Here is a 130830-nt window from a genome sequence, read left to right as displayed (position 1 = left end):
TTTGAGTAAGTCCTCAGGAGGTAATATCAGTACAGAATGCTGGATATGTATTCCACAGATTGATATTTCAGCAAAAGAAAATGATATCCTTAAAAGGAACTTGAGTGGGTTGTCTTACGTTTAGCATATTTGAGTCTTCTATATTTCTCCCTCGAAAACAGAGATTATGTTTGGCTCAAGTTTATAATAAGAATACATTCTCTGATACAAATCTAAGGTAATAATGACCACCTTTTCCTTGTACATGTCCTTTTGGTTCATGGAAATACTGATAAGTAACGAAACAAGAGCATGGAGAAACTTATGAGCCCTTTTTCTCAGTTTTAATTTTGAATCTTCTTACACTAAAAAAAACCAAGTCTGACTTTTCACTGTGCTTCACTCGTACTGGAAATCTAGAAAATGACTTCTGAGGAAGTATTTTTTTTTTTTCTTTCATGGAAGAAATCTCTGGGGAGGATGTCATTACACACTGTTTGAAAGAATAATGTTTTCAAAAGAATAATGCTTCCGTTTGTCCTGCATGGATGCTGTTACGGGGTTTTAAACTTGCTTTATGTGACAGATTCTCCGTTTACTTAACCTCATTCGACATTCCTCTCTTCTACTCTTTCTCATTCAGAAAGGATGAATTGTCTGAAATGATCAAAAGCAAATTTTGAAAAAGAGGGTAAATTGCTCTTTGAGGCTACCAAGCAAACCTGATCTCAGACCCAAAAACTCAGACATACTTTCTCATAGAGATGAAAAGTGCTTTCCTTTTGTTTTCACTAGTTTAGGGCAGGCAGTGAATTTGTCCCCATAGCATGATCCAGTGTAATACATTAGCTCAGTTATAAAGCAACTTTTAAAAATGCAGTAATTGCATATCTTTAAAACAAAATTAATTACAGGGTTTGTTTTCCTTCTAGTGGATCTTGTGTTTATTTTAATTGAAAAGAAACTTCCACAGTCAGGGACTTAAGTGGTGAAGCAAGAAAAAGATGCTAAGACAAAATCACAGCTCTTTATAATGCTACATGCTTTATATCAGGGACACTGCATATTTGAATAAAACTGAGGAACTCTGTATCTTCCAGAAAAACAAGCGATGTTAAATCTCTCTTGAAACTGAGTAATTAATTATGGAATCTGTTTCAGCACTGCTCACTGTGAAAGGAGTATTTCAGGTTTACTGGATAACATGGGAACTTTGTTCAGAGGATTGGCAGGACTTCGAGTCCTCACCCTAAAGAAAGTTTGGGCATCTTGAGCCTACAGAGCTTGTCTGTGTGGTAGAAGAGGCATGTTTCCTGCTTGGTAATTGGTTAGGTTCTTAACAGCCATAATGATGGATGAGACCTATTTGCTGAGAGAAGTCTTTTGAGACCCTTGTTATAACTGTTAATAAAGTCAACTGGAAGACATTCTTGAACTGTTTTAATAATTAGAATCTATTATGTCACCTAGAATATTGAATTTAATTCCTCCACAAAGATTTTAGTCATGGTTTTTAAGAAGTACCAACTGTTCCAAGGTTACTAGAAAATAGTTTTAACATACACACTGTTTAATTTTTTAAGAAGAAACATTTATATTACAACTTAACCTGCTTTTAAAAAATTTTTTGACAGTTCACAAATCACCACAAAAGAATTGGAAATTTCTTCAAGTTTTTTAGAGCAAACAAGTTTAAGTTAATTAATAAAAAGTAAATGCATGTTTTTTGTTAGAAATATAAATCAAGATCAACTGGGCACTTCTGAGAGTTAAAAAGAGAACCAAACAAGATTCTGAGACTATTCTAGGAAAATTAGGACATATGGTCATCTGAGTCTTAGAGTAATTCAGGAAATAAAAGGGGCGAGGGATGTGTATGAAGATCTGAGTTCAGTGCTTAAAAAAGAAGCTTGAACAGATTCTGCAGCTTTAAAAAGTTTGGATACCTCCACGAGTGTATTAGGCAACAATTAAATGGGTATGTTATCACTTCCCCAAACAAAAACTGGGATAAGAAAGCTGGAGTCCTAATAGTTACAGATCTGAGAGGTGGCATTTTTTTTTTTTTCTTCCTGAAAAATTGACTTGAAAGACTAAGATTCACTATGTCTTTAATAAACAACAACAACAACAACAAAGAAGCTTGAGATGATCTTGTCAACTACAAATTGGCACTTGCCGTTGGCTTATCTACTTACCTGCCTGGACAAGGATTAAATCATGTGCTGCTGCAGCTGCTGATTTTCAACACCCCTGAAAGGAGTTCAGGGTGGAGAGCAGAAATGAGGCACTCTGTGCTCTGAAAAAACTGGCAGGACAGGTCTTCAGATAGTTAGATATTTTCAGGAGCTGATTTTATGAGCCCAATTCTTGTATCTCCTCATATCTAGAAAAGCACTAAAATCCTTCATGGTGATGACTGTTCCTCGTGATTAGCTAAGCTTCATGAGACTAGCAGAAATCTAAAAAAATATATGCTTGATGGCAAGTATCCCCCTTCATCAAAATCACATATGTACTGATCTCCCCTGCTTCTTGGGAGCAGTCTCTCAGAGCTCTCTGGGGGGCCGTCTCCCCAACTGCAGTCCACATGTTGCCCCCAATAAAATTGAACTCAAAACTCTCACGTTTTATATTTTTTTAAAGTCACCAATCTTATTGAGCCTCCAGGTGCAGAAAAACTCAAGCAAAGGGAGGTTTTATCTACTTATTCATGTACTTACATCACTTCTGTTGGCAAATCACATGGTTTTTCCTCTTTATGTTCACCTTGAGAAGAGTTCAGTTTCTGCAGCTTATTTAGCTTATTGGCGTAGATAACTTGTTTTTCCCACAATGTTTCAGCTAGATACGTATTTACACTATATAACATCTGTGAAGTACTGACACGTTTTCAGGAAATGACTGAGAGAAATCATGCATTCCAATGCATACATTCCAATAAATATTTAAATTTCAGTCATCAATTATTTTAATAGGTACAAACCCTATTAAGCAAGATGTAGTTGTCATGCAAAAGATAAAAGTCGATGAAGTTACATTATGACTTGTTCTTCTTGGCTGTGCAATTTCTTTTGGGGGGATTTTATTTTTGTTTTTGTTTTCTGTAAGTTATAAGCATACAGGATTGGAAAAGTAAAATAGCACTAGAAGGCATGGCTGATTCATGTCAATGTATGACAAAAACCACTACAATATTGTAAAGTAATTAGCCTCCAACTAATACAAATAAATGAAAAAAAAAATATAAAAAAATAAATAATAAATAAAAAGCCTCCTGCCCTCTCCCTTTTCACTCTAGATTCCTGCTTCCCGGAAGTAACCACTTTCAGTCCATCTTAGCTGTTGGGTTCATTACATCCTTGTTTGTGTTAAAGTCTAAAATTTCCTATCAATGAAAAGAGGATTTAGCTCTTTCACTCATCTCCCCCTACTTCACACTTGTTTCACGCACCACCTTTCTTCTCACAGATCTATCACAACTTTTGGCCCACTCTCTGAGGAATTTATTCTACTGACAGTATTTATATATTAAAACTATGTAAATATGACTCAAGGGCTAGCCATGTTCTTACTTCCTTTCATATACAACTTTGATTTTCCCAGAGTTAATGATGATTTCTTTTTTTTTCTTCCATTTGCTTAGTCGTCAAGCAACATCATTTTATCTCCAGACTTTCCAATGTAAACATGCATCTTATTCTGTTCCATCACATCTAAGTCATCTGGCAGTTCTTTTTGTTCCTGGGACCATCCTTGAATGATGGTTGTCTTCAAATATTTCTCCATGATTCTGAGAATTCTCTGCACCTCTTTTCTGTGTAGATCTTTTGTTTCCTGGGCCCCATGTTTCCTTTTTCTTTATTAATATCTCTTTTTGAGATATTAATATCTCAAAATATTATCTCAGGTAGGATAGATATCATATCCTATCTGAGATTCCTGAGAAAGGAGGCTTGGGGAATAAAGTTTGGCCTCCTTCCATTTCTGAGCAATTATTTATTCTCTCCTTCACTTGACTGATCATTTTGCCAACAATCTATTCTGGAAATAACTTATTAGAGTTGTGAAGGCAGGGCTCCATGACTTTCCAATTTCTGTTGTCGCCATTGCAAAGTCTGTTACCAAGTTTTCTCTTGGACGGAAGTTTTAACGAGAGAGAAAGCCTCTCGCCTCCTCCCTGGTTCATTCAGTGGAGAGAGGTTGGAGGAGGAAGTCACTTAATAGGCCTAACTGTTGTGTTCTCAAAGTCAAGTGGAAAAAGGGGCTAGAGTCTCGGCGTTTGGTAAGTAGACACGTATTCTCAGTACGTTCCTCCCCTGGGTTGTGCTGTGTCTTTAAACCACAATCCTCTTCTCAGTTCCTCCCGGGAGCAGAAGCCTTCTGCAGGGCGTCCAGGTGAACTCCGCCTGCTGTGGTTCCATTTTCCACTCCCTTGCATTCCCATGTCCACAGGTTCCAATTCCTGAGCATACTTGCTGTTTTGCTGAGTGAACTGGCTTGTTTCTGTCAACTCAGATCCCATTTTCTAGCTTGTGTGGACTTCAGCCTCCTGTTTAGTTACCATTTACCCACCTACTCTCAGCTCCCACTGTCCTGTTCTATTCTTCACTCATTCACTCTGAAAATATTTTTGAGTACCCACTAAGTATGAGGCACTGTTTTAGTGCTTAGAATACTCCATCTGTGAGTAAAATAAAGAAACATCCTGCCTTCTTGGTGCTTACCTTCTAGGAATGGGTCTGACAAATTTGCATAATTCATAAGTAAATTTTATAATCTATTAAAAGCTAATCGGTGCTGTGAGGGGAAGGGAAAGACAGGATAAGGAAATCCGAGAAGGGAACGGTGTAATGGGTAGTCAGAATTGTCTTTATTGACGTCCTCATTCCTGTTCTCTTTTTCATTTTTAAAATCCCTTTAGTGGATTGCATAGAGTTTCAGTAAGGATTTCTAAATTCGTTCATATCCAGTATGTGTAACTAGAAGCCCCACATCACCCTTCAGATGAGTTGACAAGGATGACAGTGACGTGTGTTTATTGAGTACCTACAACATGCTAGGTACTGTTGGAGGAACTGGAGATTGGTAGAGAACAACAAAATAAAACCTGGTCCTCATATAGTTGATGATAGGAGTTAGTGGGTGGGTGGGAGGAGCAAAGAGCAACAATCACGACAGAAATACATTGTCAAGTCACACTGAGTGTTGTGAACAGTCTAGATAGGAAACAATCAACTCCCTTGACTAAGTCTTGAGAGGGAATATTTAAGGCCCAGCTCATAGGCAAATATCTGACCAAAAGAGTGTCTGCTCTGTGGGAGCATGTTGATAAAACATGATGAATCAAAGGGCCCTGAGGATATTTGTCTCTGAGTCTTATTTACTATAGAAGAGCAGGCTGCCGCCTTGGCTCTGCCCCAATCACCTGACTGTCCCTTAATAAACACAAAATTGTCCAAATTTTCCTGCCATTTCTATTTTCAGCCTGCTTGTCTAAGGAATTTCACCTAGACTGATGGGCTCGAGTGCAGGGTGAGTAATAATAGAAGGTGATGGGAAACAAGATTGTGAAGGTGAAAACAGGGTTAGGAAGGAGATGCTCCTTTCTTCTCTTTCCATTTAATTTTTAAAAATAACACCAATTGGGACTTCTGTGGCGGTCCAGTGGTTGTCTCCACACTTCCAATGCAGGGGATGAGGATTTTGATCTTCAGCTGGATCCCACGTGCCCACTGCACGGCCTAAAAATATTTTTTTAATTAAAAAAACACCAACTGTACGAGCATTTTGAATAATGTAGGCATTTGCAGTACCTTCTAAATGAGAAAAGTTGATATACTGCTTCTTCTACATGTCTAATTGAGAAGTCTTTGTTACAGAAGAATCATATGATTTCAATGGTGAATCTCAAAGGAAACATCCATGATATCTGGGATGGGCTTTTGAGGCTTTGGTTTAAGGCAGACTTTTAAGGCATGAGCTTCTAAAAACACTTCAATAAGCCCATCACTTTCCACATCAAACAATGAAAAGTGATTTTAGTATATATTTATGAATTATTTTTTGAGCAAGAGAGTTTGCAGTATTTTAGGTACCTACTTTTCCTTTCAACGAAGTGGTAATAGCAGGATACTGGAAATACTTTTTTGTCTGAGGGGAACATCTTGTAAATTTCCCCTACTTTCCTTTTTTTCCCCATTTTTCAGCATTTATTATTTACCACTTTTAAAGTTTTGTCCAGGATAAGAGACAACAGGTGAAAGAAAAGAAATTTCCATGTATTGCCTTCCTGTGAGAAATTCTTCATTTCTTAGCTCCCTCACCCCACTCTCTGAGGAATTTGTTTTACTGACAGAAGAACAGATCCATGACATTTGTTAGTGTTCTGAGGATAATTCTTAGAGCCCTGTGTATATTTAAAGCTCTGTTCTTAATACAAAAAAAAATTTGAAGAGAGGGAAATGCGATTATTTTGAAAGATGAATTCACAGAACTTTTTGTCAAAGTTGAAAATAAATTGCAGTAATAATTTAAAACGTTGTTATTGAACACTGCCCTTGAGTCTCGCTTACGAGACACAAAGAGATCATTAAAATTACTACTTCATCTGTCTTCCCCACTGGACTACACTCCTTGGACTACACTCTCTTGCTTATTGTATATACATGGTTCTAACACAGAACCTGGCACATACATGGTACCTAAAAGATACTTGATGAATTGATTGACTGAATACATGAATGGAGCACAGAAGACTGCAGCCTCCCAAGACCTTAACATACAAAGCTCCAGCTCTTACCATGAGCTGATATCATTAACCTCCCACACATTAGATCCTGGAGCTGTTGCAACATGATCATCTCTGGGTTATATGGTGGCCCTAAAAATCAATCTTCAGGGTAGGGTACATGAGAAAGACAGATGTGAACAAGATACACTTTCAGCTGCTCTATGGCCATTACACATTTGGTGGGCCCACATGGGATTGAAAGCCCAGATGTCAAAGCACAACTTAAAATAACACACCATTAGAGTGGGATGTTGTAAACCACCAGTAATCAGCAGACTCTTGCTAAGCTTCAGCTATTATCTGTGAGAATGCCTTTTGAGTTCATGTCATTGTGCAATCTAGGGAGCGAGGCTATGCCAGCGCAGCTGACTTCCTAGAGAACATAGGACAATGTGGCGTGGGCCCCAGGAATGTGGGCAGGCAGTGTGGCTGTGAAGGTGGGTTATTCATCTGGATTTACAGCCACACCTACACCATGGAGAGTCACACCTTGGCACCTCAGGGTACACCCGACTTCCTGAAAAAGACTCTGGCAAGGGGAGGATCTCGTATAAGTTATTGCATGTTTTCCTCTATTTTTAAATAGAGTTTCTGTGTTGCCTAGTGGATGTTTTAAGAACCTTATAGATGATGAGAGGACCTTTGTGAATTCACTGCTGAGGAGAAGTCATTTCTTATTTAAAAAAATAATTTAGATGCCAGAGGAAGAAATAGGGAATGAAAGAGTATTTGATAGTTCTGTAAAGCCAATTTTGTGATTTTTTTAAAAATAGGATATAAAGAGCCCACACGCTAGGCTTATTTTATAAAATGTGCTAAGATTCTTGAAAACATTGCCTAGTTCATGTTTATACCACTATTATATTAAAGCATATGGATGGCAATGATGATAATAGGCAAGAACTCTGCACACATCTGCATGCTGATTCTGTAAGGACAGAAGGAAGATCCTAGCTACAGCTACATCTTCTAAAATAAGAAGCTAAGCCCAGAGAGGTTAAGGAATGTGACCAGAGCCATACAGCTTGCAATTGTCATTGGCTAGTGCATGAAGTTCAATATAAAACAATGTTTTACTATTTGCCTTTAGTTATTTGGAATGTTCAAAGTGCCCCATTATAATTGTTTAAACTATTAATTGAGTTATCAGCATAGTTATATCAAACATATTTTGATAGATGAATTTTTTACCTTTAATCTTGTGCAACTGCAATGAGTAAGCAAATTTTTTGTCAAAGTAGGTTTTTAAAAATAAGACAGACTAAAGGATATGCCTATAATTTATTAAAAAAAAATAAGTTGGTAATATTTCCACATCTAATGTCATTATTATTTCATCACTCTGCCCTCATTTTAGAAAAGAGAAAACTGGGACTCAAATCATCAAATAATAATGAAGAACATCCCCATAATTTAGAAATCACTACAACTCTGTCATAGTTCAGGACCCTGCAGGATGGTTTACAGAGAGTATAAGCTATACAATCAGCTCAAAATCAGACTTTTATTTTTTATTTCTAGTCTCATCCTGCTCAAACTGCGAGTTTTGATTCTTCCAAAGTAGAATAGTTGCATAAACATAAAACAAATTATTTACCAATTTCTTTACTTTCATCTTTAATTTAGTATTGTTTCCTGGATTTTTTACTTTAGTCACAGATGCTTGAGATTTTTCAGATGGTTGAAATCAATAAAGTCATTGTAAAACTAGTGCTTTTGGTTGGCTGGCCTCTACAAAATAAGCCACCTTTTCCTAAAGATGACAAAGATTTGAAATAACTATTGACAAGTGTGGAGATATAGAAGAAGCTAAAAAATATTTCTTTCACAAACAATACATCTCTTAGACTTCCAATCCTTTGTCACACTGATCTTTTTAAACCCCAGCCTTATATAGAAGAAGGAAAATGGAACTTTTGTCTTCTGTTTTGACAGATTCTCAGAATTCTCTGTTTTTCACTTTTGATTGAATTTTGTCACTTCTTGATAGTGTTTGTATTTTTGGAGACCATGACTGTTTCTTTAAAAGGCTAGAATTGTATTTATAGAATGTTAGAGTTAAAAGGGACCCCAAAGATGGTCTAGTCCAGCCCTCTCATTTTACTGTTGAGGAAACATCTTGCTTGGCATGGCTTCACTTTAGTTCAGGTGAAGGTACTAAATCATCATCGCTTATTTTTACTTTTCTACTGCTAGTTGGACCATCCCCAGGTTGGGGAATAAGGTTTATGATGCCATCAATATGACTGTTCATAGAAAGATCTTCATGACCCAGATAATCATGATGGTGTGATCACTCACCTAGAGCCAGATATCCTGGAATGTGAAGTCAAGGGGGCCTTAGGAAGCATCACTACAAACAAAGCTAGTGGAGGTGATGGAATTCCAGTGAGCTATTTCAAATCCTGAAAGATGATGCTGTGAAAGTGCTGCACTCAATATGCCAGCAAATTTGGAAAACTCAGCAGTGGCCACAGGACTGGAAAAGGTCCGTTTTCATTCCAATCCCAAAGAAAGGCAATGCCAAAGAATGCTCAAACTACCACACAATTGCACTCATCTCACATGCTAGTAAAGTAATGCTTTAAAGTTCTCCAAGCCAGGCTTCAGCAATACGTGAACCGTGAACTTCCAGATGTTCAAGCTGGTTTTAGAAAAGGCAGAGGAACCAGAGATCAAATTGCCAACATCTGCTGGATCATCGAAAAAGCAAGAGAGTTCCAGAAAAACATCTACTTCTGCTTTATTGACTATGCCAAAGCCTTTGACTGTGTGGATCACAATAAACTGTGGAAAATTCTGAAAGAGATGGGAATACCAGACCACCTGACCTGCCTCTTGAGAAACCTGTATGCAGGTCAGGAAGCAACAGTTAGAACGACATGGAACAACAGACTGGTTCTAAATAGGAGAAGGAGTACGTCAAGACTGCGTATTGTCACCCTGCTTATTTAACTTATATGCAGAGTACATCATGAGAAATGCTGGACTGGAGGAAGCACAAGCTGGAATCAAGATTGCCGGGAGAAATATCAATAACCTCAGATGTGCAGATGACACCACCCTTATGGCAGAAAGTGAAGAAGGAACTAAAGAGCCTCTTGATGAAAGTGAAAGAGGAGAGTGAAAAAGTTGGCTTAAAGCTCAACATTCAGAAAACTAAGATCATGGCATCCAGTCTCATCATTTCATGGCAAATAGAAGGGGAAACAGTGACTGAACAGGCTCCAAAATCACTGCAGATGGTGATTGCAGCCATGAAATTAAAAGACGCTTACTCCTTGGAAGGAAAGTTATGACCAACCTAGACAGCATATTAAAAAGCAGAGACATTACTTTGCCAACAAAGGTCCGTCTAGTCAAGGCTATGGTTTTTCCAGTGGTCATGTATGGATGTGAGAGTTGGACTATAAAGAAAGCTGAGCACTGAAGAATTGATGCTTTTGAACTGTGGTGTTGGAGAAGACTCTTGAGAGTCCCTTGGACTGCAAGGAGATCCAACCAGTCCATCCTAAAGGAGATCAGTCCTGGGTGTTCATTGGAAGGACTGATGCTGAAACTGAAACTCCCAATACTTTGGCCACCTGCATGCAAAGAGCTGACTCATTTGAAAAGACCCTGATGCTGGGAAAGATTGAGGGCAGGAGGAGAAGGGGACGACAGAGGATGAGATGGTTGGATGGCATCACCGACTCAATGGACATGGGTTTGGGTGGACTCCGGGAGTTGGTGATGGACAGGGAGGCCTGGCATGCTGTGGTTCATGGGGTCACAAAGAGTTGGACACAACTGAGCGACTGAACTGAACTGAGTATGACTGTTGGATTGTTCTTCCCCTAAATAATCTCAAAGGTGAGTTATAGACTTGAAGTTTTGAATTATATTGATTTATCTCTTTGAATAAAGATGGCTGATAATTTGCTTACTAAATATCTGATTCTTCCTTTGGTTCTTGTTTAGAAGAGTTAGTGAAAGTTGCTCAGTCATGTCCGACTCTGTGATCCCATGGACATCCATGGAATTCTCTAGGCCAGAATACTGGAGTGGGTAGCCTTTCCCTTCTCCAGGGGATCTTCCCAACGCAGGGATTGAATGCAGGTCTCCGGCATTCTTTACCAGCTGAGCCACAAGGGAAGCCTTTAGATGAGCTAAGTGTAAATGCCCATAGAACACTATAAACCTATTATGTGGTGAATTAGCGCCCTCTAGCACGTGTCTGAGTCACCACTGTTAAAAGTCTTAAACTAAAATGTTCTAAATGCTGTGCTGGGTTCTTTACACTATCTCATTTTATTTTTAACACAAACATTGTATGACAAAGCCTGAGACAGCTCTGTAAGGAGATAAGGCAAATAGGCAATGTGGTGAGGGCTACCTCAGGTGTGAGGGGAGAGTTGTAGGCGGGGAATGACTGACTTTATCGAAGGATGCAGTGATGATTAAGAGGAGGAATTCTGGGAGCTCTCAGGTTGGTAGGGGAGACAAAACTCTGGAAGGGACTGCTGTAATAATCACATTAATTAAGAATGATTGCAGAACAGGGATCCCCTTGTGGCTCAGCTGGTAAAGAATGATTGCAGAACTGTATTATATAGAGTAGGAGCAAAGAAACACTACCACTAAACTCTTGGGGTTCTGAAGGTAGTTTCAATGAAGAGATGACATCGGGCTGAGTATTAAAGAAGAGGAGTTTGTCAGGTAAAGAACTGGCAAATGCCATTTAAGGCAGAGAATTAGAGAAGACCATGACATGTAAGTACAGGAATGTTGGGGGGCCAGTGCTGTCAAAAACTGAGGTACATGGGATGAAGTGGGGCAGAGATGGCTGGAGAAAGACTTGGAAGAGCCTCTGTGCTAACGTGGGGAGTATAGAACTTGTCCTCTTGACAACTAGGAGCACTGTGGGTTTTCCACTGGAAAATAACATAATTAGATTTCTTTCTTTCCCTGACTTACCAGTTGAGAAATATAATCTATGGTCAGAAGACTACTAAAACAAACATACCTTGTAGACATAATCATAAAGGAAACATCTTTGTAACCCTTATCCTGATACAGAAATATAACCCTGGAAACACCCTACCCCATCTCCCAACCCTAGTCATAATCTCACTCAAGCCCCCAAGACAACAACCACTTTTCTTGTGATTCTTTTTTTTTTTTTTTTTTTAAGATCTTACTGCCCTGATGGCTTTCAGGGAAGGGTTTTTGTTGGTTTTGTTTTCTCTTAAATACAGCATTTTAAATTTTATGTAGTAATTTATTTCTGGCGTGTTGCGTCTTCCTTGCTGCAGGGGATTTTCTCTAGTTGCTGTGAGTGGGGTCTACTCTCCAGCTGCGGTGTGCAGTCTTCTCATTGTAGTAGCTTCTCTTACTGCAGAACTTGCTCTAGAGTGTTCAGACTTCTTACCAGGCTCTAGAGTGCAGGCTTAAACACTAGGGCACAAGGGCTTAGTTGCTTCAAGACTTGTGGGATCTTTCAGGACCAGGGATCGACCTCTTATCTTCTGCATTGGCAGGCAGATTCTTTACCACTGTGCCACCAGGAAGCCCCTCCTTGTGATTCTTAATCACTTCCTTTTCTCTTTAGTTTTGTCACTTATATATACATCTTCAACAAGTGAAGCTTCTGTTTTTGAACTTTTTATGAATGGAATCATACTGAATATATTCTTTGTGTTTGATTTCTATGGTTCAACATTATGTTTTTAAGATTCATCCTTGTGGACTGTTACTATAGGAGAATTTTTCTACATTGCCATATAGTATTCTCCTTTGAATATTTCACAGTTTATCTCATCTGCTGTTGTTTGATATTTGTACTTTGATTTTTTAACCAGTTTTTTGCATAATATGAACAATAGTACTATGATTTTTTTTTTTTTTTTACCCTGTTCACAAGTGCGTAACAGTTTCCAGGGTATATTCAGATTCCTTTTTCAGGAAGTTAGCTCTGCCAGGACTGTGTGGCAGAAACTAGAGTGGGATGAGATATAAGGGCCTGTCCACTTTCGAGGATGATGAAGAGGTCCAGTTTGAGAAATGGTCCTCAGGAAGAATGGAGCTGCATGGGAAATGGAGTGGCACCCACAGCTGACCCTGAGTTTTCTAGCTTGAAAGACTAATAGCCTTAAAACTCTGGAGGAGAAATAAGTCTTAGGGAAAAGTGAGTTCTGTTTGGGGTTGGAGTTGACTGCTGGACATCTAAGTGAAAATATCCACTAGGCAATCAGAAATGCCTATCCAGAACTTAGGAAAAGAGGGGGCAGGAGATGAAGATTTTGGAAATGGTAACATACAGTTGGGATTGTCACAGTCAAGTGAAAGGAGAGTAAAGATAATGGACAACACTTTTTGAGCATTTGCTAGGTGCCAAGCACTGTTCTGGACTTCCCTGGTGGCTCAGAGGATAAAGCGTCTGCCTGCAATGCAGGAGACCCGGGTTTGATCCCTGGGTTGGGAAGATCCCCTGAAAAAGGAAATGGCAACCCACTCCAGTACTCTTGCCTGGAGAATCCCATGGACGGAGAAGCCTGGTAGGCTACAGTCCATGGGGTTGCAAAGAGTCGGACACAACTGGGCGACTTCACTTTCACTTTAGGCACTGTTCTAAGAATGTTAGCTGTAACAACTCACTTCTACACAAGAACCCAGTCAGGCAGGTAACGTTACTGTTTTCATTTTACAGATGAGAGGTATGTAGTTAGTGGTGGCACCGAGAGGGGATTACTCAGGCAGTTTGTGTGGAAGGAGTGAACGTCAGCGAGTTGGGAGGTGGAGGAGCCTGGGAAGGAGACTCAGATGAAGTCATCGAGGTAGGAGGAGAGCCAGAAGAGTACAGTTAATAGTAAGACTTAACTTAATTAGGGAAGTACTGCAGGCGCCTATCACTGCCGGGAGAGGTCAAGGTAGTGTGCCAGAGCGGAGTCAGAAACAGTCAAGCTCTGAGTCTAGGTGTCAAGGAAACCTACTCAGGTTTGGTTCATTGCTTCCAAGAAAGGAAGTGAAACCCCTTTAAGGAATCTAACAATAGAATAGAGAAAAAATAGTTATTTCCCTTTGGTTGCTGTCTACAGCTAAATTACAAAGAAAAATTCCTCCTCTAAGTAATTCAGTTATGCATGCGTATGCGAGGGGCTTCCCAGGTGGCATAGTGGTAAAGAACCCGCTTACCAACGCAGGAGATGCAGAGGACCCGGGTTCTATCCCTGGGTCAGGAAGATCCCCTGGAGGAGGAAATGGCAACCCACTCCAGTATTCTTGCCTGGAGAATCCCATGGACAGAGGAGCCTGGCGGGCTACAGTCCACAGGGTTGCAAAGAGTCGGACACGACAGTTACCGAACATGAACATGAACATGACCATAGGTATGAGAAAATGGTGCAGAAATGGGGCAGATAGTGGGAAAGCTGACCACTACGTCCCAGAGAACTCTGCTGAGTAAACAAACTGAGCTGGGCAGGAAGGAGGGCAGCAGGAAGTCATGGGAAAGTCCCTGCTCCGCCAAGACCTGCAGCGCCAACAGCCCCCACTGTGGCTTGGAGACCCTGAGGAAAGAGGGTGGGAGCGGGTGTTCAGGCAGCCCTACAGCTGTATCCAGACCTGCCTGGGCATGGCCTTGTCTTCTTTCTGGTGTTGCCCTGCTCCTATCTGGATAGACTTACGTACTGTCGGTCAGAAGGTTGGCAATTCAAGAATCTTTATGTTATTCATAGCTGAATGACATGCACAGAAGGAATCAAGTTCTGAGCTGAATAAAGCAGGCATGGTGCTGACTTTGCAGTGAGAGCAGAGACCATCCGAGCCTGCTTCTCATTCATTCATTCACTGATTCACCCATGAGTCCCACAAATATTTATTGAACACTGATAATGTTCTGGGTACTATGCTAAGACCTGTGTAACCAAAGAGGGATTAAATCAAGCATGGTCCTTGCCCTCAGGAAATGGATGATCTAGTCGGGGATTTGAAAGACATAGCAAGCAGCAAATAGAAAGTTACAAAACTGTCATATGAAACAAGGAAACGAATATGAGGCTAAAAATAGTCAAGGGATGGGTTGAAATTGAGGGAATTGAGAGTCTAGTCATAGAAGATCTGGTGGACGTGTCCCATGTTCAGTTCTCTTTGCCTATAAGCCCTGGGACAAGACCATACTTATTCTTTCCCTTGCAGTTAGGTGAAGCTTTGTGTCTGGTTCTGATCAGATGTTGCTACCAGAACAGGGCATTTCCATAATAAAAATCATCTTTTCTCATCCTCACTATTTGTCCCATTTCTCCACCTTCCTCTCATATTCATACATAAGTGAATTACTTAAGGGAGGGATTCTCTTTGTAGTTTAGCTGGGGGCAGCAATCAAAGGGAAAGAACTGTTGTCTTTATTTTATAATTAGATTCTTTAAAGAAGTTTCAGTAGTCATGTATGAATGTGAGAGTTGGACTATAAAGAAAGCTGAGTGCTGAAGAATTGATGCTTTTGAACTGTGGTGTTGGAGAAGACTCTTGAGAGTCCCTTGGACTGCAAGGAGGTCCATCCTAAAGGAGATTAGTCCTGGGTGTTCATTGGAAGGACTGATGTTGAAGGCTGAAACTCCAATACTTTGGCCACTTGATGCGAAGAGCTGACTCATTTGAAAAGACCCTGATGCTGGGAAAGATTGAGGGCAGGAGGAGAAGGGGACGACAGAGGATGAGATGGCTGGATGGCATCACCGACTCAATGGACATGAGTTTGGATAAACTCTGGGAGTTGGTGATGGACAGGGAGGCCTGGCGTGCTGTGATTCATGGGGTTGCAAAGAGTTGGACACGCCTGAACAACTGAACGGAACTGAAAGAAGTCTCAGTTCCTTTCCTAAAATATGTGGCAATAACTTAGCAGTCCAGTGGTGGACAGACAGAATGTAAACTGATAATGAAGGCTAGAGAGATGGCAATGCTTCTTATATGGTTGTTGATAAAACTGACTCCTGTATTAACTTGGAAAGAAGATTATGTAGCTTAAAAAATGTGACTCTGGGGGAAAAGACTGGAAAACAACATTTCTAGCGTGTTGGTTGCTACTGGATATGTTTTGGCAAGGCTTTATAACCTCAAAAAAGAAACTGGCTGATTTGTAAGCAGAAATTAACAGGAGTAGAGATATTTCACAAAACTGAAGTTTGAAAAATTGGAAAACCTGATTGGTAACAGTCTCCATGTACTAACAGAAAAATTGAGGAAAACTCAAAAGACAAAGTCCATTAACATAGACCTGGGGAAAGGCCAAATTGAATGGTCTCCACATCTATTGATAACACCTCTCAGTAAATTAAAGAACTCCAAGGCAAAGATAAAATTAAGATATTCAACAGGATAAAGAGCCAGGACAAACATCAAAGTACAATTTTGCTGTAAAAAACATAGTCTCATGTTTATTCAGGGTACCTGTAATGGCAAGAAAGCGACAGCTTGTACCTATATCTATAGTCTATACCTTTGTCTATATCTAGAGAGAGAATGGAACAAGAAAGCAAAAGAATATAGTAGATGTGAAAAACATGTTTTGAAAACGACTATGAGTATAGGTATTGACAAATATATATAGTTTACTGAATTAAAAAAAGAAGCTTATGAAAATTTGAGAGACGTTTGAGCCGAAGGAACACAATCCCAACTGGACCTGTGGTCTTCCAACATTATACAAGGAGCACATGAACTAAGAAAACTACTCAACCACCAAGGGCAAATGCCCGTTAAGTATTTAGCTGAAGACGATAACAGACAATCTTTCAGAGAGTCAAGTCTTGAGAGTCAAATAGCATTTTGCAGTTCCCAGGGTAGGGACCTTTATGGTGTTTGGTGGTGGTTTAGTCGCCAAGTCCTGTCCGACTCTCACTTCCTCATGGACCATAGCCCGCCAGGCTCCTCTGTCCATGGGATTCCCCAGGCAAGAATACTGGAGTGGGTTGCCATTTCCTTCTCCAGGGGATCTTCCTGACCCAGGGATCGAACCCGAGTCTCCTGCGTTGCAGGTGGATTCTTCACCAACTGAGCCACCAGGGAAGCCCTAGTTTTTGCCCAGGGGTAATTAAGAATTAAACAAACAGGTCAGTTGGTAGCTGCTGCTCACTTCCATTTGGCCCTTTCAGAATGGAGCGTTTCCTGCTGTTGTTCTTACCTTGTTCCTCCACTAGGCATTGTCTATGGGAAACAGATTACTCTATTCAGTTCACAGTCTGAGGACCAAAGGGGTCGCATGAAGACCTGATGTAGAGATTGCCACACACTACCCAGAGATTCTGGATTGTGAGCTCCATGTCATGACTGGTTTGGACTTTCAGTTTTTTGGGGGGTGGGGGTGGGGAAGAAGGTTAGTGAGTTTCAGCCACCCACCCGCCTCCTTTCCTCTCTACCCACGTTTCCCGCCTGCCTTTCTCTGTCCCAACGGTGGGCGCAAAGAAGACTCTACAGAGCAGAGTTGGAGGCTTGTCTGAACGAGGCAGATGGCTCTTCCCTTTCTGTATCCCCCAGGGCCGGACAGACGCCACCCAATCCCATCTTCGTCAGGTCTTTTCCTCTTATCCTCCTACTGATCTCTGACATTTTTCAATTCTCAAATACTCAGTTTTTCATCTTCCATATTCTTTCATCACAGTCAGTTTCTCACTAGGATTTATTACTTTTGGCAATAAGAGGTGAGTTATTAGGATTCCAGGTTCAGGGATCAGGCCTTAATATGAACCTTGTGTGCAAAGAGAGAAAGAGTGAAAAAGCCTCTTCCCAGAGTTGTTCCTTAGACCTTCTCATTACATTAAGACATTTTATATTAGTATTTTTTAATTGTCAAAATAACATATGCACATTAAGAAACGAGATACCATATATATCTTTAATTTTTTTTCTTTATTTTTACACAGACGGATTGATTGTATGACAAGCAGTGTTTTTGCTTGCCTTTTTCAATTACCACGTCTACTCTGTCTTTACGGCCGTATTGGTACATACAGATCTATCTCAATCATATGAATCTGCTTTGTATTCTATTATATAGACGCCCATAATTTATATAAATAGTCCTCTACAACTGAACCTCACCTTGATTGTGAATGTTTTAAATATGCAGCATATTTCACATGGTTTATCCTCTTAGGGAAGATCTTTTACAACAGTTTAAGTTCTCCAACCGAGTTGTTAAATTTTTGAGATTTTGCAATAATGACATTTATACTTTGAAGAAGCACAAATTTCCCCCTATTAAGTTACTTTCATTATCTTTATCCTAATCCTTTAATCTTATTTGTTACTCATTATTATTATCTTTGAAAATCCAAATCTTTGGTCATATTTCATAAACTAGCAAGCCAAATTTGAGTTCAGGGGAACTGAGCTTGTGGTAAAGCAAAGTATAAATGACCATTGGCAGTAAATTGTATCCCAGGTTAAAATCACCTCTAAAATAGCTATCTGAGTCTATGGGGAAACATAGTTGAATGTGTGTTTACCAGGATTCCTAATTGTTGAAGGTCTTAAGAACCTTGGAAGGAAAACCAGGACTTTAATAGCTTTTTATGGTATCAGATGATGATGATGATCGTGACAACAAAGACTGGCTACATCTAGGTCCTCAGAAATAAAATAATCATCTGCCATAAGAAAAAAAATTGGGGGGATCACAGAGTACTTAAAATTTTGTAATAGTTTAGGAAATTCATGTTAAGAAAAGGGGAAACTATCCATTAAAAGGTATTTGAAATGACATGGGATTGCTACTTAACAAATGACAGTCCTGTACTAAAGAAGAGGTCTGATCCTTCCTTCTTTCTGCTTCATAACTTCCAGAGGAAGAACTGTAACAGACTTTCAAAAATCATATAATAACACATCCCAAATTTTCAAATATATTTTTTAACATAAAAATATATCCACATGCAGAAATGTATACTCTAGAATGTCAGACTTTCTAAATTGACTTGTTATTTTGGTTTTTAAAAATAAGTTCATTTATTTATGTATTTTTGGCTGTGTGGGGTCTTTTTTGCTGTGTGGACTTTTCTCTAGTTGTGGTTCTCACTGCAGTGGCTTCTCTTGTTGCTGAGCACAGGCTCTAGGGTGTGCAGGCTTCAGTAGCTGTGGTTCCCAGGCTCTAGGGTGCAGGCTCAGCAGTTGTGGTACACGGGCTTAGCCGCTCCGTGGAAAGTGGGATCTTCCTGGACCAGGGATCGAACCCATGTCTTCTGCATTGGCAGGCGGATTCTTTACCACTGAGCCACCAGGGAAGCCCCTACTTGTCATTTTGGCATCTAAAGTTGTATCTTGCACATTGCAGACCTTAATTTGATCTTACTCTTGTGGGTCTTGTGGCCAGGACTGACACTTTGCTGGAATCTAGCAGTTGTATTCCAAGCAGGAGCATACAATCAGTATAAGTTCTCATGAGCATTGCAGAGAATAATGTTTGAGATCCAGCTCACTTGAGGATAACTGCAAAGAACTTTCAGATGCACAGTGTGAATGTGCATTTCCTTTCAAGAGTTTCTTTTGCTTTCCCTTCTGAGAAATGTTTTGTGGTCTCTGAAATCCATTTCTGACACTGGTAATGATAGTGCTGAGACACAAAGTACTAGTTAACAAAACAGAACAAAACTCATAACCACTGGTTTTTCACTGTGTTTAACATGAGAATCTCTCACTCATTTTCTTAAAAGTTAAATAAATTGGTGCTAAATTATAGATTTTCAAAAGTATAAAGGTCTTTCATGGCTTCCCAAGTGGCTCAGTGGTAAAGAATCCACCTGCCAATGCAGGAGACTCAGGAGATGTGGGTTTGATCCCTGGGTTGGGAAGATCCCCTGGAGGAGGAAATGGCAACCCACTCCAATATTCTTGCCTGAGAAATCCCATGGACAGAGGAGCCTGGCAGGCTACAGTCCACAGGGTCACAAAGAGTTGGACACAACTGAGTACACACAACAACAACAAAGGTCTTTCAGATATTATTCAGTGTAGTCTTAGAGAAAATTCTTGCATCTTCTTGAATTACTATCTACTCTACTTGCACTAAGGGCTAAACTTCTAAGCAATGTCCTCTCAGAATAGAGCTGGGTATAAAGGGCTGGACAATCTTCAATAGACCCAGAACTAGAAATATCCATTTTTGCAGAGGTGGTGGGGTGCATGTCTGGGCACTAGACTCAAATGCAGGGGCTGGGAGGAAATTCAGACTGGCAGGCAATAGCTGGACTCTAATAGTTATGAAAGTGAAAGTCGCTCAGTCATGTCTGACTCTTTGCAACCCTATGGACTATACAGTCCATGGAATTCTCTAGGCCAGAATACTGGAGTGGGTAGCCTTTCCCTTCTCCAGGGGATCTTCCCAACCCAGGGATCGAACCCAGGTCTCCTGCACTGCAGGCGGATTCTTTACCAGCTGAGCCACAAGGGAAACCCAAGAATACTGGAGTGGGTAGCCTATCCCTTCTCCAGGAGACCTTCCTGGCCCAGGGATGGAACCCGGGTCTCCTACATGGCAGGCAGACTCTTGACCAACTGAGCTAACAGTTATGGAAACTTGTAATAAGTACAGAATGATCATCTTACCTGGGAGATCTGTGAATGAGGGAGCACAGGGGTGGCAACCCCAGGAGGTAGTGTCTAGAGACACAATCTGACAGGATAATAGGTGAAGATGCAGGTCAGTCTGTAAGTTTCAGGGCAGGATTGTAAACTGCATACTCTGGTCCCCTGAGCCTCTAAATGACCTTCCACCTGCAGCTCTGCCCTGGTGATGTGCCGCCTTCCTTCTCAGCCTCTGTGCCCTCATCACTCTGACTATCTTTCTAACCACAGAATACTAAGCTCCTTTACATACAGAGCCTCTGGCATTCCCATTTCTGCTTAAATGTCCTCTCCCCATAGAGGCTTTCTCAGGACACTCTGCAGCACATGATTCCATTTTAATTACCTGCATCACTTGAGGACTTTCCCCCTAATTACCTACATCCTCTCCACTAGAACACAAGCTCAGCGAAAGCAGGGTATCTGTTCGTCTTGCTCCTTGTTGTGTTCAATAATACAGCTACTTTTACAGGTACTAGCATATACGGGGTGCTTTTAAGTATTTAAATGAGTGATTGCATCAGCAAATGAACTAATTCATACATTGGTTAATGAATTACTCGACTTGAAATAGGGAACTGACAAGATAAAAGTTTCTATAACTATTTTTGAAATATTTGAAACCAAATCTTTGACAGGAACTGGTAAGAAGAGGAAGGCTGTCTCCAGATGCAAAAGTCTTAGTAAATGAAGGGAATGAAAACAGACAGCAGGACTGAGGTGATGGAAGAGGTCATGCTAAATAGATTGAGTCTTGATGGAGAATAAGACTTCTATAAAGAATATTAGACATGGTGGAAAAACCCAGGTTTGGATGTAGTAATGGGAGAATGCCAGCCCTCCCTCTTGTTTTGAGAAATGTGGGGAAATAAATATATCTCATTCAAGAGAATGGGAGGGTATGTTTTAGTTCAGTTACTATTAAGAGGGATATGGATAAAGCCATCTACACAAAAGTGTTGATAGAGTGGTATTTGTTCATGACGGTATGTGAAAATTGTGGAAGGGGAGACAACATCTCAGAGGAGTGTGGTGGTGGTGAAGACTCCGCCAGTAAGAGGAGTGTTGAGTAACCCAAAGGATAAGGGAAGGAAGCTTTTCTGCAGATGTGGGATTACAGAGATGCTAGTCATAGCAGAAGTGATTTGCCACAAACAGGCAACTTAGGTGCAAGTTTACATGGAACCTGGTAGTACCTGGTCTAACCTCAGAGAAGAGGCCCCATCTGCCCGGCATGACACAAAGGACATCTGGGGACAGCTTCTTAACACTCACACAGGGGGAATAGCTTTTCATCACAATGCTGGGGAATGGTGGTTTTGTGCCAGGCACTGGTGGTGGGAGATAGCTAAAAAGGCAAGTTGGACTAAGAATAGGGTGTTTCCTGCCTCCTCGGCAACAATTCACTCGGCTCTGTAGGCTACTTATTCTTCCCAGAAAAAAATAAGGCAAACCTCGTGGATGGGCTTGAGCAGCAACCAGTTCACTCTGACCTGCCCACCCAGACTCTACATCCATGCACACTCCTTGAGGTGAAATGGACAACTAAGGGCACACCAATTTTCTGAAGGCAGTCACTGAATACAATCCTTGGTCTAAAATGGAGCATTCATTTGGATTCTTAAATACTACACAGCTATTTGTTGCCTCTTCCTAAAGTTGCAATGCAAAAGGTAATCTCTTACACTGAACAGGCATTAATAGGCATAACCTGTGTATCAAAGCACTCTATGGATGCTACTCACTTGTCTCAACAATCTCACACTGTCAGCACTATATTCTGCTTTTACAAATGAGTATGGTGAATCTTAGAGAAGATAACATATTAAACACACACACACACACACACACACACACACACACACACACACACAAAATGCACCTAGCTTCAAAACCCATGTTCTTTCAAGTATGCCTCACCTCACTCTAGAGCCGCATAGAGTAAGGCTGTTTCACAGAAATGCTTTTAGCTTGTCAGAGGAATGCTGCTCTGAGAAAACTGAAAGTGGAGGAAACATGTTAGATCGAGGTAGTTGCCCTTTGAAGTGTTTTTGGTTCAACTAGTGTTTTGCACCCCACTCCAGTACTCTTGCCTGGAAAATCCCATGGACGGAGGAGCCTGGTGGGCTGCAGTCCATGGGGTTGCGAAGAGTGGGACATGACTGAGCGACTTCACTTTCACTTTTATGCATTAGAGAAGGAAATGGCAACCCACTCCAGGGTTCTTGCCTGGAGAATCCCAGGGATGGGGTCGCAGAGTCGGACATGACTGAAGTGACTTAGCAGTAGTAGCAATGTTTTTTTAACAGCCAGTACCCTCTCCTCTGCTGATCAATTTGGTGGCCCCTGAGGAAGGATTTGATACACTTCTATGTACATAGGACATACCTGAGTGGGGAGAAAAAGAGGCAGAAGTCAATCCAATATATTCAGGCTAATGTCCTGCAGGAGGTCAGGTAGAGGAGAGAAAAGTGGCAGTTCTGTTCAGAAGGGGGACAAGAAGGGGACAGAATATCATGGATATACTGGAATTTGAGCGGGGCTTTGTTGCGATTCAGTTTATGTAAGAGAAACTGGAAATTTGCCTTTGAATAATGTTTTCCGATCGAGGCTTGCAGGGGGTTTGTTGTTGTTGCTGGTAATTGCTTGGTCTGATTGGGAGTTGGTTCAGGAGCCAGGGTGGCTGCAATAGAGGAAAAGCTGGTGTTTTCCCCAGTTTACTCAAGTAAAAATTTTGCTTTCCATCGGGGGACCGCAGGGTCCCCCAGATCATTAAGGGTTAAGGGAAAGGAAAGTCCCTGGATCCTTGTCAGTTTGGAGTAAACAAAAGCTACAGTGGAACAGGCCCTATCTTCCCTCAGTCAGAGTTCCTCAATTGAGGGATAAAGGTCACCAATGTGCCTGCTTCTGGAAAGGGGTGGGCACTGGGGAGGTCGATGGCGTCTGTGCTTGGATCTGCCACAATTAGTTGGGTTGAAATGAGAAAGTGAAAGCTCAGGAAATCCTGAGAAACCCTCTTCCCTTTTTTGGAAGGGGCTACTTGGCGGGGCACGGGAAAACCCCAGATCCCCCCAAATCATTTGAGGAGCTGGGCGGCGAAGAGGGAGAAGCGGCCGGGCCTGGTCCACGGCGCCCTGGGGTAGGAGAGCCATGGAGAAGTTTCGGGAGGTGTTGGACCTGCACCTCAAACACCGCAGCGCTCTGGGCTACGGCCTGGTGAGCCTGCTGACGGCGGGCGGGGAGCGCATCTTCTCCACCGCGGTGTTCCGATGCCCGTGCAGCGCCGCCTGGAACCTGCCCTACGGCCTGGTCTTCCTGCTGGTGCCGGCGCTGGCGCTCTTCCTGCTGGGCTACGTGCTGAGCGCGCGCACCTGGCGCCTGCTGACCGGCTGCTGCGCGCGGGGCCGCGGCGCGGGGCTGCGCGGGGCCCTGGTCTTCGCGCAGATCAGCGCCACGGCCGCGGTGGCGCCGCTCACCTGGGTGGCCGTGGCGCTGCTCGGGGGCGCCTTCTACGAGTGCGCCGCCAGCGGGAGCGAGGTCCTGGCGCGGCACCTGTGCCAGGGCCGCGACCCGCGCTGCGCCGCCCAGCTGCCGCTGGTGCCCTGCCAGCAGGCCCAGGCGCCCGACGTGAAGGAGCTGCAGAAGGAGCTGCAGAAGGAGCTCACGGCCCACTCGCAGGTCCGGCGCCCGCGCAGGATGCGGGGCGAGGGGTCGGAGAGGGACTGGCTTCTGCGGGGCGGCCGGGGAGGTGGAAATGCGCGCCCTTGCTCCTGACGCCGAAGGCAAGCTAACTAGAATGGCTGTTGGCTTCAAATGAGCCAATGGGCAAATCTATCATCTATCTTCCCAGGGCTTCCCAGGTGGCGCTAGTGGGAAAGTGCCAATGCAGGAGACCTAAGAGATGAGGGTTCCATCCCTGGAGAAGGAAATGGCAACCCTCTTTTACCGTCTTACCCGGAGAATCCCATGGACAGAGGAACCTGGACGGGTTACAGTCCATAGGGTCGCAAAGAGTCAGACTCCACTGAAATGACTTACCACAGCACATCATCTATCTTTCTTTCTTTCTCTCTCTCTCTCCCTCCCTACCCCCTCCTTCCCTCCTTCCGTCTCTTCCCCTCTCTCTCTTTCCTTCATCTCGGTGCTATTTCTTTCTTTTTCCCACTTTAATTGGGGTGTAGTTCACTTACAATATTATGTTAGTTTCAGTCTTACATATGTGTGTGTCTTCAGAGTCTCTTCCCTTATGAAAGTTAAAGTGAAGAAATAGCTCTGTCATTTCCGACTCTTTGCGACCCAATGGACTGTAGGCTACCAGGCCCCTCCGTCCATGAAATTTTCCAGGCAAGAGTACTGGAGTGGGTAGCCATTTCCTTCTCCAAGGAATCTTCCCGATCCAGGGATCAAACCCGTGTCTCCCACATTGCAGGCAGACGCTTTACCATCTGAGCCACCTAGGAAGTCCATTATAGGTTTTTATAAAAAATGAGTATAACTAATGAAAAGAGAAAGGCACTCGGGCACTCTATTGTGTCAGGCATCTGCTCTGTGTCCCATACCCGACACCTTGCTGGGTCCTTTATCTCTCTTATTATTCTCTTTTGTCTTTATAGCAGGTACATTGAGTCCAGGTCTGGCTGACTTTAAAGCCATCACCCCACACTGCTTCTGGGCTTGTAAAGCTCAGAAGTTCTTAGAAATGAATACTTGTTTCACTGGATTTTCTGAAATTCCACACTTTGAGTTCCAGGGATTCCACATATAAGCTCCTCTGTGGATCCTTGACATATGACTGAGAAAAAGACTAACTTGTCAAGCAAGCAGTTCTACTGAGGGGTGGGGGGAGGGGTTACTGCCACGTCTTTCTCTTAAGGGAATAAGACCTAACTGTTGCTTGTTCATCATCTTAACTCTGAGTAGTTCAAACTTTACCTGTTGATTTAAAAATTTCTTTTTAAGAAAGTGACTAAATCGCCGTTTTGTTGTGTTTACCTAAGGTGTTAGGCTGGGTCCTGATAGCAGTTGTTATCATCCTCCTCCTGATTTTTACATCAATCAGTCGGTGCCTGTCTCCAGTTAGTTACCTGCATCTGAAATTTTGGAAAATCTACTTGCAACAGGAGCAGCAGATTCTTAAAAGTCAAGCCACAGAACATGCAACGCAACTGGCAAAAGAAAATGTCAAATGTTTCTTTGAATGCTCACAGCCACAGGAATACAGCACTCCTAGCATTAAAGCCTGGCAGCAGATTTCATCACTATATACTTTCAATACAAAGGAGCAGTACTACAGCACTTTGCACAAGTATGTGAACAAAAAACAGAAGAATCAATGTAGCACGTCTTCTGAAGAAGATGCAATGGTTCCTGTTCTTGGTTTTGTAGATTCATCTGATATGAACAGCACTGCAGACTTATGACCTTGTTAATGAATGGGAAAAGAAAGCTCTTCTGAATTATTGATTGCTTTAAAAAAAATAAATCTGGGTATTGTTTATGACTCCTCTGTTTGATCTTCCAAGTTATGGAAACATAGAATATTAAATAAAATAGAAATTTAGAACTTTATCTCTCTATTATTTTATTTAAAAAGTAAGCAAGGTTAAATGGTTCACTTAGTGTGACAGTTCAGTTCATATCAGTTGCTCAGTAGTATCCAACTCTTTGCGACCCCATGAACCGCAGCATGCCAGGCCTCTCTGTCCATCACCAACTCCTGGAGTTTACCCAAACTCATGTCCATTGAGTCGGTGATGCCATCCAACCATCTCATCCTTTGTCGTCCCCTTCTCCTCTTGCCCTCAATCTTTCCCAGCATCAGGGTCTTTTCAAATGAGTCAGCTCTTCGCATCAGGTGGCCAAAGTATTGGAGTTTCAGCTTCAACATCAGTCCTTCCAATGAACACCCAGGACTGATCTTTAGGATGGACTGGTTGGATCTCCTTGCAGTCCAAGGGACTCTCAAGAGTCTTCTCCAATACCACAGTTCAAAAGCATCAATTCTTTGGTGCTCAGCTTTCTTTATAGTCTAACTCTCACATCCATACATGACTACTGGAAAAACCATAGCCTTGACTAGATGGACCTTTGTTGGCAAAGTAATGTCTCTGCTTTTTAGTATGCTGCCTATGTTGGTCACAGCTTTTCTTCCAAGGAGCAAGCGTCTTTTAATTTCATGGCTGCACTCACCATCTGCAAATGATTTTGGAGCCCAGAAAAATAAAGTCAGACACTGTTTCCACTGTTGCTCGATATATTTGCCATAAAGTGATGGGACTGGATGCCATGATCTAAGTTTTCTGATTGTTGAGCTTTAAACCAACTTTTTCACTCCCCTCTTTCACTTTCATCAAGAGACCCTGGAACTAAGTCAGGATATTTTTATCCCTAGCCTATTTGCTATAATGCTGCTTTCAAATAAAACAATTTAGTAGTGAAAATAGCAAAGTAACAATTGAACATCATACCTTTCTTTAAGGTATCTGATGTTAATTTCAAATTCACTTTTGTGCAGACGACACATTGTTTGAGTCTTTAAAATCCTGGCTTTTAAAAAGCAAAGTAATTAAGAATGGCTCATGTTTAGCCCTTCTTCCTCTTTAGGCAGAGCCTAGCTTCTGCTTCCATTTGCCTCTTGTAGCATAGGGGCGATTATTTAGCGCTGGTCAGCAGAACGGGATATTCTGATGTGCCTTATATATTGCAAGAAAGTTGGCAACAGAAACTGCATGATCCATTTTTTTTCTATTCCCTACTGGATGATTTTGAAAATCATGTGTCTACTTTCATTTTTGCTTCATTTTAAAATTTCTTCAGTATATTCTTCTCTTCAATATTTTTCCTGGCCTATCATTTATACTCATGTATAATATTATATTCAATTGTATCATATGCTCTCCATTTGATTGACTTATGTTCCACTTTCTCTTGCATGGTCTTTAATATTATTGTGAAAGTATATACGTTTAAGATAAAAATGATTATAATAGAGAACTGTGTGAAAGAAAAAGTGAAATTACCTCATTCTTTTGCCATATGTTCTTCTCAGAAAAAGCTGCGCATTTTGTGTGTACATGAGCATTATCTCTTACTATAAATGGGATTCTGCAGCTTCTTCACATAAAATATCATTGTTCCATGTGTGTATATACATAGCAATTTATCTCCTGAAAAATTGCTGCATAGTATTCTACTGAGGAGTAGGAAATGATTTCTTTTTTGTTAGAAAAGAATATACACACTCATGCACACATTCATACAGTAAACAGAGATAAGCACAGGGCTTCCTTGGTGGCTTGGTGGTAGAGACTCTGACTGCCAATGCAGGACACATGGGCTTGATCCCTGATCCAAGAAGATTCCATGTGCTGCAGAACAACTAATCCTATGCACTACGGCTATTGAGCCTGTGCTCTAGAACCTGGGAGCCATAACTACTGAAGCCCGCACACCCTAGAACCCAGGCTTCACACCAGGAAAAGTCACCACAATGAGAAGCCCACACAACACAACTAGAGAATAGTCCCCACTCACCACAACTAGAGAAAAGCCCACACAGCAAGGAAGACCCAGCACAGCCAAAAATAAATATTTTTTTTAAAAAGATAAGCACCAAATTGTCAAAATTAGTCAATTCTGAGGAATAATAATGGGTCAGAGGATTCTTTTAAACTTCATGCACTTTTGATCTTTGGATTTTTAAATAATAAATATTAACTGTATGATTAGAAAAGATTAAAAAGAACCCTTATTACTGGTGCAGGACTTTATAGTCAATAAAGAAGTTTTGCATCTTTCACTTCATTTTATTTTCAAGAGTTTGTGGAACACCCATGAAACACATCACTCACACTTGGTTGTTTAGTTGCTAGGTTTTGTATGAATCTTTCGTGACCCCATGGACTCTATATAGCCCACCAGGCTCGTCTGTCCATGGGATTCTCCAGGCAAGAATACTGGAGTGTGTTGCATTTTCCTTCTCTAGAGCATCTTCCTGACCAGGGATCAAACCTGCATCTCCTGCACTAGCTGGTGGATTCTTTACCAGTGAGCCGCCAGGGAAGCCCCTCGCTCACACTTACGAGTAAGAAATTGAAGGCTAGAGAGGTCACATTACTAGTCCAAGGTCACATGGTAGAACTGAAGCTAGAGGCCTAATCCTCTCTGGATCATGTGGTTCAAAGCGGCTGCTTGGCTGTTTTTATTACTGGGTTAGATTCCCACTCTCCACCCCCATTTTAAAGCCATGAGTCCTGGTGGGGAGAAAAGATACAGATGTCCCTAGTGACCCCCGGGAATTTTCTTCTCATCCAGAAACTTGGCGACTCTTGGTAGCTAAGGCCACTTTGAACAAGCATTGTGATATCAGGACACAATAGTTATTTCTTGGTGGGAATACAGTCACCCTTTTTTCACTGGATATATCATGCCTCTGACCCTGGCCCCAAACAGGCTGTGTCATGGACTCAAGAAGCATTTCTATACTCAGTGTATACTTTTTTGCTGGCTCACCAAATGATTCTTCATAATCATGATGGCTTTATGCTTCTCTAAAGCCTTAAACTCAGAAGAGATGCAGACACAGCTGCTATTAATATTTGCTGAAAAACAACCATTTTGTTCTAAGAGATGATTCCAGAATATATTGAGTACTGGTAAGATGATACAACTTACAGAGCATAAGATTAGGCATGTTCTTTTTGCTCCAGCCAAAGCCACAGACAGTAAGGTCAATGCTCAGTGAACTGTTTAAAGAGGCAAGTCTCCAGGAAAACTTCTGAGAGTAGATTAGCCTCAGACACAAACGTCTCTGGTTGAAAAACATCTGGGAACATCTAATTTTGAAGCCTCTTATCTACCAGGTGACCTGTTATGAATAACTCCACCAGGATAGAAGATGGAGAAATGCTCCCATCTGAGTCAGCCTAGCAACAGTCACCGCTGCCTATTTTGTCAGCAGCAAACTCCCACTGAGCGCCTACGTGTATCCAGTGCTGGGCCTGCCTTGAAATCTAAGCTTTAGTTGTCTTGTTTCTTCCTTTTCATTACCTAATTATGAACTCTTATGTATTTCAATGTAAGCACTGTGGAACTGATTATAGATGCTTACCTAAGGAAAGATACATATATTGCAAAAGGGATATGGGGACTTCCCTGGTGGTCCAGTGGTTAGGACTCTGTGCTTCCACTGCAGGGGGCACAGGTTTGATCCCTGGTCAGGGAACTAAGATCTTGCACAAAGCCCTATAAAATTAGACCATGAGGTCAGAGTGGTAAGGAAGCAGGGGCAGATCATGGGAGACTTTGGGGCCGGTGTAAGGACTTAGGTGTTTACTCTGAATGAACTGAGTAACTACCTTACACATTCCCTACAACAACTAAATCATCTGATGACTATTTCAGACCACTGAATCCTTGGGGATAATCACCAGAAGGCAAGAGCATGCTGACTCTAAAAAAGAAGTGGTGCTTTCTTTTTGACTATAGTTGACCATAACCTTGGGAATAAGGAAATAATGACTAAGACTTAATGATAGTGCGGAATTAAAGTCAGATAGGAAGTATGTGAGTGTATGTGTGTGTGTGTGTGTGTGAGTATGTGTGTATATGAGTTCTCTTATCAAGTATATTTTTGATAGTGTATTTTGCTAGGAGGATATTCACTTGAGAAAACTTGGTTTGGTAAAATAACTGATACTGGTGAGAAATGAAGCTGTCTGGTCAGAAGTCACAGATAGCTTTTAAAACTCTGAAGCTCACATTTCAGTGATTCCCCTTGTCAAGTTTAGGGCTCCACTTACCCAGTGCCTTCATCTTCACCATCAACATTTTAATAGGTTGATTTTCATTCAAGAAACATTAAAACATATGCTGAGAATAACTACTGTATGTGGGAGTCTTTATGATACCATGATTAAGAGCTCAGTCACTGGAGGCAAAGTACAACAGACTGGGTGGTGTATAAATAATAAAAACTTATTTGTCACAGCTCTGGAGGCTGGGAAGTCCAGGATTAAGGCACCATCAATTCAGTGTCTGGAGAGAGCTCACTTCCGGGTTCACTGGTGGCTGATTTTCTTGCTGTGTCCTACTTGGTGGAAGAGGCGAGAAAGCTGGGGTCTCTTTCATAAGGGCACTAATCCCATTCATGAGGGCTCCGCTGTCACCTCCCAAAGGCTCAACCTCCAAACACCATCACATTAGGGGTGAGGTTTCAACATTTGAATTTTAGAGGGACACAAACATTCAGTCTGTAATACTGTGCTGATGTTCTTGCTCAGCCTTTACTAAGGAAATGACCTTAAACATCTCTCCAAATCTCAGTTTCAGCATTTCTTAAAAATGTAGAATAATCATAAGTATTTACCTAAATGGTTTTGTGAGGGTTAACTGAGACAATGCCTAGAAGATGTTCAATAAACATAACTTATTTCTATCATTATAAGACAGTTGGCTAACTGGTTTGGAGAAAAGGAGAGAAATAACATAACATTTAGTCTCAAGGAATTGATAAACAAGTAAGCAAACAGTTAACCATAATAGGCTTCCCTAGTGACTTAGACAGTAAAGAATCCACCTGCAATGCAGAAGACCCAGGTTGGATCCCTGGGTCAGGAAGATCCCCTGGAGAAGGAAATGGCAACCCACTCCAGCATTCTTGCCTGGAGAATTCCACGGACAGAGAAGCCTGGTGGGTTACAGTCCATGGGGTTGCAAAGAGTCGGAGACGACTGAGCAACTAACATCCTCCTCCATCCTAACCATAACAGGAGTAGGAATAAGATACATGATAATAGAAACATAAGCAAAGTGTTTTGAGAAAAAAGAAAATAAATTCTGCCCAGAAATAGTTAAAGACATTGTTGTGAAAGAGGATAGTTTAAGGCTTCCTAGTGAGTTGGATTCCATTCATCAGGGAGGGACTGAAAAGTCAAGCCTACTAAAAGTGTAATAATCACGGTAATCAGTATTAAGTCCTAAAGCATTCTCAACCTACCCTACCCCAACCCTCGAGGTGATATTTCATGGTTTCCCCACCACAGCTTTTCCTCTGCAGCATTCTTTTCTTGGACTCAACCTCTTTTGAGGGGTGGTGATTGTGGTTTTCAATGCAATGTTTCATTCTGTGTGTGTAGAATTTTATTTATTTTTTAAACAGTGGCAGCTTAAGAATCTATCTAATTCAAACCAATACTGTTACGGAGACTAACAGAATTCTTTCCAGCATGTTCACAGTGTCTAGTCACCTTTTCTCATGTATTAAACAGTGATTGTCACAAAGAACCCAATATTCATGTGTGCCTGTATGCTGTCATGTCCGACTCTGCAACCCCATGAACTGTAACCCACCAGGCTCCTCTGTCCATGGAATTTTCCAGGCAAGAATATTAGAGTGGGTTGCCATTTCCTTCTCTAGGGGATCTTCCCGACCCAGGGATCAAACCTGCATCTCTTGTGTCTCCTGCATTGGCAGGTGGATTCTTTACTGATGCACCACAAATGTTTTATTTTGACATTCATTGTGGATCAAGACACACCAATTTAGCACATGAATTTTGAAGGGATCGCAGATAGCAGTCTGTAGCATCATCATTCAAAGCATTTAAAATCTACCTGCCCTCCACTCCATCCCACCTGTCTACTGCTACTTTGTAATATTCTCCAATATATAATCTCAGATTTAATCAGTCTCCTGACATCATACCACACACATTAAACAGTGTGAAAGTGAAAGGTTCAGCCTTTCCTCTTCACTCAACTGGTTCTCTTTTCAGTCACTGTCCCGATGTCTTGTCTGGGATTTGATTCTATCCCACTTACAAGTTAATAGTTAACCTGTTACTGTATCATGGAGGCTGGCAGAAGAGGCAAAATTTCTGGGCCAATGAAATCTCTTACTCACAGCAGAGCAGACAGTGTGAGTGTTGTGTTTGCATTGGTTCCCTTTGCATCCTTTGTCCTAGAGGGAACAACACAGAAAACTAAGATGGATTCCTGCACACATTATGCACCGTGTCGCAGGAGAGAACACGGAGCTTGGATCATCACTGTTTCATAGCAAGAGGTGACCCAGCCTGCTTTTTGTCCGAGAGAGATTATTCTCTCAAGCCAGGTTGCTGCAAACACAACCCTAAGAGACGACCTAGTAAAGAGCAGTCAGAGCCTTGCATTCCTGGAATACTAGTAAGACATGCAAGAGTACGAGAGACTCACAGAGGGCTATCTCCCATCACACACTATCTTCTATCTTTCAAGCCCCGTTTCAAATCATACCTCCCCCTCAATGCATCCCCCAACTACATCAGTCCACACAACTTCTTCCTTCTCTGAACTCTCACAATGACATCTCTCAAACTCATTGTGGCACTTGATCATACACATGTTTTGTTTCATATTAAAATTATCTGTTCTCTCTTCCAAGAATGATTTTATGCCTTCTGAAGACTTAAAAAAGAGATTATCTTGTAAATGTCACAAAACAACAAGATTGATTAAAAACAAGTGAGAATAATTAAATATATTCTTTCATTAAGAAGAAAAAATAGTTTAAGTATCACAAATACTTCTTGAAATTTTAAGACACAAAATCCATGACCATGAAAATATATCAATAACCAGAGATTGCGTTTTGGTCAATACACTACCATTTCTTGACTTGAAAAGCATGTGTTTGTAAATCACATGATTTTTTTTTTTTTTTTGGTTGGTCTTTTGTGTATGGTACTCCATTTCTTAAAGGCAGATTATAGCAAAGAAAAACAATTACAAAAATATATTTAATATTTTTCTTGCATACAGTAATGAAGCAAAACTTAAAAGACAAAAGTTTTTTTCTTGGAGTATCCACTAACAACTTGAGTTACTGATGTTCCACAGAATACAGTTTGGGAAACAGTACCTCCAATAATTAGAGGCAGATGGAAAATCAACTGTTGTTTGGACTGCCTCATAGTATTCTCAAATCACATAGTCTACCCAAAAATAGCAACTTGAATCAACTCAAGTCCGAGACATGGTCAAGTTATGGGGCAACATTTCAACGGCCAAGCAAGTAGATGGATACATAGGGGATTCATTAAACTGTAGTTTATTTCATGGAGACCAGATCATCATGTGTGTAGGCATCTTTAAAGATACTTAAAAGCACTAGGAGAGAGGGCAGTGCATAAAATAAAGAACAGATGTTGTTCCTCTTAAAAATCAAAACAATCCTTACCCTTTCTCAGCTCCCAGCTCTGCTCAAGATTTCTTGATGAGACAATGGTTCTAATTCAATTCCTATGCAATCTAAGAAGACCTAATTTTAACAAGCCTACATTCTTTACCTTTAAATCTGCTTGCCACTGTTCATACCAACAGAATTCCACAATCCTGCCAGCTTCCTAACCACTGACACATTTATTCCCACTAGATGCTGCCTAACTCTCTCTGCAGATGTGTGCTAAAGCTCTCTCTATAAAATAGGCATTGTATTTTCTAAAAATCTACATCTTTACTCCATATTCTCACTATCTCCACTCCAATTTGAGATTCAGTCATTTATACTTATTTAAAGAATGCTTAATAAATGCAATCATCAGCAGTGAAAGGCAATCCAAAGAGGTACTTCTGGTTAAAATTGTTGGTTTGAAAGTACGTATTCAACCACAATCAAAATAAAAAGATTTTTTTTTCATGTCATAAAGCAACCAGAGAAAAGGAGAGGAAAAAGCAGTACATTTTTTGGAAGTTGGAAAGCAGATGGTAAGTGGTGATTGTCCTAACAGACCTGAGTGAAATCTGAATCCCGAGCCAGAACAGGAGAAAGATAAGAAGTAATATGATTTGTGTCATAGAGCCTGTAAAAAAAAGCATGAGGAATCAACAGCACTGATCATCTTGAAATGGGGCTGGCGGCAGAGTTAAAAGTATGATTGACTAAAACCTGGTTTAAGAATTGATCCCTCAAATCACTGCCTCCATTCCAAGCAGCTGGACATCTATTTCTCCCTAGCTTAGCAAACATGGGGGTTTTAATCGCTAGATAGAGGGTTTGTTTTTTTTTTTAAGTGTGGTATTTTCATCTTTATTCAGTTCAAAATTTGTCTTCTTGGCTGTGCAGCATGCAGGATCTTAGTTCCTCAACTAGGGAGCGAACCCTTGCCCCCTACAGTGGAAGCGCAGGGTCCCAAACACTGGACCAAGGGAAGTTCCTAGGTACAATTTTTTTTTTTAAACATTTCTGAACTGAGACAACCAGCTAGTTGACGGCAGGAATACCATACTGAACAAAGTGGAATAAAAGTTAAAACATACATACTGAATTTTATTTTCCCTTGCTTGGCTCCCAGAATGCTGGCATTTAGGCCTATATTCTCCAGGCAGTAGGTCAGAAGAATAGCAGATTGAACTACCCAAGAGAAGAGATCTCAATAAAATGACACATCTTGAGATTCACATTTAAATTCCCCAACTTGCCATAGTGCCAGGGTGGCAGGCAGCTGGGACAACTAACACCATGTCTGCAGTCTGAGTGGCAAGCCCACCAATTCCCTGGGGTGCTTTTAGCACGCCGATTTAAAATGCAAAATCCTTTTAGATTTGATTTTTTTTCTCTTTCTGTCTTCCCCACCATCTAAAGAAGGGCTGTATTTCTCACTTATCATTCCCGCCCCTCTATGAGCCCTAAGTTTTAGTGCCAGGGCTCTCACACAAATCCAGTTTCACATCCTGAGTGGAATATAATTTCACAGGAATATCATTCTGGAATGATCTCATATGCAGCAGAGGCTATGAACACACTTCAGGCTTGTCCATTCACACCCAGAGCCAAGGAGAACGCAGACTCTTCTCCCTTAAACAGAGAATGTGGTTGGGGTTCACAGCAAAGTCCACCAGCTGTTCATGGATATTATCCTGCCCACAGCCACCTGTCTGCTTGCAGACCAAAGCCTGGACCCAGAACGGCCACCACTTCAAACCACTCTGCACGGTATGAGGAGAGACTCAAGAGAGCATCTGAGCAAACAGGCCTTGCATTATAGATACTCCCTGTGTTCCACAGGAGGGATCTGGGTCAGGAAACACCAGCAGAAATGATTAACACTCCCCTATCACAGTCCCATGAGAGAAAAGGATGTCCAGAAGCCAAATGTTAAGGATCCCTCCTGTAGCTGCCTGCCATCCTTAACTCTTTAACTCAGTTGCTATCCAACTCTATTGACAGAGTCAGAAAGCAGGCTATTTAACTCTGAAACTCAATGTCAAAGCCAGGTCTAGCTCAGTCCATCAGGGCTGAGATAAAGTGCGACCAGAGAAGAAATAATGAGCTTTCAGAGGCTTTCCAAAATCCTAGCTGAAAAATCACCAGGTTGTAATTTTTCAAAAAAAGTCTTTACTCCAAACTGTACCCCACTCCCAATGAATCTTCATAAAATGATCCAGAAGAGGATAAAACAAGTGAGTGGTCTAAGGGCTATAAATCTAAAGCTACTCTAAAATAAAATGTTTACTAAAATTAAAAAATGATAAAATAAAATCTTTCAGTTTGGTATTCTATGTTGAAGCTCATAATCTGCAATTTCCACCAAAGTTCATATTTTATCCAATATGAGCAGAAAACCAAGGAGCTCCAGTGATTTGAGAAAAGTATGAAAGAAATCAAAACAAATGGAAAAAGTTACTGGAGGAAGCAACCTGTACTTTGAAGAAAACTTTTTTATTTTTTTTAAGAAAACTTTTAAAAAATCGCCCATTATAGATATTAGAGATATAAGAGGAGACACGACATATATGAGATGAGAATAGAATTGTATTAAAAACATTTAAAGACAAAGGAGATCTTGTGAATTAACAGCATGACAGCAGAAATTAAAAACTGCAATGGGAAATTTGGAAGATAAACTTGAGGAAATCTCCCAGGAAGTAAACTATTAAAATAAAGAGGTGGAAAGGAGAGAAAATAAAATGAAAATAGAGAACCAGTCTAGGATATCGAACATCCTACTAATAAGAGTCTAGGGGAAAACAGGAAAAATGGATAGAATAGGATAAGAAATCATCAAAGAAATAAGTTGATATGCTTTTTACCAAATAGATGATAGATTTCCATACTGAAGAGTTCATCAGATGATCAGTACATTGGAAGGACACAGACCCACAATGAGATGCATCATGGCACAATTTTGGAACAATGAAAATAAGAATATCCTAAAGCTTTCCAGAGAAATAACACACCAAGAATCCAAAATCAATGGCACTGAATTTCTGAAAAACAGTTGGAAGCTTAATGATCATGTTTTCACAAATTTTATCCCCTATTCACTCTTTATCATGAAGCTCCCAAGGTATGCAGTTTCAGAAGAGGGAGGACTCTAAGAAAGGAAAGTCATAGAATCAAGGAAACAAGGGGTCTCATAGAAGACGGAGGACAAGGAAATCTCTATGACAGTGAGAGGAAAAGACAAAAATTATGGTAAAATTAACCCCTGAAAATAAGATTAGCTAGGGAGGAGAAGGGGACGACAGAGGATGAGATGGTTGGATGGCATCACCGACTTGATGGACATGGGTTTGAGTGAACTCCGGGAGTTGGTGATGGACAGGGAGGCCTGGTGTGCTGCGATTCATGGGGTCGCAAAGAGTCGGACACGACTGAGTGACTGAACTGAACTGAATAAGATTAGCTAGCCCTAAGATTAGTTGAGGGCTAGAGAGGAAGTTAAAAAGGTAACAAAATTACACATCCTTAGTATTTTGATGGAAAACCACGGAGACATCTTTCAAATAGCTTGTCGTGTTTTTAAACACCTTGCTTGAGGAGATAGAGATGAGGACTTCCCTGGTGGTTCATTGGTTAAGACTTTACCCTTCCACTGCAGGGGCATGGATTCGATCCATGGTCAGGGAACTAAGACCCCACATGCCATGTGAGCAGTCAAAAAAAAAAAAAAAGAGAGAGAGAGAGAGAGATGAATTCCCTTTATTGATTGTGAGTTGAACTTAGTGACTCATTTCTAACAGATGGGAAAATAGTGGAAGCAATGATATTGGTGTCTTCAGAACTTAGGTCATAAAAATGTGCTGCCACCTCCTCTCTCTCTCCTAAATTGCTTTCTCTGGTGGAGTTTAGTTGCCAGGTTGTGAGGGTGATAGAGCAGCCAGTGGAGAGGCCCATGTGGTGAGAAATTGAAATTTCCTGCCAGTACCCATGTGAGTGGCCTGTCTTGGAATGAAGCCCTCCAGTTTTCGTCAGCCTTCAGATGGCTTCAGACTCTGCTGACATCCTGATCGCAGCTTTGAGAGAAACCTTGAACCAGAATGAACCAGGGTTAAGTGTTAGTCACTCAGTCTCTTTGTGACGCTATGGACTGTAACCCACCAGGCTCCTATGTCCGTGGGCTTCTCCAGGCAAGAATACTGCAGTGTGTTGCCATTCCCTTCTCCAAGGGATCTTCCTACCCAGGGACTAAACCTGGGTCCCCTTCATTTGCAGGTGAATTCTTTACCATCTGAACCACCAGGGAAGCCCAGAATGAGCCAGGGTAAGCTGCTACTGAATTCTGGACCCACAGAGACTGTGAGATAACTAATTGATATTAGGTAATTATTTTAAATTATATTAACATTTTTGGGAGGAAGAGGACCTAAAGGAGAATGAAAGAGTCTTAGAACCAATAGGCAGCTAAAATGGAGAAGAAGAATCAGGATGGAGAAATTTAAGATAAGTATTTTAACAGAGAGTTGTCTAGTTTCAAACCTGGCACTCTGTCTTTATTTGGTCTGCGATCATAACATTGCATAGGTTTAGTGGCTTAAGCAACAAAAAAAACATTTATTTCTCACAATTCTGGAGGCTGGGAGCTTCAATATCAAAGTGCAGGCAGATTTGGTGTTTGTGAGAGACCCCCTCCTGGTCTTCAGATGGTGGCCCTGCTGTATCCTCATTGGGTCAGGAGAGAGAGCCATCCTGTGTCTCTCTTCTTAGAAGAGAATTAATCCCATCATGGGGGGCCTCACCCTCAAGACCTAATCTAAACCTAATATCCTGCCAAAGATCCCACCTCCAAATATCACACTGGGGTGAGGGCTTCAACCTAAGACATTCTGTGGGAAACCAACATAACCAACGTTCAGTTCATAGAATAGTCTTTCTGCTAATTTTTTTTTTTTAAAGTTTGCCGGTGAACAAATCAAGGAGACATTGGTGGCCTATTAAAGAAGCAGTGTCAAAAAGATATTTTTTGTTCTCTTAGGATTGTAGAGACTTGAGCATACTCTTAGGCTAATGAGAAGGAACCATGTGGAAGGTGAAGGCAGGTAAGTGACTAGGAAATGTTCCTGAGGAGGTAGTGGGAGCTACCGTGGGCCTGTGTCTCCACAAGCGAATCTACAGGCTGGAAATTATTCATTAATTTCTCTTCCTGGGGTCTTCCTCCTGACATCAGTATCAAGTTTTCAGGTCTCAGTAACCTTATTAATTTTTTGAAGAGTAGGGCTTTCCAGGTGGCTCAGTGGAAAAGAATTCGCCTGCATTGCAGGAGAAGCAGGAGACTTGGGTCCGTTTCCTGGGTCAGAAAGATCCCCTGGAGAAGGAAATGGCAACTCACTCTAGTATTCTTGCCTGGGAAATCCCATGGACAGAGGAACCTGGTGGGCTACAGTCCATAGGGTCACAAAAGAGTCGGACATGACTTAGAAACTAAACAATAACAACAAAGGATACTTCAGATAATCTCCACAACCATGTTTGGTACCAAACTTTTATTTTTATAGCTCTTTGTATAAAATCTACCATCCCAAAGCTGAAGCGAACTTTCTAGGTTATTACCTGGTCTGCCTGCCTACCGCCAAGCCAGATTCGCTGCAGACATTTTTGTCTCTAAAAGGTAGCTACCAGGCATATCATTGTGTTCAGGTACATTTAACTGAAACTCCAATACTTTGGCCACCTCATGCGAAGAGTTGACTCATTGGAAAAGACCCTGATGCTGGGAGAGGATTGGGGGCAGGAGGAGAAGGGGACGACAGAGGATGAGATGCCTGGATGGCATCACCAACTCGATGGGCATGAGTTTGAGTAAACTCTGGGAGTTGGTGATGGACAGGGAGGCCTGGTATGCTGCGATTCATGGGGCCGCAGAGTTGGACACGACTGAGCGACTGAACTGAACATTTAACTTTTGACTTTCAAGTATCACAAGTCTTCACCAAGAGATGACTGGCCCAGTCTGTGCATAGAAACACCATCTTATTCAACTCTTGGACCCGGATAAGTTGAATTCTTGGCAAAAAAATTGCCCCTGAAGCTGTCTAAAGTGAAGCAACTAGTATTGGGCCTCCTTTCCACCATTCATTCATTTTGATTTGACGTCCTTAGGAGATACCCCACCCCAACTGTTTAGAAAAGTTTAAAGAGGCAATTTCCACCTCTCAAGGGGGTTGAATGGCACATGGTTCAGACCTGGAGCTCTTCCAGGTTGTCTGAAATGTCTTAGGCAGCCATATGACAGTCATAAGTTACAGATTTTAGGGACTGCTGATAGGGGATGGGGATTTGTTTCTTTCTGTTATTTTTTAAAATTTAACTTTTGCTTTATATATGGAGTATAGTTGATTTACAATGTTATATTAGTTTCAGCAAAGGGATTATATTTATATATAATATAAAATATTATATATTTTATACATACACTCTTCAAAGGGATTCAGTTATACATACACTCTTTCTGTTAGTTTCAGAGTATCTCTGTAGCAGTAAAATTTATGACCATGGACATTTTTTAGTTATTGGATCCAGCTTTCATGCAGCTTTTCCTGTTTTGTTTTGTTTTGTTTTCCAATAGTGGCATTTGTCAGCTTTTTACAGGATTCTGTGTGAACCTTTGAAAATCTTTCCCAAAGGGAAACTATGCCATTTCTTCTAATCACTGGTAAAATGGTTTTAGAAGAGTTGGTCATTCAGCTCTGTGACTTTCCACGGCCATCCTCAGCGGTCACTTTTTGGTGGGTACCATCAGCAGTTTCAGAACACAGGGTATTCTGGAGCAACTTTGTAGCCACAGTTCTACCCGTCACAGGGAAGAGCTCCTTAAAAGAGCCCACTGCCAAATCTCCCCATCTCCTTCCAAGACAGAGGGAATTCTGCTCATGATCCAGGTGGAGTCTGAGGGAAGAGCATCCAGTAAGGCTGTTATACCCCGGGTGTTGATGCCAGGGTGCAGGATGGTCCATTAGAGCTCAGGGAAAGAAAAGGTGATCTGTATTTTCTCCTCAGGCTTGCGGTCAGTCTTCAAGCTGAAGGTGGGGCGTTTTCTATTTCTGGGTGTGAGTGCTGAGAGGATGGGCAGTGACCAGCCCCAGCAGCTATCCTCATCCAGCCTCTGCCCACCTCCATCTCCACAAAAACCTTGCATATGGCTTCATGGGAAAGATTGAGGCCAGGGGATCGCCAGCTTCATCATGGTCTGCCCCTCATACTACCAATCCCACTCCTGTGTGCCCACTCTCACCATCATCGCTCTGTTCTCAGGGGAAGGGGTAGTCTTTTTGTTGTTTAGAATCAAATGTTTTCCTTATGATCTGAATCTTCTCTGTCTACCTTCTAACAATCTTGTTTTATCAATCATTCTCTCTCTCCTGTATTTTTATGCCTGCATTCTTAAAAAATAAAAAGGAAAGAGCAAAAGCCCAACTTTATACCAACTATCCTACATCTCTTTCTATTTACAGTCAAGTTCCAAGAATCACCTATCCTAGCATCTCACCTTGCACTGACCCTTCAATCTACCATAATGAGGCTGCTGCCTTCATCTTGCCCTGTAGCTACCCTGAGACAAAGACCCTCTCCTCATCAATCCAGTGTCCCTTTTCTGGACTAGTTTTCTTGGCTGTTCTATGGCATCTAATCCTTTGACCACTCTTCTCTCCTGGAAACTCTCTTGGCCTCAATATTACCAGTTTCCCCCATCTCCATCTCTGCCTGAAGGTCCAGCCTCACTTGTGTTCTTCCTCCTTCTGTGCTACCTCTTGCATGGTGATATTTCTCAAGATTCTATATTTGTCCCTTGTATTTTGTTTTCTTTCTTTCTCTCATCTTTTGGCTGTGTGGTACAGCATGTGGGATCATAGTTTCCCAACCAGGGACTGTATCCAAGCACCCTGCATTGGCAGTGTAGAGTCTTAACTACTGGTCCACCAGAGAAGGCTTGCTCCTTGTATTTGCTGAAGTCCATCCTCTCCCCAGATGTGGCCATTCTTATCCTCTGCTTTTACTATTGTTCATATACTGATGACTCCAAAGTCCATCTTCAATTCAGACTTTGAGCTCCTCATGTTGTTTGGATGTTTCAAAGGCATCTCAAGACTCAAAATATTCAAAGCTTGTTAGCTTCTTTCCTAAGCTGCCTCCGTTTCCTGTGTCCCTCACTCAGCCTCTGAAGTCTGATTGCCAACTCTTTTGACTTACTGCTCCCATGAATAATTCACTTAAGGCAGGCACATTTAGACCCTTTGTGGTTTCAGCTCCAGTTCCTTCTCTCTGTTACCAACTTAATACCTCACAGCTTGTTATGAAAATGAAGTGACATACCACATAATTAACATGCCTAGCACCTGATAGAAATCTTAACTGAATTTAAGACCAAGAAAGCAGCCTTTCCAGGTGTTTCTGTTGTTTGGTATATTCGGACCACTGGGAGTGTCAGCACTTCCTTTTTAAAGTCATTAAAATCTATGTGGTTCACAGGCTACACGGAAATAGCAAGTCACTAAATACAGTTTGCTGACTTGAAGATTTAGGCCACTGGGAGGCTCCAGAATTGAGAAGGTTCTGACTTGGAAATCCTCAGGTGACTCCAGGCATGATTTAAGTTTCCAGTAGAAATAGTTGAAGCAGCAACCTGAAATGTATGATTTTTTTTAAAGAGCTACCACTGATTGAAAATGTTTTCTTTCTATGAAATCTCATTTTTCTGGAACCTGTGCCATGCAGACACACACTATAATTCAGGTTCTATTCTCTGTCCTGTAAACTTTTCCTCTCTGTGAGGAAAAGAGCTATTGTCAATCCAAATTTTATTCCACTGAGCATTCAATCATGTAGAAAAGTGCATTGATAAAGAGTTATTCTCTTTGGTATTCTCTAGTGTGTTGCAAATTGTCTGACCTATCACATATTTATCATGCCATGAACTTTGTTGCATTATTTTAACAGAAACCCAACTCTGTTTGCCTATGGAATATAGTACATTTATTGCCTCATGTAACAGACAGGTTTTTTTTCTCTTCAATCCATTCAGTCTTGACCCTTCCCTATGTCAGCAGTGGTGATTCTGGTCCGGCCAATGCCATGTCCCGATTGGCTTGGATCTAGGTGGCAAGATTTTAACCTGGGAAAAAGCCACTATGCCTAGGCTATAGCAGTGGAGCTGGGGCTGTGGATGACTTACCCTGAAGTAGACACATTGCCTCATAAAATGGTAGGCACCTGAATAGAAGCATGTCATTCTTTTACGAGGGGTAAGATACAGTCAGCCAACAAATGTCCATTACATGAAACATAGAGACAGAGAGAACATATAAAGGAAGTAAAGGAATTGTAGGGATATTTCTTTGGAAGAAAACGTGTATGCAGTGGCACTAGAGCTCCTAGAAGAAATAAAAAAGCGGAAGACAAAAGAAACTGAGAGAAGAAAAGCAAAACAAGATCTAACTGGGAAAGACAGAGTCTGGGTATAAGGGAGAACAGGGAATTATCCTAGGACATTTATTTCTTAACTCTTTTAGTGAAGTATTTCCAGCTGTTGATGTGCTTTGTTTAACCTCTCCTCTCTTAAGGAAACACTTGAAAAATAAAATTTTTGCTTTTTTGTGGCTATGGCTTTTTCTTTTTTTTTTTTAATTTTAGGAAAGCTATTGCTGATTGAATAAGGACCTCATGTTTCCTTCTCAGATCACAAATAGGTACCTTCTACTGACTGCATCTCTCTTCTATCTGCAGATTATTTGCCATAGCCACTGTAGGATGACCACTAGTCATGTCCAGTTAAAGTTCTGGAAGGTTCCCAGAATAAGGAAGTAAAGCAACTGGACTGATTCTTTAAGGAATATGTAACCAAGTATAAAGGAAACTCTGCTCTCTTTTTTGAAGAGAGAATCCTTTGTTATACCAAGTTTCTAGGGCTGGGAGGGCACCTTCATCAGGGACAGCTTCGGTGTTACTGAGAAGAAATGGATTAGACCCTGTAGTTGGTGGATGAGGCTGTGAACTACCACAACCACCCAGAGTTTATGGTCCCAAATGGAGAGACACTAAGCAATGAATAATATATCTTTTAGCATTTACTGTGTTACTTAACATTGAGCAGATATTGGTTAAAGTGACCTCTATGGTTATAAGATTTTAATATCATCTTTGCATGTCAAGCATCTGGTTTTCCGAATTTCTACTTTGGTCCTTCATAAACAAAGAGGAGAGGGAACTTTCCACTTATTCGTGATAGTCCATTGCAACTAAAGAGATCCAAGCTTCCAATAACTAGTGGGTGAAAGTGAGAGATTTGAGAAGACAACAAGTATATGAGCAGGCTGCTGAGAGAAATGTGTCTGATTCCCGGCAGCTTTAAATAGCTAACAGGCAACTGAGGCAGGCTTCCTCCGCAAACAGCTGGGGAACCATCTGACAATGTCATTTGAATAGCACTAAATTACCCCTCTGTCCCAAACCTTTCTTCCCTTTTGCCTTTACCAAGATGATAGAAATCTATGCATTGATCAAGGTTTTGGGTTCAGAGTGAAAGCTCTTATGAAATAAAGATATTATATAACTGTGGTTTATGCTGTGCAGTTTCCACGTTCTTTGTGTAAAGACTCAACTTCACACAAAGGCAATGAAAATATACTCGGAGCCCAGCAGGTGGTGTGCAACCTTCCTTTACTAAGAAATGTTTCTGTTTTCTTGAATCCCCACTCCGTTTGCAGAGAGATACCATTTCATGAATCTTGGATCTTCTCCCTCCTTATCTTTTATCTTTTCAATTCATCTCTTCTCTCCCTCTCCATGAACCTGGATCCTCCCCACTTATTCTGTGTGTCCAAGGTCGATTCCCTTTGACAGAAAATTCTGGACCTGTGTTACATATTACAGCAACTGAAGCCACATATAGCTATTGAACACTTACAATGTGACTAGTGTGACTGAGGAAAGGAATTTTTAATGTAGCTTAATTTTAACTAATTTAGATTTAAAAACTGAAGCTATCGAACAATGCTAACACTGTTTGATTGTTTTGGTAGGACTGCATTTCACTGTAAACTTTGAAAATTTAGCATTGAATTGACATGTGCTAAAAGTGTAAAATACACACTAGAGCTCAAAGATTTAGTATAAAAAAGAATGTAAAATATCTATAGTAATTTTTATATTAGCTAAATATTAAAACAATATTTTGATAACTAGTCTAAATAATATAAATTATTAAAATTAATGTTACCTATTTCTTTTTATTTTTTAATGTAAAGAATTTGATTAGAAAATTTATATATGTGTCTCATAATTTTATTGAATGGCACTTTCTAGATTCTCATTTTTTAGGAAGGAGCAACAATTGAATACAAACAAGCCACTCTCTTGGTTATATGGATCACCTTTCATAACATAAATTCAATGCCAAGAGAACTGTCTCCCTCTCCAGGGTGAGGAAAACAAAAAAGGATGGAGAACAAACCTCATCCTGAAGCCACTACCAGTTTCAACACTCAGCGGCACTAAGAGCATTAGAAACAGAACTGAGTCTGTATGTTAAGGTTCCTGAGACCTAGTTGAGCTCTATCACTACTGTATCATTTACATCAGCTTTAACTGTTGGTGCCACACTAACTGTAACTTTTACTTATCATTTGAGTTCTCTGCAGAGCCTAGTAGATTCTGGACTGCTATATGCTTATGGTCTGGTAAAGATTATCATTTATTTAATCCAGTACATTGTGAATTTTAAGTATGTTCTGGTCACAGTATATACTTTGTTCAATTTTTAGGTGATAAAAATGATACCAAAATTTCTAACTGAAGATAAGAAAGTATTCTCAAAGAACATTATTTATCTCTCATCTTATTTCCTGGCCTGGTCAACAGCAATATTTCATGAATTTGAAAAGGAAGGAATTTAGCTAGTACTAGCTATCTAAAAATTAAATTAATTAAAATTAAATGTTATTTTAAAATATTTCAGAGTTAGCATCCAAATAAATAGGTTGTCTTGATAATTATAAGCCAGTAGTAATTTCAGTAGGCTCAAGCTATAAGCCAAGCCAATATATGAGAAAAGTCTATAGCTATATATATTTAGTCTATATCTACAGCTTTACAAAACTATGGAAAATTGTAGCAATTGATATTGTTTCTATAAAGAATGCAATATACCATGTCTAGAAACTATCTTTATATACTGAATCTTATATCATTTCATCCATTTTTCCAATAAGAAGAGATAAATACACCAACTGTATAGGTGGTATACTTCTTTTTCATTACCTTAAGTAAATGAAATAAACAGACTCTCTTAGAGTAGACTATATAATATGTAGAACTCATGCTTGCCATCTTACAAGGAGTTATTTGTATGTGAAATCTTGTGGACTTGAGATTGAAAATGTGTGATTTACAAGCAAAGAAAAAACAGCTTTAAATCTTAGTGCCCTGCATTTCAAATTTCTGGCTGATTTATAAGCCTTTTAAATCCCATGCTTAAGAAATTCAAAATTTATATGGCTATATATATTTAGCTAATATTAACTCCTCAGCCAGCCAGCCTGTGGCATTTTGCATGCTTTTCTTCATTTTTTCCGTCTGTATTTTTTCTCATCTAGCTTTTTCAGAAATGTTATTCCTATTTCTGTCACACGGTCACCTTTTAGTCTGTCTTGCAAGAATGTAACATCGGCCGCCAAATGAACCTAGGAAAGGAAGAAAAAAAACAGGCTTATATCATTCAGCTTTTAAAAAAACTCTTAAATGTTTCTATTTTTCAGTTTGCTATACCCCATAAAGAGCTCGTTTTCCTTGTGGAATGATAAAAAAGGGCTTGTTCTGTGGATGAAGGGCCCTTCACTGTGTGTCCTCCACTGATGCTCTGGCTGCGGTCAGCTCTATGTGAGAGTATGCCAAGAGAAGGGTGGTCCAGGACAGGCTCAAATCATCCTGGCTGATTCTCCGGCAAACCCAGAATGTGGGCCCGTTTTTGCTCACAGTATAGGTCTAAAGGATGGATCCGTCTCAGGAAGAACACGAATTCCCAACTCTGAGATGGCCTTGACCCAACGTGCCTTGCCAAACAGAACTTCCAAGGATAAATGGCTTCTTAAACGAATCTTCTCCAGCTGACTTGCTATAAGTCATTCTGTCATTAGCTCAACAACATAAACATTTGTCCTAACAACATTTAGCAATCACTCATAGCTTTGAGAACTATGAAACAACACCAATTAAATAAATTATAAGTATAAAATTAAACATTGAAATTATGGACTTGAATATTTGATACCCAGGCCTTCTTTTCCACAATAAAGCATTTCTCAATCCTCAGACATTGAAGTAAACCCTTGGGGCTTACTTCTCTATTTGTTAAAATACACTCACAAAGGAGCAGCATATTGCTGACCTACCCTCAACAGAGTGCCTTTTCAGTTATTTTAAGTCACGAGAATAAATAAGATAAATTAGCAAAAGTACCTAGTAAAAGCAAATAAGTGAAAAGGCCTGGGTCTACTAATTAATACTTATTGAGTTCTATCTGACTCATTCCCCTCTCGCTAAGAATTCCTTGGTCAACCAGCTTGCCTTTGTTAAACCATAGACTTCGTTGTGCCAAATTATTTGCTATTTGAGTGCAAAAACCATACCTTTGTGATCACCCAGTAAAAGGATGTACACTGCACTTTGAAACATGGAAGTTAAATGCACTCTCATTTTTTTCTCATAAGATCTTTCTTCTATTTGTCATAATTTAACTGAAAATCAGTTAAAATAAGAAGACTACACACTGAATTAATTCAACTTCTTTGTCCCTTGAATGAAACATTTTTTGTATGCTTTTGGACATAGTTCTCCTTTTACCTGGAATACAATTTTCTCCTTACCCCAAGATCTTCACCTAACTGCTTTGTCATCTTTCAAATGTCAGCTCACAGTTTCCGTAGGAAGGCTTCCCTCTCCCAACCCCTGTCCCACCCCAGGTCCTGCCATGACCCTGAGACATTTGGCTACTATGCTGGACAAAAGACACTTGAAGGCAACAGCTGTGTCTTTTTCTTCTCTGTATGCTCAGCGCTTCACAGAGGCTGATCCCTATCTTAGTTAAATCAATGGATGATTAGGTTTGATTTGATTTAACTAAGCCTCCAGCGGCCCCCAGTGACCCCATCTCCTGTCATTCAAGTAGTTCCCCCCAAAGTCCAGCAGAATTGAGAGCGCCTGTGGTGATTAGATCACTACAGAGACCTATGTGACAAGGAAATCAGGAAGCCTCTAGCCAGCTGTGAGCAAGGCACTGAAGCCAGTGAGTGAGCCTGGAAATAGATTCCCAGCTTTAGTCAAGTCTTCAGAGACTGCAGCTCCAACCAGGGCTTGACTGCCCATGCACTGTACTTGAAAGGCTTTGAACCATGGCCGCCTAGCAAGGCCATCCCAGGTCTCTGGTCCTCAGAAACTGTGTGAGATAATAAATATTTGTTGTTTTAAGCAGCTACCTTTGGGGGTTATTAGTTAGCCAGCACTAGATAACGAATGCTATGTCATGCTTAGTCGCTCAGTCGTGTCCAACTCTTTGCGACCCCATGGACTATAGCCTGCCAGGCTCTTCTGTCCATGGGATTCTTCAGGCAAGAATACTGGAGTGGGTTGCCATGCCCTCCTCCAGGGGATCTTCCCAACCCAGGAATGAACCAGGGTCTCCTGCATTGCAGGCGGATTCTTCACTAGCTGAGCTACCAGGGAAGCCCAGATAATTACTATACACCTGGCAAAATACAGTATGTGCCTTACCATTTCCAGGGCCCCTCTGATAATCCCACAGAGTAAGTTGCAGTAGCACAGAGAAGACCGCCCCGTGGGGAGCTCTTCCACAAACTCCACCAGCGGATTCTTGTCTAGAATCAGGGAAAATTCATTTCTGCTTGCGTTGTTACACGTCACACTTGGTGTAATTCCTAAGTACATCTTGAAAGCAACCTAGCAAACAGGGGGAAAAAAATTACTAAACTTGGCCTGGAATAAATAACTATTAGTGGAGAAGGAAATGGCAGTCTACTCCAGTATTCTTGCCTGGGAAATGCCCTGGACAGAGGAGCCTGGCGGGCTACAGCCCATGGGGTCACACAAGGGTCCGATACCACTTAATGACTAAACAAAGACAACAAAGTGGCTGGGCTGCGTTGTTGTACAGAAGAAACCAAGGCAATATTGTAAAGCAGTTGTCCTCTGATTAAAGAAAAAATAAATAAAAATAAAAACCTGTTAGTAAGACACCCAAATACCGTTCCAAGCACAACTGTTAAGCTTGTGGAGCTCGTAGTCAGAAAGCCTGAAGTTCACACTCAGCTTTGAAATTTACTGACCTTACGACTTGTATAATACTTAAACTCTTTTCATTGAATCTCCTAATTAGTTTTCTTTGGAAACAGTATGGTTTATGAAACACAAAGTGAAGGCAGTATTTTTGAAAAAAAATCTTTAAAAAAAAATATTCCTTAGAAGGGTAAGAAATTAAAATATTACTCAGCAGCAGCATACTAGCATAATATCTGCCACGTGAGCCCAGCAAAGTCCTCTGAATTAGAAGGGGCCCGAGACACATGTGCCACAACAGGAAGCTGACAGAGTCGAGGATAGAGGGGGTCGAGGAAGATTAAACCCAAGAGTATGCTTTGGGAGGTGGAGGCAGTCATATCACCATGAATAACATCTCTGAGAAGGAGCAAGGGCCAGTGGTGGCAGGCACATGAGTGGATCATAAAATAGCTTTTCAAGAAAGTCCGCTGTTTTAAAGAGCTTAAAGAATTTGACAACGTAGAAATAGAGGACACCTTGGGGACTGTTTCTTTTATACCTCTAGTTTCACAAATGAGTAAACTGGGATTCGGAGAAGTAAAACGACATGGTTAGGATTACACTGTACCTTATTTCCTTGGCTTCTAGTCCAAGTGACTTTCTTGTCAACATACAGACCTGGAAACTGAGGTTTATTAATGGAAATTTGTCAGCTTGATTGTTGTTGTCTTTCAAGTGATTTCATTAATTTTCATATTAAAAGCAGTGTTTTTAATATTAAAAGCAGTGTAGAACCGAAGTGAAGACAGTTTCCTTAAATTGTACATAATTAGAAGTACTAAAAGGTTCATGATTCATTCATTCATTCAGTAGTACATGTTGAGCACTGCCTGTCTAGCATAGTGCCTGGCACACAGTGGAATTCAACAACTATTTGAAAAATGAATTATTGAATAGGCATTCACTCTGTGTTTAACATCATCTTTACACCCAGAATACAAAGTTTATTAAGATGTAGCTCCTGTTTTATAGGAGATTGCAGTTAAAAAGGTGCTATAGATATTAAATAAATAACTGCACTATTATGATAAGCTCCACAAGTACAATGTTGTATATTAGGAAGTAACCCTTGAAATATTTACAGAGGAAGAAGCTTCTACACTGTTTATGAATACTGAGCGAGTGTTTGCCAGGTAGATAAGGTCAGGTGTGTTTGTGTGTCGGGGCATGGGGTGGGGGGTATATTCCAGATAGAAGGAACATGTCAAGGGCACAGAATACCATGATGAGGTTCAGGGGAAGTTTGCATTTATCAATTTGTGGGCAATAGGGAGCCCCAAATGTGTGAGTAGGCTAGGGAGGAACTGCATTTCTATATTAGAGGGATCTCCTTCGTGTCAGCATAGAGGACGAATTTAGGGTTGAGAATGGGGGTAGGCATGAAGTCAAAGGCAGAAATACCAATTAAAAGGTTACTATGATAGTCTAAGAAAGAAATGAGGAGGACCCTTCTCACTTTGTCTTTCACTCAAAACTCAAACTCTCTCTGAACTTTTCCATATAAATTTCAAACAGCCCAAATCCTAAAATTTGATAAAATCACAGATCAGTTAAAGAGGAGGTAAATTGAAGCTTCCAGATCTTAAGTCAAAGTAGCAAAAGTTTTAAGTAACAAGAGAAAAATACCATCATGAAAGTCTAGGCTTGGAGACTTGATTTGGCTCCCAACCAATTGGCTGAAACCTGATTTCTGCTAATGTTTATTCCTTCGGATGGAAAATTCCTAAACTATTATTATCTGTAATAGTCGGAATTTCTTTCTGATTCTCAATCCAAGCCACATGGAAATAACATAAAAGTGGAGGCTATTCACTGTGAATTTACTCCTATTATCAGTGTTTTGGCTCTAGTTTCATAGTCTAACATCCACCAGTAGGAGGCATTATCTGAATACTGTTGGGAAATATTCATTCCTAGGGAATGACATTGTTTCCTTATCTGGCTGAATTCAGTCTGAGAAGGAGGACTGTTGTTTCTAATGAAGAAAGAGCTCCACCCTCGGCCACTGCCACAGCGGCTCTGCCAACAAGTAAGAGCAAAGCGTTTTCCCTCTGTGTATCTCCAACATGGATGCTTTTCAGGGGTTCTTAAAATTCATCCTCAACCAGAAAACTGTTATTGGCTACAGCTTCATGGCTCTGCTGACCGTGGGAGGTGAGCGTCTCTTTTCACTCGTGGCTTTCAAGTGTCCCTGCGGCACTGAGAATGTGATCTACGGACTGGCTTTCCTGTTCGCTCCTGCCTGGGTGTTACTGATCCTGGGATTCTTCCTGAACAACAGGTCATGGAGACTCTTCACAGGCTGCTGTGTGAATCCCAGGAAAATCTTCCCCAGGAGCCACAACTGCCGCTTCTTCTCCGTCCTCGGGCAGATCATTCTGAGTTCACTGGTGGCTCCAGTGATGTGGTTGTCAGTGGCTTTGCTCAATGGGACTTTTTATGAATGTGCAATGAGCGGGACCCAAAGTCCAAGACTCCTCGATCTGATTTGCAAAGGCAAGCCTGAAGAGTGCTGGAAAGAACTTTACAAAGTATCTTGCGGAAAAACCAGCATGACTCCCACAGACAACGAAGAACTGAAATTGTCGCTGCAAGCCCAGTCTCAGGTAAGAAGGGACACAGGTGCCTTTCCCCCACACCCCCCTGCCCCCCAGCGTGAGCCTAAAGTATTCTCTCTGTACTCCCTTCAGCCAGGGTAGAGCCTGAATCCTACCAGAACATTCTGAAACTCTGGAAATTGGAATGCAGTGCAGCATTAAGACAGTCTCAGGAAAAGCTTTTCAGAGGTTGGATGGCTAACAAAATTGCTGATTGAATTGTCTTTTCCACTTCTGAAAAGAAAATCACCTCTTGAGTTAGACATCTGTTAACACTTAAGTACTTTAAGACAATCTCTCTGGGTTGACTTTGTAAATGATGCATCACACTAACTCATTATAGAGTGTTAATGGCAGAGCTGTAATTAGAAATTACTGCCTTCTATTAATTATTTTCAAACTGGTTCTTCAGAGAAATGCACACATACATACATAGCATACATCCATTAAAATACAGCTGAACCAAATGAGCTAATACGTTTCAAAGTTGTACATCATATAATTAGTGTAGAGATTCCACTGCATGATTTCTGGCAATTGCTATCTTTATGTGTAAATATTGTTAAGATGGAAAAGAACTTCCTGTATAAAATGGGGTGTTGGCAGACTTTAAATAGCCTTCAGTGAGACAGGACCATATTCTCCAGGGAGTTTTCCTCCTACGTTCTGTGCTCTATAGCTAACATGTTCTTCTTATATTACTTCAGAGCTCAAGATTTGGGGCATTGTTTTATTTAACAGAAGGAAATTGTAGCTTTACCTAACTGATACAAGGAAGTAGCTTGTCATTCTTTCAGGGACGTGAGCACAAATCCAGATGTGAGCCTGGCCCTGGCCTCAGGAAAAGACTGAATTCCTACTTGTGAGGAGCAGGAATGACATTTCACAAATCAAAACAAGCAATAGGAGTAGATAAACAGGTCCACAGTCTGTCAGGAAGGCTATTTGTTAAAGAATAAATGCGCTGAAAATACTGAGACTCTTTTTTTTTTTTTTCAATATAGACTTGCCTTTTCAACAACGTATCAAAGCAAAAATCTTTCCCAAACTGGTTGGCAATATATTCAGACTCTCTTTATAAACTAATAAGCCTAAAAATGCTCCCCAACAAAACCTTTGTTTAATGCACAAAGCACATTTTAGACAAAAGCATGCCAGGCTGCCAAACGTCTTCCTTCTTTTGCTGAAGGAAGGTCTTAATTACAAATGCGATGATGCAATGAGTGATTTATGATTTGTGTCCTCGGGTACCAGCCCCATTCAGGTAGCAGCAGCTCCAAACACTTACCGCTGGATGAGCTTTTCCTTCTCTAAATACAGGCCTAAGGAAATCATGCCCGTCCTGCCACAGCTGAGCCTGGGTACACTGACCTGTTTACTTTTCAGAGGAATGAGAAGGACCCGGGGCTGAGTCCTTAGGAGATGATGCATAAGAGATGCGGACAAAGGGAGCTGTATCCTAGCAGGTGCTGACCGCAGTGCTTCCGACAGGCAGGAGCAGCAAACGTTCCGGACCCACAGCTGGGCATGTGGGTGGGGGTGGAAAAAGTGCCACGTCCATGGGTGGGGCAGAGGAACGAAGTCCAGCTGGGCGGCTTTCCATCCTTTGGGTAGGTAGAATAGTGGCAAGAACTCCGTCTTGGAGTTGCCTAGCCTCGGGTTTGAATCCTGATTCTACTGCTCACCAGCTATGTGACCCAAAGCTACCGTTTGACCCCTGAGAGCCCCAGTGGCCTCATAGTTGGGAGTAATAACACCTACCCTTGGAAGCACAGAGATGATGGACATAAATGGGCATCAAACTGCTGGCACACAGTAAGTATTTTAAACTGATGAGAAAAATGCCAAGGTTTGAGGGAGAAGACACATGCAGAATGGTGTATTATTGAGGGCTGGGGTGGGACCATCCATCAAGTCTAGTTAGATCCTGGGTACCATGAATTAGGGAAGAACAAGAGGGCTCAGTGCTCAGCACTCAGGTGGAAGCAAGTTGACGCTAAGGCCATGCAATGAGGGGAGGTGGGCCTGAAGCTGATCAAACAGTGAACAACTCAGCAGAATTGGTTTAGATACTAAAGTGAGATGATCTACAGGCCTACAGGAGGATGGGCTGTGTGGAAAAAGACAGAGGTAAGAGAAAAGAGGAAGATCTGATGTAAAACCAACCACAAGTGACTAAAGTAAATATAAGCACTATCACACGATGGGAGCAGTACCTCATTTCTTAATCACATCAGAAAGATACCCTAAGTAGTAATGCCTTTACATAGACATGGATACGATTGAAAAATAGCAGCTCGTGCTAATAGCTGATACTTACTGAGTCACGTGGATTTCTACATCACCTCATTTTAATCCTCTAAATTATATTCTGAGGAGGGTAATCCCTACTTTACAATTGAGGAATCAAAGGCACAGAGAATACCTATAAAAAAGTGAAAGTTGAGATTTAAACCCAACCAGTGCCAACCCAGAGCTGGCGCTCATGTGAGGTCTGAGATCCTGCACAATGACCTCCATAGTCTGAGTCAGAGTTTGGAAACCATGGGTTTCCAAATAAGCATTGGAGCTCATTTGTTGTTCTATTACGGTCAGCATGGGTTCATTTGCAGATTGTTATTTTTATGTTCAAATAGGCCCATCTGCTGAGAAATACTAAAGGGCCATTTAACTAAAATATTAAGAGAAACTTGGAAAGAGCTCTGTTAGTTGTTCACATATGAAAGTAACTCCAATTGTGAAAAATATTGGGTTGGCCAAAAAATTCATTCTGTTTTTTTTTCACATCATATCCTTTCAATGTGTTATTTTTGAGAACTGATGTCCAAAAGTTCATTTTTTTTCCCTTGGCTTTTACACAAGCTTCCAATTCTTATAGCTTCAGTTTCCTTATTGTGTTACATTTGTCTTGCTTTATAGTGAGACAGGATAGGGTAATGAGTGATGACACTTCTCTCAGGGAGGGTCTGTAAACAATGTAACGTGGGGAAAATCAGTCACTGGTCATGAATATCCACATATCAATGCCTGAAGATACTCCACTAAGGAACTAGTAATACGCTCACACACAGAATTCTTTCCTTTAAAGCTAGTACTATATGAGGGCTTGGTTCTTCCAGTTCTTGATAATCTATATTTTTGCTCATTTCCATTTGCCTGCCTTCTGGGTATTTCACTGCATACCAGCAATGGTGGGTAGGATGAACAGAGGTTAGGTAAACCTTAACTTTATTTGACTATTAAAAAAAAACCCACAAAAAACAAAGAACAAAACTTGTTAATAATTAAGATGAAGGATGTCAACAGAGGTCTGCCATTAAATTAGCCATACACTTCCCAATAACACTACCCCGTCTCCGTGAGAAGTAGCTTTGCTTTTGGTGTGCTCAATATTTCTCTATTTCTAAGATTCTAGGATGGTTCCTGATTTGTTCCGCATCGTTCTTCTCTCTGCTCACCACATGTTATGCTCGCTGCCGATCTAAAGTTAGTTACCTTCAGCTGAGTTTTTGGAAGACATATGCACAGAAGGAGAAGGAGCAGTTGGAAAACACATTCGTGGATTATGCCAAGAAGCTGAGTGAAAGAAACCTGAAATGCTTCTTGGAAAACAAGAGGCCAGATGTCTTCCCCATGCCCACCTTTGCGGCCTGGGAGGCTGCTTCGGAGCTCCATTCCTTCCACCAAAATCGGCAACACTACAGCACTCTCCACAGGGTGGTAGAGGATGGTCTGGACCTTCGCCCGGAGGATGAGGAGACCACAATGATGCTTATGGGTACCGCCCAAAACGTGCAGCTCACCCACCATCACTGACTCGCGGGGTCCAGACATCTTCCTCCCGCATCAACGGCTACCTGAGTATCTCCGCGTTTTCTTCCATTTAGTATTTCTTAATCAGACAATAACACAAAGGGAAGCAGCTTTTGAGCCATGACAAGGTATCATGTGCTCAAACTGATGCTGAGTGGCTGGCCAAAGATGGTGACAATGTGCTCTTGTATGGGTTGGGGGTTCGGGCTCGGGCTCAGGGGCTTCCGGTTCTAAGATTCGAGGGCTGACAGTGAGACTCATGCAAGAAGTTCTGCCACTATGTAAATACAGTCACGGAATCCAGGGCGGGGCAGTGGTGACTTGTGAGGGAGCATGGTCCCCTTAACAGACTTCTGTTATTAACAGACTTCCCACTTCCACACAGTGGGATCTGCGATGTAGTTGGTAGAAATCCTCGTAAATCTATCTTACTACCTTCCAAGGATGTATGAAATGCTACCATTTAAAATTCATTTCCTTGGAATCTGAAGACATCAGTTCTCAAAAATAACACATTGAAAGGATATGATGCCAAATATTCAGAGCTTTTCCCATGTTTCCACTATGCATTGAAAGTAGACCCCTGGAGTCCGAGCGAGCTGTATTATGACTCTTGTGGGCTCTAGGCACTTTTGCCTTCATGGGCTTATTTCCACACTAAAAATTGCACATGTACACATACACACAAGCACACACACACCTATACTTATGACTATTGATATAAAGGGATAAATTAATATTATATACGGCTTCCCAGGTGGCTCAGTGGTAAAGAATCTGTCTGCAATGCAGGAGACCCAGGTTCAATCCCTAGGTCAGGAAGATCCCCTGGAGAAGGAAATGGCAACCCACTCCAGTATTCTTGCTTGAGAAATCCCATGGACAGAGGAGCCTGGCAGGCTACAGTCCACAGGGTCACAAAAGAGTTGGACATGACTTAGTGACTAAACAGCAAAAACAATGTTAATATTATATGTTAGAACTTTTTTCCACCCTTAAAGTTCATTTATTCCCTTGTGACTTTATAAGAAACTAAAAACACTTTAGTGGGTTCCTACAGAATGCAAATTTTGTATTCTATTATATAATATATCCACATTAGTTTAAATATATAGATATATTAGTTCCCTCTAAATCTCTGAGTGGAATCAATATTTAAGGAAGAGGTACTGTGTTTTATGCTGTGGCTCACATCTTATACTATGGAGGGTCCTTGCCTCCTCATTGGAGAATCTTGGGGCTGAATTCCTTATTACCATGGAACACTATCCCAAATTGGGGAAAGGATCCTATAGGTTTAAGACCTGACACATATCCTTGGGAACTTGGAGGTGCAGAGTCAGATTGTATCTGTGTGTGTGTGTGTGTGTGTGTAGGTGGGAGAGTGGGAGGTAGGGGCTGTGAGGTTGCAATATTGTTTGTGTTTTAAACATGGTGTGTGACAAATGTGTAACAATTGGTTCCTTGAAAAAAAAGTGGTTATTTGAAGTGTTTTCCCATTTCTATGTTGTAATTTCAAGTTACCAAGGTGATGTCACTGAAATCTGAGTTAGGAACAGATGCTAATCATGGACAATATGAGCCAGAACTTTCTAAGAAGATTTTGTGGTGCATTTACTTTCATTCTAGCCAAACTGTCTCTGGTACAACTTGGGTGCATCTGAGTTTCACTGCAATAGGCCTAACCATGGTAGATTAAACATGGCTTAATGGTGCCAATTGAGAGAGAGTCTTTTCCTTTTTTCCTTGAATCTGCCCCCTAATGAACCAACAATATGTAGCAGAGTTGAAGCCAGGTTGCAGAACTATTCCAGCTTATGCCTTGGTCTCTGGCAATGCTTGATCTGGTAAAAACCAGCCACCATGTAAGAAATGCAATTACCTTATTGAAGAGTCCCAAGCCCTGAAGAAGGCTAAAGTAGCCAAGTCGAGAGAGACAGACAGAGGGAGACCATAGCTGGCCAGCTCCAACTATTCGAGTCATTCTAGGTTAGTTACCAGGAATCTGAGTGAAGAAGTCATCTGGACATTCCAGCTTCAGCAGAAAGACATGGAGGAGAACCAGAGAACCCAACAAACAGCCAGGAAAACGATCCCAGATCTATGGTCTGAGTGAGGTCATACCAGCCATGCAGACATCTCAGCCACACCATCTCAGACTGCAGATATTATAAAGGGGTCCCCACTGTGCCCTGTCAAAATCCCCTGAGCTTAAATAAATGTTGGTTGTTTGAAGCCAATCAAATTATAGGCATTATGAAGTAAGATATCCTGAACATTAATATGTGAAAATCAGAATTTGTTAAATGAGAGATTAGCGGCACATTGAATTTATATATAGATTATGCAAATATCTCCCTATGCATAGATTTTTCTTTTTTCTTAATAACATTTATCTCTTGATTTCAGTAAGCAGTGAATGAGCTGTGGAATGATTTGATAGATGCTGAATAGTTACTTCTCCAAACTGGCTCCCCCAAAGCCTGAGATTCATTTTTAATGATTTTAGGTTAAATTTGGTTTGAGAGGAACACACTGCTATGAGTTAATTTGGTTTAAAATAAACAAATTACTGAGAAAGTGACATATTTTTAGCGTTAGTACCCAGAAAAAGATGACAGTGGACGGCACAGGACAGGCTGGCCTTGAGTAAGTTAGAAACATTGGTCTTCTGGTTTTGCTCCCCAAAGTGTTACATTCAAACCACAGCACCAGCATCATGAGGGAGGGGGCCTGTTAGAAATGCAGAATCAGACTCCAGCCCAGACCTACTGAATCAAGCCTGCCATTAGACAAGATCTTAGGTGATTCTATGCAACTGAAACTTTAGAAGTGCTGGTTCTCAAACTTTAAAGTGTGCCAAAAATCAACTGAATGGCTTGTTAAAATGTAAAGTGATGAGCCCAAGTGCCTGATTTGACAGGTTGGGGGTGAGAATTTGCGTTTCTAACAACTTCTCAGGTGATGCTGCTGCTGCTGCTGCATCTGACCTGCATGATGATGCTGCAGCAGCATCTGCTGCTGATGCTGACCACATCTGGAGAACAACAACTCTAAAGCAGAAAGCAGGCTACACTGGGGAAGGCAAGATAGAAGTAACTCAGAATCTTGGGCCCCACTCCAGATCTACAGAATTAGACTCTGTGCTATTATCAACCTGTCTGAGAACATGGGGTGACTTTCCATGTATTTTCTGTTTATTCAAGGCTACCTTTCATCACTTAAGGATATTTTTAGATTTCCTCACCTAAGTTTTGCAAATATTGTACATCTGCATTCTTCTTTGCCACTAGTCTAATGTTTTCCTTTTTCCATGGTATTTTCTAAGTGCTAGTTAGAGTACAAGAAAAAGCTATTACTTAATGCATATATAAAGAAAGCTGAGCACAGAAGAATTGATGCTTTTGAAATATGGTGTTCGAGAAGACTCTTAAGAGTCCCTTGGACAGCAAGGAGATCCAACCAGTCCATCCTAAAAGGAAATCAGTCCTGAATATTTATTGGAAGGACTGATGCTGAAGCTGAAACTCCAATACTTTGGCCACCTGATGTGAAGAACTGACTCATTTGAAAAGACCCTGATGCTGGGAAAGATTGAAGGCGGGAGGAGAAGGGGACGACAGAGGGTGAGATGGTTGGATGGCATCACTGACTCAATGGACAAGAGTTTGAGTAAACTCCAGGAGTTGGTGATGGACAGGGAGGCCTGGTGTGCTGCAGTCCATGGGGTTGCAAAGAGTCAGACGTGACTGAGTGACTGAACTGAATGCATTTATTTTTAAACCTCTATACTTTACTATTATTTTATTCTTTGTAGAACTTTTTGCATTATAAAATAACTATTTTGCAGCCACTGATGACATAATGGATCTGGATAATAAATAATGAATTCTGAACTACTAGGTGAAGGCAGGATGGATGAAGAGCGTGCAGCTCAAAGCCGCTCATTTGTCTCAGCATCCCTTAAAATGAGCCCTTTGTTCTCAGTCGCTCAGTCATGTCTGACTCTTTGCAACCCCACAGACTGCAGCCTCCAGGCTCCTCTGTCCATGGGATTTTTCCAGGCAAAAATACTGGAGTGGGTTGCTACTTTCCTCCTCCAGAGGATCTTCCTGACCCAGGGATTGAACCCGCATCTCCTGTGTCTCTTGCATTGAAAGTGAAAGGAAAGGGAAGTCACTCAGTTGTGTCCAACTCTTTTTGATCCCATAGACTATAGCCTACCATGCTCCTCCATCCATGGGATTTTCCAGGCAAGAGTACTGGAGTGGGTTGCCATTTCCTTCTCCAGAGGATCTTCCCGACCCAGGATTGAACCTGGGTCTCCTGCATTGTAGGCAGACGCTTTACCATCTGAGCTACCAGGGAAGTCCTCTTGCGTTGGCAGGCAGATTTTTTTTTTTTTTTTAACCACTGAGCCCCCTGGGAAGCCCCAAAATGGGCCAACCACATACTATGTGCCTCCTAATGTTATGCAGTACAGAAGTTAGTACAGTACAACCTGTACAATACTGTTTCCTAAAAAAATAAATTCTGAATTTAATCAAGATCTTACTATTAGTGTCAAGGAAAAGCAGGCAAAAGAAAACAAGTTAATTAGCACCATGAGAAAGCAGCCACGTAAATCTAGAATATAGGACGTGCCATTGGACATATGACCCAGATTTCCATAAACAAATGGCATTTTAAGAAGGAGAATAAAAGAGACATAACGGCCAGAAACAACATGCGGGCCTTATTTGTATCCTGTTGCAAGCAACGAACAGACACAGGATATCTTTGAGATATTTAGAAAAATATGAATGAGTATTGAATGGAAATGAGGTTATTCAAGGAACTGTTCATTTTTATGTGCATGATAATAGCATGTTGGTTTATGTTTTACCAGTTTGAGATGCACATTGAAATATTTATATGTGAATTACCAGAAAGTCTAGAGTTTTCTTTAAAATATTTCATCACAAAAAGGGGGAGCTGATAGTTGAAACAAGATTGGCAAAACATTGATACTTATTGAAGTAGGATAGTAGGTGCATAGGATTCATTACATAATCTCTGTATATTTGAATAGATCTGAAATTTTTCATAATAGCTATACAATGAAATAAGTCATGTGCTCACCTCAGTTCTTCTGCTGAAATTTTGTCAATCAACTCCTGCTTGCCCAGAGTCTACCTTCTAGTAGTATTCTCAGAAAAAGTTCTCAGGAATCCTATTCCCTGAATTTTTATGTATTCAAGTTATTGGCCTACTCTGTACTTAAAGGACAGTTTAGCTGGTTCATACTTTCTCTACTTGAGTATATTTTATGTGTTACTCTAGTCTCTTCTGTCATTGAACTTTGTTAAGGGAACATCTGATGCTATCTTACTAATATATTGCTAATATCAATTTTTTAACCTATATTCTCAAAAAACCCTTTCTTCATCTTTGAAGTCTAATGACATACTAAATATACTTTCAGATAGATCTTTTGGATCAATTTTCCCTGCTATTAGTTACGTTCTTTCATCATGGAGAAATATTTTCTCTCGTTTCAAGAAAATTGAGTCTATGTGTTTCTCTTTATTCTCCTTGTCACTCTAGTTGGTTTTCATGAAATCTTATGGTTTTAGATTCAGAACCAAGCTACGACTATGTTCTTATTGAAATTTCATTAACTGAATAATACTTTTAAAAAGCTAAGTTATCTTGGGGTCTTGATTCTTGTTTAAACCATTCCTACACTCTCCTCCTTTGTTCACTCATGCAACCAGAATAAAGTCAATAGTTGACATTTTGACATTTGCAGCCCCTTACCTATGACATAAAGAGTAAGGAGCTTTGGATCTGTACATGCTTCTTTTATTTTTTTAATTTTTGTATGTACATGCTTCTTTTATGTAGCAGCTTCAAGGATGACTGTTCTCATTTGTGTGGTTGCTGCCTTGATTGTTATCATGTATTCAACCAATCTCTTCATTCCCCAAAGTTCCCAAGGGAGCCTAGATTGCCCTGAGGAGCTGACACAAGGAAGGATCTGGCTCCAGTTTTCATTGTTTAACACAGTGGCTTCTGACTAAACCTTAATGAAGCCTTAAATGAGTACTGGGACATAATGAGGTTTTAGGAGAGGTAAGGAGGCAAGCTGAACTACTGAGGCTGAACTTGAACATGGAGGGTAACCCCAGAAGGAGGCCTGTGTTACTTGCAGGCAAGGCAAGTGCGAGTGCCTTTGTACTTATACCTATTGGAGTAGGGTTTTGGTCGAGAGCTTTAGGTTAGTTTAATTCATTTTGGAGGTTGGAAGATTCTTATTACAAATATAAAATGTCATATTTGATTCTGGAGGAAAACTGCTTTTAGGCTGCTTCAAATAATATTTTCAAAGTTCAGTTTTTTGTTAAAATTGAGTTATGCAGAAAGAATATTTGCCTAGCCAAATAAAATAATATTTGTAAGAGAGATAATATTCTAAATTTTGCTACTCCACTAAAGAGGAAAGGCAGAATTAAAATTTGTTAAACTAGTATGTGTTGGATGTTTTACATATAATTTGTATTCAAATTTTCACAAGCATACTGGGAAAGGTGATTGTTTCCACCTTTATGAATAATATTAAATTTCAAAAAGTTATGTTTAAGCCACAGGTAAGAGATGGAGCTTAAGTTTGGACCTGAATTAGTCTGACTCAACTTCTGTCACATAAATACTGCCTCATGGTGGTGTATTCTCAAGTGTTCATTTAATCTTTTAAAGCGAATTTCCTCACTTGTAATATTTGAGTGTTGGATTAGCACACTATTTGAGTGTTGGATTAGTACACCAGAGTTTTTTTCAATTCTGTTGTCCTGAGTCTTAAGGCAGTAGCCCATAAATTCCTAGTTCCATGGTCTTCTTGGTGTACTCCGGGAATTGATGTCTATCTCCAAGTTTCTTGGTCTCTATTTGGGCCCTTGGCCTCTTTCCCTTTCTGCACAGTGTTTTCACTTGGGTTTCTAGACATTTGAGATAGTTATGCTCTAACTATGCTTCTCGTTCACCGTATTGATGAGGTGAACCAGAAGCGCAGTTAGAACATGGCATCACTGTCATATTTTATTTCCTCAGGTAAAAATTACAATTGATAAAGAAGAAATTTTCAGCAATGGAAAGTTCATAAAAGATTTAGAAGAGTACCCCAGATTTAATATTTATATCTTTGAGAGCACATCTTTCTGTCTGTCTGTATGACCAGCTGTCTTTTCAGTTTCAAATTTCCTGACCCTACAGCCACACCAATGCCAGAAAAAAAATCTTTAAAACATTTTAAATTGTAGTAACTGAGATTAAATTGGGGGAAATGAATTAATTTACTTAATCACATTCTCTAGATCGTTTTAAGGAAGAGGATAAAGTAAGAAAAGTTATTAATTCAGGTGAGGTTGAATAATTTTGCTTTAGAAAAATACCTCAAAATATACACATCCTTTGGCAGAGGAAACAACCTATAAAATGGTTACTAGTTGCATGGTGGTGGTGGTTTTGTCACTAAGTCATGTCTGACTCTTTGCAACCCCATGGACTGTATTCTTCCAGGCAAGAATACTGGAGTGGGTTGCCATTTTCTTCTCCACTAGTTGCATGGTAACAACATTTTATTCTTAGATTTTTAACATAAAAGGATGTGCTTCTGCAATAATAATAATTGCTGATGGTATCAACAGATCAAGAAGATTTCTTCAAGGTGTTTTGTTGGTGTTTGCTCCAAGAGAGGAAACATGAGAGATAGTAATTAGGGTTTTTAAAAGGCTTGCTTCCTTAAACTATTGGCTAACTACGAGTGAGTTTCACCTGATGCTAAAAAGGAAATAAAGCAGTTAAAGAAATATATAGTTGCAAACATATAGTTACAAACTGGTGTTTGATCAATTTCATCTTCTTTGGCCCTTGGCAGTTTCTTTCCCTACCTCCTCCCAAATGGGATAAACTAGTTATCCCAACACTGATGGGCATTGTTTCAATCACGACTCTCCTTGATTATATCCCTCTAATGTTCTCCACATTTTTTCCCAATGACATTTTATTTTATTTGAAACACTTAAAGGAGATAAAAAAAAAAAAGGTAACTCTGGAAGCATCTGAACTGAGGGAAGGAGGAGTAGCAGTCCCCACATGCCACCTCACCTCTGCGGTGACCACCCTGGTGCATCAAGAAAACTCGTGCTCCAAAGCAGTGGGTGCCATTAAAGACTGCATGCGTGTGTGAGTGCATGCTAAGTCGCTTCAGTCGCATCTGACTCTTTGAGACCCTGTGGCCCATAGTCTGCCAGGCTCCTCTGTCCATGGGACTCTCCAGGCAAGACTACTAGAGGGGTTGCCATACCCTCTTTCAGAGGCTCTTCTTGACCCAGGGATCGAACTCCCTTCTCTTAGGTCTCTTGCATTGGGAGACAGGTTCTACCACTAGCGCCACCAGGGAAGCCCAAAGATCACACAGGGAGCATTTAAAAAAATTCTGATGCCTGGGCCTTATTCCCAGAGACCATCATTTAACTGGTCAAAATTAGGGCCTGGGCATCAGAATTTGGGGTAGGGAGAAGCTGATGAGTCTATGAAATAGTCAGGGTCGATAACCATTTCTCTGGTGCAGCATTGAGAGGTCAGGGCAAATCTGGACAGAATCTTACTTGTGACACAAACTAAGAGACTCACCAAGCAGGGCTGACTGCTCCAGAGCATGGCTGGCCTGCCCGTGTGTCTCCGAATCTCCAGGCTCAGGTAGAGCTTGCTTGAGCTTTTGGGGTTTTGTTTCCCAGAGTGTTTCCTCAACTATTCTCACCCCCAGTTAGGAATTTCATGGTAAATAGTTACATTAATGAAATGCTCCCAATGCTATTGCTGTTTTCAACCCGAACACTTAAGTTTGTTTCATAAGTCACTCTCTTTCATGAGTTTCTTCCAAATAAGTTAAGCCATAGGAATAAAATCAAGAATCTCCAATGGAAAATTAAGGACAGCCTAGATTTCATGTGCTGAGATGCCTGAAAGATTGAACACTTCCTTCTGGAACATCTTTGGTAATAGTGCTAAGGAGACAAGATGCCTGGAAAGAGCCAGTTTGCCTGTAAGACTTGATCAAGAACAGAAGTGGAAGACAGGCATTCATAAGTGAGGGGAGGTAACTTGCAGAATTTACTGAGCCTTAAGAGATACTTCTCTGTGTCTAAAAGAAAAATAATATTATACAGATGTAGTCTAAAAAAAAAGTTAAAGGGTAACTTTCCTGCAGGTGCCTTGGCTTCATACCGAGAATCTGCCAAAGCAATTGATGCAGTCCTCTGGGTTAGACCCGCTCAGCCTGCAGAATCCACCGACCTTGTGGTTATGCACACAAGCTTGTTCACAAAGGAAAGCTTCCCATGCTTTTTTTCTTTCACCCCTCCCAGAGGTACAAAGGGAACAGAGTCAGTGTGCGGGTGTTTATATAAGGCAGTTCTTGCTCCTCAGAGGGGAAAATTCAGTCTGAATAGTTATATTTGTTTAAAAAGGTTTTCTTATTTTTAAGAAACAGATTTCTGGACCAAATGGTAAGAATTTTCAAAATATTTTGTGTGTGCCCTTTGCTGTTAATATTCATCATTTTTAAATATTGAGAATTTTCTGACTACAAAGGGTTTTTCTTTCCTTTTGATTTTTCTGTCTTCTCTGCTCGACAATGTTACTAACAAGGAAAATGGTCTGACATTCAGCTAACTGAGATCAGCCTTCTCTGGAATGCTGTGTGATGCTGTGCTGTGACTTGCATGGAATTTAATCCCTGTTTACTAAGGGCTCCCACTTATGTTAATACCATATGTTGGAAAAAAGTAAAGTAAGTCAGTAGGCCTCTACCTCTAGATTATGAGCTAGTCTTTGAAAAATAGCAATTAACAGCAAAGAAAGGTGTTGTGTTGGGGCTTAGTCTGATTCCCTTCCATTGCTTGATTGCCGGAGGAGAGGAAGCAGGAATCCTAGGAAGGGGTTGGGGATGGGGCACGTGTGGTGCGTCAGCCCTGAAACCCACACCCCAGTGCTGCGCTGGGAACTGCGCTCTGACCTGCTCTCCGATTGCCACCGTGTAGGCTGTGAACCGGACCCTCCTGGTCTTTCCAGGCACTTCTGACGAGTGACCCAGGCTGTCACTTGGCTTCTTCCCCACCCCTGCTCAGCTCCCCGTAGGCATCACAGGTAAGGAGTGCCTGGCTCCCGAACGCAAGGTAGACTCTGGGGACTCCAGTGTTCGAGGACCTCAGTTTCCCACTTCAATCTTTTGGGTGCGGATGGGAGCCCATAATGTCTAAATCCTCAAACATCTATTTAAAAATTATTCTAGTATAAAGCAGTGACAAGATACCTAAAAATTCAGGATTGCGGGGTCTTTGTCCCAGAGTCACAATTGTTGGCTGTTAAACGATTTCATGGAGGTGAAATTAGCGGTGGCCCCCTGCACCTTCTCCCTCTTCCCACCCCACTGCGTTAAGATTCCTGGCAGGTTATCCGGGTTATGGCTTTGAGTTGCCTGACATGCAGAGATTTGAGCTGAGTGTGGAGAGCACATGTTGCAGAAGAAGGAAGGTGTCTTATCACTGGTGATGTTGACCACTAACTAGGCAGCATCAGAGGCGTGCTTCTGGCCCCAAGGCAGTAAAAGCAGCATGAATGCGTTACCTTCCAAAAGGATCAGCGAAAACCAGTCCTCCACATCAGTGAGAGATTTTAACAAAGGGCAAATGTTCAGTTCAGTTCAGTTCAGTTCAGTCGCTTAGTTGTGTCCGACTCTTTGCAACCCCATGAATCACAGCAAGCCAGGCCTCCCTGTCCATCACAAACTCCCAGAGTTTACTCAAACTCATGCCCATCGAGTGGGTGATGCCTAGCCATAAAAATGTTCCAAGGCTCCCTTTATTTTATGCCATTCAGGTTGCATTTCTTTGTCTATCCCTTTAAGTAAGTGGTGTGTAAAAGGCAAAAGTGTGTATCTGTTTATGTGTATCTGTGTGTTGCGGGGGTGGTGGGGGCACCGTGGGAATGGAGGTAACTTTAACATTGAGATTTAAATTTTTATCCTAGTAAGAGAAAAAAAAATAATAAAACGTTTAAAGCACAGAAAAAAGCCTCCCTGAGTTTTGTGCACAGAATTAAGATGTCAACATAATCAGGTATGCTCTGCATGGTACTGGGTGCATTCCATTTAGGCTTACACTTAGAATTGGAAATGGCAACCCACCCCGGTATTCCTGAGCCTTGCTGGTGGCTCAGTCGGTAAGGAATCTGCCTGCAATGTGGGAGACCTTGGTTCGATCCGTGGGTTGGGAAGATTTCCTTGGGGGAGGGCATGGCAACCCACTCAAATATTCTTACCTGGAGAATCCCATGGACAGAGGAGCCTGACAGGCTATATAGTCCATGGGGTTGCAAAGAGTCGGACACAACTGAATGATTGATTATTACTACAGAATTGTGAAATATGGTGATTTTCGTGGAAGGTACTTTTTTAAAAGATAAAGTATATTGTTAAGAAAATGAAGGAAGCCAAATATAATCAGAAAAAAAAAGAGCAAAAGTAAAATACAGAAGCATAAGGAACAAAACTGTTTGCTTTGTTTTGTTTTTAAGAGGAAAAAACACCCTAAGATATACTGATGCCTCTGACTTGAATGGCCTGGTTTAAGTTCACTTCACCCAGGCAGTTTCTCTCTTCACGTAAAAATATCAGGTCATCTCTGGTAACATTCTCTGGAAAAACACAGAATGCCAAGAGAAAGGACTGCAAGGGGTTTAGAAAAAGAGAAGCAAAAGCAAAACCCCCATAGGATTAGAGGACCAGAAATTTTATGATTGGTTCTTTTATAAGAAATTTAAAAGAAAAACCAAATACTATCTACTGTAGCACAATATCATTTTTGTCTTAGGAGAACTTAGTTATCTCCCTTCCACCAAAGTATCTCTGAGTTTAGTGTTCTAAGAAATGTCTGCCCCACTCTTGCTAATGGTCTAAAATATTTACTTTCAACTAACAATGTGGTTTCACTTGGACTGCTTCCTAGGAGAAACATTTTCTTTTTTGGAAAGGTTTGCTTACTTGACTATTGTCTGCAAAATGCATAACAATGACAATTCCCTTCTTCATTTTTTTTTTTCCCCAGATCCAAAATTAGCATTTTATTCAGAACGCTGGTACCTTGTAGCTAGCATGCTAAATGGAGCCTGCTACACTATTGTATACAGGAATTCTAGCCGCTGGAACAAAGAAAAACAAACAGTAGCATCCGTAAGATGAATAAAGCAACTAGAGTGTTCACAGGTAAAGTAAGACCCACAAATCACTGCTACCAATTTCCTCGATGGAAAGAGTAAGTTTCTTTTTTCTTTTTCCCCATGTGGGAAAGTCTCAGGATGTTTTTCATACCCGAATCCCCTCTCTGAGGGGTCCCCTTTGATGGCCATGCTTTCTGTTTCACTATCCTCTTGTTTCTCCTGGTGGCTCAAATGGTAAAGAATCTGCCTGCAATGCAGGAGACTTGGGTTTGATCCCTGGGTCAGGAAGATCCCTTGGAGGAGGGCATGGCAACCCACTCCAGTATTCTTGCCTGGAGAATTCCATGGACAGAGGAGCCTGGCAGGCTACAGTCCATGGGGTTGCAAAGAGTCGGACACGACTGAGTACAATGGACAAGGACAGGCCTTTGAAAACCAAGACAGTCAGTCCATAGTTTGGCTGTGGGTCTGTGGAAGTGGCTTAGTATGAAAACTCCGCCCAACAGAGGGCTAGTGACTGGCTGCACAGGCTAGAGGCTCTGTTTTTGGGAGTTTGAATGTGAGACACAGAGAGAATCACAGGTTAGATGACGGCAGAAAGCAAAAAACACCTGGAGTAAATGAGTAAGTAGAAATCAAGAGGCGGCCAAACGTGTGAGGCAGCAGAATCACTGAGATGGAGAGAAGATAAAGAAGAATAAAATGATAGTAGGTAGCTGCAAGAGCTTAATAACCAGAGTAGTTGAGTCACTAAAATGGCAGAAGACTGCAGTAAGGAACCATAAATGCCTGCTACTGAGTTGACAAGATAAGACTCCGTTTCTATTCTTCCGTGAGGCCCAGCTCTGGTGTCCCCAGCATCCTCACAGCAGGCCCCTACAACCTGACATCCTAATGCTGGCAGCATACAAGAGGCTACCTAACACAGTTTTGTTCCATGAGGAGTTTTAGGATACATTTCAAACATTTTCCATAAGAAATGGGAATAATTTATTTAAATGATCAATTTTGTCTCTTAGCTTCTTGAGATTGTAAAACTTAACTATAAGTGTGTTTGGAAAGCATGAGAAATATTTTTCTGTAACTAAGAAGATGTTTCTTAGATCTTAGACCAGAGAAAGGTACAACTGTATTTTTTATTTGCCCTTATAATAAACTGGAAGACATATGAGCCCATTAAGTTAAGTGAAATGGGATTGGATTACCTCTTTAATGCTTGCATTTTGTAATCACAATTGACACCAATGTAATAAGAATGAATCTTCTCCTGAAAATTTCTACACTCCTGTAAATCATGGAAAAAATAAACATTTCAGTAAAATTATCAAGATGAGTTCCTTGTCTATTATTCAGGGAGAGTCAGTTATTTTCCGGTTCAGGATCCTTTTGTAATTCAAATCTTGTTATTGCTGATTTGCTGTTGTGAGCAACTAGATACTTTTAGAGCATTGTATTTTCACCGTAGTAAATATTACTTGAAATAAGGGGGCTTTTGCAGGTAATGAGAGTTACAGTAAGAGAGGAAGAGAGAGGAAAGTCTTTAATTTGGCGATGAATACGGCCCACTGCCCTCTTCTGGACAGACTAGGAGGAGCAACATGAAACAGATCGCCAGCCCAGGTTGGATGCATGAGACAAGTGCTCCGGGCTGGTGCACTGGGAAGACCCAGAGGGATGGGAATGGGGAGGGAGGTGGGAGGGGGGATCGGGATGGGGAACACATGCAAATCCATGGCTGATTCATGTCGATGTATGGCAAAAAACCACTACAATATCGTAAAGTAATTAGCCTCCAACTAATAAAAATAAATGGAAAAAAAAAATAAATTCACTTCAACAATATTTAATGAATGTCTACAACGTGCTGGTTTGCCATGGCATGATGTGCCAAACCCCAAGAATGCCTGAAATTATCCTTTCCTTTGAAAAGTTTATAGACATGATGGGGAAATGAAATTCAATATAATTTTTCTGGATAATCTATGTAAGTATCAAGTCAAACTTTATGTGTATTACTGTAACTCAGGAAAACTTCATCTTATTTTCATTCATTGTAAAACAGTTTTGTTTTTGTTGGATGGAGAACAGAAATATATATAAAAGAAACTGGCCAGCAGCAAATTCTTGGAAGATCAACAGGCATAAAACACAGTGAAACTGTGTATCACAGCCTGATTAAAAGATTGAACTAAAATACAGCCTTATGTTGCCCTATTTTCAGAATAAAGATGTTCTGAGTAAGGCTGATCATGAGTTCCTTTACCTTTCCAAGGTTTCAACTGATAATATTCAAAGTAAAAGATTTCACTTTTGCTTTTCAGAATTTATTGCAAGCACAATATATGGAGTTCCAATTTTTTTCAGCCTAAGGATCAGAATTTTGAGTTTTATAAGTCTGTTTCTATCTTTTATATATTTTATATCATATTTTTCTCTATTTAAAATTTTCATCTTACTGTGACAATGCCAGTGATGTGATGTTTATTCTAGAAAATCATAAATTCCCTCTATACCCCTCAGAGCAACCATCATAAAGACATTGACCTAACAGTAAAAAGCTTTCCAGGCTTTGGTGAACAAAGTTTACACCAGACCAACTATTTGTAAACACTATCAGTAATGAGAAGACACGGATGCTCTGAGAGAGACTTTGGAAGCTCCAATCAGCATACTCAGCTGTTTGTGATTACAGTTCTGTGTTCAGAGTTTAGCTAGGGAAAGCAACACCTGAAAATCCGGAAACTACAGCTGGATGAGGTCTCACCTGATACATATGGACATTGACCTTTGGACAAACTGTATGATTTGCTCAGGGTCATAAAGTGGGAATGTGGCTGAGCAGGATGTGGACTCATATTTAATCTCCATTACATTGAACTTGGTTAGACTACTGCTCCGAATCTGATGAGGATTGGAGCTCCTCATGTTTAAGCTACTTTTAAAGGCAACATTCTAATATTTCTTGTCAGGCCCATCCTTTATGATTATCTTGATTCAATGATGAAGTTTTTCTCTGATTCAATTCTTCTAATAATAAAATTTTTATCATAAATGTGTTTGGAAACCAAGAAATACATTTTTGTGTAATAAGGAGCTCTCTTTTAGACCTTAGACCAGACAGAAGTACAATTTTATTTTTGACTTGCTCTTATAATAAACACAGGGATATATGCCTGTTAAGTTTAAACTCTCCAGTATTTCATGACTACAACTAAAATCAGCTAGGGTAACTCTACTGCAAATTCTGCATTTTCATTTTTCTCAGAATGGTGGTCATAATAGGAGAAAAGTCTTCAAAGGTATATTTTATATTTTTACTGAAGTATAGTTGGTCTTCATGTATTAGTTTCTGATGTGCAGCAAAGTGATTCAGTTATATATATACACACACACATATATGTATATTCTATTCAAAGGTCTATTTTAAAGAAACAATTAATTTTTGGAAAAAACACTGGAACAAAGTCAGAAGAATTAAATTCTAAGCTGGCTTTTTTCTCTGAAAGCTATACATTTAAAAAATTGAAGTATAGTTGATTTGCAGCATTATATTTGTTTCAGATGTATAAGAGTGATTTATATTTTTATAAATTATATACCATAGTATTAAAAATATTTTCTATATTTCTTGTGCTTTACATTACATCCATGTGACTTATTGATTTTATGACTGATAGTTTGTACCTCTTAACTCCCTTCAACCATTTTATCGCTCCTTTCATATCTCCCTGCTCTGGCAACCACTAGTTTGTCCTCTCTATCTGTAAGTCTGTTTCTTTTTGGTTATGTTTGTTCATTTATTTTGCTTTTTAGATTCCACATATAAGTAAAGTCATATACCATTTGTCTTTCTCCGTCTGACATCTCACTTAGCATAATACCCTCTAGGTCCATCCAGGTTGTTGCAAACTGCAAGATTTTATTCTTTTTTTTTATGGCTGAGTAGCAGTCCATTATATATGTGTGTGTGTGTGTGTGTGTGTGTTTCATGTCTTCTTTATCCATTCATCTGTTGATGGGCACTTAGGTTGCTTCCATATCTTGGCTACTGTAAACAATGCTGCAATGAACATAAAAGTGCATATATCTTTTTCTAATTAGTGTTTTTATTTTCTTCAGGTAAATATGTGAGTGAATTGCTAGTTCTATTTTAGTTTTTTTAGGAATCTCCATACACTATGAAAATAGTGAATGCATCAATTTAGATTCACATCAACAGTTAAACTGGCTTTTCTTCTTTATGTGTTCGTGGTGACATCATCTAAGTCTTAATTACATTGTCAGTAAAATGAGGCTAATGACAGATGCTTTTTTACTTCACACTGTTCTTGTAATAGAAAAATAGATAATAGGTGGAAATTACTTTGAGCTTTTCTTCAGAAAAGCTCTGTATTACTCACGTTTTAAAATATTATATGCTGCTGCATATCACGTTATAATGCTGCTGATTATTATATATTGTCTTAAAATTTGTAGTTGTATTTTGAAGCAACAATCACAAAAAGTACACTTGTATATGGAAAAATAAAATTAGAAATTCATCTAATTCATACATGTTTAACAGGAAGTTGAGTTCATAATTAGCCTATGTCCTTTTTTATATAAAATGTAAAGCTAACTAAAGATTCTTTGCCATCAGTGATTTGGTGTCTGGCATGAGATTTCTTCTCACACCACTAGATGGCGCAACTTAAGGGTTCAGTTCAGTTCAGTCGCTCAGTCTTGTCCGACTCTGCGACCCCATGGACTGCAGCACACCAGGCCTCCTTGTTCATCACCAACTCCTGGACTTTACTCAAACTCATGTCCATTGAGTTAGTGATGCCATCCAACCATCTCATCCTCTGTCGTCCCCTTCTTCTCCCGCCTTCAATCTTTCCCAGCATCAGGGTCTTTTCAAATGAGTCAGTTCTTCGCATCAGGTGGCCAAAGTATTGGAGTTTCAGCTTCAGCATCAGTCTTCCAGTGAATATTCAGGACTGATTTCTTTTAGGATGGACTGGTTGGATCTCCTTTCAGTCCAAGGGACTCTCAAGAGTCTTCTCCAACACCACAGTTCAAAAGCATCAATTCTTTGGCGCTCAGCTTTCTTTGCAGTCCAACTCTCACATCCATACATGACTACTGGAAAAACCATAACTTTGCCTAGACTGACCTTTGTTAGCAAGGTAATGTCTCTGCTTTTTAATAAGCTGTCTAGGTTGGTAAAGACTGTCAAAAGAATTTTTCAGAAGCCTAGAGACAGAGTGACAATCCGTTGTGTGGAAAAAGACGAAGAAAGCGAGAGAGGAGAAAATGTTATTAATACCCAAAGTCAAATAGTTGTCCCCTCTCAGAGGCAGAGGCATAAAGTCAGGAGACCTGTTCCTACATGCAATCTTTCACTAATCAGTTCTTTGGAGAATCACTTCACTCATATGGGCATAGATTTCTTCATCTAGTCAATTTCCTTCAAATGCATCCTCTTTCTCTCTTTTGTTGTTTGGAGCCAGGACACAGTCATGAGTTCTGTGGAAGCCATGACAGGTCAGTATACAGTATACTGTGTACTGTACACTGTATACAGTAGATCAGTATACAGTAGGTACTCGGGAAGAATGATGGCAGTGTTCTGTACAAGTGCATGGTCTGAGAGGGCAGCCAAAGGGAAGTCACACCATTAGGTTCTGTTCCCGATTGTTCTCTGCCCCACGGCAGCATGTGACTAGGTGAACTCCCTCTGACCTTGCCCCACTTCTCTATAACACCAGCTCTGGAACATTTTACACTTGCCTCCTCCAGGAGAGTTTACAAGGGCTAATGAGATAATGCTACTGAAAGCCAAACCTTTTAACAAAAGCTACTAATTATAAGCAAAGCATCAGTGGCTGAGTATAAAGTCAGACCCATCATCTGTGTTAAAATGCTCTTGAACTGGGTGACATCATCCCCACATGTAAAAGAACACTTTGTTGGAGAGGTGGAAATGATCAACAGGGAGGAAATCGGGTCTTTGAAGGAAAGTGCAAAGGCCAAGAGACAGCCCCTCTGCGCAAGAGAAGGGTGAGGGTGACAGAACATTTTCTTCATTAATAAGGAATCTTGTATGGGTGTGAAAGTTGGTTTTTTCCCCAATCACTGAGGATAGGAGGGGCTGACAAGAATTTATATGACATTGTAAAGACCAAAAAGACGTAAAATGTTTAGAGAAGAGATATTTGGAGAGTGGATGTTGCACATGTTCTAGTTTTATACCAAACAGACCTGTTTCTTTTAAGTCTTTTTTTTACAACAGACCTCTAGAACTTACTTTTTTTGGGTGGGGGGGGGCTGCATGGCATAGCACATGAGATCTTAGTTCCCCAACCAGGGATCAAACCTGCACACCCTACATTGGAAGCATGGAGTCTTAACCACTGGACCATCAGAGAAGTCTCATAGAGCTCAATCATCTTGCTTGACTGAAACTTCATGCCTGTTGATTAGTAATTCCTTATTTCTGCCTCCCCTCACCTGCTGGCAACCATCATTCAACTCTTTGATTCTGTGAATTTAACTATTTTAGATACTTCGTATACCAGATTTGTCATTCTGTAATTGACTTCAACCATGTTGTTGCATATTGCAGAATGTCCTTCTTTTTAAAGACTGAATAGTATGCATGCTGTTGATGTCGTATCCATGAAATCACTGTCAAGACCAATGTCATGAGACTTTCCCCTATAGTCTGTTTCAGGAGTTTTAGAGTTTGGGGTTTTATGGGTTTTTTAAAATCCATTTTGAGTTGGTTTTGTGTATAGTATAAGATAAGGGTCCAGGTTCATTGTTCTATGCTTTCTTAGCACCATTTGTTGAAAAGGCTGTGCTTTTTCCATTGCCTTACTCAGTGGTGAAAACAAGGGCTTTTCTTCTAAGATTCAGAACCAGGTAGGGCTGCCTGCTCTTACTACTTCAACTCAACATAATACTGGAAATCACAGTAAGAACATTCAGGCAAGAAAAAGAAAGAAAACACACCCCAATTGGATAAGAAGTACAAACCTCTTTTTGCAGATGATATGATCTTATACATGAAAATCTTAACAACTATACAAAAAGCTGTTAGAACTAATACCTAATTTCAGTAAGCTGCAGAATACAAAATCAACATACAAAAATCAGTACTGTTTCTATACACTGACAATGAGCTATCACCCCTCAAAAAGAAAAAAGAAAAAGCCCATCTATAATTTCCATCCAAAAAAGGATGAAATTCCTAGGAATAAACCTAACTAAGGAGGTGAAAGCCTTGTATACTGAAGACTGCAAAATGTTAATGAAAAAAAATTAAATAAAACAAAAATTAAATAAAACAAAAAATAGAATTACATTTTATATTCATGGATTGGAAGACTTGCTATTGTTAAAATGTCCATACTACCAAGTGATCTAATGATGCAATGCAATCCTTATCAAAATCCAAATGGCATTTTTTTTTACAGAAATAGAATACAACCATGTACATTTATACATTTCAAGTATTTACTTTCTATTAAAACACCTAGTATTCTTGTAGTATTGCCCATAGCAGTGATTTAGTGAAAAGTTATTTCATTTTTCAAATTACTGCTTCAGTATCTTAGTTACCATCTGCAAATAGGGAAAGAGAATTTTTTTAACCTGTTTAGTGGTATAATAAACCGACTACACTAGGACTGGAAGACCTGGATTTTAATTTCAACTACATGATTCACTAGCCACAAAATAATGAAAGTAATAATAACAATATGTGAAAACATCTTTCATTTGGTTATGGTTTTTGTTGTATAATTTTTTTTCACATATACTATATTCAGTTTTTGGAGAAGGAAATGGCAACCCACTCCAGTATTCTTTTCTGGAAAATCCCATGGACAGAGGAGCCTGGCGGGCTACAGTTCATGGGGTCACAAAGAGTCGGACACAACTGAAAGATTACCACACCATATTCAGTGTTTATCATATTCTTTCTGGAGCTCAGATTTCTTAACTGGAAAATGAGGATAATAACTTCTACCCTGTCTACTTCACAGAGATACTTTAAGAATGAAAGACAAAAAGTATGTAAAATTGCACTTAGAATCACAAAGCACTATGTCAAACCCTTATCACCACTTAGATGAAGAGTCAGTATGACAATGTATAATTATATTAAGAACGAGAGAAAAGGAAAATGATACTGACTTAACTGGTCAGTTGTGTGAACCGGGGGCAGCTTACTGACTCCATCCATATCTCACATCCATGCCTGCTTTCTAGGGCTTCCACAGACAGCACCAGGTTAATAACCATAAGGCCTGCAGATTAAATGAATTCTGGCTAAGGATTCATTTCCTAATCTTATATCCAAGAAATCTGAGCTTGTGCTGGATAATTCAAAGTTATTTCTTATATATTATGAAAGCTCTTAGAGCACATGCATTTACAGGAAGCTCATTTTTTCCTCTGGGGAAAACATTGTTCTGGGAACAAAATGACTATACCAATATTCCCTGAGCTAACCAAAGGTTACCTCCATGTGCTGAAAATGATTATACAAAGAAATTAATTTGGAGCATATGTGTTATGTGCATGTTAAGTCGCTTCACTCATGTCCGACTCTTTGTGATCTGATGTACCATAGCCTATCAGGCTTCTCTGTCCATGGGATTCTCCAGGCAAGAATACTGGAGTGGGTTGCCATCACCTTCTCCACACCCTTATACGTGTTAGAAGGCTGCCTTTTACATTGCCTTTCTGTTTACCTTCTCAAAACACTTGTCCCAGTGTGGGACGTATACACCACATATGTGGTCAGAAAAATCAATAGATGTTTAAAAGCCTAGAAGCATTTATCTCTGTTCACAGTAGCTTTATCTCTATGCAGAAATAAAATGCTTTTTGATTAGAATTCCTTCTCTTAGCACCTATAACAAATACAGTTGAAACCCATTCAACTGGAGAAGAAAACCACCAAACAGGACCAATCAAAATTTTTCAAAACACACTGCCAAAGCTAAAATGCACTTACCTGGGCAATTATGTCTGCAATTTCTGAATAACTGTGACATCTTCTCACACATGATCGAGCCAAAAAGTCCTCTACCAGCCGTGTTCCAATACCGTATCCCCTGTGGAGGAAGGGAAAGAATGTGCTCTGAAAACAATATTTGAGACATTAGTGAAGTCCCCCTATGTTTCAGCGTCATCTGTTAGGATGTTTGTAAATAAAACGATAAAGTAAACCAAGCTTGACAAGTCAAATGGCAATTTGGCAAGGGGTTCCTTATGACATGACTCATAGGGCACAACTCATCCAGGAAATTTTAACTAGGCTCTTTTAAGCAAAAAAGTCTGAGTGAAGGCTGACCCAAACTTGACGGTGTAAATTAAAATTAAAAGAGGTTGGTGTTTGCAGCCTAATGTGTCTCATTGGCAGCTAGCTTTCTCATCATTGGCCATTATCAGAAACAGAATGAGGCTCTAGCTGACTTGTCTGCTACAGGTGTGGTACCTAGATGCTCATTCTTTTCTTAGCATAGTTACGATGGTAGGAGAGCAGGTATGTCTGGGATCGGTTCTGGAAGAAGAGGAAGAAGGGAATGGAGAGATAATTTTTTTTGTGCCATTTAGTTCTCAACTACACTGAAGCTGGAAGACTGAAGTTTAGTGAAAATAACAAAAAAAGAAAAGTTCAAAAGTTCCTTTTTTAAAAAAAATTTTAGGGAAAGTAAATGTATGGGACTTGGGAGAAGGTATTTGTATTATGTATTCACTCTATGTCACAGCAGATGGCTTGATTGGTATCCAAAGCACAATTCTGCAAGCATTTTATTGAGATGTGATAATATATCCGAGCAGACAGATTCAACAAGATAGACCTAAAACTTTCAACCTACTTGAGGAATTATGACCTTAACAGTGGAAATGAAAGAAGACTGTTTTTGCTTACCAGCTGGCACAAAATTGGTCTTTTAATGTCACAGCCACATGTCCATGGACTAGTGAAACAATTTGAACAGGACAGCAGAAGGCTTAACAAGTTAAAAGACATCACAGTCTGTATGGGGCTATATTTGTTCCATAGGGTCTGAAAAGGGTGGGAGTGAAAGTTCAGTGACCAGTCAACTGGGAGAGGGAGGAGGATTTGACGTCAAAGTGATTTACTAAATCTATGAGGTTATCTGTTTATATTTCTGAGTAGAAAGAAATATTCAATTTAGCTTACTTGCCTTCCAAGAAAAATGCTTTGTGATTCTAGCCAGGAAGTTCACATTGAAAAGACTTATAAAGAACAGAAACTATAGAAATAGTTGTACCAGGATTTTAGAAAAAATGTTTCCAGTGTTTTCTATATTATGCATATCTGCAGGCTCAGCTACTAGGACAGGTAATGGAAAGGCAGAATGTTGTAGTCAGTGCAGTATATATCTTGCTTTGGTCAAAGGGTGTATTTCTTCAAAGCAGATATTTTATATATCAAATTAAAAATGTAAGATGCTCTCAGCAGAAGCTATTAAAGAAATCCAAATGCAGATTATTGTTTTTCTTATGGAAAGGCCTTTCTACAGCCTCTCAAAATGCATTCTTTAACTAATATTTCATTTGTGTTTATTAAAATATGCACCCAAGTAGCTACCCATAGGTATTTTTTGGGGGACGGGTCAAGTAAATAAATGTCTTCATTTTATGCTGTTGTTCTACAAAACAATGGAAATCTAACAAGTTAAATAATCTGACTTCTGAAAATATTTTATCATGTGTTTAAGAGTGACCTAAATATAAAATAGCTTAAAAAGCTACCACTGCTACAGACAGCGCTCCTGACTAATTAAGAAGAAATTTTTTAAAAGAATATGTGGACCAAAATGAATAGAATTTAGAACAATGAAAAAGAACTTTCTGATGAAAAAGGATAAGTATATAGAAAGGGAGGAAAGCAAGAGTTCACAAAAAGATCTTTCAAGCTTTTCTCAATGTTGTCTTTTTTCTGTATTTCAATCAAAAAATATAATGAGCATTTTAAAAGAGGTCAAAAATACTCATCTACACTAAATTTCCTCTTCAAACTTTCTAATGAAACCTTCTAACTAGTGCAAATTTTCCAGTCATTGCTCTGTTAGAAACCTTTTAAGGATCCAAGATTAAGAGATTCAATCTTTTATAGATGTTTTATTGTTAAGCAGTAATATAATAATCATATAATTGTTCTGAAAATTAAAGACTGAATTAATGTAGGAGAAATGTCTATTAATAAAGGAGAATGGACTTTTATTTTAAAAGGAAGGAATGAGTTCTTTATTTAATATGTTTTTAAGTAAAACCGAGTAATGTTAAAAGTGTTCAGGTGATAAAAACCCTACGTAAGAAACAGTAAATCTCCCTTCCACCCATAATCTCCTGCCCCCCTTCTCCAGTTCTCTCAGGCAACTATTATTAGCAGTTTTTTCACAGATCCTTCCATAGTCTATGCTTACATAAACACATATTTACATTGATAGAAATTATGCTAGAACAGAAGACTTGAAAAGAAATGTGATGACCCACCATATTCTTTAAAGAGCAATTTCAGTTTTACCATGTCTTTTGCTTACAGATCACTAGCAAAGTAATAATTTCTAATGAAAAAGAAAACGTTGTATGATTGATATTCATGGAATAAAAGCCCCTTTTTATTGCTTTAGGCTTATGGCAACCCAAATGGCAGCTATTAGAAATTATCTTCCTCTCTAGATGGGATTTGTTTAAATAGAAGAGCAGTTAAAATGGAGCAAGAGAAGTCAAAAGAGGAAGACCAACCACATTCCACAAGAATGAAAGACTTCTACTCACATTGTATCTAAATATTTATTCACATCTTCATCTTTTTCATAATCTTTACAGAGTTGGGCAACCAGAGCTCCATAGGTGAGGACAAAGAGATCTTTATTCTGGGGAAAAAGAGATAGCTTCATGTCATTGGCAAAGTTATGGGAAATATACTACTGGTCCTTTTTACAAAATTTTCTAGCCAGAAGCAGCCTTTGAGATCATCCGTTCCATCCCCTTCCCCATTAAGTGTGTGTGTTCAGTTGTGTCTGATGCCTGCAATAATTTTCACTTTTGAGAACAAATTGTACCCATATTTGGATACATTGCTGGGGGAAAAGAGCTGTGAAATAAATTTCTTAACATGAGAACATCTTTCTATGCATTTGCTTATATAACTTACAATACGTTTTCATGGAGGAAGTTTTCTTAAATACTAATTGCTAATATAAATTCTTATTGTTCTAGAATGGCCTTTGATATATTTTGGCCATGTTTTCACTTGGAAGGAAAAATTGGGTGAGACGTCTCATGAGTCTGCACAATCCCTAATAGGTTTCAGATCTGCTAAGGAGACCATCAGGCTGAACCCAAACTATAGCAACAAATTTGGAGTTTTTCTTTATACTTAGAGAAAAAAGGAGAATTTGCACTTTTGTTATAGATTTCTAAAATATGTAATATTTTTCAGAATACATTAAAAATCAAAAGTAAAACTGAGAATAAATTGGGTTTAGTTTACCAAAGATATGTTGAAAATATGGAAAAAAGAAAACACAAAGTTCAATCAACCCCTTTTAAAAAGTCTCTTTGGTTCACTGCAGAACTATTCACAACAGGTAGGACATAGAAGCAACCGAGATATCCATCAAAAGATGAATGGATAAATAAGATGTGGTAAGGATATACAATGGAATATTATTCAGCCATAAAAAGGAATGAATTTGAGTCAGTTGTAGTGAGGTGGATGAACCTAGAGCCTGTTATACAGAGTGAAGTAAGTCAGAAAGAGAAAAACAAATATTGTATATTAACACATATATATGGAATCTAGAAAAATGGTACTGATGAACCTATTTGCAGGGAAGGAATGGAGACACAGACATAGAGAACAGACTTGTGAACACAGTGGGGAAGGAGAGGGTGGGATGAATTAAGAAAGTCAAGAATACTGAAGGAGGTTGCCATGCCTCCTCCAGGGGAATCTTCCCAAGCCAGGGATCGAAACCAGGTCTCCCGCATTCAGGCAGATTCTTTACCAACTGAGCCACAAGGGAAACCCGAGAACACTGGAGTAGGAGCCTATCCCTTCTCCAGGGGAGCTTCCCAACCCAGGAATCGAACCAGAGTCTGCTGCATTACAGGCGGATTCTACAGCTGATCTACCAGGGAAGCCCCATATATACACTATCATGTGTTAAAAAGATAGCTGCTGGGAAGCTGATGTATAACACAGGGGCTGCAGCCGGGTTCTCTGTGATGACCTAGAGGGGTGGATGGGGGATGGGAGGTAGGCTCAAGAGGGAGGGGATATATGTATAATTATGACTGATTCACATTGTTGTATGGCAGAAACCAATACAACATTGTAAAGCAATTATCCTCCAATTAAAAAAAAAGTTTCTTTGTTTTGCATCTGCTATTGAAAACAAAGAAATAGAAGAGGATATCCGAGATAATTTACAACAATTCCCTCAATCTTTCAGAGGAGGGAATGAGGCCTCAGGAGGAATGAGTTACTCGCCCAGCTAGCCATGATTGGCAGAGCCCGGGTGGAGTCCGAGATTGCAGGCTCCCCTCTGTCATAGCAATTTTCTTTGAGATGCACAAAAGAAGGCACTGCCTGCAGTAGAGAGATGAGTGGGAGAGGGAGGTAGGAAGGGGTACCATTGTCAAAAATAATCTTATTTTGTGCATAATCTTATATTTTCATGAAAGATCAAATCTGGGTTCCAGGTTAGAAGAGGTGTTTTTATCTGCAGGCTCAGGTATCTTGTGTAGCGCAACATGGAGGGAAAGATCAGGCCTGATAATATGTATTCAATTATTTTTTCTTAAATAAGAAGTAGAAATGACTCAGAAAACCAATAAAATAGTTTATTCAACCAAGTGACTTCTTTGAAATGTTATATGATATTGATCCAAATACTTCCAAAATTGACCCAATACCACCAACGTCCATTCTCTTATGTATAGGTTTATATCATGATAAATAGGTTTCTTTAATTGGGTAGAATATTTATTATAACTCGATAAATTTTAAATCAAAAGAATCTAAATAGTAGATGGTACATAGGGACATAACTGCTGTTGAAAAGCTAAATCAAAATGTCATAAACATGTATAGAGTATACATTAAATACATCAATTGACATTAGACACTAATGTATACAATTCAGGTATAGGAAAAAAATGAGTACATTAATATTTCTAGTAGGAAACCAATGATGTAAAGCATGTGATTTAAACAAAAATATTTGTTAAGCAAACCACTGAAGGGTCATCATGTATTCAGTTTTAATTCTGTTCTTATTTAAACCTTCCAAGAACCTAATCATAAATCACAAGAATTGCCTGTACATTATACACAAAATATCTGCCTTACATATAAGGAGCTACAGCAGAAGATAAATGACTGTTAAAAACCAATATGACAGTGTAAGGATAAGCAACGTTGAAGGGGTGAGAGAAATGAATGAATGTGGCTGTTGGCTGCCAGCAGTAAAACAAAAGAATTTGAAAAACAGAGAAAAGGAGATAAAATTGTACCTACCTATGTGCCATAGCTCCAACATTGTGCCCGTTTATAATTAAGGCTAAACTGGGAAAAAAAAAAAAGAGGCATTTTCTTTTCTTTCCTCTCTCTCTCTCTGGGGGGTGGATACTAACTATGTTTTATTTCTAGCTGAGTTTTAAGCTTGGTACCCATAAAAGCCAGTGTTCTTCATTTTGTTTCATGGTCAAAAACTGTATCTTGAAAACATGTCCAGAAGGGTCTCAGATTTATCACAAGAGAAATCAACATAAATTTATTGTCACAGTTTTAAAAACATAAAAAGCAATAATTTTTTTACATAAAAAATAGAACACCATTAATTATTTCAGGAGGTTTTGGATATATCAAGATAAGAATGTGTTTTAACTGATATATAAATTAAGTGACTTAGGTGCAATATGAAGCACATACAATATTTTTTCAGCATTTGAGGAATCCCATAAAAAAAAAATGAAGATTCCAGACTGGCATCTGCAGCCATTTCCAACTGGGGTTTGCATGGGTTAGTCATACAATTCTAAGTATCCATGCCCAGAGTTACTTACTTTTATGCAATGCCCTTGAGTCTGCTGAAATAATTAAAAATTTTAAACTTAATGATGAATTTTCACATCTGTAACTTCTGAATGCTTCTAATAAAAGAGAGTTAAAGAACAACACTTACCCAAATCTAATCCTCAAATAGTTAAGTTTTAAAAATAACTCTGAACTTGGAATATACAGGAAAGATAAGAGCCCACAATAAGTCACAATAATAATCATATTTAAGACTACAAAATATATTTTAAAGGCAATCTTTTTAGTATTGAGTTTTTAATGACCTATTCCTACTTAATGTAACATATAATCACCTATTTTGTATATATTTCATTTCTTATTTCATGAAGTATGAAATACAACCAATTAGAAGTATGAAATACAAAGAACTGCTTAATCTTTTTTACTTTTAGAGATAGAAGAAAAATTTGACACTTCTGTAGATATAATTAGTCATAAAAGAAGACTTTAAAATATGTATAAAGAATTGATTATTCTCTCACAGTATGTAAAAGATCATTGTAACTATTTCCAGAAGTATCAGCTATATTTCTCTCCACAAAACACTCTGCTCCACTGAAAAAGTCTACTTAATAGCGTCACCTTTCAAAATAATTCAGAAATCACTTGGGAAAACATTTTCTCTAGAGCAGGAAAAAAAAAATCTCTTTGAGAACATATTTATAAAGAGATCTTACTATTTTATGGTATTCTGGTCTTCTGTGTGCAGGACGAGACATTGTGCCTGGCAGGTGAAGAAAGTTCACCGATCTTTGTCCTTTCGCGTTGCTTCTGTAAGTTCCTTCTTGCTCTGAGACACGGGTGCTACTTCTGCACGCTACTGCTTTTGCTGTCTGCTGAGCTGGGGAGGAAGAGAACCGTAAACAGGACTGTCTTACAGCCGAGTACAGTGCCAGCGATCAAATACTTCTTCACTTGTGGGGACGAGTTGTAAACTAAAGGCATAAAAGCTGAGAGTGAAAAGTCAGACCAGAAGCACCAGCTACTGAAAATTCTTTGGCTCAAGGGAGTAGAAGAGTGGTGTTTTGTTCTCATGCCAAGGCATTGTTTTAAAATCACAAACAGAAACCTTCACAATTCAAGATAGATCTAAATGTCAGCATTATTCAGTCTTTGTATTGATTGTTGTGTGAATTCGAGAAAGGATCAGCAATTTATAGACACTAAATCCTGGATTCAAACCTAATTGACAACTCTAACGGGTTTCACTTTATCCCCCAAATAATAAGTATGAAAGATCCCCACTTAGCGTGATTACAAATTCAAATTTGGTAACTTTTTCTTTCTCATAAGCAGCCATTTAAGGTGTGATAGAATTTGGGTGATAATATTTTCTTACAAAACTGTTGCTCAAAATGCATGTTCTACAGTTTAATAATGTATAATGATTCTGGCAGAGAAAGCAAGCCCTTAGCTTTCTTTTGAAAGTACCTAATATATTAGCTATTTTATTTTATGCAGAAGGCTGTTTTATTTATGCAGAAGTAGAGATATTTCAAGTTAAAAACAAGAAACTCTCTCATCTCAACTGCAGGGTTCAGAGGATCAAAACTATTCCAGAAATAGAAGCATAAAATTCAATTTGAGAAAGTAGTTTCTTATTTCTTACAGCCTGAGTCGATTAGCCTTATGTTTTCTGGAAAATTCTTGCTATATAGTGACAGACTACTGACTACTTTGGAGAACAGTGTGATGTTGTTCAAAGAGCCTAGGAAGCTTTGGAAGGCTCAGGCTTAGCTGTGTTTCTGCCATTTACTGGTTGTGCCACCACGGGCAAGGCATTTTATTGCTATTTGGATCTGTTTTCACATCTGGAAAATGGCAATAACAGTGCCCACCTCACAGAAGAATTGTATCAAAGATATGATGTGTGCTATAAACTGACTCTTGGAGACCCCATGGACTGTAGCCTACCAGGCTCCTCTATCCATGGGATTCTTCAGGCAAGAATACTGGAGTGGGTTGCCATTTCCTTCTCCATTATAATGTACTATACAAACATGAATTACTGTAGATGATTTTTGTAGGTGATATATCAAATGGAATGCTGCAATATTTAAGATGTTTCTATTAGTGCTTTTGTTCCAGGATACCATTATCAAGAAAAGCAGTTTTGCTGGGTTGTGAAGTGTGGGACTTTTCAGTAGCAGATTTTCATAACATCTTATGTTTATATAAACTGTAGAGTTTACAACATGGTTTTCATTTTCTTTGATAGTGGTGGTTATCACTAAGTCATGTCTGACTCTTGTGACCCCATGGATTGTAGCCCACCAGGCTCCTCTGTCTTTGGGATTTCCCAGGCAAGAATACTGGAGTGGGTTGCCATTTCCTTCTACAGGGGATCTTCCAACCTAAAAACTGAGCTCACATCTCCTGTGTTTCCTGCATTGGCAAGTGGATTCTTTACCACTAAGCCATCTGGTCTCATTTTAATTTAATTACACCATTGAAGTATTCAGTACTATAATCATGACCATTTTAAAGGATAGAAATCTAAAAGTCAGAGCTTAAGAAATTTGTTGAAGATTAGCTAGAGAGTTAAGAAATGTGTTCAAGGTTAGCTGATACTGAAGTTGAAGCTCCAATATTTTGAACACCTGATGCGAAGAGCTGACTCATTAGAAAAGACCCTGATGCTGGGAAAGATCAAAGGCAGGAGATGAAGGGGACGACAGAGAATGAGATGGTTGGATGGCATCATCGACTCAATGGACATGAGTTTGAGCAAGCTCCAGGAGTTGGTGATGGACAGGGAAGCCTAGTGTGCTGCAGTCCATGGGGTCACAAAGAGTCAGACAGGACTGAGTGACTGAATGACAACAAGCTGGAAAGTGGACAACAAAGAAGAATTTGCACTAAATCCGCTGACTCCAAATCAGCAATGTCTTTTTTTATTTCCACTGCTCATATGCTACTTACGTTAGAGCGAAATATTTTAGAGGTTAACTCACAAAATCTCAGAAGATATGCTGACAATATGTTGCAGGGCCCAGTTTGGGGGGCAATTCTGGGTTCTAGATGAAAGATCCAGAGAAAAACAGAAAAAGCCTGTGTACTTGGTGGGAGGCGAATGATGATACACAAACTTTTTCTATAAAGGGCTGGATAGTAAATATTTTCAGTTTTAAGGCCACACAGACTCTTGTCACAAACTAGTCAACTCTGCTCAGGTGGTGGGAAAGCAGTTAGCCAATTAGGAACCAGTGCAGATACGTGCTAATAAAACTTTATAAACACTCAGATTTGGATTTCATGTAATTTTCACATGTCACAAAATATTGAAAAAAAATTCAAACCATTAAAAAAATTATTCTTGGTTTAAAAGGCTTACAAAGCAGGCAGTGGGTCAGTTTGTTCCCTCAATTATGTATAGGTTGCCAACTTCTACTCTAGAGCATTCTATTACCAGGGTTTCTCAATCTGTTTCCTTGTTATTAGACATTAACGCTGAAATTTCCTTTGTGATCTTGTATACGATCAGTATGTTTTAGCAAGTGATTTATAGAGAACTTATAAAAATAGTGCATTCTCTATTTTTAGGGTATGGAATACTATATGTTAGGCAAAGCTTGCTAATTTTGTTCTTCCATATCTTTTATATCCTTTCAATGTTTATCTCCTAATGTTTCCTTGATCATTTCTAATATGTGTCTGTTTGATTATAAGAATTTCTCCTTATAATTTGATATTTTTGCTTTATATATTTCAATAAGACATTCATAGACAAGTTGATGACTGTCATATCTCATAATTATTGAGTCTTCAAAATTAGCCCTTCTGACACTTTTTGGCCTTTAGCTCGCTTTTGCCTTATATTAATGTTATTCTTTCCAAGGGTATTCATTTCATACCTTTAGTTTTCAAGCTTTGTGTGTTTTAGCTGTGTCACTTGTAAGTGGCATGACTCTTATTGTTTGATATATGTAGGTGCATTTACACCAGCCCCGGTGTGGTAGTTAAATCATGTGCCAAACCACTGGAGTGCTGGGCCCGGCCCTTTCCCTCATCTCTGCGTGGCCGTGTGCAGTTTCCTTTATCTCTCCACATGACACTTTTCTCATCTGTAAAGAAGCTGAGGATAACATTAATACCTCATCATAGGATTATTATGGAAATTAAATAAGATAGTGCCCTTACCTGGCATGTAGTGAGCCCTCAATAATTGTTAGCTATTTTAAGATGTTGTATGTGTGATTATTGATGTGTTTGGTCTCATTTCTACCATTATTTTGTGTTTTCTGTTTACCATCCTTTTTCCTCTGTTTACTATTTCTTTTCCTATCATTATTCTCTTTTTATTTTCCTCTTTTTGTGAGTGGTCTATGCACTGTGTTTCTATTGTTTAATAATTATACTTAAGACTTTTACTGCTTTATTAAGACGTTAAGTGATTTTACAGTTTGATGAGTTTTGACATATATATACACCCCTGAAGCCATCAAATTTATCACCATAATTAATATATCCATCTCTCCTGTTTTATAACTGTGTTTTCTTTGATTCTTGGTCTAATTTGCATCCATTAACTGCACAGCCAATTTAACAGCTAAATAGTTTATATCTCCCGTGTGACCCAGAGTCCGTACACTGACCCACTTTCTTATCTAACTCTCATTCACAAAGCCAATATTTCCTCTGCTCTTAATCAACCCAGGACCAGATATCAGACAAATAGCAACATCCTCCATGCCCTGAAGCCCACCAGAATAATTTAAATTAGCCATTTCTAAGCTCTTTCCTTTCACCTGCCTTGACTTTCCCACAGAAACCCCAGGGAACGCTCTAGTTTCGGCTTCCCCTCCTTTTCTGCCTCCAACCCAGCCTGGTTGTTCCCCAAGTGGCCCTGCATGGACTGGCATGCCCCTTTCTCTTGATAAATGTAAGTGATAAATTTTCCTTTTGATGGCTTTGGCCTCTCTGTCATCACTCAGTCACCTCCTTAAATTAAAATCATGGTCCAAATTTATACATTCCCACACAAGTCTTCCCATGCCCCTGGCAATCCCTCTCTTCTTATTTCTTCTCCACCACTCTCTAGGTGAGCACTAGTTTGTTTTCTATCAGTAGAGATTAATTAACACTTTTAAGAATTTTATATAAATGTCATACATTATGTATTCTTTTGCCTGGATTCTTCCCTTTAGAAAATTATTTTTAATTCATTCTTGTTATTGTATATATCAATAGCTTATTCCTCATATTTTCTGAGTAGCTTTCCCTTACATGGATATAGAACAGTTTATGGATAGCTTCTGTGTTGTTCCCAGTTTGCAGCTATATAAAGCTATAAAAAATACAAGCTAATAAAGCTTGTGTCATTCATGTACAGGTTTTCGTGTGGACATACGCTTTCATTTCTCTTGAGTAAATAACTAGGAAGTGAATTATGTTGTATGGCAGGTATACACAGGTAACTTTTAAGGAAACTGACAATTTTCAAAAGTGATTGCTTCATTTTACATTCCTAACATGAGTGTATATGAGTTAGTTGCTCTACAATCCTTACCAACATTTGGTATGGAGTACCTTTTTAATTTTTGCTGTTCTATCAGATAGGTAGTGATATCTTGCTATAACCATGGATTATCTTATTTGTATCTTTTGAAATAAAATGTAGTTATTTATAGAAATAACTAATAAATAAAGGAACTTAAAAAATATACTTGTACTCATCATCATTTTTAGCTCCTATGTCTTTCCTTAGAGTTTGTTTTTCTCTTGGCTGAAACATATCCTTTAATAATCCTCTTAATGAGGTTCTATGGGTGGTAAATTCCCTTAGTCTCTGTGTGTTATCTTTATTTTGCTCTATCTCAAATGATGGTTTAGCTGGTACCAAGAACTCTGAAGATATTGTCTTCTGGTCTCTATCATTACTGATGAGAAGCGTGCTGTCAATATATTGCCACTTTTTGGTGGGTTATCTGTCTTTTATTTTTGACAGCTTTTAAGACTTTCTGTTTTTCACACTGTGCAGCTTTAGTATGATGTGTCCTGTGTGAATTTATTTTTAGTGAAACTATTTAAAATATATAACATTTCCTGATGTGAGAACTTCCTTTGATTCTGCAAAATTCTCAGTTATTTCTCTTCAAATATTGTCTATTCCTTCATTTTTCCCTCCAGAACTTCTATTAGACAGGTCATGGAGTTGCTTAATCTGTTTTCTATTCCCTTTAACTCCTTTTAAAAATATACTCTTTTATTTCTTTGTCTTTTTATACTGCACTTTGGGTCAATTCCTCAGCATTATGTTTCAATTCACTGATGATATATTTAACCAAGGCCAGCTGAGATTTGTTTACGAAGAGAAATTTGTATCTTATTCATTTTTATAAGCCAAAGCAATATGGTTTTAAAAAGCCACTCTTTAAACAAAAAGCATTTGATGATTAAATGTAGACATTTTATATGTGGTCATATAATTTCTTATCTATATGTATATAACTTTATTAGTTATGCAAATATATTTTCACATAACAAATGATACCATATTAACAAATTGCAACTTAATTTTAAGACAATACATTGTTATATTATGTTCTGTCAACACAAACATATTTTTATGCAAAGGTAGAATGTTTTTGTTGTGATTTGACTTTAGGGGTACCCAGGTCTTACTCATCTCTTTTGGGAAACCTTTTGGAATCTATATGGAAGAACTCTGAAATTATGGATGCTTCAGATAGCCCTAAATTTGGATTGCTCTAGTGTTAGATAACTTCCACGATTCTTTATGCTGTAATTTTATGGTAACAAAATCTTGGACCAGTACAAGGGTAAGAATGTTCTGATTTTCTTCAATACTGTATTTGCTGGAGCTAGGCATTTTGTATCACACAAAGGAGCACATAGAAAGATGGCAGCAGCTTGCTTTGCAATCAGTCCATCCTCTTTTTAGTAGAAAGAGATACTGAAGAAGTTTCCCCTGTCACTCAAGCCAGATGAATCTCTCCCTCAGGTCCCTCGGGCTGTACTCTGAAGTTCATTTATTAGCTCAGGATTCACCAAGTACAGAAGGAAAGATGCTAGAATCCTTTAAACATGTAAGGATGTTGGATTGCCTGACACAACCAGTTAAACCAGTAAGATCCCATAAAATGGTTATAGCTGGTGAGTCTAATGATCAGAAAGGGCGAGAGCTGATTTGTGAAGGAGCTTCCCAAGATGAGCCCAGCTCTCCGTGACATTGTATCTTCTCTGCAGAGAAGTGGAGCCTTTATCAACACTCTAATTGCTGCTTTGACCATCGGTGGGCAACAGCTCTTCTCCTCTTTCACATTCAGTTGTCCCTGTCAGGCTGGGAAAAATGTCTACTACGGTTCTGCTTTTCTGGTCATTCCTGCCTTAATCCTTCTGGGTGCCGGCTTTGCTCTGAGAAGCCAGACGTGGACAATCACCAGTGAGTACTGCTGCAGCTGCGTCCCTCAACTCCGGAAGATCAGCCTCCTGGAGCGCAGGCTGGCTTGCCTTCACTTCTTTGGCATCACCGGAAGGGCACTTGTTGCTCCATTAACGTGGCTGGCGGTGACCCTGCTGACGGGCACGTACTACGAATGTGCGGCAAGTGAATTCGCGTCTGTGGACCATTACCGAGCGTTTGACAACATCAGTGCGGGCGAAAGGCAAGAGATCCTAGCCGGGTTTCCATGCTGCAGATCAGTTCCATCCAATATGGCCCTGGTCAGAGACGAAGTAGCGCTGCTACATAGATACCAGTCACAGGTAAGTTCTGGCTTTTTACTTTCAGCTTTGCTATCCCGTATTAACTGGGGCTTCCCTGGTGGCTCCGTGGTAAGGAATCTGTCTGCAGGGCAGGAGGTGCGTGTTTGATCCCTGGGTAGGGGAGATCGCCTGGAGGAGGACATGGCAGCCCACTCCAGTTCTTGCCTGGGAAGTCCCAAGGACAGAGGAGCCTGGCGGGCTGTAGTCCATGGGGTCGCAAAAGACCTTAACAGAGCTTAGCCACTGAACAACAGCAATCTCATATTAACTACAATCACTGGAAACATTTTCCATTCCTGCTGCTTCTCATATTGTCTGCTTATGGAACACAAACTGGATGCCACTCATCAGTTAGATTTCTACTGAGAAGCTGCATAAATATGGTTAGGATGGGCTTTGGGTCAGCAGACCTGCATTTGAGGCTTGCTTTACCATGTATTAACCTGCAAAACCTTAAACAAGTTATCTAATTTATCCATGCTTCACTTTTCTCAGCTATAAAATGGAGCTATTATTGATATGATCTGTCATATAGGGTTGGAGTGAGTAATAAACAAGTTAATGCATCTAAAACACTCAGTACTGTGTTCAGAACCTATTATATATTAATAACAAGGAATTTTCAGTTCGGTTAAGTCACTCAGTTGTGTCTGACTCTTTGCGACCCCATGGACTGCAGCATACCAGGCTTTCCTGTCCATCACCAACTCCCAGAGCTTGCTCAAACTTGTGTCCATTGAGTCAGTGATGCCATCCAACCATCTCATCCTCTGTCATCCCCTTCTCTCCTGCCTTCAATCTTTCCCAGTATCAGGGTCTTTTCCAATGAGTCAGTTCTTCACATTAGGTGGCCAAAGTATATGGAGTTTCAGCTTCAGCATCAGTCCTTCCAATGAATATTCAGGACTGATTTCCTTTAGGATGGACTTGTTTGATCTCCTTGCAGTCCAAGGGACTCTCAAGAGTCTTCTCCAATACCACAGTTCAAAAGCATCAATTCTTTGGCATTCAGCTTTCTTTATGGTCCAACTCTCACATCCATACATGACTACTGGAAAAAACCATAGCTTTGACTAGATGGACCTTTGTCAGCAAAGTAATGTCTCTGCTTTTTAATATGCTGTCTAGGTTGGTCATAGCTTTTCTTCCACAAGGAATTTTAGATATTGTTATTAAAAATATTATTACTAAATCCCATCTTTCTGCATGTATATTCTTAAATATGCATTCTTATATATTTAAATCACATCTAAAATTACAGGAGGCTTAATTATAATTAAAAAATAAACACTGATGATTGTTCTAAATTTAGTGTCATTAGATAAGTTTGTGGGAGGGAGTGGAGTCAAGTGAGGGGAAGGCCTAAACCTACTAGGTTTATAGGTTAAATCTAAAGATGTAAAAGTATATTTTTGTCAGTACAGAAAGAATCATTGGCGTTTATCAGTTTCTCCCAGGAATTTGGGAGAAAAACACATTTCAAATCACTGCAATGCCATAAGAACACATTAATGTTTTTTCATTTACTTTTTATTTTATATTGGAGCATAGTTGATTTACAATGTTGTGTTAGTTTCAGGTATACAACAAAGTGATTCAGTTATACATACACATATATCTATTCTTTTTCAGATTCTTTTCCCATATAGGTTATTATAGAATATTGAGAAAAACACATTAACTTTTAAACTACTTATTGCAAAGGCCTTTCTTGACCTATCACTTTTCAGTTATTGAAATTTAAAAGTGCTGACGATATTTAGTTGAGAAAATTACTGTCAACACAATAATATTGAAGTGTTAACATATGGACCAATTGAAACAAAATTAGAAATCTTATTAAGAAAGGATTTGTCTCAACCTATTTATACTGGCCTTAAATGTCAAGCAGAGGAGCTGTGAAAAGTGAAAAAATCAATGGGACAATTTTGATCTTAAAAAATGTTCTTGCTTTAAAAAACTAAGGTGTAATACACAATGGTAAGGTGTTCTTAAGGTCAAAATAAAACATCTTGTCTAATGATACACAGACTTCTGTGAAAAGAGTTTTATAGCTCTGAGTACCATGAGCAAGTGGATTTTTTGATTTAGTGACACCACCACCAATATTTGGGCTTCCTTGGTGGCTCAGACGGTAAAGAATCTGCCTGTGATGCAGGAGACCAGGGTTCGATCCCTGGGTTGGGAAGATCCCTTGGAGAAGGGAATGGCAACCCACTCCAGTATTCTCACCTGGAGTATTCCATACACAGAGGAGCCTGGTGGGCTACAGTCCATGGAGTCGCAGGGTTGGACGCAACTAAGTGATATTTATTGACCACTAATATTTATTGAGCTGCTTAGCCTATAGTGTACAAATATGTTATATCTTTAATTTTCATAATCTTCAGAGGTAGGTAAATCAACTCCATTTTACAGATGAGGAAATTGAAACTCAAAGAGTTTATAACTTTCATAAGTTTATAGAGCTAATAAATGGCTGATCAAGCTAGCCAAGGACCAGGGGCTGTTTCTATTTGTCCTCCCACCTTCTACAGTTACTGCAAACTCCAATCTCATTTGAGGAATATGTACTATCTTTGTTGGATAATTCTGGGTTGGCCACCAGATGAAATTAAGTTTAAATCCTGTCTCTGCCTGTACCTTCTGGACATTTATTTCATCCCATTTCAATCTACCTTCTATACCCATGCCAAAGTCTTCTAAGTGCAAATTGAATGATGAACCCTCCCTCCACCTCCCTGTTCCCTGCACTGTCACCCATATAAAGTCCTTCAATGCTTTTCTACCAGCCTAAACACAAATCCAGATTCTTGACCTCACATACAATATCCTTCAATATGTGGCCCCTGACCATTTCCCCACATGATTCCTATGACCTTGTGAATTCAACTTCTTGGGGTTTTCCCAACTCTTCACATGCTTCTTCTTCTTCTGACTTCTTCCCTAATTGGAATTCTCAACTTCTTGCATCTGGTGAACTTGTCTTTAACAATTTAAGTTTGAGCATCATCTCTTCTGGGAAGTGTTCCCTGACACTCTTCTCCTTTAAACAAGTTCATGTATCTTCATTGTCCTTCCCTGGGCTTTGTGTTTATGCCTTTCACTTTTCACTTTCATGCATTGGAGAAGGAAATGGCAACCCACTCCAGTGTTCTTGCCTGGAGAATCCCAGGGATGGCAGAGCCTGGTAGGCTGCTGTCTATGGGGTCACACAGAGTCGGACATGACTGACGCAACTTAGCAGCAGCAGCAGCAGCTATCAAAACTATTTTATTTTACTGTATTTCTTGACTTTACACATTATCTCCCTCTTTAGGCTTAAAGATTTGGAAAGAGAGAATGTATCTAAAATTATTTGGATCTGTGTCCCAGGTACCAAGCATTATATACAGCACATGGTGGGAGGTCAACCTCAGGTTCAGTAAATGATAGTTGATGAATTAATGGGCATCTGAGATGACCTTTCCTCGGCCATGCTGGCCTCTAATCAGTTAAATCATGACATGATGAGTATCACTTTGTAGGCTTCAGCCTCCCTAGAGTGAAGCTATCTTGCTGTGCACACACTGGTAATTCCAGGCATGTTGGTGAATCACAAGCTGTGGAACAGACCTTCACCATTTAGATAGTGGCTGCATACTGGTGGCTTCCCTAAATGTGTGCAGCCCATCTGTCTCACTCTACATAACAACCACTAAATAATGAAAAAAGAATAATGAAAAGAAAAAAAAAGGATTCTAAGCATAGAAAACAGCTATTTGTTATTTGTCAGTCTTTAAAAGTGGAAACTAAATAGTTGCACATAAAATCTAGTTGACTTTCCTTTCAAAGTATATTTCAAAAGCCAACCATAAAACTGGCCAGCAAATGATTATTTGAAGGGAGAGGAAGATGAAATGGAAAACAACAGGTGCTGCACATTTAAGGACATGAGAATCTGCTCATTGACTTTCTTTGGTCACAAAAAAATAAAAGGAAATAGCAATTTGGGACGAAATGTCAGTGAATACTTGTTGGCACATCATTGAGCTTGGTAGCTTACAAAACTACCATTATTATCTATAATATCATAATTTTCATTACTATCATTATTAAATATATATTGTGTCCAAAGAAATGTATGAGCCTACACCTGATGCTTGAACTAAAATAAAAAATGTAGTTTATGTCCCTTATGCAAAGATAATAGGCAGGTTATAATGTTTGCCACTTCCAGGACAGTATCTAGAATCCACTTCAAAATCTTTGGAAATTCCCCCAATCCAAAAATCCTTTGTAATCCCAAAGCCAAGTTGAAAATGGTTGGGCCTATATCCTGTGTCACAGCTGCACCCAGGATCAAATGAATAGCACCTGTCAATATGTTAAAGCCTAGAAAAGCAAGTTTCTTACCCATATTTTACTTCTCAGATTTGTGGGGATCCCTCCCATCATGGTTGTTTCTTGAATATTTAATATATTGATGCTTTCTGTTTTCCTTTTGAATAATTATGTGAAGATGCTGGGCTGGATTCTGATCACCTTGGCAACCATCACTGCCCTAGTCTCCTACTCTTTGGCAAGGTGCTGCTCACCCCTCACCGCCCTGCAGCATCGCTACTGGACCAACCACCTCCACAACGAGAGCGAGCTCTTTGAACAAGCCGCAGCACAGCATTCACGGCTCCTCATCCTGCAGCGTATAAAGAAGCTATTTGGCTTCATTCCTGGAAATGAAGATGTCAGACACATCCATATTCCTTCATGTCAGGACTGGAGAGAGATGTCAGTCCCCAGCTTTCTCTGCATGGGTAATGATGTGCAAGGTAACTACAGCTTCCTTGGAGGCAGGGTGGATGAGGATAATGAGGAAGGCAGATCAGGAGGTATTGAATTAAAGCCTTAATCATAGCACCTTTCACAATTCAAATATTTTATTTTTATGAGGACAGAGTTTCCATGTAATCTCTTCATCTTTTTCTCTCTCTTCTGATATTTATGTCTGTTCATCTGAAATGCTATTTCTGAAATCAATCTGATCATGGTAACAATTTCTCATTTTGAAATTTCATTGATGGTCTTGTAGTGCATATATTGGTCTGATTTTTTTTTTTTACAAAAATGAAAACTGTAGTCATATCAAAATTTGGATCCTAGTTTTGTTACTTAGTAGCTGTGCAAAAATGAATATCTTTTGAGTGCTGTTTTGTATCTGCACTCAGATAGCAGCTACTTCAGAGCTTTTGTGAGGACATATATGACAAATATGATAATAAAAGCTAAGTACTCAGCACAATGCCTTTCATAAAATAAGTGCTCATAAATGTTATTTTTGCCCTTCCTCTTTGCATTGCTTGTCTTTTACCATTATTTTCGCTATCTCGAAGTTTTGTTTTTAAAATTTTCTACCTCTGTATAATACCCAGCTTCTTTTCACTGTTTCTTCCTCTTTCTTCAAGCTTAAATATCTGACCTTTTGGGAATCAGGATAAAAAAAAAAAATCCCTTTCTAGACTGTTACCATGTAGGGGGAAGCCCAGGCAAGACAGTCCTGAGTCATCTTGCCATACCCAAGGAAAGATGGACACATATTGTATCCTCACCAGTGTCATAAGTGTTATTTGTGGCACCTCCATAGTGGAAACATTTTTACAGCTATGATATAGAAAGTTTATTCTAGAAAGTTCCGCCTGTGTCCCACTACCAGGACACCATCTATGTCTTTTTGTTATCACACCTTTGTACTCAAAATCCATTTTAGGAAGGAAGGCTGCAAGCTATATTTGTAGATCCATTATCTAAACTCTAAAAGGGAAGACCTACCTACATTTTCACTTCTAATATTTGACAGTTTTCTATTTTATCTTCATTATTTCTGAGATATATATATATATGTATATATATATATACATATATATATATATATATAGTCTCATGCATGATTTTTGCCACATTCACTTGAACAACTGGTTCATTGGTCAAAATAAGCAAAGTGAGGGTTTTTCTTTATCTTTTAAACAAAATAATGGCTACTTACTGGACAATGGACCAACTTCCAGGAGTCAAGGTGACTTTCAAGATTCATTTTCAAGGAGACCAGAGGTTTTGGCCATCTAAAATGCAATCACTTACCTGGTAATCTTACAGTCACGGAAGAGTCCATTTTGTGTGAAATTATGGGTCTTTCAAATTTAATAGAAACAATAAAGATGAATATTAAGAAGACTATTTTTTTTTTTTTTTTTTAGCCAATAAGAGATACATAGTATAGTAGTTTGCCAGGACAGGAGACCTGTTCCTCCCTCTCCATCACTTCCTGGGCAAATTGGTTAGTCTCTCTGGAATTCAACTGTTGCATCTATAAATAGGGATAATGATACCTTATCTGCTGGAAGGGAAGGAACTGAACCAAATGAATTCTTGAGGTCCTTTCTAAGACTAATAAGATGTTTATATGTATACAGGCGAATAAGTGTACAATCCTCTGGAGCACTAGTAGCTTAGGTTGTTTCTACTGAAAGGAAAATATCACTGAGTTTGGTTCTGAGCTTTCCTCTCTAGACATTCACTGGCATTCCACTTTAAATAAAATGTGTGAAGTTGCTCAGTCGTGTCCGACTCTTTGCGATCCCATAGTGTACTGATTTTTTCAAATGGCCGAGAAAAGTTACTCCACTTATCTAATTCTGTATACAATTCTGATATGACATGACAAGAGGGATCTTTAAAAAATAGAAGTAAGTATGGAAGTAGGGTCTTGGTTTGCTCTGATATAAATGAGCTGTGTGATTATGGAATTGATGCTTTCAAACTGTGGTGCTGGAGAAGACTCTTGAGGGTCCGTTGGACTGCAAGGAGATCAAACCAGTCAATCCTGAAAGGAAATCAATCCTGAATATTCATTAGAAGGACTGATGCTGAAGCTCCAATACTTTGGCCACCTGATGCGAAGAGCTGACTCATTAGAAAAGACCCTGATGCTGGGAAAGATTGAAGGCAGGAGGAGAAGGGGATGACAGAGGACAAGATGGTTGGATGGCATCACCAACTCAATGGACATGAGTTTGAGCAAGCTTCAGGAGATGGTGAAGGATAGGGAAGCCTGGTATGCTGCAGTCCATGGGTTTACAAAGAGTCAGACAGGACTTCCACCACCACATTGTGGAAGGCCACCTCTACTTTTTTTACAGTCTTCTCCACCTTCAAATCCCATGGCTCTGAGAATCTTTGAAATTCCTTTGTATTGGGACACACTAATATTTTGTACCATGATCTGAGTGATTTTATTAGTTTTCAGGAAATATACTCTGATAGAATAATATATACAGAAATTAGAATACTCCTTAGTAAGATTTTCAGTTATCAAAATCAGAGTATATGAAGTTAAAACTTTATATCATCAGAAAGAATAGTTGTTCATATACTGACACCATGAAAGTTTCTTTCCACTAAATTCTAGAAGCACTTTCTAAATCAAGCTGTTTCCGAGTATTGCATACAATTTATCTTTTGGACCACTTAATCATGATCTTTCACTTTCTGTCAGAGGATTGTAAGTATTTTGGAGTTTTCTGTGTAGCTTCAAAGGGTTTTGTAGCATCTGTATGAACATTTAAAGGGTAGTGCACATTCTTGAGTTTTATTGTATCTTATCTATTTCAAATTAAACAAATTAAATTGCCAATTTTTTTTTTTGTCCAGAATATTCTTCTGTTCCATAGCCAGTTGGACAAAACTTTTCTATTAAGAACATTGTGCTTCCTCTCCTTTATGCTTAATGGATTTATGTAATTTAAAAACATATAATTAAAATCAATTATGTGCTAATATTACCTTATATTTTGCTACCAAGTGGGTTTGGATACTACATCAAATGCTGTGGCTTGGCATAAATACAGACTTGCTCATTTCTTACCTTCATCAGCTCCCACATCTGCCTCCCACAATCCAAGCTGCCTCCTTCCCAGGAGACAAAATACACTCCCAATGTTCAGACGTGTTTTACTCTGCTTATTTATGCTCTCCAAAGCTGATTTGCAGAATCATACTTATACTAGTCATCTTTGTCTTCCTTCTCTGTTCTCAGTCTCCAGTTCCATTAAAAAAATTCTAGCACATGATTGTAATGCTGCTGCTGCTGCTGCTAAGTCACATCAGTCGTGTCCGACTCTGTGCGACCCCATAGATGGCAGCCCACCAGGCTCCCCGTCCCTGGGATTCTCCAGGCAAGAACACTGGAGTGGGTTGCCATTTCCTTCTCCAATGCATGAAAGTGAAAAGTGAAAGTGAAGTCGCTCAGTCGTGTCCGACTCTTTGCAACCCCGTGGACTGCAGCCTACCAGGCTCCTCCGTCCATGGGATTTTCCAGGCAAGAGTACTGGAGTGGGTTGCCATTGCCTTCTCTGATGATTGTAATAAGAAACAACAATGTGATTTTACAAAGTGTTTTTTTGCATTTTGTTTGTAGCACAACGGGAAATCACATTAACCTTAAAACTTTGAAATATCACAACCAATCAGAGGCCTGCCAAATGCAAGACTCAGCAGCTGTTCGCTACTTCAAAATATATGATTTAGAGTTTTCATTTTAGCTTCTAAACAAACCTACCAAAATTTGGCACTGGTTACTGAAGGAGTAGATGTTGGCAAACTGTCCTTAGACAGCTACACGACTGGCTCCATGAGCTGTGGGGCACAGTTATAAATGTCACCTCTGGACCAAGGAGCAATGATGTTACTTTCAGAGACAAATTTCATTGTCCCTGACCCGAATTACTCTTCAGTTCAGTTCAGTTCAGTTCAGTCGCTCAGTCGTGTCAGCCTCTTTGCAACACAGACTCAGCATGGGCTCAGCCTCAGCATGCCAGGCTTCCCTGCCCATCACCAAATCCTGGAGCTTGCTCAAACTCAAACCACCAAGCACAATTAAACTCTAATCTCAGTTCACTAGAACTTCAGAAATGTTTTTCCAATTTTGTTTCCTCTGCTGCCCTCTCGTGGTAGAGACAGATGGCTGCACTCGAGCTCAGTGGCGGCCGCAGCAGCCGCTGTAAAAGGAATTCTTTTCTTGCTGTTGCTTAGTCACAAAGCTGTATCTGACTGTTGAGAGCCCATAGACTACAGCCCACCAGGTCCTCCGTCCATGGGATTTCCCAGGCAAGAATACTGGAGTGGGTTGCCACTTTCTTCTCCAGGATATCTTTGCGACCCAGGGATCAAACCTGTATCGCCTGCATTGCAGGCGTTTTCTTTACCGTTGAGACACCTGGGACCGCCCAAAAGAATTCTTAGTATTTAGGTATTATGAAGCTAATTTAAACAAATGACCCCATCTTTCTTTACAGCAAAATGGTAGAGTCACATATTAGAAAATGAATTGCTGAAATGACATTAATGACATAGAGAATGTGAAGGAATTCAGAGTGGTGTAAATTCTTAAATGAATAAAATGCTTTCTTATGACATAATTATTTTTATTTGATAACTTGTGAATCATTGTTCATAATTTGAATCCAGTCTTATTTGACCCAAATAAAATAAGTTCTCCCATTTTATGGATAAGGTAAATGAAGATAGAGAAGTCCAGCACTTTGCTAAAGTTCCCTGCTAGTCTTGACTTCTGACACTGCACTCCAAAGAACTGAATACAGCAACATGAGGCATATCACAAACCTTCCAGGGCCTTGTAGACGTCAGGAGGTTCTCCTCCTTCCCCTGTCTGTGAATCACTAAAACATCCTGAGTTCTAAAAATAAGATGCCTATCTTACCTGCCTATCTCTTTCTACTTTCACTGCACCTACATATATAATGGTTCACTTTCAAGGCAGTGTTCTGCTTAGCAAAGTGACTTGTCTACTGTCACTTTGGACCTGAACTACTCAACAACCAGCGACACTAATTTTATTAGCTACAGACTAACTGCAAGCTTGCCCAGGAATCTCCGGTGTTCACCTTCTCATTCTGGGAGTGGCAGAACACTGCTATAATCTGTCAATTTGTTTTCGATAGGGTATCGTTATGAAGGGTCAAAGTGGAACAAAGGAAAACACACTCTCTCATCATTCATACTGTCTTATAAAAGTCAATCTCTCTGGAATGAATTTCTCTTCCAAAAGATAGAGAGGTTGATCAAATTGTGGGAGTTAAGTGTTTAAACTATCCTGAGTCACAGACCCTTTGAAGAGCCATTCTGGGAAAAGTTATCTTGAGGAAATATCCAGTGACTGTGCAAACATACCCACACAGGCTCACATACCTCAGAGACTGTGTACTGAGGTAGACTAAATGTTGGCCTTCTGAACACGTTCACATTCTAAGCCCTAGAATTTGTGAATCATACTTTATACTTTGCATGGCAAAAGAGACACCGCAGATGTCCAGTTAAGGATCTTGAGACAGGGATATTATCCTGGAATATCCTGGTGGACTCACTGTAATCACAGGGGCTCTTATAGGAGAAGGAACCAAAGTCAGAGAAAAGGCCGAGTGGCGATGAAAGAGGAGTGTCGTGAAGGGTCAGAGAAATTAGCCATAGTTTAAAGATGTCAAGGATCCTGGGCCAAGATGCAGGCAGCTTCTAGAAGCTGGAAAGGCCAGGAAATGGATTCTTCCCAGAACCTCTAGAAGGAACATAGTCCTGCTGACACCTTGATTGGAGCCACTGAGACCTGTGTCTGACCTGTGTTTGATAATAAGAAATATACACCGTTCTCACAGTTACAAACTGTAAGATAATACATTTGCATTGTTTTAAGCTACTAAGCTCCTGGTAATTGGCTACAGTGGAGATAGGAAGCAAACACATATATCAGTACATTTCGGGAGTTTATGACCCCACAAGCCTGTCATGAGTGACATGCTTTGGATTAAGGCCTCTTCAAGGTTACTTTCTAGCATAAGCATTTATGCATTGATACTCTGCCCTAGGCAACTGCTGCTCTAGGAAAACAAATATATTTATGCTATAATATAAAAATATAAAATATTCTAAAGGTGTTCTAAAGTGCTGAAAGAACAGCTGAATATACATTTTATGTTTCTATAGATGTTTTAATCCAAACAAATAAAAATATTTAAATTACATTTGTCTTGTATCCTTGCCAGTTAATGACATCAACAGAACCATATGTTATACTCTATGACATATTATGGATATAATCCAGCATTTGAAATGAAGGAAAACAAATGCCGAAGGGAAAAAAATAATCCTGATCCATGTGGTGTTTTATTATTTAAGTTTCATAAATTAAAAATAGTTGGCTAGTAAGTTCACGCTTGCCATTCTTTCCCTTGGAGATAACTTGAATTTGAGAAAGAAGCTTTTGAGAAAGACTATAACATACAGTTCTATTGATGTCAAGATCTTTACTCCATTAATGATTTAATGGATCCTAAGAGTACTGTGAGAAAGGACTTTATTCTGCAGGGAAGATAAAGCAAAAAGCAAAAACCATCCAAGTTATCACGGGCAGAGTTAGAATAATAAAATGGAGTAAGTATGCAGTTCTGTGCTGCCTGTGGTCAGCAAGCTCTGCGTTTTGCGCTCATCCTTGGAGATTTTCTGGGGCCCAACCGCTTGGGCCAGTTTCTTTATTTCTGTGCGCTCACAGACCCTCTTCCCCAAGCCTGGGGTGCCGGGGGTATTTCGACCAGAGGTGCCAGCTTCCAGCTACAGTGTCTGAGTTGGCCGTGACTGCGGCCCCTCTCCTGGTGCGCAGCACCGCGGCCACTCAGGGTGGACCGCGCCAGATGCCCGCCTCTGACCGCAGTGGGTGAGGGTGGGCGCCTGGGTGGATGGGTGGGGCCGGCGGTAACAAGTACTCAGACGCCCTTCTCTGTGGCTGCTAACAGGGTGGTGACGCTGCACTCTGCTGGGTGGGTCAGCTCCTTCCTTGCATGCAAAAGGGACCGTTGTCCTGGCTCCGCTGCAGTTTCCTGTCTGGTCCTCCCAGCTGGTGGCGTGTGGAGGGTGGCATGCATCCAACTCCAAAAGAGATCCCAGGCAAGGGATGCAGTGATTATGGCCCAAAGAAATCAAGCCATTTCTGGAAGATGGTAAATTTAACGTGACTGGAAAACAAATGATCATTTACACTTTTCTGCATATCCTGAGTAAGAATTGTATTTGTGGACATCATCTAGAGTACATTCTTCAAGAAAATTATTGGAAGCCAGTGTTCAGGAGCAGCACCATGATGATGGAGTTAATGAGTAATGATGTCACCTGCGAAATGGTATAGAATATTGCAGAGGCAAGAACTATATTGTTTCCATAGAAATTACAAAGAGCCACGGTATTGACAATAGTAACAGCACTGCTATGTTTTAAAAAGTCATTGTAGGAGATATGAAATTAGATGGAACCAGTTTATTTGACAATAAAGAACAGGAAGAGATGGGTGTTCAACCTGAGCAGGAAGGGATGGTGCATGGACACTGATTAAACAGTAAACTAATGTGTAAGTGTCTCTCTTTATTATTCTACATCAGTTAACCACTGGACCTTGCATGAGCCCATGCATTTTTAAAATACATCTTTTAATATCATTACTTACTGTATAGCCAAGGACCCCACAGAAATGTTTGCCCAGGACCTTGCACAAACTTAGGGGCATCCCTGGCTCAACCTTCACTATATTCTTTCGGGAAGCCAAAAACATAATCTGACTTAAATTTTAGCTTTCCAGTTTAACCTCCAAGTTTGTTTTCCCTAAATACATTTAAAAAATCATGTTGCATTTCACTAACCCTATCTTCTCCCACACCTCTTTTGCTCCTTTATTTTCTCTCTTCCTTCTCCACTCAGTCCCTTTCAAATCCAAAGCAAAGTGCATGTACCCGTGAGTGCACATGTGCGTGTGGGACAGAGAGAAGAGGGAGGAAGTGTAAGAGAAGGAGGAAAGAAGAGAACAAGTGATTGAAATGGTCCTTACTAGCTGGAGAAAAGGAACATGTACAGATGTAAATGTACGTCATTCTTATGCGCAAGGTAACGTTGGAAGTGCAGCCCACTTAAAACTCATGTTGTCCCTATTTCGTTGTTCTCCAGAACGGAGGCCCCCATCTTGTTATTTGGTTCAAAAACATTAGTGTCAAGGGTGTTAGGAATATAACAACTCCATCCACAGACACCACTCCTGTGGCCTTGACATCTTGGGTCAGAGATGTTAACCACTAACTTTGAAGTCTGATTTCACACAACTATCTTCAGTATATACATGATCTTGAGGAATTATAGATTCTTATACATAGAAAGCATCAGGAAGATAATTTTTGCCCAACAGTCCCATTTCACAGATGGGGAAGCTGAGACCCAGAAAAGATGGGTCTGATCCAAGCACATAAGGTAATTTAATTGTAAAGAAGGGCTATAGTTTTATAACTCCTAGTCCAGTGCTTTTAGAACCATACCATGTTATCATTGCATAGGATTCACTCCTTCAGAGAATATATGTATTTTTTGAGTGCCTATTCTGTGTCAGGGACTACCCTATATCATAAAGTACAACAGTATCTAAAATCACTGACCCTAAGGAATTTACATTCTAATAGAATAAACATAACACATAGTGTAATTTTAAAGTGTCATGAGTAAAATAAAATAAGATAAAGGGAATCAATAGTGGCTGTAATTTTAAGTACAGTGGTTGAGGTAGCCTCATTGAAAAGTTGCATGTGAAGAAGATGCCAAGGAGATGAGGGAGCTGACCATGTGGGCCTGGAAGGAAGAGCATTCCAGATAGAGCAAATAGGAAGTCCCTTTTCAGGAGGACAGCCTGCCTTGCATATCTGAGGAACAGCAAGGAGGCTAGTGAGGCTGACGCACAGAATAGGTGGCAGAGTAATAGGAGGTAAGGTCAGAGAAACTGCGAGGTGCAGGTGATGGTCAGGGAGTCGCTTGTACTGTCAACACATGGGCCTTTAATCTGAGATGGGGAGGGAGCAGTCATGAGCAAAAGAGTAACATGACCTGATTTACATTGTAACAGGATCACTCCGGTCCCTTTATGTTGAGTCAGCCAGGAAGATTAGTTAGGCTGGAAGTGATTCGGAGATTCACTACCATTCAGAGGAACTCTCAGAATCAGAATTTCATATGGGTCTTTGCACTTATGAGGGTAATGAGTCTTTGAAACATCTGACTAAATGAAACATTAGCCACATGAACTGTTGAGAATTAAGATTAACCTTTAAATAGGGAATTCTCAATCCTGCACCTCTGAGAAAAGTGAGATGGCCTAAAAAACTCATAAGCACAGAAAAGCAAAAATAAACTTCAAAACACATTTTGAAGACTGCTAATTCCAAGAAGGGGACGACAGAGGATGAGATGGCTGGATGGCACCGACTCGATGGGCATGAGTTTGAGTAACCTCCGGGAGTTTGTGATGGACAGGGAGGCCTGGCGTGCTGCGATTCATGGGGTCGCGAAGAGTCAGACACGACTGAGTGACTAAACTGACTGACTGAATATTAGGAAGTAGCAACTGTGAGTTTGCATTATTTGCAGAAAAAAACACAAATGATACAATGAATCTCTCACGGACATTTTTCTTTAGCAGTAAAGATTAACAGAGAAGAGAAAAAACAACTGCTTCAGAGGACTATATACATATTTCTATACATTTCTAATTACTAACACTGATAACCTATTTGATAATTTGCAGTGTGCTTTCACATACATTGTTTCATGTTATTCGAATGATCTTAAAAGTTTATATAACCTGTAAAGGTTAGTGCTAAGGCTGGACTTCCCACTTCTGGCTTCAGATCCCATGATGCTTGTCTCCACTATATCGTTTACCTGTCTGCAGAGCTTGAAACACACTTATCCTGTAACATCTTTAACTACCAATTAAAAATGAGACATTGAAAGAAAGCCAGTCTGTCTCATAAAAATCACCCACTTTCAGGTGGGTGTTCTGTGAAGTGTCTCTGTGTCAAAAGGAAATTAGAAATCAACCAAAAATGCTTAATGATGCCCAAATAGGTGACACAGATTTGGAAGTGAGTTCTCTTGCTTACATTAGCACTGGAAGTTATCTTTAGTATTAAAAATTAAAGAACCACTCTTGAGCATCCTGAAATATGAAGCTTTTACAGTAAATATACAACGGATTTGAAAATGATGTTTTCCTAAAATTTCTGTTAATAAAAAAGTAAAGCAGATAAAGGGGCACTCCATTTACAAAATTAAAACTTGTAACCAACCTTCTTTTCCTATTATAAAGCTTATTGGTTGCTTCACTGCACCTATTTTGACAACCTGTGTTTTGATTATCATTTAGGAAATTAACAAATTTTTTACTTGGCATTTTTCTTTGATCCATGGATTAAAGGTGCTATCAACTTCCTTGCCAAACTCACTCTGTCTTCCTCATTTGTCATTTTGGTCAAAAGAACTACTTCTTTCCAGTTCCTGCCAAATATCACCCCTTACTCATCCTTTTCTTACAACCCATATCAAATCCTGACACCTTCAAAATATATCCAGAATCTGTTTCGTCCTATAGCTTTGGTCCAAATCATCATTGTCTTTGTTTAGATTATTGCTATGGCCTAACTGATCTCCACACTTTCAGACTTTGTCCCTCTTCCATCTAAATCCTACAATGATCCTACATGATCCGCAAACTCCCACACCAGTTCACCATGCATCAGCCACACTGGCTTCCAAAATAACAAGCAGGCTCTCACCTTAGGATCTTAGCACTGGGGCTCCCCTTTGCACAGAACCTTCTTCTCCAGTAATAAATCACTGATTTCCGTAAACCGAGGATATCCAGAAGCAGCACCTTGTATTTGCAAAGTTACTTCATGTATTTCCTGTGATTCTTACCATCCACAGAAGAGTTCCCATTTTTTTCTTGAAAATTTAAAACAATACCCTAATCAACCCTTAATGCCGAAGACATGGAATCAATACCAAAGCGAATATGTCCGTTTTCACATGTCCTTCTGCTAAGTAGGTAGTGTGCGTGTCAGTCGCTCAGTCACGTCCGTCTCTTTCCTACCCCATGGACTCTCGCCCGCCAGGCTCCTCTGTCCATGGAATTCTCCAGGCAAGAATACTGGAGTGGGTTGCCAAGTAGGCAATAAGTCCCAACAAAATATCAAGATACCTTCTGGTCCATGGGACATCATCCTTTTATCAAGAGAAAACCTCAGAGCCTTTATCTCTAAGCGTTAATACAAAAACACAGACGAATATGAAAAAAATTTTAATGTTCTTGTATTTTTCTGCATTAAAAAACTAAAAATCTTCCTTTATTATACACATAAATGTATCTTTAGCTTTCATTTCATAAAAATACCATGTTTGGCCATTTCCTTAGTTTGTGCGATTACAGTTTTTTTGAAAACTCTCTTTGTAACTGCTGTGATGAACTGGAAGATAAGAGATGTATATGTATTAAGTACTATTACTTCTTCAGTTTCATTCTTCCAAATCAAAGGTTCTGAGTATTTTTCGGAGACAATCCTTACCAAAACTGTTATCGAAACTTACACCCAGTTCAGAAATACGCGATCTCAGAATATTTAGATCTACATCGTGCCGCGTTCATTTCATAAATTCAAAAGATCTCAGGACTTTCACTTGCTTTCTCCCGCAGGTCCACTGACTCGTTACTCGGAAGTTGGGCCGAGCTTTCTGGACCCGCCTGATGTATTACGAGAGCTGTTCCTCTGCCCACTAGATTCTACAGTCTTGTGGGATGCCGAGAACTTGAAGGTTCCAGAAACGTAGAAATCACCTGGGACACGCCATTAGTCAGCACTAGGATGTGGGCATCCGCTCTCTGGACGCTGCCACAGGGATGCAACCTGGAGACCCGCAGCGACCAAGTGCAGAGAAGCCCCAGCGTCCCGCCTCCAGCTAGACAGTCCCTCCCGGGTACCCGAGGCTGGCCTTAAGACCAGACTAGTAGAGCGAGGATGCGGCGCTCAGGGCCTTCTCAGGTTCTGGCTCTGCAAAGTCCAGTAACCAATCCTTAGGTGTCTGTGGCAAATGCCAGACCAGGTGTCTTTTCCCCCATCCCAGCAAGTCCAGAGCGGGCGTGGAACAGGCAGCCCAACGGCCAGGCCCGACGAGTCGAACGCGGAACTAGGGAGCAGGCGGAGGCCGGCGTGGGGTTGTTGCTCAGCAGGCCCAGCCTGGCTGTGGGCCCCAGGCCTCTCCGCCTGGGACTCTGCGCCTGCGCCCGCCCAGCGGCTGCCTGCTCTCCCAGCGCGGCCGCGGTCCAGGCTGCAGCACGCCGCCTGGGTGTCTGGGCGATCCATGGGCTGCAGCGAGGGCCGCGATGACAGATTACGGCGAGGAGCAGCGCAACGAGCTGGAGGCTCTGGAGTCCATCTACCCTGACTCCTTCACAGGTGACTTCCGCGGCCGCAGGCCCGCAGCTACCCGGGGTGGAGTGGGACGGGCCGCCGCCTCCACGGCCCTCGAAATCCCCGGCCAGGATGGAGAAGGGAACAGCCAGGCCGCGTGGCCACCTCGCTCGCCACTCTCTCCTGTAGCTCTTCTCTTGAAGTGATCAGGCGTTTACTAGTGACTCTACGGCTGTTTTCTCTTCTCCGCTAATTCCTTGAAATCTGAAAGTCCGGGCGAGGCTAGCAAGGTCCCTGGAGTGTCAGGCCTGGAATTCAGTCGGGTGCACTTTGGTTTCTGTGTCGCTGCAGTCCATGGGGTCGCAAATAGTCGGACACGACTGAGCGACTGAACTGATCTGAACTAACAGCAGCGTGAGGTTTAGTGAAACACACGAATGAAGGTACTCCAAGTGGGAGTAGTCTTTCCAGAGCCGCAGAAGTGTCAGTTTTCACATTTTAACCATCATTCAGGCTCTTTTCTCATATTTGGTGTTTTAAAGTTTGAGGATTCAGAATTCTCAAAGTTACCCAGGATCAGTTTTGAGAGTTGTTTTGTCCCCGAAGTTTGTCGTTTTTCTCTTCTCTTCTTTTTTATTTTTTAATGTTCTGAGATTCTGCAGATTGCCCAATGAATGAGTTGGCTCAAATTCCAGGTCCACTGTAAGATCACAGGTAGGTAGGCTTGTAGTAGGATATTAGACGTCATGGACGGAGGAGCCTGGAAGGCTGCAGTCCATGGGGTCGCTGAGGGTCCCACAGGACTGAGCGACTTCACTTTCACTTTTCACTTTCAGGCATTGGAGAAGGAAATGTCAACCCACTCCTGTGTTCTTGCCTGGAGAATCCCAGGGACGGGGGAGCCTGGTGGGCTGCCGTCTATGGGGTCGCACAGAGTCGGACACGACTGAAGTGACTTAGCAGCCTGGCTTCCTCTTGCCAGAGGCAAGGTAATGGAGGCTCAGGAAAGGCAAGCGGGTGGCTCTGGGTTGGCCAGCAAGTTAGTAGCAGGACTGGTAATAAGAGTCAGGTTTTGAGAGGTGATCTAATAAAGCCAATATGAGCGTGTATAGCCTAGGTTTGTGGGACTTACCTTCCTTATCCCGTCCTTCACTGACTCAGAATTCAGAGTGTAAGGTCATGTTATTTTAACTCATAAACTCCAGCCCCTCTCCCTTGTCGTTGTTTAGCTTAGTTTTCTTAGCTCTACCCTTTGATCACTGCTTGCAATGGTAGCAAATTTTGTTCTGCTTTGCCAACAGGGCTTTGTCTCTCAGCTCTCCCTGTATACTTCCAGTCCTGTTCATGTTCTCTCTTCAGCAGTACAGCTGTGCTGTGAGGATGTTAAGGGGATGAGTGAAGAGGGGTTTGAGAGTGTCATTAACTGGGTGAGTGTGTATGGAGTCTGGCTCCCTTCTCTATCCTTGCTTATGTATCAATGTCTAAATAAAACAGAATGTAGGGTCAGTTGTTGGACAGACTCTGAATCGTGACGTTTGGTCATTTCTGATACATTGGAAATGGGACAGGCATGAACACAGCATAGGCAGACTTAAGAAAGCACAAGATGTGTTCTTCTCATTTCTTTGGACATTGAGGTATACTCATTAAATATTGTGCTTATAAACATTTGTAAAAGTGATACATTTTAACCCCAAAATAATTGGATGGTTCTTTCACATCGTACTAGGCTCTGATATAGTTGAGTATGTGAAATTCTTGTCAGATGCAAAAGTGCTTGAGAATTCTGAGTCAAGTTAAAAAAAGAAAATTTGTGGATCTTGGACGCCTCAAGTACTCTGCAGTATTAGCTGAGCCCTTCTGTCTCTTAATTCATAGCAGCACCCCTACAGTTGCATTAAATAAGTTAAAATGAGCTGTCCTGATTTATAGTTACTTAGGAACTTTGGTCAACTTCTGTATGAAATCTCAAGGCAAAGGCAAGCGGACTTTGGAGTCATTTATTTCTGTGTTTGGTCTTTTGGAATCTTTTGAGGATTTGCAAGGTATACTATTTTTTATAGCTTTCTTATGTGTTGATGATTTCATACTTTAGTATTTTCATACCTGGTTTAAGAAAGAGAGCTTGTTTGTAATAGTTTGCCAAGGAACAATAATTGGTAGTTTTCAAATCTCATGTTGAATTTCATTGAATATTAGATTTGGTAAATGCTCAATGCTGTTGATGAAATAAGTGTGTGTGTGTGTGTGTGTGTATGTATATATATATATGTGTGTGTGTATATAATTTTTAAAATAAATGATAGAGTGCATCATGGCCCCCTTGTGGAGGCTGAAGAGGCACCATTCATCCAGCTGTAGTCCTAGGCACATAGACCTAACCTGACTTGAGAACTGATTTCCTGGCTATCTGCAGAGAACTTTTGGCCCAATGTTGCCTCTGTCATGAATTATAACAGATCATAATACAGTTTCTTCTTTGTGTCCACTCTGTAACTTGATTGCACACTAATCCAGTCGTCCTAACAACTAGTCTTCTAAAATATACATAGACGCTCCTGATAGCACTTTCTCTTTCAGTTGTGCTTCACTTGACAAGATCCTGCTAAGATAGTTGAATTTGGTTATTTCCATTTCTGTATCAAAGTCTCTGGCTATATATGGGGAGTTTTGTTGGATCAAACTGGTTAGCTTCAGGCTAAACAAAAGTCAGGTTCCCTTAATTCTGTTTGATCTTACAAAGTGGAGTATGTAATCCTCTATTTGCTTGTGTTAGTACCTCTGAGTTAACAGCCATGAGCTTAACAGTTGTAATTGCATTTAGACACCGGGCAGAAGTCATCTTGTGAAAGCAGTTTTTCTAGGACAGTTGTTCTCTAAGACCCATAGGGACTTCCTTTAAAATGGGCTGATCTGTTTTTTTGTGTGAAAACCTGTCATTTGTGCGTCCCTTTAGTGTACCTATCAGCTACTATCTCCATTTTCTCTGCTCTTGACACAATTCTTAGTTTTGTCTAGTTTACCGTCATCTGCCCCTCCACTGGTTCCTTGCACAGTGCCCAACAACTTTATTCTCTCTTTCAAAAGGATTTTGATCCACTCACAGTGCTGGATATCTGGTCTCTTTGTTGTTGTTGTTCAGTTGCTAAGTCATGTCTGACTCTTTGTGACCCCATGGACTGCAGCACACCAGGCCTCCCTGTCCCTCACTATCTCCCGGAGTTTGCCCAAATTCATGTCCATTGAATCAGTGATGCCATTCAACCATCTCATCCTCTGTCACCCTCTTCTCCTTCTGCCCTCAATCTTTCCCAGCCTCAGGGTCTTTTCTAGTTGGTCAGCTCTTCACTTCAGGTGGCCCCTGTATCGGAACTTCAGCTTCAATATCAGTCCTTCCAATGAATATTTGGGGTTGATTTCCTTTAGGATGGACTGGTCTCTTTAGTGAAAGCTAATCCTCAACTTGCCTCAGCTCACAGTACAGTAGTAATGGATTGGAATAGGATTATCACTTCATGAGAACTCAGGAATAATTCATCTTTGCAAGTCCAGTTAAGTAAGTTTCCCTATTTTAGTAACCTCCAAGCTTTGGAATATTATCCCTTTTCATTTTCTGTTTTTTTTTTTTTAAATTAAGTTTAGCTATGACAGAAAACCCCAAATAGCTGGTTTTTAAAAGGTAAAAGTTTATTGCTCTTGCACATAAATGAGACTTGTGTAGCTCTAGTTCAAGATTTCTTCAGGGACCCAGTCTTCTTCCTAGTTCTCTGTCATCCCTAAGATGTAGTCTCATCCTCATGGTGAGGATGGCAGCATTCCTTTTCCAGGCAGTAAGATAGATAAAGGAATGAAGTTGGGGTGGGGGGAGGTCGGGGGGGGGGGAGAAGTAAAAGACAGCAGTTCCTTAAGGAAATTTCCTCAAAAACTATCAAAGGACTTACTTCCTTCTATCCCATTGGCTGTAACTCAGTCATTTGGTGAGACCTAACTGGGAGGAGGCTGGGAATGACAGTTTTTATTCTGAATGGGCAGTACACTCAGTTGAAAATGGTATAACTGGAAGAAGGGGAGAGTGGCTATTGCAGAAATTAGCATTGTTCTCCAAAATCTTTGTTCCTGATTCACCATTTTTTCTTTGTAATGGCAATTTGGTGCAGTGGGTATAAGCTCTCTGTCCTTGGACAAATCATATAACCTCTCTAAGCCTTAGCTTCCTTATCTGTTTAATAAGGAATAATGTAAGTGTGAAAGAGTTAGTCGCTCAGTCATGTCTGACTCTTTGCAGCCCCATGGACTGTATCCCACCAGGCTCCTCTGTCCGTGGAGTTCTCCGGGCAAAACTACTGGAGTGGGTAGCTCTTCTCTTCTCCAGGGGAGCTTCCACCAAGGGGCTTCCCAGATGGCGCAGTGGTAAAGAATCCACCTGCCAGTGTAGGAGATGAAGGAGACTCAGGTTTGATCCCTGGATCGGAAAGATCCCTTGGAGGAGGAAATGGAAACCCACTCCAGTATTCTCTCGTGGAGGATTCATAGACAGGAGCCTGGTGGGCTACAGTCCGCAGGGTCAAAAAGCATTGGACACAGCACTAATACGAGTGTGGATACTTTATAACTGTTAAACAAATACAAGATACTGTTTCCTGGAAATTTGCCATCTTAGTTGCTGCTGCTTCTGATACTTCTTCATAACTCCTCTCTTTATCAACAAACAGTTTTGATTTCTATTTCCTCCAACTGCATGGGGCGATAGTCACAGCTTGGAAATGCCATCTTTAAAATTTTCACCTCTGAAATTCCTCTTTCCATCCATAAACTTTGGAGCCCTTAAGTTCTTTCATTTTCAGGCTTTTACTGAACATGGCTCTCATCACAAATTTTCATGGATTGGTAGTTTCTCAGCTTTTATCTTATTCATCATGGTCAGGCAGTTCAGTGATGTTCTTGCTAGCATTCCCCTGTCCTCATTTACCAAATGGTTTCCTCACTTGCCAGATGTTTACTGTATGTACTGTTAGGAGCTCAGTCTCTTGGGCAAAGACATCAGATAAGTAATTTACAACAGAAGGGATGATTCTTTCATGGAGGTATATATAGAATGCAGCGGGAACTGAGGGAGAGGCGTCTGAGTTGTTTTGGAGAGCTGGGGGGTGATGTGGAGTTACATAAACAAGACTCTGGGAGGCGGCACATGTGAGAGCCATGTGTGCAAAGGACAGGTAGTTCCGTATAGTTAGAAGGTAAAGTGAGAGACACAGAAAATGAGGCCTGACACGTGTGCAGGGGCCCGGCACTAAGCGCCTTGACAGGGCTTTCGGTGTGACCTTACAGGCTCCTTCTCCGGTACCCTCACCCATAGCTCCTCAGACACGTGGCGCACTGGAGGTCCTGCCTTAGACCTGCATCTCTGGGTACTTGGGCTTATCTTGAGGGTTGACCTGTCATGACTGCTTTTCTTTCAATCTCTGGAACTATTTCCTCCTCTTGCTTTTGTTCCCCAAGTTTAGGACTCCTTACACAGCTGATCCTGGCCCTTCTTTCTCTCTCTGCGTTCTCTCTGGTGATTTCATTTAGTCAAATGGCTTTCCCTGTTACCTCTCTGTGGATGATCCCAAATTAAATTCCAGCCCAACTTTGTTCAGTGTCATTTGCCCATTTCTGATTGCATACTTGATATTTTCAGCTGAAAGTACCCTGTGTCCTTCAAATATGTCTGGTCTTTCATTTCTAGTCCTTGTTTTTGTTCATGGTCCTGCCTGCAAATTCAGGTTGTCCCCCATCACCATCTTCAGTTTCTTCCTGTTCCCTGTTTCCATTGTTACCAGCCTAGTTCAGAACCTCATTGACTTTGCTGGGACAGTTTCAGTGGCTCTCTGGTTTCATCCTGCCTCTCGTCTTGTTTTTCTCCTTCTGTTTTATGTACTGTTGCTGGATTTAACTGTTGCTGGATTTAACTTCTGTGTTTAGAAATAGAATTCTGACCTTATTACTACCACTAAAAAAAGCTATCACTATCCACACTAAACTTTCAGCTGTTTATTTTCAACCTGTTTTATTCGCCACATACATCCACCAGTGGAATAATTTCTAATTCCTTGTATGTTCCTTAAGCTCTCTTACCATTATACCCTTGCTGCCATGTTACTCTAACCTGCATTCCTTTTCTCCATCTCTCCTTACAGAGTATGCCTTAATCCACCACCTAGCTCCAATGACTTCCCTGGAATTTCTCAGCTGGATTTATTATTTTCTTTTTAGATGAAATTCTATACAGTTTATTTAGTCCTGCCAGTTACTAGTTGTATAGCTTTGGGCACATAATTTAAAAGCTTTTTTATCCCTGTTTCCACATCTATAAAATTTGAATGATACTGTATTTAATTGATTCTAAGACATCTTAACATTTAAACATCTTTGAAGTCTGAATTTGTCTTACAGTTGACTACATATCATAGTTTATTTGGCAGTTCCTTTTTTCTTTCTTAGTGGTGCATAAAGTAGGGTGCATCATATACTTGATGGCATCTTAAATTTGGTAAAATATGATGATAGTATAAAATCACCATTTTGGTGTGAGAAATAAAGGATTTTGTGTAAATGCATAGAAGAGCACAAGTGCAAAGTAATGCTCAGTAAATGTGAGCTGTTATTGGGTATAGGTTCCCCTAAATTACAGCCTCATTGAAGCCTTATTTCTGTAGTTGCAATGTTTATATTTCATGACATGTAAGTGCTAAAGTTGGTTCTGAAAAAAATGGGGATGAAATACATCTAATATATTTTACACACATTTGTTAGGAAAAAAAGGTAGGGCCAGTCGTATCATAAAAGCTTTACTACTATAATTGCCTTTTAGGGGCTTTTTCAACATAGGCTGGACAGCCCGAGACCTATTAAAATATTCATCCAGTAAGTCTTTTTTCTTTTCTGACAAACCCTCTCTACTAGTCATAGGTGTTCCTCATTGCTTCAGGTACTTCCAAACTTCAATTAGAATGAGGGCATATGTCTTGAAAATTTTATCAATAATGAATATTTATGAGGACTTCAGAAGTTGCTGAGTAGGAAAAGCTGAGTCCTTCTCATGGTGACGTCTTCAGGGAGCCCCTTGTCAGAAAGAGCCTGCTGAGCTGTTAACCTTGATAGGGTAGGGGTTGGTGCTTCCCAGGCCTGGAGTGAAGTGCAGACTTTTGTGGGCTCAGCAGTAGTCAAGGGTGGCTTGAATTTTCCTTCTTTAGTTTTCTGATGGTTTCAAATATGAGTTTTATTTATTATTGTCTTTCTCCTTTTATTGTTTAGATCTTTCATTGAGCCAGAATTTATTGAGTTTCTAGATACTGCCTGGCACTGATCCAACAGTTCTCAGAGTTCTTAGAGTATTCTTGTTGGGGAATAGATCATAAACAGATAAATAGTATCAGATAGACATCAGGCAGTAAAACAGCATATAAAGCTTTCTTGTTTGCATAAATGCTGATTGACATGCCTTGCTTAACAAATTGGAAGTAATTTGATATTTGAATTCATGGATAATTTTGTAATTCCGTGAAAGAACAAAGTTTTTAGAGACAATATGGGAGAAAGAGATATCTAGAAGATACAAACTCTTACAAACTGGTACTTACTGATTGTCATAGAGATTCTGAATTGTGTTTCAAAATATATAAGTATAAAACTTAGTGATAATACTGAGTATTTATGAGTGGGTAGGTTCTGATGAGAAACATCAAACTTGTTTTTTTTTGCCATTTCATTTGGAAATTTTTTAGAATGTGACTTTCCATGTGTGGGTGGAAACTTTGAATTAAAATATAAATTACTTAATTGATAAAACTCCAAGAGAATATCAGGTATTTTTTTCCCAGATTAAAGAAAACCCTAGATTTAAATAGAAATTGATGGATGTTTTATCATCTGAACTGTTACTATTAAGTCTGTATTGTGGAAATGGGAATACAGGCTAGGGATCAGTTTCTAGAACTGGGAATTGGTATTTTGCTAATAAGGAAAAGCTTGTGCCTTATGTTAATAACTTAACCTCTGTGTATATTTTCTTGCAGTATTATCAGAAAATCCACCCAGCTTCACCATTACTGTGACATCTGAGGCTGGAGAAAATGATGAAAGTAAGTCTACTCAAAAATACTTTTGGGTTTTCTACACTTCTCTCAGGAATTTTATTCATTCCACAGCCATTTAGCAGGCCATTGGATGTTATGGAGTTGCTAAGGTGCTGTTAAGAATTTAGTATGATTGTTAACATGTTTCTAACTAGTATTTCCCATATAATAGTGACTTCTGGAGAAACAGAGGAAATCAAGGAGATTTTCTGGCAGAAAAAGCTTAATTTTTAAAAGTGAAACAGAAATGTTAACAATATAGCAGGTAGAGAAAGGGGAGGAAATTTTTGTCAATAAGACTTCACACACATAATGTAGTGGTTGTGTGGTTTTCCATGGCATGCCATTGACTTTTTTCCTCTTTGGATATTTAGATTGCTTACTAGACATTTGTTGTTATAAACTGGGCTGGATAAATACCTACCTGCATTTTCCCTCTGTCTTTTTAGATTGGATAGTGTACTGTTATTTAAATATGTGTATACATAAAGCCAGATAAAAAGCAATATTATATAACTGTCAAACTAAGACAAATATACAAATTGAAATAAGGGAGTTATAAAACTAATAAAATTAAATTAATTTGGCACATGTTGGGGGAGGCGTATCTTAAGTTTATTTCTGCTTTGGTCAAGTTCAATTAATATTGTAATTTGATAAAAATGTTATGTAAGTTGGCATTAACCCCAAGAATTTTTTTTTTCTCCTGTTAAGCTAGTCAACTAAAATTCTGTCATGAGTAGTCAGTTACACCAATTTTAGTGGTATCACTTGATAATTCTAAATCTGTCTTATAGAATTGAAAATGAGGTTAATACTGATATTACTGAAATCTGAAATAAAGAGATACTGGATACAGTTATTAACATATTTATATAGATGGATTTTATTTATATATATAAAGTCAATTACACATGAGGAGCCTGTGACATTTTGTTTAAAAGACTATATGCATAGAGAGATAAAGTATCCTTTTAATAGTACTTTTAAGATACTTTAAAGATACCAAAATGGTAACAGTAATCTCTTTCTGAGGATGGAATCATTATTGATTTTTTTTTTCCTTTAATATGTTGCTAAATTTTATGTAATGAATTTCTGTTACATCGTATAGTGGAATCAATAAATTAAAAAAAAAAAAGAAAACTTGTGCTAGCAATAAAATTTAGAAATGTGTTAATTAAAAAAAGAAAGAAAAGTGCCAAAAGACACTCTATATTTCTTACCTAACGTTCTATCTTATATCTGTTGATTCATAAAATTCTTTGTTGATATCATACACAAAAATACCAAGCGAGCAGATTTTGACCGTTTGTTTTTTTTTTTCCCATTCCCATGGAGAGAAATCTAGATCTTAGTTTAAATCATCAAAAGCAGGAGGTTTTAGTAATTAAAATATGAGTTACAGGAAAGGCAAAATGGAGACAAAGGGTCATGTTGACAAATAGGTTTTAACAAAAAATATTTAGCACTACTGCTCAGTTTTAGATTGCCTGGCAAAATTGAGAATTCATCAGACTAGGTTGCAGAGAGATACTTCACACTTAGGTGCCTTTAAGAATGTCACGCCTATACCAATGTCATATCTGTGAGCTGGCACAGGCCAAAGACTTGGGGGGAATGTGTCAGTGAGTCAGGTTAAAAGTTTCGCAGACAGCCTCTCAAACTGTCCAGTCTACAGCTGTGTCCTCTAGCAACGCCGTGGCAATGATCTGCTGGCATTGTGCCGATAGCAGTGTGGACTGTGCAGCCAAAGTCAGAGCTTCTGCGCCGGGCGCCGGCTCTGGGAGAGGCCTGGAAATGAGCCTGCGTTGGCACTCTTTCCGTGTGTCGTATTCACTGCCTTTTGCTCATCTTAAGGAGGGTTTCAAAAGCAGTGTCTTCTTCATCCTCTTTCTCTGACATGCAGTAAGATAAAATACCCATAAGTAGCAAATGTATTTCCTGTGTTAGATGTGATCTTTGGTATTCCTGTGATTTGTTTTTACCTATACTTGTGGTACAAGTTGTATATGTTAATGATTATCTGGTCTCATAGTAACCCTGTTTTCCTTTTGTAGGAGAATCTTTTGTGCTACTTTTCATTGACACAATGTAAATTAATTACTAATTCAACAAAGATTCTGACCTCTCTCTACATATTAAGGTATTTGTATTAATATCTTCTCTTATGTCTTTAGCTGTCCAGACAACCCTCAAGTTTACATACAGTGAAAAATACCCAGATGAAGCTCCCCTTTATGAAATATTCGCCCAGTTAAATCTAGAAGATAATGATGTAGCAGACATTTTAAAATTATTAGCATTACAGGTAAGGAAATAACACGTTTTGTAATGGCATTATTTTATTGGCCTTAAATATTATATATTAATCTTGAGTCAGAAAATTAAATATATATAATGAGTGTACTGAACAAGCAGAATTCATGATGTATGTGTATACACACACACACACACACACACACACACACACATATTCAGAAAGCATCTTTATTATTGTTCCCTCCTGTACCTTTAAAGGGAGAAGGAAATGGCAACCTACTCCAGTGTTCTTGTCTGGAGAATCCCAGGGACGGAGGAACCTGGTAGGCTGTCGTCTATGGGGTCGCACAGAGTTGGACATGACTGAAGCAACTTAGCAGCAGCAGCAGCAGTACCTTTAAAATTTGAATAAGAGAAGTTCTCCCTATACCCTTGTTTGAAACTCAGCCCAGTGACTTTTAGGTGATAAAAAGCCCTGTGACTTTTAGGTGATAAAAAGTTCAATTAGGTACAGTAAGTTATAACACAATCATAATTTGGTTTTCAGAATGTCTAGTCCCATGCACACTTAAAAAATCCTAACTTAAAAAAAAGTAAAACTCCTAAGCCCTGTGATCTGTTGCAGTCTAGTTAACCTGAAATTTGGTGAGAGGAGTGGTGATTGATTTTTTTTTTTCCTATCTCTCTTGCTCCCTAAACTTATGAACAGCAATAATGGTTCATGACCCTTCCAAGAGCAGGTGTTTACCTGGAAGAAAAAATGGGTATTGGAAAGTTCTTACCTGGCTAGTTCTCAAATGGTTCGGGCTAGTCACAGTCTAGGTTGGTGGATATTTAAAGCTCTGTTTTACTTGGGTAGAGTTTTCATAGATTCTTCACAGGAGAGAGTAGGGAGGGCAAATAAAATCTTACTCCACCATCTTAAAAGCAGAAGTCCTAGTTTTGTTTGTTTTTCTAAGAAGAACTGACAGGCAGAAAAAGAAGTAAAAGGAATCCAGATAGGAAAAGAAGAAGTGAAACTCTCGCTGTTTGCAGATGACATGATCCTCTACATAGAAAACCCTGAAGACTCTACCAGAAAATTACTAGAGCTAATCAACGAATACAGTCAAGTTGCAGGATATAAAATTAACACACAGAAATCTCTTGCATTCCTATACACTTGTTTAACAATGAGAAAACAGAAAGAGAAATTAAGGAAACAATACCATTCACCATTGCAACAAAAAGAATAAAATACTTAGGAGTATATCTACCTAAAGAAACAAAAGACCTATACATAGAAAACTATAAAACACTGATGAAAGAAATCAAAGAGGACACAAGCAGATGGAGAAATATACCGTGTTCATGGATTGGAAGAATCAATATTGTCAAAATGGCTATACTACCCAAAGTAATCTATAGATTCAATGCAATCCCTATCAAACTACCAATGGTATTTTTCACAGAACTAGAACAAATAATTTCACAATTTGTATGGAAATACAAAAAACCTCGAATAGCCAAAGTAATCCTGAGAAAGAAGAATGGAACTGGAGGAATCAATCTGCCTGACTTCAGACTCTACTACAAAGCCACAGTCATCAAGACAGTATGGTACTGGCACAAAGACAGAAATATAGATCAATGGAACAGAATAGAAAGCCCAGAGATAAATCCACGAACCTATGGTCACCTTATCTTCGACAAAGGAGGCAAGGATATACAATGGAAAAAAGATAACCTCTTTAACAAGTGGTGCTGGGAAAACTGGTCAACCACCTGTAAAAGAATGAAACTAGAACACTTTCTAACACCATACACAAAAATAAACTCAAAATGGATTAAAGATCTAAATGTAAGACCAGAAACTATCAAACTCCTAGAGGAGAACATAGGCAAAACACTCTCCGACATAAATCACAGCAGGATCCTCTATGACCCACATCCCAGAATTTCAGAAATAAAAGCAAAAATAAACAAATGGGACCTAATGAAACTTAAAAGCTTTTGCACAACAAAGGAAACTATAAGCAAGGTGAAAAGACAGCCCTCAGATTGGGAGAAAATAATAGCAAACGAAGCAACAGACAAAGGATTAATCTCAAAAATATACAAGCAACTCCTCCAGCTCAACTCCAGAAAAATAAATGACCCAATCAAAAAATGGGCCAAAGAACTCAACAGACATTTCTCCAAGGAAGACATACAGATGGCTAACAAACACATGAAAAGATGCTCAACATCACTCATTATCAGAGAAATGCAAATCAAAACCACAATGAGGTACCATTATACGCCAGTCAGGATGGCTGCTATCCAAAAGTCTACAAGCAATAAATGCTGGAGAGGGTGTGGAGAAAAGGGAACCCTCTTACACTGTTGGTGGGAATGCAAATTAGTACAGCCACTATGGAAAACAGTGTGGAGATTTCTTAAAAAGCTGGAAATAGAACTGCCATATGACCCAGCAATCCCACTTCTGGGCATACACACCAAGGAAACCAGATCTGAAAGAGCCACATGCACCCCAATGTTCATCGCAGCACTGTTTATAATAGCCAGGACATGGAAGCAACCCAGATGCCCATCAGCAGACGAATGGATGAGGAAGCTGTGGTACATATACACCATGGAATATTACTCAGCCATTAAAAAGAATTCACTTGAATCAGTTCTAATGAGATGGATGAAACTGGAGCCCATTATACAGAGCGAAGTAAGCCAGAAAGATAAAGACCATTACAGTATACTAACACATATATATGGACTTTAGAAAGATGGTAACGATAACCCTATATGCAAAACAGAAAAAGAGACTCAGATGTATGGAACAGACTTGTGGACTCTGGGAGAAGGCGAGGGTGGGATGTTTCAGGAGAACAGCATTGAAACATGTATATTATCTAGGGTGAAACAGATCACCAGCCTTGGTTGGGTGCATGAGACAAGTGCTCGGGCCTGGTGCACTGGGAAGACCCAGAGGGATTGGGTGGAGAGGGAGGTGGGAGGGGGGACCGGGATGGGGAGTACATGTAAATCCATGGCTAATTCATATCAATGTATAACAAAAACTACTGTAATGATGTAAAGTAATTAGCCTCCAACTAATAAAAATTAAAAAAAAAAAAAAAAAAAGAAGAACTGACAGAAAATGTCTCCACTGTAAATATGACTAGTATATTTCAAGAACTGTGGGTGCTCTCACTGTTGACATTTTAAAAATATCTGGAGCTGTTAGAGAATGGGGAGTGAAAGAAGATATATCAAACATTAATTTATGCTGATTCTAGGTTCTGTTCACTTCATTACCCAGTGTGAAGTCATATTATTTCTATATCATTTAGTTTAAAGTACTTCATTTGGAAACATTGTAGAAAGCCTGGAACAATACACTGTATTTAGTCACTCATGTATTAATATAAGTTTCTTGATTTGAGTGATTTTTGTTAATATGCATTTTATATTTTATTTATATTCAAAATCCTTTCTTTCAAAAATGAAGTTTTGATTTCTGATACTTACCTGAGATCAGAGGTACTAAGGGCATATTTGTATCTTTTTTCTTAGTTGTATTAGTTTTTAGTTATCAAAATAATTTATATTACAAACAAACTCAGAAAATACAGAAAACAATGAAGAAGAAAATAAAGATTATTCTTAATCTCATTAGTCAGGTATAACTGCTTATTGACACTTGGTGTCAATTCAGAAAACTTTTTCCTACAGCATTTAGCAGTATCTAGCATGTTATCATCATTTTAGTTCTTTGGGGATATTTTGAGAGCTGTGACACTAACCTGAATTTTGAAGGCAAAATGATTTTCTAACATAATAACAATGTAGACACTTTTCTGATTTATCTTTATGTATCTTTTTTCTTTCTTCTTGTAATGATTTAAAGCTAAAATGATGACTATATGCTGGAGAACTGTGTTAGCTACTGTAGAAAAAGGTTTTCTGAATTCTACCTACATATATGATTACTACATAGAATTTATTGAAATACCTATTTTCAGTTGAATATAACAAGTTATAAGACTTTTAAAATTTAAGATGTTGTATATGGGCTTCCCTGGTGGATCAGCTGGTAAAGAATCTGCCTGCAATGTGGGAGACCTGGGTTGGGAAGATTCCCTGGAGAAAGGAAAGGCTACCCACTCCAGTATTCTTGCCTGGAGAATTCCACGGACTGTATAGTCCATGGGGTCACAAAGAGTCAGACACAACTGAGTGACTTTCACTTCACTTTACTTTATATGTATACACACAAACACACACACACATCAGTTCAGTTCAATTGCTCAGTTGTGTCTGACTCTTCGCGACCCTATGGACTGCAGCACGCCAGGCTTCCCTGTTCATCAGCAACTCCCAGAGCTTGCTCAAACTCATGTCCATTGAGTTGGTCATGCCATCCAACCATCTCATCCTCTGTCGTAAATGATCCAAGAGTCTGAACTGATGATGTAACTGAATTAGTGATCATATTATAAATGCATGAGTGCAGTGATTATGCTAAAACACCTCCCCCCCACCACTGGTTAGTTGTTTTTATTTTTCTGACTACAATCTTTTTTTTTTCTTTTTTGGTTACATAGGCAGAAGAAAACCTTGGTATGGTGATGATCTTCACCTTAGTGACAGCTGTGCAAGAGAAATTAAATGAAATAGTAGATCAAATAAAAACTAGAAGAGAAGAAGAAAAGAAACAAAAAGAAAGAGAAGCGGAAGAAGCCGAGAAGGTACCTTTAAAGTTGCCTTTTCTCTCATTATTCTTTAACTCTGCCATTTGGGGTGTTTTTGTTTTGGGAATTTCAGTAATTTGAGAGGAAATTGCAAAAATAAGCACAAGTGACATTTAATAAAGCTTTGCTAAGTAAAATTTTACAAGGTCCCTCATTTACTTGGTGGGCATCACACAATAATGATCAATCAGTTGGTTAAAGGTTAATAAAGTGCATGCAGGTAAAGTCAAGAAATATAAATTATTTCACTTACAGTGTAAAGGTTAGAATTATACAGCTCCTGCGAGAATAATTTAAATATTTACTGAATTTAAGAAAACCTTAGATTCTAAAATGAAGTAAAAAAGGTAAGCAGGGATGTTAGTGTTATAAATTGATGTATATTTAAACATATTAATGTTGACAATAGCAACTTTCTTCTTAATTGTGAATAACAATGGGAACACCTCACATATTATCCTTGGTTTTTTGCAATAATATAAAAACAGACTTTTCTAGAGTAAACTGCCAAAACCAATGAGAGTAGCCAGTGCAGATAGAAATCAGACTAAATATTATGGACTTGAAACCATTATTCTCTTTGATTTCTCTCAGTGGCTATGTTCATTAGTCTAGAAATTCATTAGGCTTTATTTTCTGTTGTTTCATTTATCTGGTGATGTGTTTTTTCTTTCCTAAGCAATTATTCCATGGTACTCCTGTTACAATTGAGAATTTCTTAAATTGGAAGGCCAAGTTTGATGCAGAACTCTTGGAAATTAAAAAGAAACGGATGAAGGGAGAAGAGCAAGCAGGAAAAAATAAAATAAGTGGTATGACACCACCTCCCACCCAATATCCTGTTCCCTTTAAGCCCTCCTATATTACTTCTTATATAGTAAGAGGATCGTTTGGATAGATATCTGTAAGAAAATAATTGTTATCTCCATATGATGATGTTTCTTCACACGTAATTATCATTAATTTTTATGGCTTATCTTTCATCTATTGAAATGGATAGATCTTCAGATATAGCTGCCAAGACTTAGGATCACAAGACTTAAGAGTGGTGGAATCAAACCCATTTGTTTTTCTGGGACTAAGCTTTTATTTGTTCCATTTTAATGCCAGTACATTTCATATGCCTCTTAGCTACTTACTGAGTTCATACAATTTATTGAAATTCACAGAAAAATGGTTTTTCAGATTTTTTTATATCTAACTTTTTAAAATTATTATACCTTTTAAAGGGTTGTAGGGAAGATGGAGAAAAACTATGCCATTCTAATTAAATATGTTTATTTCTCTTAGGGAGACAGTTATTTGAAACAGATCATAATCTTGACACATCTGATATCCAGTTCTTGGAAGATGGTAAGATAATACTAGAATTCCATATGTACATAATGTGCTATTTTCAATATTAAACCATGAAAATCATAGTGATAACTTAATGTAAATTTGTCCTCCCAAGGCTCTAAAGAAACACACTTTGAAGAATAAATTCTGATGTTTGATCAGGTTATACATTAAACTGTGGCAGTGTATTTTTGAAAAGTTTTGTGATAAGAAAAATCAAAGATAGCAATAGGTAAACAACATAGTCACTTTTACCTGTAACACTTGGTAAACCAGGTCACTGTGACTCAGATCACCTGTTTTCCTCAAAGTTACAGTATCACAAATCTACAGGAGCTGTAACCCATGGTCTGTCACGGAGCTTTATAAAGACTGCAAACCTGGAACTAACCGAAAGTCTTATATTTCACACCAGTCTTACTGTCTTTGGAACATCTAGTCCCTTGTGCTTTCCTTCTCTTTTTTATCCTAACCCTTATCCTCTTGCTGTCTTCATCTACTCATTTCCATCCATCCACAAATATTTACTGCATCCCTGCTCTCAGCTTGGCACTGACCTGGGCACTGAGCCAGAGAACACTTCAGATAAGTCCCTTGCCCTCATGGAGCTTGAGGCCACTGAGTGTCTCTGAGATGTAGAGCTCCTTACTCAGTCACCCTCTAGTAGCTCCCTGAGGTCTGTATCCATCATCCTTCTGTCATGCCCATCGTGCCTGCTGGGATCCTCTGGCCTTTTGATTGTATTCCTGGGCTACCTTTTGGAGAAGGGAAGAAGGTTAAGTATCAAATGTCTTTTTAAAAGTTTTACTCTCTTTACTCATTTTTGACTCTCTTTCCTGTTTGGTGGATCAAGTGTCTCTTTATAGCCAAAAACTTACCAAAAGTGCTCTGTTGATTCTGCCTCTGAAATGTCTTTTAGACTCTTTCCTCGTGATTTGAAAATTTGTTATTTTTCAGCTGGACTTTAGTAGTAGCTTCATTGTTTCCCTTCCTCAGTCTCTTCCTCCTACTGCCCTTCCCTACTTTGTAGCTACCACCTCTGAGACAGAATTTCTAAAACCCATGTTTAATCATGCCATTTCTTCCCTTAAAATCCTCTGGTGCTTCTCTGCTGCTTAGAGGAAGGGGTTGACCTACTTTGGTCCTTCAATTTGGCCTTCATCTGTGTTATTTTTGGATGTTTTTCTTCATGAATCTTGTGTTCCAATTAAAAGGATTCAAGGTCTTAATTTTTTTCTCTGCTTTTGCATAATGTTCTACCTAGAATTGCTTCATCCTGGCTCCTTTTCTTCTGGGTAGTTTCAAATTTATCATGAAGATATTTCAGATGTCATCTGCTCTGTGAAGGCTCCACTGCTTCCTCTCCCAGGCCTAGTCAATGACCCTTTGGCCTGAGCATACCAAATTGTATTTTATTACTGAACTGCTCTTAGGCTTCATGAAGCAGGCTTTCTTCTCACTGAGTTGAATGTCAGTGGACTAGAGTCTGAGAGGGAAGGAAGGTGAACAACGTTTGGTGATTTAAGAGTACTGTAATATCCTACTTCTGTGTACTACAGACAGACTGAAGAATGAAGTTATTTCATGCAAAACCTGGGTATTGCTTCTGGTAGGGCTTAGACATTTGGAATCTTGGAAAGGCATGCCACTGGTTACAGGGGAGCTGGATGAGAGCGAAGAGCAAAATAAATTTGTCAGCTGATTATGTGTATAGTTGAGCTTTAATGATGTACAAACATATCTCCAGTATGGAAAGAGATGAACTCTTGGTACAAGTCTCCTGGTCAGTGATAATCAACTTTGTATCATGGTCGTCTCCAGCTTACAACATGCCGGATCATAAATAATTCATTCTAAGAAGGCCTATTTGGTAGTTGGATCTTTTTAGACTATGAACTGGAAGCCTGAAGATGTTCTCTGTTGACCAGTGCAGATCATCGCTGCTCTGATTTGCAGTACTAGTTCAGGATTTCATCACATGCACTACAGATGCATGTCTAAGAAGTCTCTTTGGTCCTGCCAGTGGGTTGTATCTTTTATTTCTGAGTATAGGAATGAAGGGGAAATCTTCTGTCTTTTACAGCTGGAAACAATGTGGAGGTAGATAAGTCTTTGTTCCAGGAAATGGATGACTTGGAGCTGGAGGACGATGAAGATGATCCAGACTACAATCCTGCTGACCGGGAGAGTGACTTGACCGACTGATGGACTATTCCCGTCTGCAGAGAGGCTTGACTGCCACAGCATCTGTGGCTATGCTGAGAGGGTGTTGATTTTCCTTTCTTTTTTCTAAGAAAAAAATAATTTTCAGGAGAATATTCTTCTGATGGCTTTCATCATTGAACTTAATAAATTGATCTTAAAAATTTCAAATATTAAAATGTTCACTTCCTCTTATTGGTGGGAAGAAGGTCACATGTTTATAAAGCCATTTAGTGTTGGAAAGAGATCCTGCCGAAAACACCCAGGCTGGAAGATGTGCCACTGCTCAACACAAGTGTGGGTTTATGTACAAGAAACTGGAGTAGGAATTTTTGTGTGGAGACAGTGGTGACTTTCAAACCCTAAGGGTTTTCATTCATGTAAAATATTAGAAGACTCAGTGAGCAGGGCATGAAACCTGAATTCTAGCCTTCAGACATGATAAATTTAAGTCTTAAAACCAGAACCTCATATAACAGGAGTAAAATGGACTTTAGTCCTATAATAGTACCTGAATCAGAATCATCTTTGGAGTTATGGAAAAGTGCACTCCTAGAGCATTCTCAGTGAAGCTTAACGAACACTGAGCCTCAGTCTGAGCCTTATGAGAGATCTCATGCCAGAGATACAGTGATTGTGACTCACACTCCTGATGAAGAAACGCTGTCCTACAGTTGTCAAGCCTATAAATTGTGACGTTTCCAACTTTTCTAGCTGACCAGTCTGAAGGGATCTGAATTCATGGGATTGTTCACTGCACGCATTCACATTCATGCACACGAGACCTCCATGATAACACGGAATGATTGACTCAGGGGCTCTGGGTAGGAGAGCCAGGCTTCAGGCAAGTTACCCAGTCTCTGCAGTTTTGGAGTGTTGAATCTTAACCCCAACAGGAAAGCAGTTGTGCTATTACAAATGGCTGGCTGTGTTCAAAAGTACAAGAACGTATACCCACAGAGCGGCAGTATCCATGTTTATTTTTAAAGCAGTAATATTCAGTATTTCTATGCAAAGAGAAGTCCAAAAGTTTGTTATGTGAGATTTTGCTTTTCCTAAGGTGAAATCCTTTCTGTAGCTAATCAATTGCCTAAGAACCTGAAAGAGTGGTTCGATTAAGGTTAAGAAAAGCAGTGGTGAGCCGTGTAGCATGAGGTCAATAAAGATTTGACCCTGAAGTGTAAAGAATGATTACACTTGCCCCTCATTTAAGTCTATGTTTTATACATTTTCTATAGGCTTCCCTGAGAGCTCAGTGGATCGCCTGCAATGCAGGAGACCTGGGTTTGATCCCTGGGTTGGGAAGATTCTCTGGAGAAGGGAAAGGCTGCCCACTCCAGTATTCTGACCTAGAGAGCTCCGTGGACTGTATAGTCTGTGGGGTCACAAAGAGTTGGACACGACTGAGCAGCTTTCACTTGCACTTTTGTGCCATGCAGTCAAATGCGCCCTGACAGGTACCCTGGCTTGGGGGCCAGAGACAGGCAGCGGAGGAGAAGCAAAGAGAAGAGAGCTTGCAGCAGGGTCTAGAACAAAAGAATGGGCCACAGGGACCCCACGACTGGAAAGCATTTCCCATCTTTTGCCCACCCAGCCTCCACCCAGGGACCTCCACACATCTCCTGCACAGGGCTGTCAGTCTTTTTCACAAACATTCGGCGAGGATGCATCTCCCAGAGTGGTCAGCAGTGCCCTGAGGATCACCCACAAGAACTAATACTTCCCCTTGAGCAGAAACAAGCTCACACACGTTGAGACACGCTGGTTACATGTATAGCATGGAAGCAGATTTTTTTATGCTCTACAGGGTGGATCCAACTGCAGCTCCTCCTTATCTTGCTCCAGATTGCCCTGACCTTCGAGGCACCTCTGAAAGGTGTTCCCAGCATAGCGGGGTCTGTCACCAAGGCCTCTTTGGTAGCAAACTAGTTGCCAGGAACCTGGACTTAGTGCTTCCTAACTTCATTCTTTGGGTTCAGGCTGCCTGGTGCTCCGTGGACTTGCTTCTGCTGTTTCATGTGCTCATCTGTGTGGACCGCGATCTGCCTCCTGACACCACCTCTTGTATCTGGAAGCAGACCTCAGATGGCCTCGTGGTTGTCTTCCCGCCTGGGTAAACAGACACAGGCCAGATGGCTGTGATCCTCAGCCCCTTCCAGAAGACTGATCAACACAGAGATGGGTCATCTAAAGGTCGTTTTCCCAATTTGCCAAATCTTCCACTCTTGAAGATGATACAGTTCAGAAGTTAGGCAGTTCAGGCTGGGAGAAGGGTGGGTGGGTCGGTGGCAAAGCTGAATGGTTTCTAAGGGAGGGGATTTGGCCAAGTGAAGATGGGAAGAGCAATAATGGGGAGAAGGGGAAATGAAACATGCTTTAGGGGAAACTGATATGACATCTGGGGCCCAGCTGCGAATGGGTCCCACAGGAGGCTAGGAAGGAAGTCAGATGGTCTGGAGGTGCCTCCAGGCTCCCCATTCATGGCTGTTAGGTCTGGGCAGGTCTTAGGTCCCTCATTCACAAGACAGGGATCACAACATGCCTCCCTCATAGGGGCACTGAGAGAAGTAAATGAAATCATAGAAGTCAAGCATTTAGAACAGTGCCGGCCAATAAATGTCACTTTCATCATTATTCTCATATATTGAGATACAATATCGTTTCTAACCCACCTAATGTTTTTATTGTATTTTTAAAATGAAAATTGTACATATTTAAAAAGTACACCATGATGATTTGATATACATACACATATAGCTAAAGGAAATTGTAGTATAAATTATGTAGTGGAGTATTACTCATCCTTAAAAAGGAAAGATATCCTGCCACTTGCCACAACATGGATGGACCTGGAGGACATTATGCCACTGAGACAAACCAGACACAGAAAGAAACAAAACAAAACAAAACATACAGCTCATACTCATTATATATGGAATCTCAGAAAGTCATATCCAACCTAATTTTTGGGATTATGTGAAGAAGCTTAAATACTATTGACTGGATAATGGAATATTTCTTTCTATCTCTTATTATGATTCATATCTTACTGGTCAAAATAAATTTGCTATGGCAACACCACCCTAGTCCCTTATAGTTTTTCTTCCTTTCGCTCTTTCTAAATTTCTGGTGCCGACACTTGCCTGTTACTTTCCACTTCTCATGGATGTGGAATTTAAAATTGTGCCCTTTTAAACTGTAACATGTAAATTTATGTAACATGTAACATGTTTATGTAAAACATGTAACATCAAAATTATAGCAAATAAAAACAACATGGAATATTTAATAACCTTTTGTAAGAGTCATTAAATTATAAAAATAATATCATCTATAGTAAATAGGTACCCAATGCACAACAGGTATATTGGCTCTCCGAGCATACAGTGCAGTGAGGCACTTGTGTGCTGAGTCGTGTCTGACTCTTTGCAACCCCAAGGACTATAGCCTGCCAGGCTCCTCTGTCCATGGGATTCTCCAGCAAGAATACTGGAACAGGTTACCATTTCCTTCTCCAAGGGACCTTCCTGATGCAGGGATTGAACCCATGTTTCTTGAGTCTCCTGGATTGCAGATTCTTTATCACTGCAACACCTGAAAAGTCCTCTGTAGTAAAGGATATCGGATTTGGCAGAAATTATTAAAATTTACATGGCTTCCATAGTAGCTCAGCTGGTAAAGAATCTTCCTGCAATGCAGGAGACCTTGGTTCGATTCCTGGATCGGGAAGATTCCTTGGAGAAGGGATCGGCTACCCACCTCAATATTCTTAGACTTCCCTGGTGGCTCAGATGGTAAAGAATCCACCTGCAATGTGGGAGACCTGGGTTTGATCCCTGAGTTGGGAAGATCCCTGGAGAAGGGAACGGCTACCCACTCCAGTATTCTGACCTGGAGAATTCCATGGACAGAGGAGCCTGGTGGGATACTGTCCATGTGGTCATGAAGAGATGGATATGATTGAGCAGCTTTCACTTTTTCAACTTCACTTTCATTAAAATTTACAGATTAACCTTAAATTTCTTTTTTTATGTTATCTTTCAGTTATGGGACCATTATTTTTCAAATGTAACTTATTTAATAACTTCAAGACCAGTGTAAGTTTTTATTTTTCTTACTGCTATTCATTGACTTTCCCTGAGCTGTTAGTGGGCACTGAAATGCCTAAAATATGTAAAGGAAAAAAAGAAGTAGAAAAAAAGAGACCCAGAAGTGAATGAGCAAAGAGATCTGAAATAATCAGGAGCTGGATGCAGTATTATATATTATTTTCTATAAGTGGATTTTAGAAATACTTAAAACCTGAAGAGGCACCATAAATAAAAATGTATAAATTGAAGTCTACATTTATTTGATAGCTATTTCAGTTTTCTTTTTTCCTATAAAGAGAATTTCTCTGTTC

General features: G+C 39.8%; 5 protein-coding genes and 1 non-coding gene across 7 annotated transcripts; 5 read left to right on the top strand and 1 right to left on the bottom strand.

The window, feature by feature from the left end:
• Positions 1-23247: 23247 nt before the first annotated feature.
• On the top strand, positions 23248-25939 carry CALHM6 (calcium homeostasis modulator family member 6). The gene is made up of 2 exons (XM_020894371.2): positions 23248-24049; positions 25369-25939. The coding sequence occupies exons 1-2, from the start codon at positions 23522-23524 to the stop codon at positions 25789-25791; spliced, it is 951 nt and encodes a 316-aa protein (XP_020750030.2). The 5' UTR covers positions 23248-23521; the 3' UTR covers positions 25792-25939.
• A 3582-nt stretch (positions 25940-29521) lies between these two features.
• TRNAG-UCC (transfer RNA glycine (anticodon UCC)) lies at positions 29522-29594 on the top strand. Its single transcript has one exon. It is a non-coding gene; the product is annotated as a tRNA-Gly (tRNA).
• Positions 29595-42576: 12982 nt separating this feature from the next.
• TRAPPC3L (trafficking protein particle complex subunit 3L) lies at positions 42577-107446 on the bottom strand. Of its 2 annotated transcripts, XM_020894401.2 has the most exons (7): positions 106937-107446; positions 106148-106837; positions 83417-83580; positions 79430-79527; positions 76629-76728; positions 48390-48575; positions 42577-46303 (listed from the first exon to the last, which is right to left on the bottom strand). In XM_020894401.2, exons 3-7 carry the CDS (start codon positions 83456-83458, stop codon positions 46184-46186), a joined length of 546 nt encoding a protein of 181 aa, XP_020750060.1. In that variant the 5' UTR covers positions 83459-83580; positions 106148-106837; positions 106937-107446; the 3' UTR covers positions 42577-46183. The 2 variants fall into 2 exon arrangements, with proteins under 2 accessions (XP_020750060.1, XP_020750061.1); XM_020894402.2 differs by lacking the exons at positions 106148-106837; positions 106937-107446 and having other exon boundaries at positions 83417-83786.
• On the top strand, positions 50866-57086 carry CALHM5 (calcium homeostasis modulator family member 5). The gene is made up of 2 exons (XM_020894397.2): positions 50866-51559; positions 54959-57086. Exons 1-2 carry the CDS (start codon positions 51020-51022, stop codon positions 55364-55366), a joined length of 948 nt encoding a protein of 315 aa, XP_020750056.2. The 5' UTR covers positions 50866-51019; the 3' UTR covers positions 55367-57086.
• On the top strand, positions 89910-96328 carry CALHM4 (calcium homeostasis modulator family member 4). Its single transcript, XM_020894398.2, has 2 exons — positions 89910-90467; positions 94969-96328. Exons 1-2 carry the CDS (start codon positions 89910-89912, stop codon positions 95353-95355), a joined length of 945 nt encoding a protein of 314 aa, XP_020750057.1. The 3' UTR covers positions 95356-96328.
• Positions 107447-107743: 297 nt separating the features above from the next.
• Positions 107744-126599, top strand: RWDD1 (RWD domain containing 1). Its single transcript, XM_020894399.2, has 7 exons — positions 107744-107824; positions 115837-115902; positions 118077-118207; positions 122742-122885; positions 123568-123700; positions 124179-124241; positions 126310-126599. The coding sequence occupies exons 1-7, from the start codon at positions 107752-107754 to the stop codon at positions 126429-126431; spliced, it is 732 nt and encodes a 243-aa protein (XP_020750058.2). The 5' UTR covers positions 107744-107751; the 3' UTR covers positions 126432-126599.
• Positions 126600-130830: the final 4231 nt, after the last annotated feature.

Source organism: Odocoileus virginianus, unplaced genomic scaffold, assembly GCF_023699985.2.
Source record: "Odocoileus virginianus isolate 20LAN1187 ecotype Illinois unplaced genomic scaffold, Ovbor_1.2 Unplaced_Contig_17, whole genome shotgun sequence".
In the NCBI taxonomy this organism is placed as follows: Eukaryota; Metazoa; Chordata; class Mammalia; order Artiodactyla; family Cervidae; genus Odocoileus; species Odocoileus virginianus.
Note: the sequence above shows the minus strand (reverse complement) of the source record. Positions and strands in the feature narration are given on the sequence as shown.

Excerpts from the sequence above, each read along its gene's own strand:
- CALHM5 (XM_020894397.2), top strand. The coding sequence starts at position 51,020 with ATGGATGCTTTTCAGGGGTTCTTAAAATTCATCCTCAACCAGAAAACT. Across the intron at positions 51,560-54,958 it reads CGCTGCAAGCCCAGTCTCAG|ATTCTAGGATGGTTCCTGAT; the intron begins GTAAGAAGGGAC and ends TCTATTTCTAAG.
- TRAPPC3L (XM_020894401.2), bottom strand. The coding sequence starts at position 83,458 with ATGTCTCGTCCTGCACACAGAAGACCAGAATACCATAAAATA. Across the intron at positions 48,576-76,628 it reads TTGCAGACATAATTGCCCAG|GTTGCTTTCAAGATGTACTT; the intron begins GTAAGTGCATTT and ends CCTGTTTGCTAG. Across the intron at positions 46,304-48,389 it reads TCAGAGGGGCCCTGGAAATG|GTTCATTTGGCGGCCGATGT; the intron begins GTAAGGCACATA and ends TTCCTTTCCTAG.
- RWDD1 (XM_020894399.2), top strand. The coding sequence starts at position 107,752 with ATGACAGATTACGGCGAGGAGCAGCGCAACGAGCTGGAGGCTCTGGAG. Across the intron at positions 122,886-123,567 it reads AAGCGGAAGAAGCCGAGAAG|CAATTATTCCATGGTACTCC; the intron begins GTACCTTTAAAG and ends TTCTTTCCTAAG. Across the intron at positions 124,242-126,309 it reads TATCCAGTTCTTGGAAGATG|CTGGAAACAATGTGGAGGTA; the intron begins GTAAGATAATAC and ends TGTCTTTTACAG.
- CALHM6 (XM_020894371.2), top strand. The coding sequence starts at position 23,522 with ATGGAGAAGTTTCGGGAGGTGTTGGACCTGCACCTCAAACACCGCAGC. Across the intron at positions 24,050-25,368 it reads AGCTCACGGCCCACTCGCAG|GTGTTAGGCTGGGTCCTGAT; the intron begins GTCCGGCGCCCG and ends TGTTTACCTAAG.
- CALHM4 (XM_020894398.2), top strand. The coding sequence starts at position 89,910 with ATGAGCCCAGCTCTCCGTGACATTGTATCTTCTCTGCAGAGAAGTGGA. Across the intron at positions 90,468-94,968 it reads TACATAGATACCAGTCACAG|ATGCTGGGCTGGATTCTGAT; the intron begins GTAAGTTCTGGC and ends AATTATGTGAAG.